Here is a 114516-nt window from a genome sequence, read left to right as displayed (position 1 = left end):
GCAACACCCCTGACATCGGTTTCCTGGTCTCCCTCCCCCACTGCCTGCACTACGCTTTTTCTGAAGAATGGTAACATCCTAAAGTTTTTGTCATGTTACTGTCTTATAAATTATCTGTGATTTCCTGTTTTCTACAAGAGTAAAACCCACTGCTTAATTTGCCCTTTAGACCTAACAATCTGGTCCCCAGTCTTTTGCTACTCTCTATTCATATGCATATGCTCTTTTCCAGAATAGTCTACATATCCTATCCTGCCTACTCAAATCCTATTTTCTTAAAAGCCTGTCTCAGAACCTACCTCCTCTGTTATGCCAGTCCACAGTGAAATGGCCTCTCCCCACCTACATCATTTACTGTCAATACTATTTTTCATTTTAACAATTCCCTGCCTATAACATTTAATTTTAAAAAATGTTTATTAGAGGGGCACCTGGGTAGCTCAGTTAAGCGGATGACTTTGGCTTAGGTCATGATCTCACAGTTAGTGAGTTCAAGCCTTGCGTCAGGCTCTGTGCTGACAGCTCAGAGCCTGGAGCCTGCTTCGGATTCTGTGTCTCCCTCTTTCTGCCCCTCCCCCACTCATGCTCTCTTTGTCTCTCAAAAATGAATAAACATTTTTTAAAAAAGTTTATTAGAAACCTATGAAGGTCACATACTAAGCAACTACTTATATTGTGTTTGGTATTTAATGTTTGTTTATTGTCCACCCAATTGAACTAAGTTACTCTGGTTTTTCAACCCCCCTCATCCAAGACTATGCTAAACACATGGCAGATGAATAATAACATTTGTTTCTGCTAAGATTTCTATTTTGAATGACAAATTCTCATAACAAAACGGAGCAAATGATACCTGCCTGTGCTGTCTACCTCACAATGGCATTCAAATGTTCGTTAAATACACAGGCCTTGAAAATGGTAAAGCACTAGAGAAGTATAAGGGAATGTATCATGTGTCATATCCTGCATATTAGCAACCTTAACTTCTGGTCAAGATGGCAGACAAGTGCAGGGTGCCTGGGTAGCTCAGTCGGTTAAGCATCTGACTTCAGCTCTGGTCATGATCTCGTGGTTCATGAGTTGAAGCCCCACGTCTGGCTCTGTGCTGACAGCTCAGAGCCTGGAGCCTGCTTTGGATTCTGTGTCTCCCTTTCTCTCTGCCCTTCCCTGGCTCATGCCCTGTCTCTCTCTCCAAAATAAACATTATTAAAAAAAATCCTCTTAAAGATAGCAGACAAGTGAAAACCTATCCTTCCTCCTCCAAACACACAGAAAGCCCTACTTAAACCAGCAACAACATTTATTTTACACATGGCTGATTAAGACATAATGCAGGTAAAGTTCCTGATGATGGTCTAAGAGGATATCTAAAGCAGGGTACAGGAGTTGAAGGTGAGTTTAAGTATTGACAGGAACCAGAATTCTAGCATACACACTAGACAGAAGGCAACGTTACTGTGTAAGGGGCAAGAAGCCTGAAAAGTTTTGAAACAGAAAACATCTTGGCTGCTGATGAGGATAAGGAACTGGTTGTCAGCAATGGGTGGAAACAATCACCGAATCAGTCCTACAGGAGTATGGAATCTGTGGTTACACATAATTGACTTGTACAGGAACCCCCAAACCTTGAAAATGTAAAAACTGGTTTCGAACCTGCAATCACATGAAGCCCTGACCCAGGCAACCACAAACTGGCCCTGAGGTTGCCACTCACACCCCTGGGGAAGCTCTGGGATCACTACAGCAGGTAATTCCTACTAAAAGAAGCTTCCAGGCAAAAGTTACAAGATAAAATTGGAATTTTAAAAATATGAAACACAAGGGAACATCAACCTGAAAAATGGCTACTAGATGCACTTCAGGAAGAAAGAAAATGTAACATTCAGAAGTGGCATGTGGGAAACAATGGGGAGCAAAGAAATCCATAAATTGGTGGTTAACTAAGTCTTGACTGTTTAAAAAATATAAGCAAGCAAGCAAAAATTTTTGCAAAAACTGGGTTCGGAAACACAGTGGTGCTAAAATGCTGGTATTAACCTTTAAGAGGAATATGATTTGGCTATTGTTGAAAGTGCTGCTATAAACATTGGGGTACAAGTGCCCCTATGCATCAGCACTCCTGTATCCCTTGGGTAAATTCTTGGCAGTGCTACTGCTGGGTCATAGGGTAGGTCTATTTTTAATTTTGGGGGAACCTCCACACACTGTTTTCCAGAGCTGCACCAGTTTGCATTCCCACCAACACTGCAAGAGGGTTCCTGTTTCCCCACATCCTCTCCAGCATCTATAGTCTCCTGATTTGTTCATTTTGGCCACTCTGACTGGCGTGAGGTGATATCTGAGTGTGGTTTTGATTTGTATTTCCCTGATGAGGAGCGACGTTGAGCATCTTTTCATGTGCCTGTTGGCCATCCGGATGTCTTCTTTAGAGAAGTGTCTATTCGTGTTTTCTGCCCATTTCTTCACTGGATTATTTGTTTTTCGGGTGTGGAGTTTGGTGAGCTCTTTATAGATTTTGGATACTAGCTCTTCGTCCAATATGTCATTTGCAAATATCTTTTCCCATCCCATTGGTTGCCTTTTAGTTTTGTTGATTGTTTCCTTTGCAGTGCAGAAGCTTTTTATCTTCATGAGGTCCCAATAGTTCATTTTTGCTTTTAATTCTTTTGGTTTTGGAGATGTGTCAGGTAAGAAATTGCTGTGGCTGAGGTCAGAGAGGTTTTTTTCCTGCTTTCTTGTCTAGGGTTTTGATGGTTTCCTGTCTCACATTCAGGTCCTTTATCCATTTTGAGTTTATTTTTGTAAATGGTGTAAGAAAGTGGTCTAGTTCCATTCTTCAGCATGTTGCTGTCCAGTTCTCCGAGCACTATTTGTTAAAGAGACTGTGTTTTTTCCATTGGATATTCCTTCCTGCTTTGTCAAAGATTGGTTGGCCATACATTTGTGGGTCCATTTCTGGATTCTCTATTCCATCAGTCTATGTGTGTTTTTGTGCCAATACCATGCTGTCTTGTTGATTACAGCTTTGTAGTAGAGGCTAAAGTCTGGGATTGTGATGCCTCCTGCTTTGGTCTTCTTCTTCAATATTACTTTGCCTATTCGGGGTCGTTTGTGGTTCCATACAAATTTTAGGATTGCTTGTTCTAACTTCGAGAAGAATGCTGGTGCAATTTTGATTGGGATTGCATTCAGTGTGTAGATTGCTTTGGGTAGTATCGACATTTTAACAATGCTTATTCTTCCAATCCATGAGCACAGAATATTTTTCCATTTCTTTGTATCTTCTTCAATTTCCTTCATAAACTTTCTATAGTTTTCAGCATACAAATCTTTGACATCTTTGGTTAGGTTTATTCCTAGGTATTTTATGATTCTTGGTGCAATTGTGAATGGGATCAGTTTCTTTATTTGCCTTTCTGTTGCTTCATTATTAGTGTATAAGAATGCAACTGATTTTTGTACATTAATTTTGTATCCTGCGACTTCGCTGAATTCATGTATTGCCTAAATGTCCATCAATTGATGAATGAATAAAGAAGTTGTGGTTTATATATACAATGGAATACTACTTGGCAATGAGAAAGAATGAAATATGGCCTTTTGTAGCAATGTGGATGGAACTGGAGAGTGTTATGCTAAGTGACAAAAGTCATACAGAGAAAGACAGATACCGTATGTTTTCACTTTTATGTGGATCCTGAGAAACTTAACAGAAGACCATGGGGGAGGGGAAGGGGGAAAAAAAAAGTTAGAGAGGGAGGGAGCCAAACCATAAGAGACTCTTAAAAACTGAGAATAAACTGAGGGTTGATGGTGGGTGGGAGGGAGGGGAAGGTGGGTGATGGACATTGGAGGGCACCTGTTGGGATGAGCACTGGGTGTTGTATGGAAACCAATTTGACAATAAATTTTATATTAAAAAAAAAGTCATCACAGCTAAAAAAAAAAAAAGGAATATGAGGCTGATTCAAAGGAAAGTTAAAAGTGTTCAAGTCGTTATTTAGGAAACTAAAGATAGTTTTATATTTTAAAAAATTTATAAATTTGTGTCAGTTACTAGCTTATCACCTCTCAGCTCCAAATCAATCCGTCTTTGCCATGCTTTGATGACACAGAGACACCACTGACTTGCTTTTTTGCCTGGCTGGGAGGGGGGCTGTTGCTGTTAGGCTTTGCCAATAGAGGGCGCTGGAGAGACGCTGAAAGGCAGGAGCAAAAGGAAGGGGCTTTTCTTTTTGCTACTGAAGTGCTGTTTTCCATGGCAGCTTGCTGGTTGTGGTGTGGAGGCTGTTCTGGGTCACCTAAGCACCCCTCACACTTTACCCTTGGCACATATCCTTGGGGTCTGCCCCCATAACCAAGGCCTTCACAGTTTAGAACCAGCCAGCAAGTTGGTTTTGTCTTTTTCTTTTTCTTTTTTTTTCCCTATAAGTGGGCTTCTTCCTGTGGCCGCCAAACCTCTCCTCAAAGTTTTCAATCTCAGCCTAGTTGGAAGGCATTCTTCTAAATTTCTAAATTCCTTTCTTGTTCACTCTCCTTTATCCCTGGGGGGTAGTAGTACCTGCTTTGTGAAGTTGCTACTTTCTACCCCTTAGAGTCCTCTTTTAGCCCTTTTAGTAGTTAACTACCTTTTACTAACTAGCAATTCTTGTTTTAAATTTTTCCTGTTAGCTACTTACGCAATGTGGTTTGTTTCCTGATTGGACCCTGAATGACAAAGTATATATTAAAAATGTTAAGATAGGGGCGCCTAGGTGGCTCAGTCGGTTGAGCGTCCGACTTCGGCTCAGGTCATGATCTCACAGTCTGTGGGTTCGAGCCCCATATCGAGCTCTGTGCTGATGGCTCAGAGCCTGGAGCCTGCTTCCGATTCTGTGTCTCCCTCTCTCTCTGCCCCTTCCCTGCTCATGCTCTGTCTCTCTCTGTCTCAAAAATAAATAAAAACATTAAGAAAAAAAATTTTAAAAAAATGTTAAGATAATCAGTAAAATAGAGTAACAGTAGACTATCAATAGAGCTGAACTATAAAACTTCCACATCAGTAGTCAAGAAAAAGTAAAAGAGAAAAAAAAATCAACCCCCCAAAAATAAGAATAAAAAGCACAGAAAAATTACAAACTATAACAAACAAAAGAAGATGGTCAAAAGACCTCTAAATATATTTATAATCATAATAATCCCACCATGAAAGCCTACAATATAGAATGATGCTGGGAAAACCGGACAGCTACATGCAAAAGAATGAAACCAGACCACTGCCTTATACCATACACACACAAAAAAACCTCAAAATGGGTTAAAGACCAAAATGTGAGACCTGAAATCATAAAAGTCCTAGAAGAAAATACAGGAAGTAATCTTTTTGTCTTTGGATTTAACATTATTCTAGATATGTTTCCTCAGGCATGGGAAACAAATGCAAAATTAAATTACTGAGAATATGTCAAAATCAAAAGCTTTTTTTCATGACCCTGAGATCAAGATGCGAGCTGAGATCAAGAATCAGACACCTGACTGAGCCACCCAAGCACCCCAAAATAAAAAGTTCTTGCACAGCAAAGGAAACCACGGACAAAACAAAAAGGCAACCCACTGAATGGGAGAACATATTTGCAAATGATATATCTGATAAAAGGTTAATATCCAAAATATAAAAATTATCTATAAACTCAACCCAAACAATATCCAAATAAAAAATGGGCAGAGGATGCTCAACATCAGGGGTGCTTGGCTGGCTCAGTCATTAGAGCATGAGACTCTTGACTTAGGGGTCATGAGTTTAAGCCCCACATTGGGTAGCGATTATTTAAAAAATAAAGATGTTCAACATTATTAATCATAAGGAAAATCCAAATTAAAACCATAAGGAGACATTACCTTATAGCTATCAGAATGGTGATTATCAGAGAGAAAAGAAATAACAAGTGTTGGTAAGGATGTGGACAAAAGGGAACACTTGTCCACTGTTAATGGGAATGTAAGTGGTACAACCACTGGGGTTTCTCAAAAAATTAAAGACAGAAATGCCATATGATCCAGTAAATCCACTACTGGGCATTTATGCAAAGAAGATGAAAATACTAATTTGTAAAGATATATGCACCCCTATGTTTATTGCATTATTTATAATTATTAAAAGGAAAACAACAGCAATCCAAACGTCTATCAATAGATAAATGGATACAGAATATGTAGTATATATACACAAAAGAGTATTACTCAGCCATAAAAACAGGTTAGATTGTGCCATTTGAGATGTGTTGTGTCTAAAGGATATTATGCTAAGTGAAATAAATCAGGCAGAGGAAGACAAATACCATATGATTTCACTTAGATGTGGAATCTAAAAAAACAAAGGAACAGACAAAAAAAAAAAAAAAAAAAAACAGCAACAGACCCATAAATAGAGAATAAACTGGTAGTTGCCAGAGTGCAGGAGTGTGGGGGGATGAGCAAAATGGGTGCAAGGGAATAGGAGGTTAAGGTTTCTAGTTAGGGAATGCATAAGTCACAGGGATAAAAGGTACAGAATAGGAAATATAATCAATGGTATTGGAAAAACATTGTATAGTGACAGAAGGCAGCTACCCTTGTGGTGAGCGTAACATATATAGTTGTATCCCCATATTGTATCCCTGAAATTAATCTCACACTGTGTGTCAACTATACTTCCATAAAAAACAAAAAACAAACAAAAAAACCCACAAACAACAACAACAACAACAACAAAAAAAACCCTCCAGGTATATTAGAATCACTGTGAAAGACAAATATACAGCTATAAGATAACATAGAATAACTTACAACTGTGACCAGGGAAAGATTCCATAAGACACAGCACTGAACTATAAAGGTGAAGACCATACATCTCCCTACTAAAATAGGGTTCTTCAGTTCATCAAACGAAACTACACTTGACCCTTGAAGAACATGGGTTTGAATGGCATCTGCAATCTACTAATATGCAGATTACTTTTTTTATAAATACAGCACAGTACTATAAATGTATATTCTCTTCCTTATGGTTTTCTTAATAACATTTTCTTTTGTCTAACTTAATTTCTTATAAGAATACCGTATACTATATATATAACATTAAATATGTGTTAATTGCTTACATTATTAGTAAACCTTCCTTCTGGTCAATAGTAGGCTATTAGTAGTTAAATTCTTGAGGAATCAAAAGTTAGACACGGATTTTTGACTGCATGAGGGGCAGGGTAACACCCCCAGTCCCCCATGCTGTTCAAGGGTCAATTGTATAGGAAAATGGAAAGAGAATACAGAATGGTAGAAGCCATTTTACTACACATTTAACTATCAAGTGGCTCATATCCAAAATATGTAACTCTTACAAATCAATATGAAAACACAGGTAGTCCAACAGAAAAAATGAACAAAGTACATATATAAGCACTTATAAAAGAAATACAAATGGTCAATAAACAAAGGAAAAAATACCTAACTTAATTAGTAATCACAGAAATAAACATTACAACCACAATAATAACTCTATACAATGGCAAAAAATTAAAAATCTGACTTACCAACAACTGGTCAAGATGTGGAAATTTGAGAACTCTCATACACTGATGGTTGGAGTATACTCTGGTACAACCGCTGTGGAAAATACTTTGGCATTTTGTCATTTTCTTCTAGAGTTGAAGGTAAGCATTCCCTGTCAAAGTTGCTACAATGTACAACCCTCAAGGCTCCACTGACATCATTACCTACAGGAATGATATCACCTCTAATTGTACAGAACACAGCCTTTGTGGCTGTGTACAGAAGTGTTTTCCCCTAGGGCCCAGCCATTTTACTTCTTAGATATTGTACACAAGTGTACAAGGATGCCTATACAAGAATGTTCATAGCACCAATTTACAATAGACAAGAACAATAAACAACCCAAATATCAATTTCCAGTAGAACAAAAAATGGACTGTATAATTTTCATAGAGGAATATCAAATAGCAATGAAAATAAATAAACTGGACCAACAGACAACAACATGGACCAATAGTACAAAAATAATATTGAAGCAAATAACAAATATTAAAAATAATATATATGACATGATTCAGCAATTTTATACAATTTAAAAATAGGTAAAACTCAACTATCTGGTTTAGGCATACACACAAAAATGGCAAAACTATAAAAAAACAAGGAAGTGGCTAACATAAGTCAGACTAATGATTACCCATTGGGAGAAGGGACATACCGTGGGGGCGGGGGAGCATTTTGGAGTGCTGGTGATACTCTATTTTTTATCATTCATTATACTTGACACTATGGTTTATACCACTTTTAGCATTGTGTTCTACTTTACAAAAAAGATCAGTAAATAAATGAAAAAAAAGGAAAAGAAATACCCAACAACTGTTAATTAAAAGGACAAAACTGGGGGCGCCTGAGTGGCTCAGTTGGTTGAGCATCCGACTTCCACTCAGGTCATGATCTCGAAGTTCTTGAGTTCAAGCCCCTTGTCAGGCTCTGTGCTAACAGCTCGGAGCCTGGAGCTTGCTTTGGATTCTGTGTCTCCCTCTCTCTCCCACTCTTCCCTGTTTGTGCTCTGTCTCTCAAAAATAAATGAACATTAAAAAAAGTTTTTAAAAAAAGGACAAAACTGTATTCAAAATGAAATGAATGAGTAGCAATAGAGATATTGAGAAGATATTACCAACCATGAATTTATAAGTACATGTACATAGACTTGAAATATACAAAACAGGGATGCCTGGGTGGCATCAGTTAGTCAGTAAGTGTCCAACTCCAGCTCAGGTCATGATCTCACATTTCAATGGGTTTGAGCCTTGTATTGGGCTCTGTGCTGACAGCTCAGAGCCTGAAGGCTGCTTCAGATTCTGTCTCCCAGGCCCTCTGCCCCTCTCCCTGCTTGTGCACTCTCTCTCTAAAATAAAACATTATATATATATATATATATATATATATATATATATATATATATATATATATATATATAAGTTTTTTTTTTTGACAAATCCACAGAGAAATTTCACTATCTCCCATAAACTAACAAATCAAGCAGGTGAAAAAAAATTGATAGAAATGAAGTAGATGTAAACAGTATAATAGCTGGGGGGTTACTCAGTTTTCCTGCTTCACTGGCATGGACACAGGAGCAGGAGAGCTGAAGTCAGCTGACCTTGTACCCAGGTTGGACCTCAGGGGCTAGCACACTCGAGTTTACTCTTAAGGATTAAGTAGGGGGACCCAAACTTCCCTCGTCCCTCAAACACAGCAGTGTTGAGGCCACAGGACTTGGAATTCCAAGACTCTGGGCTGCAAAGTGACAGAGACCTCTCCAAGGGCCCTGGGGGACAACCTGGTAGGCCACAGGTGTGGGACTGCAAACTGGGAGAGATAAAATGGGTGGCATAGGCATGGAAGGGAGGGATCCCCTTCTGCAGAGAGACAAAAGGAAGAGGAAGAGAGGCTTTGGAAGTGTAGGATTGTATTTGGGGGAGAGAAAAAGCACAGACTGGGGATCGGAAAAAAACAGAGCAAGATCCAATTTCTAACTGCGGGACTTTCTCCAGACTGGGGCTGGCTGCCCTGTTTGCACACCTGGGGAGGAGGGGAGCCAGCCCCAGCCTCGATAACTAGTTCAGAGGCGCAGTCCACAGTGGGAGAAAGCGATCCTCTCCCCTGAGTGCTGTGGGAAGAAGGTATATAGTTGTTCCAAGGACAAAGATCCCTGCCTGCACTGCCAGCCAGAGACCCTTTATCGACAGGGTGAAGCAGCATTTCCCCAGTACGGGAGAGCACGGATTGGGTTCCTTTTAACACACGGGGGTTTGAATCCCAGACAAGCGCCAGGGAGGTGCGGTGGGGAGGAGCAGGGGGGTGGGGGCGTGGCTGAGCAGCCCTCTCAAGCCCAAGCAGCACTGTGCGGATGACTTGAACGAAGTGGTTTGGGACACCTGGTCGGGGGAGCAAAGACTGGGGTGTCACCATTTTTCTCCCCATCACCAATAAGGTGGGGCTTTCGGGGAACGGACAAGGGGCCACAATGTAGGCGGGACCCACCTATACCAAACCACGCCCCTCGCACCTGGTAACTGTGTATCTACTGGAGCAAGATTGAGGCTGACCACACCAGACAGCCCCTCCTCCAGACCAGGGCCGCCACAGGTTCCAAGGCACTGGCAGTTTGGCATCTTCTGATTTAACTCTTGGACAATTCTTATTATATATACATATATGCATATATGTATATATACACACACACACATAAAAAATATATAAATAAATATACATACATATATATATATATATATATATATATATATACACACATACACATACATACATACATACATATATATATGTATTTTTTTCTTCCTTTTCTCCTTGTTTCTTCCCTCCTCTAGTCTGGTCATTCTGGTCGTTGGTTTGTTTAAGCAGGCAAAATTTAATCTATTCTCTTTACACCTGTTCTAGATCTTCTTTACTTTCTTCTTTCTCTCTGGATTAAGCCATATAGTTTCTCTGCCTGGCCAATTTTCTTGTCTTTTTCCTCACCCCATCATTTCTCTCTTTGTATGGGATCAGGCCTCTTCCACTACCATGCCCCCCTTTAAAAAATTTTTTTTTTCCAGGGTTACTTCAATGAACATATCAAAGCACACCTGGTGGAAGGTCCAAACCATGCCTATAACTAGGGAGATAAAGCAACCAGAGTCACAACAGAGCGCATGTAACACACTCCAAAAAACACCTCCTGAAGGGCCAGGCCCTGGACAGTGTATGACCCCCCTTTAATATAGTAGTGCTTGCAGGTGCAGGACACCTAATAAGCTTTTAAAACACATAAGGGACAGAAAACTATCCAAAATGATGAAATGGAGCAATTCTCCACAGAAGAAATTCCAGGAAGAAATGACAGCTAAAGAATTGCTCAAAACAGATACAAAGAATATATCTGATCAAGAATTTAGAATAATAGCTATAAGATTCATCACTGGGCTTGAAAAAAAGCTTACAATACAGCAGAGAATCTATTGCTGCAGAGATCAAGGAACTAAAAACTAGTCATGATGAATTAAAAAATGCTATAAATGAGGTACAAAATAAACTAGATGTGGTGACAGTGAAAATTCAAGAGGCAGAGGGGAGAATAAGTGAAATAGAAGGTAAAATTATGGAAACACATGAAGCTGAGAAAAAGAGATAAAAAAAATTCTAGGGGTGCCTGTGTGGCTCAGTTGGTTGGGTGTCCCAACTTCAGCTCAGGTCATGATCTCATGGTGTGAGTTCGAGGCCCACATTGGACTCTGTGCTGACAGCTCAGAGCATGGAGCCTGCTTTGGATTCTGTGTCTCCATCTCTCTCTGTCCCTACCTTGCTCTCTCTCACTCTCTCGAAAATAAACATTAAAAAATTTTTTTAAAAAAATTCTAGACCATAAGTGAGAATTAGAGAGCTAAGTGATTCAATGAAACATAATAATATCCGTATCACAAGAGTTCCAGAAGAAGAAGAGAGGAAAGGGGCAGAAGGTTTACTTGAACAAATTGTAACAGTGAACTTCTCCAATCCAGGGAAGAAAGCAGACATTCAAATCTAGGAGGCACAGAGAACTCCCTTCAGACATAACAGGAATAGGTCTTCTCCATGACATATTGTGAAACTGGCAAAATACAAAGTTAAATAGAGAATTCTGAAAGCAGCTAGGGACAAATGGGCCTTAGCCTACAAGGGTAGACACATAAGGGTAGTAGCAGATCTGTCCACTGAAATTTAGCAGGCCAGAATAGGGTGGCAGGAAATATTCAATGTGCTGAATAGGAAAAATATGCAGCCAAGAATCCTTTATGCAATAAGGCTGTCATTCAGAATAGAAGGAGAGATAAAGGTTTTCTCAGACAACAAAAACCATGACCACTAAATGGGCCCTACAAGAGATCCTAAGGGGGACTCTGTAAGTGGAATGTAGCAAAGACCACAAAGCACCAGGGATATCACTACAAGCATGAAACCTACAGACAACACAAGGACCCTAAATCCATATCTTTCAATAGTAACACTGAATGTAAATGGACTAAATGCTCCAATCAAAAGACATAGGGTATCAGAATGGATTAAAAAAACAAGACATCTATTTGCTGGCTACAAAAGACCCATTTTAGACCTGAGGATACCTTCAGATTGAAAGTGAGGGGATGGAGAACCATCTATCATGCTACTGAAGTCAAAAGAAAGCTGGAGTAGACATACTTGTATCAGACAAACTAGATTTTAAACTAAAATCTATGCATCAAGAAGAGCTAACAATTATAAATGTTTATGTACCTAATTTGGAAGCACACAAATATATAAATCAATTAATCACAAACATAAGCAATCTTATTGATAAGAATTGGTAATTGCAGGGGACTTTAATACTCCACTTACAACAATGGACAGATCATCTAGGCAGAAAATCAGTAAAGAAACAATGGCTGTGAATGATATACTGGACCAGATGGACTTGACAGATATATTCAGAACTTCTCATCCAAAGCAGCAGAATACACATTCTTCTTGAGTGCACATGGAATATTCTCCAAGACAGATCACATACTGGGTCACAAAACAGCCCTCAATAAATATAAAAGGATTAAGATCATATCATGCACACTTTCAGATAACAATGCTATGAAACTTGAAAAAGTCTGGAAAACCTCCAAATGCATGGAGGTTAAAGAACATCCGACTAAAGAATGAATGGGTCAACCAGGCAATTAAAGAAGAAATTTAAAAAATATGTGGAAGTAAATAAAAATGAAAACATGACAGTCCAAACCCTTTGGCACACAGCAAAGTCAGTCCTAAGAGGAAAATACATTGCAATCCAGGCCTATCTCAAACAGGAAAAATCCCAAATAGAAAATCTAACAGCACACCTAAAGGACCTAGAAGCAAAACAGTAAATAAACCCCAAGGCCAGCAGAAGAAGAGAAATAATAAAGATTAGAGCAGAAATAAACAATACAGAATCCAAAAAAACAAAACAAAACAAAAAACCCAGTAGAACAGATCAATGAAAGTAAGACCTGGTTTTTTGGAAAAATAAACAAATTGATAACCCCCTAGGCAGACTTTTCAAAAAGAAAAAAGGAGGGCCCAAATACATAAAATCATGAATGAAACTGGGCACATCCCAACCAATCCCTCAGAAATACAAACAATTATCAGAGAATACTATAAAAAATTATATGCCAACAAACAGGACAACCTGGAAGAAATGGACAAATTCATAGACAACCACACACTACCAAAACTCAAACAGGAAGAAATAAAAAAAAATTGAACAGACTCATAACTAGAGAAGAAATTGAACCAATTATCAAAATTCTCCCAAGAGGGGCGCCTTGGGACTTGACTCACTCAGTTAAGCTTCTCACTTCAGCTCAGGTCACAGATCTCATATTGAGTTCCAGCCCCATGTTGGGCTCTGTGCTAACAGCTCAGAGCCTGGAGCCTGCTTCGGACTCTGTGTCTCCTCCTCTCTCTGCCCCTCCCCTGCTCATGCTCTGTCTCTCTCAAAAATAAATAAACATTAAAAAAAAAAAATCTCCCAACAAGTAAGAGTCCTGGGCCAGATGGCTTCCCAGGGGTATTCTACCAGACATTTAAAGCAGAGTTAATACCTATCCTTCTCAAACTGTTGTAAAAAATAGAAATGGAAGGAAAGCTTCTGGACTCATTCTATGAAGCTAGCATTACCTTGGCTCTCAAACCAGACAGAGACCCCACAAAAAAGAATTACAGGCGAATATCCCTGATGCACATGGATGTAAAAATTCTCAACAGGATACTAACAAATCAAATTCAACAGTATATTAAAAGAATTATTCACCATGATCAAGTGGGATTCATTCTGGGCTGCAGGGCTGGTTCAATATCTGCAAATCAATCCATGTGATACATCACAATAAAAGAAAGGATACAAACCACATGATCCTGTCAATAGATGCAGAAAAAGCATTTGACAAAATACAGCATCCTTTTTTAATAAAAACCCTCAAGAAAATCTGGATAGAGGGAACATACCTTAAAATCATAAAAGCCATATATTAAAAGCCCACAGCTAATATCATCCTCAATGAGGAAAAACTAAGAGCTTTCCCCCTGTGATGAGGAATACAACAGGGATGTCCACTCTCACCGCTTTTTAACATAGTGTTGGAAGTTCTAGCATCAGCAATCAGACAGAAAAATGAAATAAAAGGTATCCAAATTGGCAAAGATGAAGTCAAACTTTCACTTTCACAGATGACATGATACTCTACATGGAAAACCTGAATGACTCCACCAAAAACTTGCTAGAACTGATACATGAATTCAGCAGTCACATACATAAAATCAAAGTCAAATACATAAGATCAATGTACAGAAAAATCAAATTCAAATACATAAAATCAATGTACATTGATATAAAATCATGTACAGAAATCAGTTGCCTTTCTTATACACCAACAATGAAGCAAAAGAAAAAGAAATCAAGAAATCGATCCCATTTACAATTGCACAAAGAACCATAAAATACCTAGGAATAAACCTAGCCAAAGATGTCAAAGATTTGTATGCTGAAAAGTATAGAAAATTTATGAAGGAAACTGAAGAAGACACAAAGAAATGGAAAAACATTCTGTGCTCATGGGTTGGAAGAATAAGCATTGTTAAAATGTCAATACTACCCAAAGCAATCTACACATTCAATGCAATCCCAATCAAAATTGCACCAGCATTCTTCTCGAAGCTAGAACAAGCAATCCTAAAATTTGCGGAACCACAAAATACCCTGAATAGCCAAAGTAATGTTGAAAAAGAAAACCAAAGCAGGAGGCATCACAACTCAGGACTTTAGCTTCTACTACAAAGCTGTAATCATCAAGACAGTATGGTACTGGCACAAAAACAGACACATAGATCAATGGAATTGAACAGAAAACCCAGAATTGGACTCACAAATGTATGGCCAACTAATCTTTGACAAAGCAAGAAAGAGTATCCAATGGAAAAAAGACAGTCTCTTTAGCAAATGGTGCTGGGAGAACTGGACAGCAACATGCACAAGAATGAACCTAGACCACTTTCTTACACCATACACAAAAATAAACTCAAAATGGATGAAAGACCTGAATGTGAGACAGGAAACCATCAAAACCCTAGAGGAGAAAACAGGTAATAGCCTCTTTGACCTCAGCCACAGCAATTTCTTGCTCAACATGTCTCCAAAAGCAAGGGAATTAAAAGCAAAAATGAATCAATATTGGGACCTCATGAAGATAAAAAGCTTCTGCACTGCAAAGGAAACAATCAACAAAACTAAAAGGCAACCCACGCAATGGGAAAAGATATTTGCAAATGACATATCGGACAAAGGGTTAGTATCAAAAATCTATAAACAACTTACTGAACTCAACACTCGAAAAACAAATAATCCAGTGAAGAAATGGGCAGAAGACATGAATAGACACTTTCCAAAGACATCCAGATGGCCAACAGACACATGAAATGATGCTCAATGTCATTCATCATTAGGGCAATACAAATCAAAACCACACTGAGATACCACCTCACACTGGTCAGAGTAGCTAAAATTAACAACTCAGGAAACAATAGATGCTGGCGAGGATGTGGAGAAACGGGAACCCTCTTGCACTGTGTGGGGAATGCAAACTGGTACAGTTGCTCTGGAAAACAATGTGGAGTTTCCTCAAAAAATTAAAAATTAAACTACCCTACAACCCTGCAATAGCACGCCTAGGGATTTATCCAAAGGACACAGGAATGATGATTCATAGGGACAGATGTACCCCAATGTTTATAGCAGCACTTTCAACAATAGCCAAATTATGGAAAGAGCCAAAATGTCCATCAACTAATGAATGGATAAAGAAGATGTGGTTTATATATACAATGGAATACTACTTGGCAACGACAAAGAATGAAATCCTGCCATTCGCAGCAATGTGGATGGAACTGGAGGGTATCATGTTAAGTGACATAAGTCAGAGAAAGACAGGTATCATGTTTTCACTCATATGTGGATCTTGAGAAACTAAATAGAAGACCATGGGGGAAGGGAAGGGAAAAAATATATAGTTACAGAGAGGGAGGGAGGCAAACCATAAGAGACTCCTAAATACAGAGAACAAACTGAGGGTTGATGGGGGGCCAGGGGAGAGGGGAAAATGGGTGACGGCCATTGAGGAGGGCACTTGTTGGGATGAGCACTAGGTGTTGTATGTAAGCGATGAATCACGGGAATCTACCCCCAAAACCAAGAGCATCCTGTACACACTGTATGTTAGCCAATTTGACAATAAATTATATTAAATTAATTATTGAACTTAATAAAATTAAATACAGAGAACAAACAGAGGGTTGATGGGGGCAGGGGAGAGGGGAAAATGGGTGATGGGCATTGAGGAGGGCACCTGTTGGGATGAGCACTGGATGTTGTATGTAAGCTATGAATCATGGGAATCTACCCCCAAAACCAAGAGCACACTGTATACACCCTATGTTAGCCAACTTGACAATAAATTATATATATTAAAAAAAGTATAATAGCCATATATATCAAATAGAGATCAGGCTTTTTTTTAAAACAACTTGTGGAATATGTATAAATTTCATCACATAAAAAGTGACAAAGAAACAACAATTTCCAAAGACCTGATACCAAAAAACAAAACATGTTCTGACTACAATGCAGTAAAATTAGAAAAAAATAATTTAAAAAAAATAATAAAAAGACAACCTAAGAACCTTACACATTTTCAGACTTAATACTTCTAAACTTCCACTTTTAACCAGGATGGAGTAACAGAAACCAAATTTACCCTTCCACCTGTACCAACCAGAACCAAAACAAAACAAAGAACAGACAAAATACACGAAACAACAATTTTCAAGACACTGGATACCAGGTATGTCCACATAACAGTCTGAACATGAATGTTTATAGCAGTTTTATTTGTAGTAGTCAAAAACTGGAAAATAACTAAAATCTCCATCACTAGGTGAATGGATAAACAAATTGTGGTATATTCATACAATGGAATACTACACAGCAATAGAAAGGAATGAACTGTTAATAAATGCACCATGCAAAAATCTTAAAATAATTATGGTGAAAGAGGCCAGACAAAAAAAGAGAACAACTTTTTAAAATCAATTTTATGATTCCATTTACATGAAATCCCATAAAATGCAAACGAGTCTATAATGACAGAGAACAGATCAGTTGTTGCTTAGGGGTGGCAAGGGGCTGGGTAAATTACCAAGAGCAAAGAGAGAAGCTTTGGAGAGAGATTGGTATGTTTATTATTTTGATTGTGGTGATGGTTTCACAGGTATAGGTGTATCAAAACTTATCAAATTGTATACTTTAAATATGTTCAACCTACTAATCAATTATTCCATAATTAAAAAGTTAAAAAGGGGCCAAACACTAATTTCAGTACTTTACTTATATTTTAAATAATTAAAACTGGATAAAAGTAGATCCAACAGAGGGGGCCTAAAGTTCTTACTAGTGGCACTGTCCCATTCAGTGATCCTCCAAAAAACTCTTGAGGCCTCTGAGGAAACGTTTGAAACCTGTTTTAAACTAAGAGTTAACCAGAGATTCTTAAACTAGCTAACAAAATTTAAATTCACATACTTTTTAAATTATATTTTTTCATTTCAAATAACGTTAGATTTTCTAGCTGCCTCACAGCAATTTCTTAGAGTAATCTAATCAGCTCAGAGTATTTACATAATTAAATATCCAATTACTTTTTCTACCCAACTCTCAAAAGACACAGGTCCTTTCACAGACTGTGGGCTCGTGTTTGGAAATGTAACTGCAGGGGTGCCTGGGTGGCTCAGTTGGTTGAGCATCTGACTTCAGCTCAGGTCACGATCTCACTGTGAGTTTGAGCCCCGCATCGGGCTCTGTGCTGACAGCTCAGAGCCTGGAGCCTGCTTCAGATTCTGTGTGTGCGTCTCTCTTTCTGCCCCTCCCCAACTCACACTCTGTCCCTCTCTCTCCTTCAAAAATAAACATTAAAAAAAAATTTTAGAAATGTAACTGCAGCCTAACAAAACAAAGAATTTTAAGTCTAGAAAGAACCTAGGCCTGCTACTTATAACAGAGTGGCAAGGGATTGGCGGGGGCGGGGGGGAGGGGGTAGTAACACTGGTCCCTTAAGAAACTCAGACTGAATATTGAGAACAGAGAATAAGTAGAAGCAGCAATAAAAGCATTCTTATGTAAAATAAAATGCAGCAAGGATCAGCCTTGTAAGAGAATATGACTCATTCTATGTGAATAATGCAAATAAGTCACTGAGGACACTTACATTTGGAAATTCTTCACAAGAACTTTATTTAAGATTTCATGTCCTTATAAAAAGTACATTACATCAAGATTGCAAAAAAGACACTTTTTTCAATGAGAGACTATTATCTACTCCTATTACCTCATAATTCATTTCCTAACTTAACCCAAAGATAAAACATTTTTTCCTTCTTCCTTTTCTTCCTCCAGCTTTGAAAGGTCAAGTGCCATGAAGGATATCTCAGTAGAATGTGCAATTTCCTTGCCAGGAAAGCAGTAGGTTCCTATTGGCTGAATTCAAGACAGCCATTGGCAATCCTTATTCCAAGAATAAAAAAGGTCACTAAACCCTCAATTTAAATGCAATCTTTCTATTGTTTGCAACCTGTCTCCCTGAGTTTTTCTTTTACTTACATACTACATTTTAAAACAATCTTATAAAGCACTCAAGAATTGCTTAAGATTAAAGGATTTAAAGTTAATTTACCACTTTAGCTTAGCAACTATTTTCTCTATAAGAATCTCAAAGTTAATAAAAATATAGATGGGAAGACCCAATATTAAGAAGGGGATGAATTCTGAGAGTAAATACATTTTTAACCCTTGTCTTAAAGCACGATCCTACAAAATACTCAGAATGTTAAGAATGCAATTTACACAGTAAAAATAATTTGATTTGTTTTCAGTATGAAAGTATTTTTAATTTCTTTACTGCAGGTACAATGGCATCCAAGTCATCAATTTCTGTAACAGAAAAACAAGAATAAGAATAGCTTTATCTAGTGATAGGCTCAGATGAAATGACAATCTCTCTGGAAAGGAAAACCTCAAATGCAAAGGCAACACTAGCACTTTGATGCACATGAAATTTTTACCCAATAGTGGTGATAAGAGTATCACTGATTGAAACAAAGATGCTTTACAGGGCATCTGTTTGTAAAAGCTACCATATACCTACAAGTATCCTCTGACTCTGATATTAATCTCATTAGCAGTGTCCTCTTATTAAGAGATCATACTGGCCACATTTGCGATATGTCATTGCCTCTTTAAATCTATATAATTACATGGGTGAGCCTACATGGTGAAATCCTGCGTAGAAGCTGTCTCTCTTCTGGGTACCCATCTGAGGACTTAATGATTTCTTCTCATGGAACATAGTCCTCTCCTTAATTCTACTGGACAAATTTCTCATTAGTAAGATCATTCTGAGGTCTACCTTTTAGATGAAACAACATATCTACCTAATAAAAAGTGTGAGGCTTCTCAAAGTACAAATCTCAGATGCAATGTACTGCAGAGCTTAGCCTGGTCCACCTTACCAGATAAACTAGCTCAGGTTCTTCTCTGCCAGATTCTTTGTGAATTTGGTTTCTCTTTCTAAGACTGTCTGCTTCCAACCAGCCTGTTAGAATTCAGTCTGAAAGCTCTTGGTCACTGGAGAAGCAAGGTCCTTTTCTCTCATTATCTAGACTCCAGCCCCAAAAGCCCCAGTGGGAGGTTCTCTAGATTCTGACCACTTTTTTCTACATTATTCTGCTAGGCCACTGTTTATAAATTCATTTTCTTTTATGTAAAAATGCTTCCTTAGATTCCACCTCTCTTCTTCCATGTTTAGCTGAATTTTGGTTGTTTTTCCTTTAGCCTAAATTTATAGCCTATGCTACTTAAGCTCCTGACTTCACTCAGAATACTTGTCTAGATACACTTACAAAGCATCAGGATATAAGAAAAAATATATATGCAGATCTACAAAGATTATTTGATTCATACTTCATATCACGATAAGATACAAGATCAAGTTATTTCCTGAACCCCATTCTGAAATCACACTTGTTTTTTCACTACATGAGAAATCTGCCTTATAAATAAATCCCACAGAGAAGGATCTTGGCTGGTATGAGAATATTCTCAGCTAATCATACCACTTATGTAAGAAAACAAAGTCCTTCTCCATATCTGGTATTCAGTACAACATTCCATAGTTCTAAATGCTTAAAATGACATCTAGTAATGATAAAAATAGTTATGTTTGCCAAACAATTTTAACTTTCCCAATGTTAAGTGTCATATGTAACTCCAGAGTTTCAACTGTGACAAAAATACAGAGTTCATCTGCAGAGAGATATGGCTTATTGAAGTAAATGATGCCACATGAACCATGCTGAGTATCGTATCTAAGAGGAAGTTTCTATAGAAGGATTCTGAAATAAGTGTTACCTGTACACCAACTGAAATGTTTATTAATGATGAGAACCTCACTGTTTAACTGCTACCACAAAGCAAGAAAAATATTATTCTATGAAACAAAGCTGTTTGGAATACGAGGCAACACATTTCTATGCCTAAAACACATTCAGTCACTGTCTCCCTTGCTTCCACAGTCTACATAAAATAGGCCACAAAACTTTTACGTTTACTAGGCTAGATATTCCAGTCAGATGTTTCTTTCATTTATTCATCTTCTTACCAAATTTTAATTTACTCATTCCCTTATCTTCTACTAAACCTCATTTTCTCTTCTAATTTAAGAAATTTATTAAATGTCGGCTCTATGCCCAATGTGGGGCTTGAACTCACAACCTTAAGATCAAGAGTCACAGCCTCTACCACCTGAGCCAGCCAGGTGCCCCCTCCTCTTCTAATTCAATTTCCTATGGTCAAGGAGGCATTCTTTAAAAAAAAGAAAAAAAAAAAATCTTTCAAATGAGCTATATAAAAAAAAATTAATCACTGAATAAATCACTTTAAACTTTAAAAATGTTAATAGTAAGATAAATTACTTTTATAACCATATATAATCACACTTAAGAGACTTAGAGGCACCTGGATGGCTCAGTCAGTTAAGCATCTGACTTTGGTTCAGGTCATGATCTCTCAGTTCATGAGTTCGACCCTTTGTCAGGCTCTGTGCTGACAGCTCAGAGCCTGAAGTCTGCTTCAGATCCTGTGTCTCCTTCTCTCTCTGCCCTACCCTTACTTGCACTCTCTCTCTCTCAAAAATGAATAAACATGAAAAAAAAAATTTTATAAGATAAGAGACTTGGGTCTCTGTTTTGCCTAAAATTCCTAAATAAGTTACATTTTTTCCCTTCAAGAGATAAAACTAACAAAACTCTCAATATGAACAAAAATGCAAATATATATCTTCCCTACTATATATAGGTTTATAAATGTGTCTTTCTTTATACAGATGTTTACTTTACATTACTTATCACCTGAGAAGGAAATTTAATTTGTGTATTTAAAAAAACACAGTAAGTTCTATCTTAAAAAAAAAAAAAGAAGGAAGAAAAAAAAACAACACAAAACATCTTCCAAGATCATAAATTCTACCACGATTTCTTCTCATTAAGCCATGACAGAGTTAGGGTTAAACTGGGCCCAGCCAGAGTAATGCCATTTCTCCTTTTAAGATTTCAAAACAAAGGCAATCCCCAGCTCCTTAAAGGATATGTACCTTCTCTGTTCTGTAGACCAACCCTAACCAACTCTAACTGCAAGTTAGGAGTGTGTTTCCAGAACTGTTAGTGCTTTTTAGACACTTTCTAACAAAACACTTCTAGGTACAAGCACTAATACAGTGACTAAGGAACACTCTTCCCTCCAACCCAATAATATCTTAAGACTCAAAATTTAACCACCACCAACAAAGATCTTACCTAAGATTTCAAGTAGATCATTAGTAAATGCCTGAAATGCTGGGAAAAATTCCTCATGTTCTTCCAATTTGTTGATAATGCTTTTAAAAAAAATGCACAGTTTACACTGAATTTCCAACTTAAGGTTTGCATTTGATTGAAAATAAAACATTTTCACAATGTTAGGAAATTTCCTGCTAATTTAAATATAAATGTAATAATAATTTACTGCAATCCTTGATTTTTGAGCTCTGTGTTGATCTTTTACTACTTTTGTAGAGAAGTATCTATTATCAGTGTAAACACGTGTTCCAAAGTTAAATTTATGTAACACTCCTGATGTGGAAAACTTTCCATTTAGCTCAAGGATTTTTAAGAGACCTTGCTTTTTAACGTTTTCTAAAAATTGGTTTTTATATCCAGTATTCTATTAAACATTAAGAATAAGTATCAGTAGACAGTATAAATATGGGAAGGGAAAAAAGACCAATAATGAGAGCTATGCTCCTTTTAAAAGCAGCAAGTATCAGGGACGCCTGAGTGGCTCAGTTGTTAAGCCTCTGACTTCAGCTCAAGTCATGATTTCATGGTTCCTGAGATTGAGTCCCATATCAGGTGAGCTGGAGCCCTGCTTCTCTCTCCACACCCCCTCACTCACTTGTGCCCTCTCTCTCAAAAAATAAAAACAAACAAAAAAAACCACTTGTTTTGAGGTACCTGGGTGGTTCAGTCGGTTGAGCAGTGGCCAACTCTTGATTTCAGCTCAGGTCTTGATCTCACATTCCTGAGTTTAATCCCAGCATTGGGCTTTGCGCTCAGAGCATGGAACCTGCTTCTGATCCTCGGTCTCCCTCTTTCTGCCCCTACCCCACTCATGCTCTCCTCCCATCTCTCTCTCCCTCTCTCTCGAAAACATTTTTTTTACTGTTTATTTTTGAGAGAGAGAGAGAGAGAAAGACAGAGAGAGAGAGAGACAGAGTGAGAGCCAGGGAGGGGCAGAGAAAGAGACAGACAGAATGGGAAGCAGGCTCCAGGCTCTGAGCTGTCAGCACAGAGCCTGATGCAGTGCTCAAACCCACAAGTCTTAAGACCATGACCTGAGCCAAAGTCAGGTGCTTAACCGACTGAGCCACGCAGGTGCCCCTCTCTCGCTCTTAAAAATAAATAAAAGTTAAAAAAAAATTAAAAAAAAAAAGCATCAAGTATCAGAAAACTCAAGTGTCAGATTAGGTAAGGATTTTTCTTGGAAAACTTACATAATATATGGAATAGGTGGTTTATGTATGTGTTCCTCTTCCCATATGTTACAGTACCAAATTGGGGGGAGGGGGTGGGAAGAGTTGCTTGAAGTATAGCTAGAATGTTTCAATATTTAAAAAAAAAAATCAGATCTTATTTTAGAGATGACTAGCTTTAAAAAAAATCCTTAACATTTATCTTTTAATCAAATAATACACTGTTAGTGATTATTAAGTGGTCTATGGTGGTATATTAAAAATAGGACTGGTTTATATATTCTGAACACTTACATGATGTTGCTAATAAGGTCTGAATTTCTCCATATATAATTTCCCCTGGGAACAGGCTTAGAGCAATAATGCTGGAGTCCTGACCCACCCTATATAAACTTAGAGGCCCTACAATCTATTTTTACCTTGAAAATGGTTGGCATTCTCTCCATCTATCTATAAGGTGTGAGATATTTTAGACTGTCAAATTATTTAAAAGATGCTATCCCAAACAGGAAAGGTAAATAACTTATAAAGTTTTGAAAGTCTTCAATTTCATCACTCCAAGCATTTTGGATAATATTTTGCAAACTTTTTAAAATAAATACCTTTGGAGATCTTCAGGTCCTAATACCTGCATAACCTGCTCATTCATATTCTCATTAATCAGCCTACACAATTTTCCAACTGTGCTCACCAACACACACAATGAAGTTGAACTATCTGTAAGAAAAAAATAAAAGGGTATTTTAAAACTGAATTTTCAAAATCATTAAATCAAATACTTTATGCTTCCATTACCCTCAATTTTTTACTTAAAAAATTTTAACCTACTTTTACTTGATTTATCAGGAATAATTCGTAAATGGGGGCCAGACAGGGCAAAGAGTCATCACCTAATTCTAAGAGTTCTTGGAGGTTTCTCACAGCATTGTTCATTTCTCCAAGCCTAGTATAAACTTCATTCATTCGAGGATAGACTCCATTTAAAGAAGGCACATCAAATAATTTTTGGAAGTGAGAAACAATAGCTTGCAAAGTTTTTAAGTTTGGTATATTGCTGTCCTGTCCAAAAGAGAAAGAGAAAGATGGTCCACGTCTTAAAATAATCCCAAGGCTTTAATAAAAACTTTAAAAAGAGACATAGAATTCTAGTAGAATATCAATATCTGTATCAGTATCCGTTTTTAAGATAAGATTACATTAAAATGTGAAAATTTACAGAAGTATTAAGCATTACCTTTTCCTTATTTTCAACTTCTTCTAACATGGTATCTACTATAAATAACAGATCTTCAACTCTGATACCTTCATTTTCATCCTGCTTTTTTAAATTATGCCAAGGCACCAGTTCTGCAGACAGTATTTTCAAGGACTTATACAAATCCTTTATAACAAAAGAAACAACATGGTATTATTGATTTTTTAAAAAGTTTCCATGATGATAATAAAATACAGTAAAAACTTGGATTCCAAGTAACTTGTTCTGCAAGTGTCCTGCAAGACGAGCAAACATTTCTAATAAATTTTAAGTTGATAAGCTAGTGATGTCTTGCAGTACAAGTAGTACGTGACGCCAAACGTCACATCATCACAACTGAACCAATGGTCTCTCTCTCTCTCTCTCCCTCTCACTGAGGGATTGTGGGTGATCAGTCTCCCATGCTCGGATGCTTGGTCTCAGGCCATGGTGTTTGGCAAAAATCAGTGATTTTTCAGAACTTTGGAAGGTGCCCTCAACCAGCACTAGTGTATGTTTCGTCACTTCAAAGCACCTATGGACAGTCCTTTGCTTTTCCATACAAGAGTAAGCTTAGGAAGGCATTGCTTCAATGCTAGGTCACTGAATAGGTTCCTTGTTAAAGTTGACCAAAACGAGAAAGATTCCATTTGAGCCAACAGACAGCAGTGATTCCGTTAGTGATAGTGGTATAACCCTCCTCTCTTTTGTCTCTCTCACACCAGCCACAAAGGTTTTCAAAGGTAAGTGCAGGTTAATTTATTTTTCTTTATTACTTTGTATTAGATTACAGTATTGTAATCATTTTTACATGAATATTTCTGGATTGTGGAATGAATGTTCTGAGTTTCCATGATTCCTTATGGGGAAATTTGCTTTGATATACAAGTACTTTGGATTACAAGCATGTTTCTGGGATGAATTATGCTCACAAACCAAAGTTTTACTGTAAAATTATCCAGGCAGGTATGTGTGTGTGTATGTGTGTGTATATATATATATACGTATGTATATATATATATACATACGTATATATATATACATATATACATATATATATACACACACACACATACGTATATATATATAAAACAATTGGGCTCCTGAGTGGCTCAATCGGTTAACCATCCAACTCTTGATTTCGGCTGAGGTCATGATCTCATGATTCATAGGATTGAGTCCTGAGTGTTGGGCTCTGGGCTGACAGCGTGGAACCTGCTTGGGATTCTCTCTCCCCCCCCCCCCCCCTCTGCCCCTCCCCAAATCACACTCACACTTGCTCTTTCAAAAATAAACATTAAAAAAGTTATATATAGGGGCGCCTGGGTGGCTCAGTCGGTTAAGCGTCCGACTTCGGCTCAGGTCACAATCTTGCGGTCCGCGAGTTCGAGCCCCGCGTCGGGCTCTGGGCTGATGGCTCGGAGCCTGGAGCCTGCTTCCGATTCTGTGTTTCCCTCTCTCTCTGCCCCTCCCCCGTTCATGCTGTGTCTCTCTCTGTCTCAAAAATAAATGTTAAAAAAAAAAAAAAGTTTTATATATATATATATATACACACACACATATATATATATAACCAAGAATTGTGTGTATTTATATTTTATATATATATACATACATATATACATATATATACATACATATACATATATATATACATATATATATATAAAATCAAACCATCATCAGTACCTTTTTTATTTTTAATGTTTATTTTTGAGAGAGAAAGAAAAACAGCACAAGTGGGGGAGGTATAGAGAGAGAGGGAGACAGAGACTCGAAAGCAGGCTCCAGGCTCTCAGCTGTCAGCACAGAGCCTGATGCCAGGCTCAAACTCACGGACCATGAGATCATGACCTGAGCCGAAGTCAGATGCTTAACTGACTGAGCCACCCAGGCGCCCCAATCAGTATCTTTTTAAAATATCATTACCATTTTAGAAAAAGTCTGTTATATTGCTTTCTCCAGGTAAATATAGGGCTTACACAAAACATGATATATTGATGATCTCCAATCTATTGTTTTTAATTTATTTATTTTGTGAAACAGGGAGAGCACACGCAGGTAGGGGAGGGGCAGAGAGAGAGTGAGGAAGAATCCCAAGCAGGCTCTGCAAACATTTCTAATAAAATTTAAGTTGATAAGCTAGTGATGTCTTGCAGTACAAGTAGTACTGTTAGGGCAGAGCCCAATGTGGGGCTCGAAGATCATGACCCCAGCCAAAATCAAGAGTCGGCACTTAAACAACTGAGCCACCAAGATACCCCTTGATTATGTCAACTCTAGATGTTTAAAGTAATTATGTTATTTATTAGTACTATATGTTATTTAAGTACTTATTTTTTTAACTATTGATGGATAAAAAATAAACCTGAATATTTTATAACAGATTTATTGAAATGTAATTCACCTAACATAAAATTCACCCTCTGTTAAGTGTACAATTCAGTAATCCTAATCAATTTACAGAGATGTGCAACTATCACCATTATCTAATTTCAGAACATTTTCATCACCCCCAAAAGCAATGTCATTCCCATTCACAGCCACTCCCCATTCTTCCCTGTCCCCAATCCCTGGGTCACTACTAATCTACCTTCTGTTTCTATGGATTTGCCTATTCTGGGCATTTCACATAAAGTGGAATTATACAGTAAGTGTCCTTTTGTGACAAGCTTTCCTTCACTTAGGATAATGTGTTCAGGATTCATCTATTATAGCATTTATCTCCAGGCAGGTTTTTATCTTGAAAAAAATTAACTTAAAAGATTCTAATTTAAATTAAGTCTAGTCTTCATGACAGCCTACTTAATCTTCTTGGCCTAGACAAATTGTCCCACTCTATTTTATTTTTAATTTTTTTAATGTTTATTTATTTTTGATAGAGAGCACACGCGAGTGGGGGAGGGACAGAGAGAGAGAGAGAAACAGAATCCGAGACAGACTCCAGGCTCTGAGCTGTCAGCACAGTGCCCGATGAGCGTCTCGAACTAATGAACCACGAGATCATGACCTGACCTGAAGTCAGATGCTTAACTGACTGAGCCACCCAGGCGCTCCTGTCCTAATCTATTTTAAACTGTGCACAAAGGACAAAGCTACTGTAAGTTTAAAACTCTAAGACTGGTCAATTGGTAAGACAGACTGGTAAAATAAACATTTACTGAGCATCTACTATGTGCATGGCACAGTGCTTGGCCCTTTAGAGCACTGCTGTCCTCTCTCCCCTCTTTGTATTCTCTCTCTCTCTCTAAAATAAACAAACAAAAAAAGGGGGGGGGTGCCTGGGTGGCTTGGTCAGTTAAGCATCAGCCTTCAGCTCAGGTCATGATCTCACAGTCCATGAGTTTGAGCCCCACGTCGGGCTCTGTGCTGACAGCTCAGAGCCTAGAGCCTGCTTCGGATTCTGTGTCTCCCTCTCTCTCTGTCTGCGCCTCCCCTGCTTGCACTCTGCCTCTATCTCTCTCTCAAAAATAAATAATAAAACAGTAAAATAAAAATACATTAATTAAATAAATTTAAAAAAAAAGAAAGTGAAGAAATTTTTATCTTCCATGGATAGATAGAATAAGTAAAAGTAGTATTGGCTGCTTCTGGACTATTAACTGCTCTACAGAATAAACAAATGTGGACAGTTTTGAAAGAAGGAAAATTATTTCAAATATGAAGAAGGAAAAAATCCCCAATTAAAATGAATGAAGAACAAAATATTACATCTGAGGAGAAATAAGGGCCAGGAAAAGCTGCAGCATGGAGACACCAAAAAGAGGAAGATGAAAGTACAGTAGGGTCTATATAATAAAGAATATTCAACCCTTTACCTTTAGGGAAGTCAGCTGATCTGCCCACATTTCTATTATAGGAATAAGATGCTCAAATCCACAGTCTTGAACAAAATCTTTATGAAAATGTTGGGCTCCTCCTTTGCTCTGTTTATGAATTATTACTGGAGCTCTTGGATTGTGAACAACTGAATTGATGCTACTCAGCACCTTTAAAAAAAGACAATGTTTTAGTTGAAAGGTCTATCATAGTCCTATCCAAGTGGTCTAGGTTACAGGAGTGCTTTCTATGTTAATGTATCATCATTTTCAGAATTAATTTTGGACATTAAGAAGCTCTTTAACTGACACCTGTAATGTTTTGGAAGTATAGTAGTTGCATCAACAGAATTAAACATGTAATTCTAATGAGAACTACAGATTTCATAGAAAAGCAAAATGCATTTCAAATGATTTAGACTTGAAAGTAGTTATGAATGACCTCTTACAATCCACACAGGGAAAAATAATCATCAATATATCCTTAGCTAGAGTCTCACATTTCTCTAATTCTATCTCTTCATATTTAAGCTAAATCAGATGTTAAAAGGGTCATTTCCTGTTGTTTGTTTCATAGCTTCAATTAAAGGCCAAAGTGTAAGGACAGTGAATAATAAAGTCCCACACATTCTATACAAAAATCCTGGAAACATCATGCCAATTCTGGAAACCCCAGACCCAATTCAGAGAACTCATCCGTAATATGTTGTTCCTCTACAACCACTCTCAGTACCAAAATCTGTGTTAATGAAGGCTCTAAAGAGAAAGAGAAACAATGTATATGTATATAAATACATCTAAAGAGATTAATTTTAAGGAATTGGCTCACAAAATTATGGAAACTGAGAAGTCCCAATTTCTGCAGTAGGCAAGCTGGAGACCCAGGAGAGTCAAGGAAATACTTCTACTTTGAATGCCCACAGGCTTAAGACACAGGAAGAGACAATGCTTTAATTCAAGTTTGAAGGTAGGAAAAAACTCATGTTCCAGCTCAAAGGCTCCCTCTTATTAACCCTTTTTGTTTTAGTCATGTCTTCAAATGACTGGATGAGACCCATTCACATTAGGGAAGGCAATCTGTTTTATCCAGTCTACCAAATCAAATGTTAACCTTATCCATAAACACCCTCACATATTCATATGTGACATATTCAGAATAATCTTTAACCAAATATCTGGGCACCCCATGGTCCAGTCAAGTTGATACATAAAATGAACTATCATAAATACCCACATAATCATTACCTGGATTCAACAACTGTTAACATTTTCCCATATTTGCTCACTCTATTTTTAGCTGAATCATCTGAAGAAAATACAGACATGATAAAATTTTATCCTCAAATACTTAAGTATGCATCTCTTAAAATAGGCATATTCTCCTACAAAATCATAACACCATTATTATATATAAGAAATTTAACAGTAATTCCCTAATATTATCAATGCCTGGAGTGAATTTTAAATATCTTAACATGTATAATATGTGACTATACGCCCCCTGTTGAAAGTTATGAGTTCTACCTTATATATCATCCAAGGAAAGGAGGAGACCCAAAATGGCAAGTTTAAAGGGAAAAGAGTAGGTGTGCCTGGGTGGCTCAGTCGATTAAGCATCTGACTCTTGGTTTTGGCTCAGGTCATGATCTCGCAGTTCATGAGTTCAAGCCCCACATTGGACTCTGTGCTGACAGTGCGGAGCCTGCTTGGGATTCTCTCTCTCCCATCTCTCCCTACCTGGTTTGCTCACTCTCTCTCTCTTTCTCTCAAATACATTTTTTAAAAAAGGGGGAGGAAAGTAATTTCCATATTTACCTCCATCAAGCCCATATCATTTAATAAATAATTACATAAGCATAAAGACAAGATACTATTTTGATCTCGGATCTTTGTCCCTACTCATACTTCAAGCTATATTCATAGGTCTCCTGGTAATAAAACTTCAGATGTTTGGGGCGCCTGGATGGCTCCATCGGCTAAGCGTCCAACTTCGGCTCAGGTCATGATCTCGCGGTTTGTGAGTTCGAGCCCCGCGTCGAACTCTGTGCTGAGCCTGCTTCGGATTCTGTGTCTCCCCATCTCTTGACCCCTACCCTGCTCATGCTCTGTCTCTCTCTGTCTCTCAATAATAAATAAAGGTTAAAAAAAATTAAAAAAAAAAAAACTTCAGATGTTTACTTACGAGTTTTCTTTTTTAGTTTAAGAGAGAATATTTCAACATTTTTTCTCTCTTGTATGTATGTATGTATTTATTCACATAGCTTATTTATTTATTTTGAGAGAGACAGAGAGAGAGCAGGAGGGGCAGAGAGGTGGGGGAGAATCCTGAGCAGACTCCACACCATCAAGTGCAGAGACTGAAATGGGGCTCAAAATCACAAACTGTGAGATCATGACCTGAGCTGAAACCAAAAGTCGGACACTAGCCAAGTGAGCCACCCAGGCACCCTCTCTTGTATTTACACATATTTTAATGGAGAAACTAAATCCCCTTCACAGATTTATTACTGACAGCAGAGCATTTCTTATGACTTGACCACAGTCAGATGACTGGCAGAAAAATGTGTATTAACAATGAGAAAATAGTAAAATGACTTAAACAATTACCAGAGAGATGAGAATTAAAACAAAAACAACCCAACTCACAAATAGGTCTTATCTTATTCAGAAACAGTTTGCAGATACTGATAAACTCTTGATATGGATAAAAACTGTATCTTGAAAGTAAACATTAGACAAGTAGAAAAGAATTAAGATAACAGATGTCGTAAGTACTAGAAAAGAAAAAGAAGACAAATCTCAACCTAGCAAATTTCAGGAAAAAAAAAAAGAATGGAACTAGAAAACATATAAATAGAAAACAAAGATGTCAGGAATAAAAGCAGATATAGGAGTAAGGTCTCAATATCTATGATGGTTTAATTGCCTATTAAAGGACAAAGCCTCTCAAATTGAATCTAAGAAACAAAATGAAATAAAAGAAACTCAGTTACATGCTGGGTACAAGAGAGTTATCAAAAAAAAAATGTTTTCAGAAAATTGCCTGGAAATGAAAATCAACACAGATATATGAAGAACCAGCAACAACCAATTAAAAAATGTAATAGAGGAAAGGATGCCATTCTTGATAGCAATACAAGTTATAAAATACCTAGGAAATAAACCTAACAAGAAACGTCCAAGAGCTAAATTTAAAAATATATAGGGGTACCTGGGTGACTCAGTCGGTTAAGCGTCCAATTTCAGCTCAGATCATGACCTACCGGTCCATGAGTTTGAGCCCTGAGTTGGGCTCTGTGCTGACAGCTCAGAGCATGGAGCCTGCTTCAGATTGTCTCCTTGTCTCTACACTCATGTGTATTCTCACTCTCTCTCTCTCAAAAGTCAATAAACATAAAAAAAAAAAAAAATAGCTCTTTAAAAAAATTGAAAAAATATATACACAAAGCTTTATTCAAGGCTATAAAGGAAGGCCTAAAGAAAATTAGAGACATATTTCTGAGACGATTAAAAAATGTAAATGTGTCATCTTTCCAAATATTAATCTAAAAAGTTAATTCAATTTCAGTTGCTCTCAATAGGATCTACTTTTGAATCTGACAAACTGTTCATCCAGGAGAGTAAATGTGCTAAAAATATAATAAAGGAAAAATTTTAAAAGAACGATGCCTAAGATTCTTTTCCTAAAAGGTATCAAAACCTACTATAAAATTACAGAAAGTAAAAGAATATGGGAAATAGTATAAAAATGGAATAGACTAAGGAGTCTAGAAATAAATAAACCTATGCATATGAGTGGATATGACAGAGGTTTCATTTCAGTGAAGTAGAGAAAGAATGTCTATGAGAAACTGCAAACTCAAATGCATCTAGAAGCAAGTTAAGACCATGAGTGAGTGAAGCAAGCATGGCCAGGGGCTATGGCTAACTAAAGAGCACATGCCCATATGTGACAAGAGAAAGGCATAATTCTGCTCTGATAAGGACTATGCAGGAATTTGTTGCCAGATTCTGTAGCTTTTTAAGAGAAGGTAGAAAAAAGAACAAATAAAATATCTTAATTTTTAAAATATTAGTAATTAAGTCAAAGTTTAAAAAACCCTGTTTGAGTCCAATAAAATAAGAGCACAGGCCCAGTTCAGTCAGTAAACAGGCTGGCTTGATCACTATCTATTCAATAAATGGTCTATAAAAATCACTAAGGTTAGGGGTGCCTGGGTGGCTCAGTCAGTCGAGTGTCCGACTTTGGCTCAGATCATGATCTCACGGTTTGTGAACTCGAGCCCCGCATCAGGCTCTGTACTGACAGCTCAGAACCTGGAGCCTACTTCAGATTCTGTGTCTCCCTCTCTCTGCCCCTCCCCCACTCATACTATGTCTCTCTCAAAAACAAATAAACATTTAAAAAAAAATCACTAAGGTAAGATCTCTACATCACACCACATAGAAAATTACAATTCAGAGGGACTAAATGTCTAAATAAAAACAGAACCATGTAAGGACCTTAAGAAAATAAATTTATATATAATAACAGTCATAATAATAATACCAACAAAAGCAACAACACAAACAATAAAAAGGGAAATGGCTTAAGAGAGGAGAATAGGACAGACCAACAACCAGCAAATGAAATGGGTTAGTAAACAAAAATCTCCTCCTCTCTCTAAGTAAATAAATAAATAAACTTTAAAAAAGAGAGAGAGTGAGAACTACAGGCCAATCTTAAAAATCTTATTAGCTTTTTACTACCCTACTTTTAATTAGGCCAAAGTCTTTCAAGGAGTAAGACAAATTCTAAGTCTAGCTACCTACAGTGTTTTCAGCCAAGAAGACATGCCATGATAAAACAGGATAAGCACACACAAATACAAATATTCTTTACCACCTGATAACTTACTAAACTGAGATGAAAATTAAAGTTCAAATACAGTAAGAATGGGGAACTTTAACACCCCACTTACATCAATGGACAAATCATGTGAACAGAAAATAAACAAGAAAACAAAAGCTTTGAATGACACACTGGACCAGATAGACTTAACAGACATATTCAGAATATGCCATCCTTAAACAGGAGAATATACGCTCTTTTCAAGTGTACATGAATATTCCCCAGAAGAGATCACATATTAGGTCACAAAACAGGCCTCAAGAAATACAAAAAGACTCAAATAATACCATGTACCTTTTCTGACCACAACAGTATAAAACTAGAAATTAACCACAAGAAAAAATCTGGAAAGACCACAAATACATGGAGATTAAACAACATGCACTAAACAATGAATGGGTCGACCAAAAAATCAAAGAAGAAATTTTTAAAAATACATGGAAACAAATGAAAATGAAACACAATGGTCCAAAACCTTTGGGATGCAGCAAAAGCAATCCTAAGAGGGAATCCCTAAGAGGGAGTTAAATGGCAAAACAGGCCTACCTTAAGAAGAAAAATCTCAAACAACCTAACCTTATACCTAAAGGCGCTAGAAAAAGAACAAATGAAGCCTAAAGCCAGCAGAAGGAAGGAAATAGTAAATATTAGAGCAGAAATAAATGATATAGAAACTAAAAAACAATAGCACAGATGAAACCAGGAGCTGGTTCTTTGAAAAGATCAAGAAAATTGATAAGCTTCTAGACACACTTATCAAAAAGAAAAGAGAAAGAACACAAATAAAGTCACAAATCAGAGAGAAGTAACAACCAACACCACAGAAACACAAACAATTGTAAGAGAATATTATGAACAACCTAGAAGAAATGAATAAATTCTTAGAAACATATAAATTACCAAAACTGAAACAGCAAGAAATAGAAAACTTGAACAGACCAATAACCAGCAAATGAAATGAGTTGGTAATAAAAAAACCTCTCTTTCTAAATAAACAAACTTCAAAAAAGAGAGAAAGAGAGAACTACAGGCCAATATTGCTGATGAACAGATGCAAAAATTCTCCATAAAATATTAGCATCCTAATCCAACAATACATTTAAAAAAAAAGCACTCACCACAATTCAGTGGGATTTATTCCTGGGTTGCAAGCGTTGTCCAATATTTGCAAATCAACCAACATGATACATCACATTAATTGAAAGAAAGGATAAGAACCATATGATCATTTCAATAGATGCAGAAAAAGCGTATGACAGAGTACAATGTTCATTCATGATAAAAACCCTCAGCAAAATAGGTTTAGAGGGAACATAACTCAACATGTAAAAGCCATATGTGAACAAAAACACAGCTAACATCATCCTAAATGGGGAAAAACTGAGAGCTTTTCCTCTATGAACAGGAATAAGACAAGAATATCCACTCTTACCACTTTTATTCAACATGGTACTGGAAGTCCTAGCCACAGCAATCAGATAACAAAAAGAAATAAAAAGCATCCAAACAACACAAGAAACAGGTGTAGGCAAGGATGTGGAGAAGAAGGAACCCTCTTGCACTGTTGGGGGGGTCAAACTGTGCAGCCACTCTGGAAAACAGTATGTATAGAGTTTCCTCAAAAAGTTAAAAACAGAACTACCCTATGGTCCAGTGATTGTACTACTAGGTATTTACCCAAAGAATACAAAAATACTAACAGAAAGAGATAAATGCATCTTGATGTTTATAGCATTGTCTATAATAGCCAAATTATAGAAACAGGCCAAGTGTCCATTGATCAATGGATAAAGAAGATGTGTATATGCACAATGGAATATTGAACAGCCATAAAAAAATGATGAAATCTTACCATTTGCAACGACATAGATGGAGCTAGAAAGTATTATGCTAATATTTTGTCTCTGAGAGAGAGACAAATACCATATGGTTCCAGTCATATGTCGAACTTAAGAAACAAAATAACGGCGCCTGGCTGGCTCAGGTGGTGGATGGAGCATGTGACTTTTGATCTTGGGCTTGAAAGTTCAAACCCCATGTTGGGTAAAGAGATTACTTAAAAATTAAAAAAAAAATTTTTTTTTGATTAAAGAAAAAGAAAACAAATGAGCTAAGGAAAAAAACTATAGAGAACAAACTGATGGATAACAGAAGGAAGGTGGGTGGGAGGATGGGTGAAATTAGTGATGGGGATTAAGGAGTGCCCTTGTGATGAGCACTGAGTGTTGTATGGACGTGTTGAATCACTCTATTACATAATTGAAACTAATATTATACTGTATGTTAACTAACTGGAATGTAAATAAAAACTAAAAAAAAATTAAAGAATAAAAGAAAAAAGAAACCAAGGTTCTCTACCAACACCAGTCTCTTTGCCAGCTGTTCAGTACCTGAAAGTATCTCTGGTCAATTAGGGCCTGCTGCTGGTTGTCTTTGCTGGGTTCATCTTGTATCTCTGGGTCCTCCACCTTTTTTTGACTGAGAAGATCCTTTAATCTAAAGGGGAGAAAATAAATCAAGATAACACAAAATGCTTTCCTAGACACCAGATTAAGAAAACAAACTGAGCCAATGATTCAGCTCCCCTCCAACAGCTTTATATCATTTTACATACACATGTGTGTGTGAATGCGTGTATATGCACGTATAAATTTTTTTAATTTAATTTTATGAGCCTAGACTACGAAGATGGAAATGGAGACCAGGCCGAAGAAGCGGAGGTTAAAACAGGCAAGGAGGGCAAGGGGGAAAGTGCAACTTGCCTCCATCCTAGAGTCTGTCTGATGCTGGGGGTCAAGGAGGGAGCCCTGGGTGCAGTCTCTCATTTTAAATTTTCTTAAGGGGCGCCTGGGTGGCTCAGTCAGTTGAGCATCCGACTTCGGCTCAGGTCACGATCTTGCGGTGAGTTCGAGCTGTGATGGGCTCTGTGCTGACAGCTCAGAGCCTGGAGCCTGCTTGCGATTCTGTGTCTCCCTCTCTCTCTGCTCCTTCCCCACTCACACACTGTCTCTCCCTTCTTCAAAAATAAACATTAAGGGGCGCCTGGGTGGCTTGGTCGGTTAAGCATCCGACTTCGGCTCAGGTCATGATCTCACGGTCCGTGAGTTCAAGCCCCGCGTCGGGCTCTGTGCTGACCGCTCAGAGCCTGGAGCCTGCCTCAGAGTCTGTGTCTCTCTCTCTCTCTGCCCCTCCCGTGTTCATGCTCTGTCTCTCTCTGTCTCAAAAATAAATAAACATTTAAAAAAATAAAAATAAAAATAAACATTAAAAAAAAATGAGGGGGCGCCTGGGTGGCTCAGTTGGTTGAGCGACCAACTTTGGCTCAGGTCATGATCTCACGGTCTGTGCATTCAAGCCCCACATCATGCTCTGTGCTGAAAGCTCAGAGCCTGGAGCCTGCTTTGGAATCTGTGACTCCCTGTTTCTCTGCCTCTCTCCAGCTCATGCTATGTCTCTGTCTCTCAAAAAATAAATAAAGTTAAAAAAAATTTAAAAAAACAAATTTTCTTAAAACAGGGCTGACAGGGCAGTTGCCTATGTACTAGCAACGCTTTCCCCTTCCTGAAAGCTATAATACTACAGCTATTCTAGCTCCTTGTAACTAAGAAAACTCACGTAAACAATGTGATGCCCGTGTTACACTACTAATCATTCTCTTATTTCCCAATTGCATATGAGTTCATTGATGTTTTAGAAACCTATGCTGTAGGAGAGTAGGCTGTACTCAGAAATATGCTAGGATTGTTTTATTGTCTCCAAAGCACTGAGCAGGGCCTAAGGGCCACAAAACCCCTAAGAGCAGCTAAAAGATTCTTTACATACTTAGTGGACACTCATTCCATGTTGCTAGAAGCAAGAGCTGTGTTTCTTTGTGGAGTTTGGGAAACCCAGAAAACTGCCCCTCCAGCTTAAAATATGCTGTGCTGTCTCCTGCTTTCTAGAGCCATCTCCGTACAATAGGCTTCTATGTACAGATACTTTATAGCTTTAACCATATCTGAAGCCTTTCTATGATCTCATGATGGCTCCCATTCTGGAGATGAGGGACCAGTTGAAAAGTGGAATGCCAATTTTGTTTTTATAACTCCTGCTTACTTAGTCACAAAGATACAAAATACATGTAGAGACCAATACAAACCTCTCAGAGCTGTATGTTCCCTAAGTCCTTTTCTCTACATTCCTAGGATTTTTTTATATGATTAAGATGAAAAGAGGGTAGGTTTCCTTCAATCTATCAACTCCAACGCTACAACTCTGAAGGTAGCTGTTTGTCTAGGGGTGAAGTCTAGCTCCAGGCCAAAATCCTATGTATTACCTTTCAGGCCCAAACCACTGACAATTACAAAGGCTTTGCCTGGAAAGCTCTGTGAGAGGAAGTTGCCCTCCCACATCAGACTTGGTGCACAGTCTGGGCACTGCAATCTCTGGAGGGAGTTGCTGTCAAGAACTCAGACCCCGGGACTCCACCCTTCCCTTGTGACCCCTTGGCCAGCCGTGCTCACCAGCATTTCTGCATTAGTGCCTCCATCCAGAAGCTCTTTAGTGGGGTGGCCCTGCCTGAGGTACTTTTCACTTCTCCTTGTGGGGAGGAGTCCTGACTAATATACTTTTCTCCACTCTGACTCAGTATTTTCCACTCCAAGGCCTTCCCCAGGCCCATGAAACAGCAGGAGTCTTTTGTGCAGGGCTCCTAGGCAGTGATATGTTTCCTCCTATCTGCACAGCATGTCATTCACTGACCCTTGCCTGGTACCTTTCCAACGAGAAGAACGGAACACTAAAAATAGAACATTTTTTGGCTGCTTATACTATTGCAGTAAGTGAATAAAGACTTGGTTGTGCATTTCAGTTTGGTTCACTGTCCTCTGATGACCTTGACATCCATCAGCTCAATACCAGGGTGACAGGATTCTGATTTTGTTTTCTCCTAGCAAAATATAAATACCACTGAAATTAAATGGAATTAGTGTAATACCTTTACTTATCTTGTACTGGCAGACCTATTTGATTACTTCCTAACAACCGAATTTTATAATCAACCTCTTTGTAATATTAACTCAAATAAGAAAAGTCCATGTGTTCCCATGTTAAATAGATTCATTTGCTATTAAAGATTGATTAGCTGAAAGGCAACTACAAATCTAAAGAAAAAAAAAATTGAATTCTCTCAGGTTCTAAAAGGGGAGAGAGACTTTCCCCTTCTTTTCTTTTAGCATTTTCTTTGGAAAACTTGTAGTTGTAAATCCCTTCTCTCTTTAAGAAGTACGTAAATCTTCTTAACATTTAAATAAGCCTCTTGCCAAGTTTACATCCTAGGAATGTCTTTCATTCTTGGGAGCCTTAGAACCAAATCTTAGACATCAGGGAGGAAGGTGCCTTGTCTCCCTGTGTCTGCCTAGGCTCCTGGCTCTAGGTTGTTAACTTTCTGCTTATTAAAAACATGGAAAGCTTTATTTTTCCTTAGGATAAAGACAATTCACATGTATGTAATGGACTGTATATGCATGGCTATATAATAGAGTGAGATTTCTGTCTTTGTAATTTTTTTGGCAGACTGCCTATAATGTACATCACAGTCTAGTTAGATGTTTATTCAGTAATAAAATTGTTCCTTTTTCTTTTTTTTTTTTTTTTTTTTTTTTTTAATTTTTTTTTTTTTTTCAACATTTTTTATTTATTTTTGGGACAGAGAGAGACAGAGCATGAACGGGGGAGGGGCAGAGAGAGAGGGAGACACAGAATCGGAAACAGGCTCCAGGCTCCGAGCCATCAGCCCAGAGCCTGACGCGGGGCTCGAACTCACGGACCGCGAGATCGTGACCTGGCTGAAGTCGGACGCTTAACCGACTGCGCCACCCAGGCGCCCCTAAAATTGTTCCTTTTTCTACATATGTGGAGAGAATTCACCAGGCTGACAGGATATTTTATTTTTAATTATTTGCCCAACATTTGTAGTTCTGAAAAATATTCTTTGAAAAATTCTTTGAAAAATGAAAAAATATTCATTGAAAAAATATTCTACCCCTGCCACTGCAGAAAATGAAAACTGGAAAAGCTTTACCTTAAAAAAAACATTTTCATCAGGTGTTTTGTTGGTTCCAATTAGGATGATGGCTAAGAGTCAGAATGATTGGGTACAAATCTAATTTCTTTTCAAGTTCTTCCATATACCACCCATGTGATAGGCAAGTTATCTAACATTCCTAATTCCCTGTTTTCACATCTAGATTCTACAGAAGTTCCAAATTAAAAAAATATATATTAACTTTTAAATTACAAATTTAAATTTCTAAAGCATAAATAATTTCTACAAAATCCAACAGAATATAGCAGGGATTGGTTCTAAATCATAATTTTAAAGGCTAATAGTGAAAAGTCAGAGACTCCTGGGTGGTTCAGTCAAGCGTCTGACTCTTGATTTCGGCTCAGGTCATGACCTCACAGTTCATGAGACTGAGCCCCATGTTGGGCTCTGACAGCATGGAGTCTGCTTGAGATTCTCTCTCTCTGCCCCACTTGCATGCTCATGCTCTCTCTCTCAAAATAAATAAACATTAAAAAAATTTTTTTTAAATAGCGAAAGGTGAGTTTAAAGACGAGAGCTCAAATGAACAACAAAAATATATACACTCAATTCTCATTATTCATGATAGTTATATTCTATAATGTCACCACAAACACCACAAAGATTGAACCATTGCTCCTAGGGTTAATACAGAGTCAGATCCCTTCATGCATCTGGAAACATTTTCCTCAACTTATTAATATATAAGCTTATTTTATGTGTGTTAACGTTTAAAGATACCTTATTTACTATTGTTGATTCATTAACACTGAACTCATGGCTAACAGTGGTATAACTCACACCTAAGTGAAATTTACTTGGCACGTTTATTTTCTCTGTAAGCCACATGACAGCCTTCTTCCCACTCAGAAGGGACACTAGACAGCACTTCAACACTATGCTTGGTGGCCCATCTTGGGGAAATCACCAACAAAAAGCACAAAAATCCAAAAAAAAAAAAAAAGTGGCACTAGAACAACACAAAGAATGCTTCTGTACAGCTATGAGAGCTGAAACAAGAGGAAAAACCATCACCTGTTCAACAGCTGCAAATGTGTGTTGGGCATGTCCATACATGATCATGAAAGTGCCACAACTATTCATGTGGGGATTAAAGATAAATTTTAGCAGGTTAGGCAAATTCACAAATATGGAATCTGAATAGTGAGAACTGACTACCTATCTCTATGTATACGTAAGTACATGACAGTGTGTTTATATATTCACTAATATACTTGCCTTTAAGTGAGTAAAATTCCTTCGAAGGGGTTCAGGATATGCCACTCCAAAATATGCCACTTTGACAGAGGACATGTTTTAAGCCAAAAGAATTTGAGACACGGCAGGTGCCGGAAGGACTCTCTGACCTCCTACTTCTCTCCTGAAGCAGATCATAAGAGCCTTATGTACTAGGTGCCCTCCCTATACCTAGAGGAAAGGACCATCTTCATCTCTGAAGACAGAGGGATTCCAAGAAAGAATCCAAGTTTTCCCCAGTGTACTTGGTTCATGCTCTTTTGTCCTATTATGTTTTCCACAATTTTCCACTTTATCAAACATTAGTTTAAAAAAAAAATGCTCAGCTTAAACTGTTTCTTCAGGCCTTCATTTCCTTATGAAGACTTTGATATATTCACTATAACATCTATTGACACCTTCTCCTCTTTTTACCTCCCTACATCCTCCTTTTCCAAGTTGCTTCTCAACCAGTTTCCCTATCTCACTGAGACACTAACAACTAGTTGTTGGCCCAAAACTATTCAAGCCTGTAACTGAGGAGTCTTGATTTTTTTTCCCCCCTCAGCTGTCTATATCCAATCCATCACCAAGTCTTGTTCTACCTCCAATATTCCAAACACTTCTCATTTCCGCCACTACTGCTCCCTGTGACCTTGTCACTACCACCTCTTGTCCAAACACACACAACAGCAACTCATACTATTTCACATTCAGTACTTACACTGTATCAAATTGGTTTTATTTTTTTTCATCATCCTTCTCCTTCCAGGTAATCTCCATGAGGGCAAAGACCCTTTCTATTTGACTTACCACTGCAATTCCAGTAACCAGAATACCAAGTACATAGTAGGAAGTACTAAAGGTACCCAAAATATTAAGCAATAGTAGGAAGGGAAAAACATTAATTGAACTATTGGCTGAAGCCTTTCCAAACCTTCCACTTCGCTTTTCTTTTTTTGTTTTCCTTCTGTACTATCTTTTTTTTTTTTTTATTGAGTTTTTTTTTTTTTAACGTTTATTTATTTTTGAGACAGAGAGAGACACAGCATGAACGGGGGAGGGGCAGAGACAGAGGGAGACACAGAATCAGAAGCAGGCTCCAGGCTCTGAGCCATCAGCCCAGAGCCTGACACGGGGCTCGAACTCACGGACCGCGAGATCGTGACCTGAGCTGAAGTCGGACGCTTAACCGACTGAGCCACCCAGGCGCCCCTCTTCTGTACTATCTTAATGTAACTAATAGGTCAATTCCTAGATGTCCAAAATATTTGCCTTTCTCTGTGGCATGTGTTGCCATAGGAAGGAAGAAACACAGCTGTCACTGAAAACGGAATCAACTTATGTTAATACAATTGATTTAATACATCTAATGCATATATTAACTCACATAGTTTTCAAAATATTTCCCCCCAATGCTCCCCACACTACCTCCTCAAGTTCCATTCCTTTGAATGAAAGAATACACCTAGATAATCTTCAGAAAACACTACTACTATTTGAGGGCCAACTTTTTCAAACTGCTCTGAGGCAGTTTGAAGCTCTGCTCTGCTTTTCAAAGTCAAGAAAAGTACCATTAAGTGATGGATGTGAATGGCTCACTGCATTCTTCCTACTACTTTTAAAGTATGATGAGTCTATGTATTATTCAGGCCATGACTGGCACCAACAAAAATCGGAGGCTTGTCATCTCTAATTTCAGTGATTCCCTTGCAATTCCTCTATGACTTTCAAAGACAATTTTCTGGTTAAAATCTTTGCTCTTGTTATATCAGGCAAATGCCTTTTTTTGTTCTTATTTAGCATAAGTATACAGTCAAATACAACACAGTAGCAACTGTTTTTAAACTGTGGAACCAGAAATATCCTTTTGAGAAAACACACCTTAGTAAGAAAATAACTTTTTTTTTTTTAAAGTAGGTTCCATGCCCAACATGGGGCTTCAACTCACAACCCTGGGAACAAGAAACATGCTCTGACAACTGAGTCAGCCAGCCACCACTCAAAAATATCCTTCTCTGCCATTTTCCCCCATCAGTCTGGTAATTTCAAGCTTAGGCCACCATGAGGTAACCATGATGTAAACTTATAGGTAACAAAAATAATAAAATACAAAACCATAATGAATCTGTAACTTTAGTAAAATATAATTACCTGATGTTTTTCTTAAGGGCTTTCTCCAGTTTCTTCACCTGTTGTTTATAAAGTCTTAATTCATGCTGTGTGGGCCTGTAGAAAGTAAGTCACATTGAATGCATTTAATTTAATAAGTAAAACTACAAAGGTATTTAATAAGATACACCATGTTACTTGTCACAAATATGCTTATTAAAATTCTTAAAATATTGCACCGAATTTCTTCTGTGTATTCTCTGTTCAAAACTTTTTACCCCTTTTTTTATTGCTGTTAATTATTTGTTCTTATAGTGAAATATTTCAAATGTACAGACAAAAAGAATAGTAAAACAAATAATGGCATACCCACTATTTGGCTTTACCAAAGTTAAATATTAACAGATTTGATTCAAATCCTCTTTTAACTAAAACATTATACATATATTTAAGGTTCCATGTGTGGCCTTTGTGAGGTAACCACTACCCCAAATCCACTGTTCATTATTTCCATGCATGGTTTAAAATTTTTACTGCACAAATTTATATATTATTATGTGGTAGGTTTTTTAAACTTTACCTAAATGGTTTCAACTGTAGGTATCAGTTCCCTCTCCATTTAAGTATAATCTTTATGAGAACAAGTTATTTATTTTGGTCATGACACCAGAGCTTAGGACAGTGTCTAACTTACAAGAAGTATTCAACAAACTCTTGTTAAATGAAAAAAATCCTGACAACGTTCATTTCTTATTATTCACAGTCAACACGCAGAGCATCATCCTCTTGTGGTAGGTAACAAGCTACGTAGAAATAGGTCTTGTACGCCATTTACATTTTTTAGTTCTCTTCTTTTACAACACAGGGATGAAATGAGATCATAAGACATTCCAAAGTAATTTGGGAATGGGAAACTCGTTTATATCAATCTGAATCTACTCTGTGTTCCTACCCACTTTTATCTTCTTCAGTGTGGGCTCCTATATTCTCACTTCCTTTGCCTACCTATGTGTTCTCGTTCCTTCTGCCATATGAGATATAACTAAAATGAGTGAAAACATGGTTTCCAGGATTAGTTTTAAAGTAAAGGAGCTACAAAGATACATTTAACACCCCAAATTCCAGGATGTATTTACTTTCCAAAAGTTAAGTAAAAATGATTTAAGTTTCTCTCACCTGGTTTCCAAATCTTTTTGGAGATTCAGCTTTTCACTTAGAAGCACATCAATCTTGGATTTTGATTCCTTGAGCTGATTCTGTAATGACTTCAACACATTTCATAGAAAAAATAGTTAACTTTCCAGATTATTTTACTTCATAAAAAAGTACTTATTACTCATGTAGTCCCCATACCATTAGAAGGCCTTTATAAGTCAGTGAGGCATCGAAACTTCTGTAGTCTTTCTCTTCTTCTGACAGACTTTCATCTTCCTTATATACCCTGTGAAAAGACAGATCGTGTGTACTTCTTATGAAAAATCTATCTTCAATAGAAAAAATATAGCTAACAAAAATCAGTAAAGGCTTGATAACCTAAATATCAATTAAAATTTAAGCCAAATTTCCTACTTGTTCTCAGAGAGAAATTAGAACACACTACCCAGTATTATAGTACACATCTGTTCACTATCACCTTAATTAGAATGTAAAATCCATGTGGACCAGAACTTTGTTTAGTTCACCATTGTATCTCACTGCCTAGAAGAATATGGGGCATAAGAGGTGGTGGAAAAAACACTTTTTGAATGAATAAAAAAACAAAGCATACTGTTTTTTCTTCTACTACTTTTAGGTCACCAAAAAACCTATACAAAAAAAAAATGCAAATGCAGAGTGGACATGGCAACAGATTTATCAGTCGCAATTCAAGTCTTGATACCATTAACCCAGTGCTATTTGAGTACACCAATCTCAGAATCTGTCTTCTGTCAGAGAAGTATCTGTGACATCTACCTCACAGGACTGGTGTTAAAAGTAAAATAAAAAATATGAAAGCACTCATTTCCAGGAAATAAGAAGTGAACCTCTAAGTCCCTTGCTTCCATTATCCAAGACCATTTTTAAAAATTTCTATCTAATTGGGAATGCAAGCTGGTGCAGTCACTCTGGAAAACAATGTGGAGCTTCCTCAAAAAACTAAAAATAGAACTACCCTATGACCCAACAACTGCACTACTAGGCATTTATCCAAGGGATACAGGTGTGCTGTTTTGAAGGGACACATGCACCCCCATGTTTATAGCAGCACTATCAACACCAGCCAAAGTATGGAAAGAGCCCAAATGTCCATCGATGGATGACTGGATAAAGAAGATGTGGTATATATATACAATGGAGTATTACTCGGCAATCAAAAAGAATGAAATCTTGCCATTTGCAACTACGTGGATGGAACTGGAGGGGATTATGCTAAGTGAAATTAGTCAGAGAAAGACAAAAATCATATGACTTCACTCACATGAGGACTTTAAGAGACAAAACAGATGAACATAAGGGAAGGGAAACAAAAATAATATAAAAACAGGGAGGGGGACAAAGCATAACAGACTCATAAATGTGGAGAACAGAGGGTTACTGGACAGCATGTGGCAGGGAGGATGTGCTAAATGGGTAAAGGGCATTAAGGAATCTACTCCTGAAATCATTGTTGCACTATACGCTAACTAATTTGGATGTAAATTTAAAAAAAGGTGGGGGGGGAGGCACGCCTGGGTGGCTCAGTCGGTTAAGCATCCGACTTCGGCTCAGGTCACGATCTCACGGTCCGTGAGTTCGAGCCCCGCATCGGGCTCTGTGCTGACAGCTCAGAGCCTGGAGCCTGTTTCAGATTCTGTGTCTCCCTCTCTCTCTGATGCTCCCCTGTTCATACTCTGTGTCTGTCTCAAAAATAAACGTTAAAAAAAAAAGTGAAAACAACCCAAATGCCCATCACCTGATGATGGATAAATAAAATACAATGCATCCATGCAATGAAGTATTATTCAGCAATAAGGAATGAAATAACTGATACATGCTACAACATGATAAATCTTTAAATCATTTTGTTAAATGAAGGAAGTCAGTCATAAAAGACCACATATTGTATGTTCCATTTACATGTAATGTTCAGAATATGAAAATCTATAGAGACAAAAAGTAGATTAGCAGTTATCAAGGGCTGGGGGATTTGGGAAAAATTGGGAGTGACTGCTAGTGGTCAGAAGGTTTCTTCTGGAGTTAATAAAATGCTCTAAAATTTAGATTGTGATGAGGGTTGACAAATGTGAATAAAGTAGGATATGTACTGTGAATACTAAGATGTTGTACTGTGAAAATATGAAAAGCTTTTGAATTTTACAATTTAAATGAGTAAATTTTATGGTGTATGATAATGGTGTATATCTCAATAAAATTTTAAATAAAAAAATAAAATAAAATTTCTATCTAATGAGAAAGATGGAATTAAACAAGGGGGCTTCTCCTAACTACTAATTCACTATAGAACCATTTTCCCTGGGGTAGTTTTTCAAATGTCTCTGACATCCCAAAAGAAAATCTGAGCCTAGTATATTTTATTCCTATGCTACCTTCCTTGGCTCTTTAATTGTAACCACCAAGTTAGGGAAATACTAACAAATAACTAGCAATTTAGGTCATGTAATCTATACTGAATTACTAACACTGGGCAAAGAAAAGTAAAGTTACATAGCTAAACACCTATCATTTTAAAATGTACTTTTCCTCTTTTTCAGAGATTATAGTGTATTTACAGTTTTCTAAGACTTCCAACTGGTTAACTTTTTTTTTTTTTTTTAATGTTTATTTTTGAGACAGAGAGAGACAGAGCATGAACAGGGGAGGGTTAGAGAGAGAGGGAGACACAGAATCTGCAGCAGGCTCCAGGCTCCGAGCTGTCAGCACAGAGCCCGATGCGGGGCTCGAACTCACGGACGGTGAGATCATGACCTGAGCCGAAGTCGGATGCTTAACCGACTGAGCCACCCATGCACCCCCCAGCTGGTTAACTCTTACATTTACATTTCTGCTGCCTTGATCGTCGCTTCAAGTTTGCTCGTGTATGGAGACAGAAAGTAACAGTCCACAATATTCAGAAACTCCCTTCAAAGTCCCTCTGGAAGTCTTTGGACACCTGTGCCCTGAACTAGAGCCCCCAAACAGCGTGTCATAGGTGTACTGTGCAGAAGGGGTATAGATGTGGTGAGATATTCATCCCCTTCAGGCCTCAGGACAACCGCGTAAGGCTTGGTGTGGTCAGAGTTCTTGAGCCAGGCGCTTCTGGCTGCAGCTCTGGGTGTACCCCAGTGTGGTATCCCAACAGCAACTGCTGTCTCTCATAATGAGAAAAACTCTGAGCAACACCGCCCTTAATACATAGGTGTTAAGCAGGGGCTTCTGCCTCTGCAAGAGGCCCTGCCCGACCTGTCTTCTCCCCTTGGTCTTACTCCCCTAGCTCTATAGGTACCCACCTCCTTCTTCTGTGCTTCCTGTTTAGCCCATGTAGGCCTCCAAATTGTAGTCTCTCTTCCCTCTTTTTCTCCCCTCTGTTCTTTCATCTTCTTTTCTTCAGTAATAATATACTTGTCAAGTATACCCTTCTTTTACAATACTCCTGCTCCTTCAGGTGATAATAATACCCTATTTATAGATACCAAATCCACCTTGAAGTTGCTACAACCTCACTAGCAAGTGAGTATTCACTCTAAGAAAGACTGTTGTTTGTTTTTTAATTTTAGAGAGAGAGAGAGTCTGAGTGGGGGAGAGAGGCAGAGGAAAAGAGTCTTTTTTTTTTTTTTTTTGAGAGAGAGAGAGAGAGATAGGGTATAAGTGAGAGACATATAGGGAGACGGAAGATGGAAGTAAGAGGGGGAGGGGGTAGAGAGAAAGAGACAGACAGGGGGAGAGGGAGAGAGAGAGAAGCAGGGCTCACCCAGGGCTGGTGTTCACCTGAAGCAGGGCTTGAACTCAACAACTGTGAGATCATGACCTGAGCTGAACTCAGATGCTTAATAACTCAGCCATCCAGGCACTCAGAAAGGAGACTATTGGAATTTATGAAGTCAATGAACCCTGAAAAACCCTCTTCTCTGGAGACTCATCACTGCCAAGTTTAAATGACTTCTAATTTTTTCATCTGTAAGAAGATTGTTTATAATGTAGTTCCTATTTTCTTCCTTTCTCCTTCTCCCTTAATGAGAGACATTCAATCCAAATATCTGGCCTGAGCAACGTTTGTATAGGCCAAACTATCTCACTTCAGCTAGGCCTGTGATGACAGGATTGCTAAGTGAAAAAGTAATTCCTTTCCCCCAAGCTTCTCATTCCTCAACCCTGCATTTTTACTGAAAATTCATGACAACCAAATTCAACACTCCTCCCCACAATGGCCTCAATCCTTTTATCATTTTTAGTCAGACAACCCCAGTTTGCACAACTTCAGAGGCAACTTCTTATACCATATGCCACGTGGCAGATTTCAAATGATAGCTATGCTAAATCTTCTCTACTCTTAGTAAAGATCCCAAACTCTATCATCTATCCAGTCAGCAGTCAGCAAATGGCTGCCTGTGGGGTACATGCAGGCTGTGGATTTTCGAATTAAAGGTTTACATAACATAGCTATGCCAATTCATTTGCATATAATTTGCAGCTGGCTTTGGGCTACAACAGCAGAGTTGAATAGCTGTGAAACACTATACAGCCCAAAATGCCTATATTATTTACTGTCTGGCACGTTACAGAAAAGTTTGCAAATGCCTGAATCTAGATTATAATTTACTAAAGACAGGGGCGCCCGGGTGGCTCAGTCGTTTAAGCGTCCGACTTTGGCTCAGGTCATGATCTCACAGTTGGTGAGTTTGAGCCCCGCGTCGCGCTCTGTGCTGACAGCTCAGAGCCTGGAGCCTGCTTCCAATTCTGTGTCTCCCTCTCTCTCTGCCCCATCCCCACTCATGCTCTCTGTCTTAAAAAATAATAAAAATTTAAAAAAATTTAAAAAAAGAATTTACTAAAGATATAGCTCAAGGGTTGGAAGTGATATTCCGTTTGGACAATATTTTGTTTTTATTTGGACAGTGTTTTATTTGGACAATGTTTTTTTATTTTTTTAATTTTTTATGAGTGGTTGATACATAATGTGTCACAATGATAGTGATTCAACTTCCATGTTCTCTATCCTCACAAGTGTACCTACCATCCGTCACCATAGCTTTTTACAGTACCACTGACTACATTTCCTATGCTTTCCCTATTTTTCACATGACTTATTCATTCCACTACTGGAAGCATTTATCTCCCACTCCCCCTTCACCCATTCTGGCCACCCGTCCACTCCCATTCCCTCTGGCAACCATCAGTTTGTTCTCTGTGGACATATAATATATTTTAAAATCATTGAGTTAATTGTGTATATAAAAAATCTTATTTATGGGGCGCCTGAGTGGCTCAGTCGGTCAAGCATCTGACTTTGGCTCAGGTCATGATCTTATGGTCCATGGATTCGAGCCCTGTACCAGGCTCTGTATTGACAGTTCAGAGCCTAGAGCCTGGAGCCTGTTTCAGATTCTGTGTCTCCCTCTCTCTCTGCCCCTTCCCCACTCACTCTCTCTCTCAGGAACGCAAAAATAAACATTAAATTTTTTAAATAAAATCTTATTTATAAATATAACCTTGTAATTTTTCTCAAAACACTCCTAGGCAAATCTAGCCACACTGAGCTCACATTCTTAAAAGGTATCAAATGGCTAGAGTATGTAGTAATGGCCCCCTTTAGAAAGATGGTACATAGCTGTCCAATTTGCCACAGTCCTCACCTAACCTGCTTCCCTCAATTTCATTATTTTCTTGATTGTGTAAGCTTAAGTTTGCAACCTCTCAAGCCATTAAAATCTTCACCTTCCTTCCCTTTACTCTTACATACTATAACTGTACATTTTAGTGTCAAGTTGGCTAGGCCTTGGTGCCCAGCTGTTTAGTCCAACACCAGTCTAGATAATGCTGTGAGGTATTTCTAGATGTGATGAACATTTAAATCAACAGACTTTAAGTAAAGGAGAATCGTTGATAATGTGGGAGGGCCTCATGCAATTAAATGCCTTAAGAACAAAGACTGAGACCCACAAGAAGGAACTCTTTCCTGAATCTGCAGCCTGCAGGCCTGCCTCAAAAGCACATGAACCAATTCCTTTATTTATTATTTTTAAATTTAATTCCAAGTTAGTATACTGTAATAATGATTTCAGGAATAGAATTTAGTGATTCACCACTTACATATAGTATCTAGTGCTCATCCTAACAAGTGCCCTCCTTAACACCCATCACCCATGTAGCCCATTCCCCACCCAACACCTTACCAGCAACCCTCAGTTTGTTCTTTGTATTTTAGAGTCTCTTATGGTTTGTCTCTCTCTCCATTTTTATCTTATTTTTGAATCCCTTCCCCTATGTTCATCTGTTTCTTAAATTCCACATATAAGTGAAATCATATGATATTTGTCTTTCTCTGAGTGACTTATTTTTGCCTAGCATAATACATTCTAGTTCCATCCACATTGTTGCAAATGTCAAGATTTCATTCTTTTTCATCACCGAGTAATATTCCAGAGAGAGAGAGAGAAGGTGTGTGTGTGTGTGTGTACACAATACATCTTTATCCATTCATCAGTTGATGGACATCTGGGCTCTTTCCATATTTTGGCTATTGTCGATAATGCTGCTATAAACATTGGGTGCACATGCCCCTTTGAATAGACAGTTTTGTATCCTTTGGATAAATACCTAGTAGTCCAATTGCTGGGTTGTAGGGTAGTTCTTTTTAATTTTTTGAGGAACCTCCATACTGTTTTCCAGAATGGCACTCCCACCAGCAGTGCAAAAAGGTTCTTCTTTCTCCACATCTTTGTCAACATCTGCCGTTGCCTGAGTTGTTAATTTTACCCATTCTGATAAGTGTGAGGTGGTATCTCATTGTGGTTTTGATTTTTATTTCCCTGATGATGAGTTATATTGAGCACCTTTTCATGTGTCTCATAGCCATTTGGATGTCTTCTTTGGAAAAGTATCTATTTCTTCACTGGATTATTTGGTTTTTGGGTGTTGAGTTTGGTAGATTTCTATAGATTTTTGATACTAACCCTTTATCCAATATGTCATTTGCAAATATCTTCTCCCATTCCATTGGTTACCTTTTAGTTTTGCTGATGGTTTCCTTTGCTGTGCAGAAGGTTTTTATCTTGAAGAGATGCCAATATTTCACTTTTGCTTTTGTTTCCCTTGCCTCTGGAGACATGTCAAGTAAGAAGTTGTTGCAGCCGAGGTCAAAGTGGTTGTTGCCTGCCTGTTTTCTCTGTTTTCTCTAAAATTTTGATGGCTTCCTGTCTTACAGTTAGGTCTTTCATCCATTTTAAGTTTATTTTTGTGTATGGTGTAAGCGGTCCAGGTTCATTCTATGTCGCTGTCCAGCCTTCCCAACACATTTGCTAAAGAGAGTCTTTTTTCTATTGCATGTATTTTTTTTAATGTTTATTTATTTTTGAGAGAGAGACAGAGTGTGAGCAGGGAAGGGTCAGAGAGAGAGGGAGTCACAGAATCTGAAGCAGGCTCCAGGCTCTGAGCTGTCTGCACAGAGCCCAACATGGGGCTCAAACCATTAACTGTGAGATCATGACCTGAGCCAAAGTCAGACACTTAACCAAGTGAGTCACCCAGGTGCCCCTCTATTGGATTTTCTTTTCTGCTTTATTAAAAATTAGTTGGCCATATGTTTGTGGGTCCATTCTCGAGTTCTTTATTCTGTTCTATTGATCTATGTGTCTGCTTTTGTACCAGTACCATACTGTCTTGATGATTACAGGTTTGTAATACAGCTTGAAGTCTGGAATTGTGATGTCTTCAGCTTTGGTTTTCTTCATCAACATTACTTTGGCTATTCAGGGTCTTTTGTGGTTCCACACAAATTTTAGGATTGTTTATTCCAGCTCTGTGAAGAATGTTGGCGCTATTTTGATAGAGACTGCACTGAATGTGTAGATTGCTTTGGGTAGTCTCGACATTATAATATTTGTTCTTCCTATCCAGGAGAATAGAATGTTTCATTTCTCTGTGTCTTCTTCAGTAGCTTTCATAAGCTTTCTATAGTATTCAGTATATAGATTTTGCACCTCTTTGGTTAGGTTTATTCCTAGGCATTTTATGGTTTTGGCGCAACTGTAAATGGGATCAGTTCCTTGATTTCTCTTTCTGCTGCTTCATTATTGGTGTATAGAAATGCAACCACTTTCTGTACATTGATTTTATATCCTGAAACTTTGCTGAATTCATGGATCAGTTCTAGCAGTTTTTTTGCGGAGCCTTTGGGTTTTCCACATAGTGTATCATGTGGTCTGTGAAGAGTGAAAGTTTGATGTCCTCCTTGCTGATTTGGATGCCTTTTCTTTTGTCTGATTGGTGAGGCTAGTACTTCCAACATTATGTTAAATAACAGTGGTGAGAGGGGACATACCTGTCGTGTTCCTGACCTTAGGGGGAAAGCTCTAAGGTTTTCCCCACTGAGGATGATATTACCTGTGGGTCTTTCATATAGGGTTCATGATCCAAGATGGGTCACATGAACCAATTCCTTTAAAATAAATCTTTCTATTTACATCAATATATATCCTATTGGTTCTATTTCTCTTGAGAACCCTGAATAAACCTGAAAAACCCAGTTTTTCTGTATTAAAGGAAAAGTATCTTCCTTCTTTCCAAGGCAAATGATGCCTTCTCATTCATTTTTTAGGTTACTTGGGGCTGTATGTGAAAGACTACTCTCTATAGGTTACTACAAATCCCTTGAACTCCAGCCAAATTGGCTTAATCACAGTGACATAAAAAAAAAAAAAAAAACAAGAAAAAAAGCCTACACTCTTATACCTATGCAATTTTGCCCATAGCATCCAAGCAGTCTAAAAATGACTACCTTTTTTGCCTTTCTGCTTTCCCAAATTTTACTTTTCCTTTAAGCTCAAACACAACCCTCATCTGCTTTGTAAAGACTTCCCTAGTCACTCTATCCAAAACTATATTGTTCTTGTTTTAAATTCCTATATTACTGTCTGTTTTATTTTAGTGATAACTCTATTATTATATGTATTAGTGTTTTTTAATCTCTTATTATTTTTAATTATTAATGTGTTTACATTTTATTTCCCTTACTAGATTGTAAAATCTTACAAGGTAAGAACCATATCCAAATCATCCCATCTCTGTAGAATCTAACACCATCTAAAAGACACACTCTCACTTGGAAATAAGGAAGTCTCTTATTTCCTGATATAATGCTACTTTCTGAAAAGAATGAAACTAGGAATTGCTCTATCATTAGTTGTTCTTGTCTTTCCTTCCTTCTTTTTTCTCTCCATCCTGTCCCCCCGCTTTTATTTTTTTACACTGCCCAAGGTGCTAGAAGGAATCAGCAACCAGCACAGCTCTGCTATTGGTCCTGAAGTGTTTCTGGAGTCATTATTCTCGGGGCAAGAATATAAGAATGGAGTAGACAATTTATCTGCATGTTTTTTAAAGTATATCAAGTACCTAAAACAATATGACACAAGGTAGGTGCTCAAATATTTGTTAAAAGAATTATTCCATCTATGAACAATGAAACAAGGGCCTTAGATACCCCTCAGTTATTTTACGTTAGTCAAAGACCATTATCTTTATCTTTACCCTTATTTTTTAAATCAGAGGTTATAAGTGTGTTTTACTCTACATGTTTGATTTTTCACTATGACATTTTACCTTTATCTCCTTTAAGTCTGTATACTAATTAGTTTGGACTTTGTTAGGCAGCTAGTCAAATCTTATGTACCCTGTGGATACACTCAGTAACTGTCCAGTGGCTAGATGACATAGAACAAATTATAATACTTCAACAAACTAAATACTGTTTCTTCTGTGACCAATATTTTGGTGACTGTTAAATACACATATCTTAAAATAAATGCAATAAATTTTAACATAAAAAGTCAAATGCAGTCTTCAAGATCTTTATAAAAAAAGGAAATCATGGTTATATTAGGAAGATTTCCAAAATATATTTAAAATTTCATGAGATTATAAAAAATTTTGGTGTGATTCAGGACTAGGTAATAACTTTAAACACTGTAATACGGGGCACCTGGGTGGTTCAGTTGGTTGAGAGTCCAACTCTGACTCAGGTCATGCTCCCACGGTTCATTGGTTTGAGCCCCACGTTGGGCTCTGTGCTGACAGCTCAGAGCCCGGAGCCTGCTTCAGATTCTGTGTGTCCCTCTTTCTTTGTCCCTCCCATTTGCGCTTTGTCTCTCTCTCTCTCTCTCTCTCTCTCTCTCCAAAATAAATAAACATTAAAAAAAATTTTTTAATAAAAAAACTGTAATACATGATTAGTCTTACCTTTGTTTATGAAGTTTTCTAATTTTAGATTCATAATAATCAATTAGGCAAAGCAACCTAGAAAACAGAAGATAGACTTAATTTTCAAAATTTGGTATTGGAGCATTTACTACTATTGTCTCTACATAACTTCAGATTACAATGATAAATGTACCAGCAAATTTAAAAATTTGATTTTTTTTACCTGAAGCATTATACTAAGCCATATATTTTATATTAATTTCAAAGTATAGGTTTTAAAATAACCACAAACTTCATATCTCGACATATTAAATGAATATTTTCCTTGTCCCAGCAGTTCTACCTTTAGCAATTGCTCCCACAGAAATATTTGCTTAAGCTTGGAACTCAAAATGAACAAAGCTATCCAATGCACCATTATTTACAAGAGTAAGAACCCAGAAATAATCTAACTGTTCTTCAATAAGGAAAAGTTAAATAATGACACATCTGCTCTATAGAAAACAATGAAGCACAGAAGAAATGATGTAAATTTCTATGTCCTAATAAAAATTGATAAGGAACAAAAGTAACGCTGCATAGCAAAATGTAGAGTATTACTCTATTTGTTTTAAAAAGAAATAATTTTAAGTGACGTTGTCTTTATCTTGAATAAGAACTCTGTGGGTTGTTTTTTTTTTTTTTTTTTTGACAGTACATATCGGGGAAGGGCACTGGGAGAGGGAGAGAGAGAATCCCAAGCAGGCACAGCGTGGAACCTGATTCAGGGCTTGATCTCATGACCTGAGCTGAAATTAAGAGTCAGTTGCTTAACCAACTGAGCTACCCAGGTGCCCAACTCTATGGGTTCTTAAGTGGGGGATAATACCATAACCTAGGGGATGGTTCTAGTTGTCACACTAACTAGTTGGGGAGAGGGAAGGATCTTAAAAGTTCATCAATGAACTCACAGCCCTACTACACAATGAACCATCCCCTGCAAAATGCCAATGGCACTCCTGTTGTTAAACTCTAGGAAGGACACAAACTAAAGTATTACAAGTGATTATCTCTGGAATGTGGGAATTAGGAGGGGTAAGCAGATACATAATATTTTACTTTACACACTTTTATATGGTTTGAATTTTTATAAACGTGCTGCATTTGTAATTTTTAAAAACCCTTAAAAAAATAACACTGTTTTCACATTATTCTTTTTAATTTTTTTTTTTTTAACGTTTATTTATTTTTGAGACAGAGAGAGACAGAGCATGAACGGGGGAGGGTCAGAGAGAGGGAGACACAGAATCTGAAACAGGCTCCAGGCTCTGAGCTGTCAGCACAGAGCCCGACGTGGGGCTTGAACTCACAGACCTGATCATGACCTGAGCCGAAGTCGGTCGCTTAACTGACTGAGCCACCCAGGAGGCCCACATTATTCTTTTTAAAGCAAGAATTCATACTTTTTTTCCATCTGAAGAAAATTACTCCTCTCTTTTTTTCAGAGCTTATTCAACCAATTGTGCTCTTACTATACAACTTTCTGGGTTATTCTTTCTCTTCAATCTTTCTCCGTCTCAACACATACCAGCTTTCCTATTACCCTGCAAAAACGCTTTAATTTCTTTTATATCCTTCACAAACCTCCTCACCCCCTACTTCTCCCTTATGCCACCACTCCATCCCTCTTTTTCTTCATAGGAAACTTCACTCATTCTGATTGTTACCAGATACCTTCAATAAACTTTTCAGGAAGACTTACTGTGTGTCAAACTGAGAATTCTGAGCAAGACAGTGAGAAGGCAAACACATAAAATGATTAGGCAGCATATAACACTTCTTATCACCTCTCTTTCCTGAAATACTTTTTTTTCCTTAGTTACCCTGATGCCCAAAGGTAACTCCTCTTTTCCCTCTTCTTTCTTCCTCTATCTGATATCTGGAAGGTCTCTGGAGTTCGGCCCTTCTAGTTGTAGGCCAATTATCTCTACATGGCTGATGGAAGGTACCTAAGCACATGTCCATACATGAATTCATCATCTTCCATCCCTCTTCCCCAAACCTAGCTTGAAATTGGGCTATTTTTGAATCCTCTCCTTCTTTCAGTATCTGCAGCCAGTTAGTCTGGACAATTTCTGTTCATCTTTGCCATAGTTTCCTTTCTTTTGGCTCTAATGCAGGACTTTGCAATCTCCAACCTAGACTACTACAACTGATTAGTAACTTGTCTTTTTGTCTCTGGGTTTAATTTCTTTGATCAGAAATCCTGAGCGGGGGGAAGGGGGTGGTTCCTGCTATATAGTAGCAGAACCCAAACTCTTCAGCCTGGAGTTTGAGTCCTTCACAAAGTTCCAGCACACCTCTCCATATTGTCTCTTAAGACACTTACCGTCATCATTTTGTGCACTCTACGCTCCAGACCTCTTGGACTACTTGCTATTTTCAAATATATTCAGTTTTCCTGCCACCATGCTTCTCTAACTAAAATACCTTTCCTTCATCTCTACCTATTAAAATTCTATAGCTCCTAATAATCAAGTTTATAAGCTACCTCCTTCATGAAGCCTTTTTGGTCATCCCCATCTTCCTCAAAGGAAACCAATCTCTTCTTCTACCATGCCCACTTGGTATCCTATTTGCCCCACCATTACAGCACAGACCACAATCTGCCTTCTATTTTCTATGTATGTTTCTACCTACCCAGCTAGATTATCAAGTCCATAGTGGCAGGAAACATGTTTTTACTCATCTGTGTATGTTCTATATTGTTTTGCCCAATGCCTTTGTAACTTTTAAAAATAGCCATAGTGGTTCCAACTCATGTATTACTAATAGGGTTAATTCACAATTTTTTAAGCTCTGTATCTCAAACTGAAAATTAGCTTTATTAAAAATCCAATAGAGAATTTCCAGGTCATCAAATTCACACCTGAATTAGCTTGACTTCGGATGGCACATAAATTCTCCCAATACTTCTCTTTCTCTTGCCCTCTTACTCAAATTGGCTGATTTCTGTTCTTGTCTTCATTCCCTTTCCTCCTTCATTCCTCTCTTATATGCCTCTTTCTCCCACTATAATCATCTCCCTTTCCTTCTTTTAGTTCTTCCTTACCCCTATTTTTCTTTCTTACCCGTTTTTCTTTCTTTGCTTCTCTCTTTTTTAAATTTATTCACACCTAGGAGAGCCTTGGTGGCTCAGTCGGTTGAGCATCTGACTCTTGATTTTGGCTCAGGTTGTGATCCCAGGGTCATAGGACTGAGCCCCACATTGGGCACCATGAGCCTGCTTAAGATATTCTCTCTCTCTCTCTCTCTCTCTCTCGCTTTCTCTCCCATTCATGCTCTCTAAAATTAAATAAGTAAAATAAAATAAATATAATAAAATAAAATACAATAAAATAAATAAAATAAAATAAAAAAATAAAATAAAATAAAATAAAATAAAATAAAATAAAATAAAATAAAATAAAATAAAATAAAATATTGGGGTGCCTGGTTTGCTCAGTTGTTAAGCATCCAACTCTTGATTTTGGCTCAGGTTGTGATCTCATAGTTCATGACATCAGGTCCTCCATCTGGCTCCATGCTGACAGCAAAGAGTCTGCTTGGCAGTCTCTCTCTCCCTCTTTCTCTGCCCCTTCCTCATTCATGCGCGTGCGCGCTCTCTCTCTCTCAAAAGAAATAAACTTAAAGAAAAAAAAAAAAGTAGGGCATCTGGGTGGCTCAGTCAGTTAAGTGTCAGACTTGGGCTCAGGTCATGATCTCACGGTCCATGGGTTCAAACCCCACATCAGGCTCTCTGCTGACAGCTCAGAGCCTGAAGCCTGCTATGGATATTCTGTGATTTTCTCTCTCTCTGTCCTCCTCTGCACTCTCTCGCAAAAATAAACATTAAAGGGGTGCCTGGGTGGCTCAGTCAGTTGAGCGTCCGACTTCGGCTCAGGTCATGATCTCACAGCTCATGAGTTCAAGCCCCGGGTCTGAGGCTGACAGCTCAGAACCTGGAGGCTGCTTTGGATTCTGTGTCTCCCTCTCTCTCTGCCCCTAACCCACTCGCATTCTGTCTCTGTCTCTCTAAAAAAGAAAGAAACATTCAAAAAAAAATTTTAAAATAAACATTAAAAACTTTTTTAAGTAATAAAATAAAATTCATTTACACCTATCTCTATATATTTATGGTATCTTAATTTTAATTTTTAAAGTTTTGTCCTTTTTATTCCTTCAAAAGGATGAAAATTATATATATGTATTAGCTCTTAAATAATTATCAAAATAATCTAGTCTTAACTCATTTTTAATTTATATGAGAACTCATTTATTTTTATAGTAAAAGAGAAATATAATTCTATTATGTAAATACATAAGACTAGTTAAAATTTAATTCATTTATCCTATTAAATGAAAAAAAAAACATGGTGCTACCTTTTATACAAAAAGATGAAATACGGGGGTGTCTGGGTGGCTCAGCTGGTTAAGCGTTCAACCCTATTTTGGCTCAGTCATGATCTCACAGTTCATGAAATCGAGCCCCACATCAGGCTCCACGCTGACAGCATGGAGCCTGCTTAGGATTCTCTATCCCTCTTTCTCTCTGCCCCTCCCCTGCTTGCACTCTCTCACTTTAAAAAATAAACTTTAAAAAGGTAGGGAAAAATGAACATAATAATGATACTGCTTGTATTTGCTAAAAATAACACTAAACATTTAAAATTACCCATAGGGGAAGTAAGGAATAGGGTCAAGGGGACAGAAATGAAAACACAACTTTCTGAATACGAATAATTAGTTTTGACTTTGGAATCATATTGATGTCTTACATATTCAAAAGTAAATCAAATATAAAAAAGCAATCCCTAAAAATTGAAAACAAATTTAAATAAACCTAACTGTATATTAATCTGGTGACACACACGCAAAGAAATATTTCAAGATATTTTACAACACTGTATTTGACTGCATCCTAGTAGAATACATTATTGGTGTCTAAGATAATTGCAAAGAAATTTAAATTTCATAAGTAGGCTTATTGTTAGCAGTAATTCTGGTATTATTTTGAAACCATTTTCATATATTACACAATAAAGCAAATGAATAAGTATTATATTATTGTTAGGAAAAAGGATTTCTAGCATAAAAGAAAGTTACAAATGTAGAATCAGACTTTCAATCCTGTAATGTTAACTTTAGATGGAAAAAAAAATTAAGGATTTGTTTTCTCCCCAGAAATATATATATAATTCCCTGCACTCTTCACTAAAAAGTCCTAAAATCAGTGACAACATAATAAACATTATAAGCATGACAAGCAACCCCAACATCCAGACTGTGGTCTCTAAAAACCATTCCTAACTAAAAGAAATGTCTAATTAATTAATTTTAATTTTAATTTAGTTAATTCTAAATGTTTAGTGTTAGCTTTAACAAATATCTGAGTCCACTTCACAAAAGCGCTCTGAGGCAAAAAAAAAAAAAAATTAATTAAATAATAATAATGATAATAATAATAATAAAGCACAGAATGTGCCTTCTGCCTAAAAGTAAGAAATTTAACAAAGATTAATGCGGTTGGGTCAAGAGGATATAATACCAGCAGGAAAAAGTTCCCACCTGCTGAAGACAGAATAATTTTTAAAAAAAAATTTTTTTTTTTCAACGTTTATTTATTTTTGGGACAGAGAGAGACAGAGCATGAACGGGGGAGGGACAGAGAGAGAGGGAGACACAGAATCGGAAACAGGCTCCAGGCTCTGAGCCATCAGCCCAGAGCCTGACGCGGGGCTCGAACTCACGGACCGTGAGATCGTGACCTGGCTGAAGTCGGACGCTTAACCGACTGCGCCACCCAGGCGCCCCAAGACAGAATAATTTTATTATTAAAATACTTTTGTTAACAACTTTAGAAAGAAGAGAGATAGCCACAAACAAAAAATCTTACTGTTTATCACTGGAAATCATAACAGCATCAACTTCTTACGCTAAAAAGTGAGAATTAAGGGGCGCCTGGGTGGCTCAGCTCGTTAGGCATCTGCCTCTTGATTCCAGCTCAGGTTATGAAGATCTCACATTTTGTGAGTTCAAGCCTCTGCTTGGGACTCTGTCTCCCTCTCTGCCCCTCCTCTGCTAGCTTTCTCTCTCTCTCTCAAAATAAATAAACTCTAAAAAATTTTTTAAAAAAGAAAAAGTAGGAAGTAAAATGAAAAAACTGAACATTAATTCTATCTTCCCTGTAACAAACCACATAAGGCAACTAAACAACCCATAGTCAATAGGAAAGATTCTTTTTTTATGAAAGAATTAAAAAAACAAAAAACAAAACAGTAGAATTGAAAAATCACTATTTTGCAAAATCATCAATTAGGTGAAACCATTAGATGAAGAGATGATGGGGAATTTTATAGTGGAAAGATTACATTACTATTTAACCCCAACAATCTAGTATCCCTAAGAGTAAGTCAACAAGACAATATGTGCCTAATATGTTACAATTAGAATCAATTACCACCTATGGAAGTATTTTGCCAAAAATATTTTTTCTTTTTTTTTAAGTTTATTTATTTATTTTGAGAGAGAGTGAGTTTATTTATTTTGCAAGACAGAGAATCCCAAGCAGACTCTGTGCTGTCAGGGCAGAGCCTAACATGGGGCTCCATCTCACAACTGTGAGATCACAGCCTGAATAAAAACAAAGAGTTGGATGCTTATATGACTGAGCCACCCAGGCACCCCTGCCAAAAATATTTGTATCTAAATTTAGCCCTAATTTCCAGTTTAGAGGAAATACAGGAGACAGAAGAGTAAGTTAAATGACATAATAAGAAAGCAAATCTAGCATAAACCAGTTTCCAAGACAAATGACCAGTTTCTTCAACAAGTCAATGACATTTTGGGGGGAAAATAAGCAGGGAACAAAAGGAGGAAGACTCCTCTAGTTTATAAGAGATATAACCACTCCCAAGATAAAATGTGTTTTAAAAAATAATGAATAAAACTACACATATGAATTTATGTAGGAAACATTACTGTCTATCCAAGATGGTATGAGGAACTCTTTTGCAGAGATAAGCAAACACTCTGTTTTGAGTGACAATGCGCTCTTCCTCCTCTTTTGTTAATCTATAGATATCCTTTTGCAAAGAAGCAATGGTCTCTTGTTGCTCCATTTGTTTTTTCTTATAATGCTGACATTTTGCCTGTAAGAAATTTTTCAAAAAAACATAATCACAACATGTACCTCTAGGACATGCTGCCCTAATAACATTGTACACAGCTTCTATCAAGATGCTTCATTCGAGAACTTTTAACAACTGTTTTCACATGGGTGCAAGCTCCAAGGACATTAATAAGTCATAAACAGAAAAAAAAAAAAAATCAAACAATAGGGAAACTATAATTAATTGGGTCTATTCAAGTTTGGGTAGTAAGTAAAGGAACTCAAGTATGTCCATAAAAATGATAGAATTTCATAGATGAAAATAATAATCAGGAAACAACCAATATTAACAAATTGGATTTAACAAAAACCAGGATTTAAAATTCAGTTTTCTTTTTTTTTTTCTTTTTTTTTTTTTTTTTTGAGAAAGAGCATACATGCACACGTGAGCTAGGAAGGGACAGAGGCAGGAGGAGAAAGAGAGAATCTTAAGCAGGCTCCACACCCAGCACAGAGCCCAACAACAGAGCCTGAAATGTGACTTGATCACATGACCTTGAGATCACACCTGAGCAGAAATCAAGTTGGATAGCCACCCAAGTGACCCTAAAATTCAGGTTAAGTGATCAATGATAATTCAAGATTTCAGATAATTTGATCAATTTAGGCACTCATGCCATATGAGAGACAACAAACTCAGAGGAAGTCCCTAACAAGGATTTATTATTAAGAAATAATATATACCCCAAGATTTATACAAAGGAATATAAATCTTGGGCACTCTCTTGCTTGTCTTCAATGAAATATCACTGGCCTGGTTTTCTCTTATTCCCTACCTTCAATCCTTCAATGTCCTTTGAAAGCTCATTATCAACAGCACTATCATTGCTGTTATTAATACACTTTTCATTAAACTCAGTGAGAAACTCCATCCCCACCTAACCTGCCTATAACTAAGACATACCATTTTCAAAAGAGAATGACTTGTCTAAGCACATGTTCACCTGCCCATAGTGTCAAGTTTACTGAGACTTAGATAGCCTCAAGGGGAAAAGGGGACTCAGCTTCTGATACTACAACATCTCCCAGTAACTAGTGATCATCTGCCTCAGCCCCCAACTAGAAGTCAGGCAGTTGCTCTAGAGCCAAGTGATAAATGTCCCAGTTCCACCTCTATCTATACATTAGCAATGAAACCAGAACTAATCATCAGTTTTGCAAGGTTGCAGATGTTAAGAGCAATATACAACCATCAACTGTATCTCTCCTAAGTCATTCTATGAGGCCAACATTATCCTGATACCAAGCAAGACAACACAAGAGAAGAGAACCACAAACCAATATCCATTATACACACTAACGTGGATAATCTCCGACAAAACTCTAGCAAACCAAATTCCTTAACATATTAAAAGGATTGTATACCAGGACCAAGCGACATCTATTCCTAGAATGCAGAAACGACCCATCATATGAAAAATCAATGTACTACACCACATTAACAGATTGAAAGAAAAAAAAAAAAAAAACATATGATCATCTTAATTGATGTAGAAAACGCATTTGACAAAATCCAACACCCTTTCATGATAAAACACTCAGCAAACCAGGAACAGAATGAAACATTCTCAACATAATAAAAGCCATTTATGGGGCACCTGGGTGGCTCAGTTGGTTAAGTGTCCGACTTTGGCTCAGGTCATGATCTCACATTTCGTGAGTTTGAGCCCTGCACTGGGCTCTGTGCTCACAGTTCAGAGCCTGGAGCCTGCTTCAGATTCTGTGTCTCCCTCTCTCTGCCCCATCCCTACTCATGCTCTGTCTCTCTCTGTCTTAAAAGTAAATAAAACATTTTAAAAAAATTTAAAAAGCCATTTATGAAAAACCTAGAGTGAACATCATACTCAATAGTGACACACTGAAAGCTTTTCCTCTAAGATCAGAAACAAGGCAAAGATGCCTGCATTCGTTAATTGTACTGGAAGTCCTTATCAGAGTAATCAGCCAAGAAATGGAAATAAAAGGCATCCATTTTAGAAAGAGGTAGAAGTATGTTTGTAGATGATACGATGCTATATGCAGAAAACTTAAAGTGTGCACAAAAAGAAACCTGTTAGAATAAACGAATTCAGCAATGTAGAAACATACAAAGTCAACACAGAAAAATCAATTGCATTTCTTGTTTTTTAATTTGTTTTGAGAGAGAGAAAGAGAGAGAGAGAGAGACAGAAAGAGAGAGAGCATGCGTGCGAAGGAAGGGCAGAGAGGGAGGGAGAATCCTAACCAGGATCCAGGCTGTTGGTGCAGAGCCCCACATGGGGCCCAATCTCACAAACCACGAGATCGTGACCTGAGCCAGGACCAAGAGTCAGATGCTCAACCGAATGAGCCACCAGACACCGCTCAATTGCATTTCTGTATTTACAATGAACAATCCAAAAGGGAAATTAAGAAAACAATTCCATTTACAATAGATCGAAAAGAATAAAATAGAAATAAACCAAGAAGACAAAAGACATACATTGAAATTATAAAAAGTTGCTGAAGGAAAGTGAAGACAACACAAATGAATGTCAAGACATTCTGTATTCACAGACTGGAAGACTTAATATTGTTTAGAGGTCAATACTACCCTAAGTGATCTAGAGACTCAATGCAATCACTATCAAAATTCCAATGACATTTTTTTTGCAGAAACAGAAAAATCTGTCCTAAAGTTCATATGGAATCTCAAGAGATCTTACACAGCCAAAACAATCTTAAAAAAGGAACAAAGTTAAGGTTCTTAAACTTCCTGATTTCAAAGCTTATCACAAAACTATAGTAATCAAAACAGTGTGATACTGGTATATACCAACAGAGTAGAACAGAGAAAGCCCAGAAATAATCCTGTGGATACATGATCAAATTTTTTTTCAACAAGGGTACCAAAACCATTCAAAGGGAAAAGAACAGGCTTTGTTCAACAAATAATGTTGGGAAAACTGGGTATCTACATATTAAAGAATTAAGTTGGACCCTTATCTAACACCATATACAAAAATTAACAAAATGGATCAAAGATCTAAATGTACAAGATAAAATTATAAAATTCTTAGAAGAAAACATAGGACAAAAGCTTAGTGACACTGGATTTGGCAATCATTTCTTGGATAAGACACAAAAAGCACAAGAGAAAAAAAAACCAGATAAACTGACTTTCTCCAAACTTAAAACTTTTGTCTATCAAAGGACAACCAACAAAATAAGAAAATATTTTCAAATAGTACATAGGATAAGAGTCAGTATCCAAAATAAACAACTCCAGGGGCGCCTGGGTGGCTCAGTTGGTTAAGCGTCCGACTTCGGCTCAGGTCACGAACTCGCGGTTTGTGAGCTCAAGCCCCCTATCAGGTTCTGTGCTGACAGCTCAGAGCCTGGAGACTGCTTCAGATTCTGTGTCTCCCTCTCTCTGCCCCTCCCCTGCTCATGCTCTGTCTCTCTCTGTCTCCCAAAAATAAATAAATGTTAAAAAATAAATAAATCAATCAATAAACAACTCCAACAACTCAACAACAAAATCCAATAAAAAAACAAGAAAAGGACTTGAATAGAAATTTCTCTAAAGAACATATACAAATGACCAATAAGCACATGAAAAGATGCTCAACATCACAGACCATTAGTAAAATGCAAATTAAAACCAGAATAAGATACCACTTCACACCAATTAAAATGGCTACTATTAAAAATACAACAAAAATCAAAAATAACAAATGTAGGTAAGGATGTGGGGAAATCTTGTGCCTTGCTGGTAGAAATGTAAAATAGTGTAGCAACTTCAGAGAATATATTGCAGTTCAAGAAAAAATTAAACATAAATTTACCATATGACCAAGCAATTCCACTTCTGGGTATATAACCCAAACAACTGAAAGCAGGGACTTGAATAGACATTTGTACATCCACGTTCATAGCGGGATTATTCACAATAGCCAAAAGATGAAAACAATCCAAGTGTCTATTGATGGATGAATGGATAAACAAAATGTGGTATATACACACAACAGAATGTTATCAGGCTTTAAAGAGAAAGGAAATTCCAACATGCTACAACATGGATAAATCTTGAAGACATTACGGTAAAATGAAATAAGTCAGTCACAAAAGGACCAATACTGTATGATTCCACTTATATGAGGTAACTAGAATGGTCAATAATAAGACAAAGTAGAATGATGGTTGTCAGGAGCTGCAGGGGGCAAAGAATGAGGAGTTACTGTTTCATGAGTATGAAGTTTCAGTTTGGGAAGATGAAAAAAGTTCTGTAGATGGATGGTGAGGACAGTTGCACAACAGGAACGTACTTAATGCTACTCAAGTGTATACTTTAGAATGGTTAAGTTTTATGTTCTGTATGACGATATACAACAAAAAAAGGGCGAAAATCAATTTATCTCTATAAACTAGCAATGAACATTAATAAATTAAACAGAAAATCGGGGTGTCTGGCTGGCTCCATCGGAAGTGTGTGCAACTCGATCTCAGGGTTGTGAGCTTGAGACCCAAGGTAGGTGTAGAGATTAAAATTTTTTTTATTTTTTTAAGATTTTATTTTTTAGTAAACAGTCATCTACAATACATCTATCTACAATACAATCATCTACAATACCATTAAAATATTGGATACTCAGAGCTAAATCTGATAAAATATGTGAAAGGCCAGAGTACCCCAAATTACAAAACACTGCTGAGAGAAATTAAAGACTTAAACAAATAGAAACAGCATGTTCATGGATCATAACATTCAATACTGTTAAGATGCCGTTCTCCCCAAATTGATCTATGTATTCAATCCCAGCAGGCTTTTTTTCTGGAAATCAACAATTAGAAAATTCACAAAGAAATGCAAAAGACCTAAAATAGTGAACACAGCATTGACAAAGAAAAACGTAGGAGACTTACAGTGCCTGATTACAAGATTGACCATAATCAAAACAGTGTGGTACTTCCATAAAGACAGATACATACATTAATGAAACCAGTGTCCAGAAGTAGAGCTACACATACAACAATTCATTTCGGCTAAAAGTACAAAGGCAATGTGGCAGAGGCAGGATACTCTTTCTAAAAAATGGTGGTATAACAATTAGATATTATAACCTTGAGCTAGGAATCATTTTTTAAGATACAAACCAAAAGCATAAGCTATTTTTTAAAAACCTGATAGAATTAAACTTCATCAAAATTTAGAACTTAAGCTCTTTGCAAACTACCAAAAAAATGAAGACAAGTCACAGGCAGTTTCTTACAAAGTTAAATATATGCTTACCATACAACTCAGCAATTCTAGTCTTAGATATCTACCAAAGAGAAATGAAAGCCTATGTCCACAGAAACACTTGAACACAAATATTCATGAGCTCTATTTTTAATAGTCAGAAATTAGAAACAACTCAAATACACACTAACAGGTCAATACACTGTGGTATATCCACACAATGGAATACTTGTCAGTAATAAAAAGTAATAAACTATTGATACAACCAGCAACATGAATGAATCTTGAAATAATTATGTTCAGTGAAAGATGATTAGATATCAATGATTTTGATAGGGTAGTTAGATATGAGCTGGAGGTAAGGATGGTGGTAAACAGTGCTTCCAGTTTCCCCACCTTCCAGGGCTATCAGATCAAGAATAGCAGGTGCTCTCCTTGTGAGTCTGTGGCCTGCAATAACCTAGAACTTCATTATACTATATTTTAACTGCAGTTTCAGCACCCCTCACTCCCGTGAGGGAAAACAGCCATGACAGTTCTGGCAAGCACCCTGTAGGACCAAAAACTTCCCCTCCCTATTGGAGGAGTCCCTTAAATGACTGGAAACCTCAGTCAGAGACCACTCTAGCCACTACCCGTAACCTATGCAACCATAAAAAGAAAAGATAGCCCTAACTCCAGTGCCATTGCCACCTTGGGCCTGCCCGCTGTCCCATCTTGACAGCATATTGTCCTATTTAATAAACTGCTTTGTGCTTGCTACTTTCTTCTGGCTGTCTTTATTGGAGTGCAGATTCTTATATAAATCTTTCATGGGGAACCCAAGAACTAGACCTCCATTCACACAGCACACAATCTCCCACCAAGAACAATTTTAATAGCCTGTGCCACATGAAATGTCCATTTCCTTCCTATCTCTTTCCTCCCTATTTAGATTTTAGTACATATAACCCAGTAATGTATTCTGCATGTCTTGCTGACTTTAAAAAAGTTTAGGTCTACAGACCACCACCAGAAACTCCCAACTCTATATGCAACACAATGGCAATAATTAGTATCTTTCAGTACTCACTCTAAATGTCAATGGACTCAACGCTCCAATCAAAAGACAGAGGGTAAGAAAATGGATAAGGAAACAAGATCCATCTATATCCTGTTTACAAGAGACCCATTTTAGACCCAAAGACACCTTCAGATTGAAAGTAATGGGATGGAGAACCATCTATCATGGAGTAGCCATACTTAGACAATCTAGATTTTAAAATAAACATTGTAACAAGATGAAGAAGGGCTTTATAGCATAATTAAGGGGTCTATCCACCAAGAAGACCTAACAATTATAAACATCTATGCCAATGTGGAGCACCCAAACATATAAACCAATCACAAACATACAGAAACTCAGTGATAATGATACCATAATAGTAGGGGACTTCAACACCCCCACTTACAGCAATGGACAGATCATCTAAACAGAAAACCAAGGAAACAATGGCTTGAATGATACACTGGACTAGATGGACTTTACCTACATTCAGAACATTTCATCCTAAAGCATTGGAATACACATTCTTCACAAGTACGCATGATACATTCTCCAGAATAGAGTACATACTGGGGCACAAATCAGCCCAAGTACAAAAAAGATCAACATCAACAAGTACAATAAAGATCAAGATCACAATGAGATACCACCTTACACCTGTCATAATGACTAACGTTAACAACTCAGGCAACAACAGATGTTGGCAAGGATGCGGAGAAAGAGGATCTCTTTTGCATTGTTGGTGAGAATGCAAACCGGTACAGCCACTCTGGCAAACAGTAGGGAGGTTCCTCAAAAATTAGTGCAATTACACTACTAGGATACAAAAATGCTGATTCGAAGGGGCATGTGTAGCACAGTGTTTATAGCAGCGCTATCAACAATAGCCAAATTATGAAAGGAGCCAAAATGTCCGTCAACTGATGAATAAAGATATGGTATATATATACAATGGAATATTACTTGGTGATCAAAAAGAATGAAATCCTGCCATTTGCAAAAATGTGGATGGAACTAGAATGTATTATGCTAAGCGAAATAAGTCAGAGAAAGACCAACATCATATGATTTCACTCACATGTGGAATTTAAGAAACAAAAGGGAAGGAAAAACAAAGGAAGATAAAAACAGAGAGGGAGGAAACCATAAGAGACTCTCAAATAGGGGTGCTTGGGTAGCTCAGTCGGTTAAGCAGCCAACTTTTGATTATGGCTCAGGTCGTGATCTCATGAGCCCTGTATGGGGCTCAGCACTGGGCTTGGAGCCTACTTGGGATTCCTCTCTCCCTCTCTCTCTTCCCCTCCCTGCACTCGCCCATGTGCTCTCTCTCAAAATAAATAAATAAACAGTTAAAAATAAAATAAAATAGGGGCGCCTGGGTGGCTTGGTCGCTTTAGCGTCTGACTTCGACTCAGGTCATGATCTCACAGTTTGTAAGTTTGAGCCCTGCATCGGGCTCTGCACTGACAGTTGGAGCCTGCTTCAGTTTCTCTGTCTCCCTCTCTTTCTGCCCCTCCCCGGCTCACGCTCTTTATCTCGCTCTCAAAAATAAATAAAAAATAAAAAAATTTTTTAATAAAGTAACGATTTCTTAAAATTGGGAAATTAAGCATTCAGTGTTAAAATACTGCTATTTTTATAAAAAGAAAAGTAACCAAACAACTTATAATAATCACAAAGGATATTCCATAAAAACATTACATAAATTTAATTCAGTAACAAATATTTGAGCATTTACTCCTACTAATAATAGGTACTCTTTTAGCCTAAACAAAATAGACAAAAATATTTGCCTTCATGGAGCTTACATTCTAACACAGGGAAATATATAAACAAAACTATTTGTTTATATATAGTATGTTAGGATATTGGACAGCGGTAAGAACTATGGATAAAACATAAATCAAGGAAGGAGTATGAAGTGTGGTGGATGGGATTGGCAACTGTAAGTAAAGTAGTCAAGAAAGGAATTCCTGAGAGATGGTAACATCCAAGAAAGGACAGAGAGAACAAGCCATGCAGCTAACTCTTGGTGACACTGAGAAAGGAGAGAGAGAAGAGCATGCAGGGCAAAGGGAAAAGAAAGAACAAAATGTACAAAGGCCCTGAAGTGAGGATGATCAAGGAAAATGTTCAAGGAAGAACAAGAACATGAGTGTGGCTGGAGTAGAAATAAGCAAGGAGTACACTAGATGAAATCAGAAAGTAACAGGTAGCCACATATGTAGGACCTTAGAGGCCATGGTAAGACTTTTTGATTCTCCTCTAAAGAAAAAGGAAAGCCATTAGGGGCTTCTGAGTTACTATGTTCAAAAAGACACTGAAAAAGTCAAGGGTGGAAACAAGAGAGACCAACAGAGGGGTAGAAGAGAAATGAAGGTGACTTGGACCGGAGTGGAGACTAAAAAAAAAAATTAAAAGTTTTGGGAAGAAATCCAGGAATACATTTTTAGACACTTAAAATTCTAGATATCTATTAGACATCCAGTAGAGATATCAAATAGGCTGCAAGGTATCAGTCTGGAACTAAGGGAAGATGCCTGGGCTACAGATTTAAATTACAAATGAATTTATGCTATGAATTAGACTGAACATCTGAGTCAGAATATATAGGAAATATAAAAGATCTAAGAAATGAGTACTGGGGAGTCCCAGCACTAAGAGGATAGAGAGATAAGAACCAGCAAAGGAACTGAAGAATGACCAAAAGGAAAACCAGAGGAGAGGACATTCTGGAAACCAAAGAAAGAAAGAATTTTAAGAAGGCAACAGTGATAGGTCAATAAGATAAAGTCCACTGAATTAAGCAACAACACAGAGGTCACCTGTGACCTTAATGAGCCGTTTTAGTATTATCATGTAAGAAAACACAATTAATACCTGTAAAGCTTTATGCTCCTTTTGAAGATCTTTTATTTTATTCTGTTGCTGGCTAACCCTATTTATGGATTCATCCTCCAATTCACCAATTTTGGATTTCACACACTCCATAATTTGTTCCAAGTCATTAGCTCGTTGTTCCTGATCGGCTGCTCGGCTCTGTTCTAGCTGAAGTTCATTTCTAATAACACACAATTCCTTCCCTTAGTTATAAAAGTTAAATCACATCAACAAACATACCCATCTAACAACATAATGAATTTCTAAAATTTCTTTGCATTCTTAAAATTTCCATCATGTAACACAAACCAATATAAGAAATATAGGACAGGGGCGCCTGGGTGGCGCAGTCGGTTAAGCGTCCGACTTCAGCCAGGTCACGATCTCACGGTCCGTGAGTTCGAGCCCCGCGTCAGGCTCTGGGCTGATGGCTCGGAGCCTGGAGCCTGTTTCCGATTCTGTGTCTCCATCTCTCTCTGCCCCTCCCCCGTTCATGCTCTGTCTCTCTCTGTCCCAAAAATAAATAAAAAACGTTGAAAAAAAAATTAAAAAAAAAAAAAAAAGAAATATAGGACACTATTACACACCTAAGTTAAGCTATTACTGAAAGAATTATCTATTAAAAATATTAAAATATAAAAATATTTAAACTTAACATTTAGTCAAAATAGAAAATTAAAGGTCTGGATTCTTTTCAAGGCAATATTTTTAGAATGCATATATCACTTATATACAAACAATTCAAAAGAGACATTTTTCCATTTTCTTACTTAAGCTGCTGATTAGTTTCTATGAGCTCCTGGATCATGTTCTGCTGACGTGTTGTTTCTTCCATCAATGTTTTCAAATTCTGCCTCATCTTCTGTGATGACTGTTTATCAAAAATGATGAAATCTACATTTATGGAATGTAACACAGATAATAAAAATAAAAAGCAAAAAAAAATTTTTAGGATAAAAAGTTTTGAAAGGAAAAAGACATTTTTTACCATAATGAGCAAGAATAGGATCTGATTACCTTTAAGATCAGTTCTTTTGACTAGTAATAAAGGTTTTAAGCCATGCATCATCAAAAGCACATTTATGCTTTCCCATTCTGCTTCTTCCTGCTACGATTACAAAGAGAGAAAAGAATCAACTTTAACATATAGAGAAAACAAACACCCTCTTGAACATAATTTCCTTGTCTTCAGAATAATGGAACTTTTTCTCCAAAGTTTTTTAATATGAATTTTTATGTACATATAGTAAGTAAAATTAAACTTATTTCTGGCAAAATTAGCAGACTATAAAGAATGCAAATGAGCATAAATAATTATATAATTCCAGAATACTCATACATAAGGCCTTAATGGATAGAGTAAAACAAAAACACCAACAAAAAAATACCTTGTAATTTCAGTGAACCAAATAGACCCGAGTTTTTTTGTTTAACTGAACCGGACCAGGCTCTACTCAAAAGAAACAGCTGCAAATTAGGTCATATTAACTGAATAGTAAATTAAATTTGAGTCACTCAGAAACAAGTATCACTTAATAAGTAGGTTCACAAAATTTTTTTTTTAAATCTGACTGGTCAAAGCCAATAATTTAATAGTCTCTTGTATAATAGACAAGGTCTAATTATAAAAAGGAGTCTGTCCATCTAGGTAACTGATTCTAGTAGAATCACTCTGAAAGATACTCTCAAGCTTTGTATCCCTCATTCTTAAATATGTATTTACAACACAAACCTGAGAGGGGAACCCTGACTTTCTCGAGTATGTAAATAAAAACATAATGGGAAGAAAAAGGTAATTAAGAACATACAATACAGATAAGAATGAAAAGAGCATGGGGCATCTGGGTGGCTCAGTCAACTAAGCATCTGACTTCGGCTCAGGTCATGATCTCACAGTTTGTGGGTTCAGGCCCCGCTTCAGCCTCTGCGCTGACAGCTCAGAGCCTGGAGCTTGTTTCAAATTCTGTGTCTCCCCTTCTCTCTCTGCCCTTCCCCCGCTTACACTCTCTCTCAAAAGTAAATAACCATTAAAAAAATTTTAAAAAAGAATGAAAAGAGATTTTTTAATTATACATTTATATGCATGACATTAACAGTTTATAACAGTCTTTTGATGTAAATCCAATGATCAATTTGGAATCACTGTATGAGGTGATTTACTTGCTTTTTAAGTTATTAAAGTAGGGGTGCCTGGGTGGCTCAGTCAGTTAAGTGTCCAACTCTTGATTTCAGCTCAGGTCATGATCTCATCATTTGTGAGATCAAGCCCTGAATCAGGCTCTGTGCTTACAGCATGGAGCCTGCTTGGGATTCTCTCTCCCCCTCTCTCTGCCGCTCCCTTGCTCACTCGCGCGCGCTCTCTCTCTCTCTCTCTCTCCCAAAATAAACAAACATTTAAGTTACTAAAGTATATTTAAAAAGGTAATTTGAATGAATTTTTAATGTTAAAATGCTTGAAAAAATAGAATTTATACAATAGTTTTCATTGGTGGAATAGTATTAAATATTTTAACAGCTTAAAGATTAATAATTTAGGCAACAGACAAAATACACATAAATGGATTAGTCTCCATATCCAAATCCCTCTAGATATTAAAGAAATTTCTCAAAACAAAAAAGGAACAAATTACCCTAACTATGATAGCATTATCAATAACAGTGCCAAATCTTTCCTTTTGACTGCTTTCCTCCTCTTCTCTATCCTTTCTGTACTTCTCCGCCCTCCCACAATCTTTTCCCTTCTTATTTTTTAAGGTCTTCTGGTCACAAAGATTCATGACCCAGAATTTAAATTATTAAACATATCGGTTTTAGGGGCGCCTGGGTGGCTCAGTTGGTTGAGTGTCTGACTTTGGCTCAGGTCATCATCTCACAGTCCTTGAGTTCCAGCCCCGTGTCGGGCTCTGTGCTGACAGCTCAGAGCCTGGAGCCTGCTTTCAATTCTGTGTCTCCCTCTCTGTCTGCCCCTTCCCCACTCAAGCTCTGTCTCGGTCTCTCTCAAAAATAAACATTAAAAAAAAAAAAAAAAAAGATATGTTTAGGAGCCAAAAGTTCTGGGTGGGCATCTCAGTGGATGTCTACTATGACTCGCAAAAACAAAGTACTCTGTAAATAATGCCACACATTTTAAATGATCAAATTATACATATTGTTCCTGGATACCTCTTTTAATGGAAAGAATAACTGCAAATTCTGAAAAGAGGTAAGAATGGCATTTTCTTAAAAAAAAAAAAAAAAAGAAAAAGAATGGCATTTTCTAAAGTATGTGGTACAGAACACTAAAGAACTGTTCCTGAGACTAATGTGAAATAAGTAGGAAATACTGTATACTGAAGTCTCTCTTTGGACAGTATTGTGAAGTCTTACAATAACAAAATCATTAAATAATCTTTAACCCAACATTTCCCAAAGTTATTTTATTACAGAACCCTTTTAAGAAAGATTTTTCACATTTGTAAATGCAGTATTCTTTGGCACGTACTTCACGAAACACTGGCTTCAAATATTTTAAGTTTACCTGTTTTTCAGTCATGAGTCTGTTTGATGATTTACTAGACTCCTAGGCTTTAGGGGCTGCTGGAGATTTGGTATCTTAAGTAAAATCCGAAGAAGTAGATTGGCAGTAAAAAATACTGGAGTTGCCTAAATTAGAAAAGAAAAAATGCAATAGGTGTTAAAGGAAATTATACTTCAAAGAACCAATAACTCTTTGGCAATTTAAGCCATTCCTGTGTCAAAAGTCATATGACTTGTCAGAAAACTGATTTTAAGAATGATTAGAACAGGGGCACCTGGGTGGCTCAGTTGGTTAAGTGTTCAACTTCAGCTCAAATCATGATCTCACATCACAGTTCGTGAGTTTGAGCCCCTAACAGGCTCTGTACTGACAGCTCAGAGCCTGGAGCCTGCTTCGGATTCTTTATCTCCCTCTCCCTCTGCCCCTCCCCTGCTCATGCTGTGTCTCTGTCTCTCAAAAACAAACATTTTTCAAATAAAAATTAAAAAAACAAAAGAATGATTAGAATAAACCCTAATTTGGGGATGCCTGGGTGGCTCAGAAGAGCATGCAACTCTTGATCTCTGGGTCCTGAGTTCAAGACCCACATTGGGTGTAGAGATTGCTTAAAATTTAAAAAAAAAAAAAAATCAATGTAAAAAAAGAATAAGCCTGATCTTATGATGTTCTCTTCTAGAAATAAAACATTATGAGGTTTGACACACACACACATACACACAATTAACTAGCTAATGTACGAAGCACATGCTGCTGATAAAGTTATCTTTTGTAAGCTGATTCCCCAAAACTGAAAGAAATGTGCCTGGCTGAAAGTTACACGTCAGTCTAACAATTCACATGACTAATGCCAAGGGTAAATGCAGTGCCACTTTCTTAGGTGGTCTTTATTTCTAAATAGATCAGAGGCTAGCAGCGAAGGGTTCTGTTTGGGAGACAAAAAAGTTTTTATTTACTCTACCATCACTTCCTCTTGTTTTCTAAGACTCTATCATCCTATAGGAAAAAATTTTCTTGTATTGGTTGATATATAGGTAGAATTCCTCCTTTCCAGAGGCACAATCACACACATTCATTAGCATCATGAACTTTTAGACCTTGAGAGGACCTTGGAAATTGTTTGATCCCAAATCTCTAGCTGTTTGTAGCTGGCAGGGAGGCATACGGGAGAGTTGTACCAGTGTAGCATATACTGGTAACCATCTGGTGAAATGATCTTCTCAAGATTGATTAGGAAAGAAGCAAGCCTCCTTGCTACCAGGTCGTATTTATTCCAAAGCACAATTCTACCCTTCTAGGTCTGCTTCAGATAATGAAATCCAACTAGACAATTTACCAATCACCCTTATGTGTCTACAGGGTGTAGCTTTCCAGTTTCAGATAAACTCAGTAACATGTTATAAATTTTCAAATTCTGCCACTTTTGCTGCTGGACATCAACTTTGGTCTCTTTTACCAACTCAATCACCCACTATGTTAATCCCTCCTGCCTTTACAAACCTTTCAGCTAGTTTTTAAACTTTTCGTTAGAAAAATTTTCAGAAATACATAAAAAAATATAATAAACCCATGTTTTAAAAAATGTCTTATTTTCCAAATCAGGATCCAAAGAAGGTCCATATGTAGGCCTCTAAAGTTTTTTCTCATCTGTAACAGTCCCATCTCCCCTCCTTTCTCTTTTGACATGCATTTATTTGTTGAAAAAATAGGTCGTCTATCCTGTAAAACTACCCCTATTTCAGATTTGGCTTACTGTATTCTTGTCATTTAACATATATCTCTACCCCCTATATTTCTTGTAAACTGTACATCTAGAGACTTTATTAAATTCAGGTTCAGTATTTTCTGGCAGGAATACCTCAGAGGTGGTACTATGTTCATCCTGTTGTATCACCATCAAGAGTCGGCCAGGGGAGGGAGAGAAAACATAAGAGACTCTTAAATATGGACAACAAAGAGAGGGTTACTAGAGGGGTTGTGGGAAAGGGGGTGGGCTAAATGGGTAAGGGGCATTAAGGAATCTACTCCTGAAATCATTGTTGTACTATATGGTAACTAACTTGGATGTAAATTAAAAAAATAAAAGGAAAAAAAAAAAAAGAGCCAGCCAGAATTTTAAAGTGGGAAGAATACATCCTTAGAGATCAGAAATAAGGATGTAAGATAATCCCCCCCAAGAGTGAGAAGCTACATATTCTGACAAGCTTCCTAACTACTACACTGGACCTCTTTCAAATCTTCAAAATGTCATTCCTCTCCATATTCAAGGCCTGGCTACTCTTAGCCTGTTCTTCACTTAGTTAACTCATACTTGACCTTCAGATCCTGGCTCAGATTTCTTTCTTCAGGGAAATCTCCCCTGATCCCATGACTAGATTAGGTCCTCTTGTTAAATGTTCTTGTAGCACTATAAAGAATAAAGTATAGAGGTTCAGCATTCAGAGTCAGATGGTGACTACTGAAGTAGTCACTGAGTGACTACTAGTTTAACTATTAAATTATATGACAAAGACAAATTCATTAACATCTTTGAGCATTTTTTTCTTCATTTGTAAAAGACAACACAGTAATATACCTCATAGATTAAATTAAGTCATACAACATGTAGAAAGTACTTAGAACAAGAACCTGGCATATAGAAACTTATAGATTAGTAGTACTTATTGTTATATAAGAGTATGCTAGGGGCGCCTGGGTGGCTCAGTCGGTTAAGCATCCGACTTCAGCTCAGGTCATGATCTCACGGTTCGTGAGTTCCGGCCCTGCGTCAGGCTCTGTGCTGACAGCTCAGAGCCTGGAGCCTACTGTGGATTCTGTGTCTCCCTCTCTGCCCCTCCCCTGCTCTCACTGTTTCTCTCTCTCTCTCTCTCTCTCTCTCTCTCTCAAAAATAAACATTAAAAAACTAAATAAAAGTATGCTAAACAAAACTAATCTTACCATCATATATTAGCTCAGATTTTTTTCTACAAATTACTCAGATCATTATTTCATACAAGTTGTTTTACATAAGTATGTCTAGATTTAAGACTAAATTTCATGAGGGGCACCTGGATGGCTCAGTCGGATGAGTGTCCGACTTCAATTCAGGTCATGATCTCACAGTCCGTGAGTTCGAGCCCCACATAGGGCTCTGTGCTGACAGCTCAGAGCCTGGAGCCTGCTTCAGATTCTGTGTCTCCCTCTCTCTCTCTGCCCCTGCCCTGCTCATGCTCTGTCTCTCTGTGTCTCAAAAATAAAAACATTAAAAAAAATAAAAAATAAATAAAAGTGTTTAAAAAAAAAAGACTAAATTTCATGAGATAGGTAGTCTACTTTTGGTAACGATAGAGTAGGCAGCTCTGTCTCTAAGGTCAAGTAAGAAAGCTGAATAAAATACACTAAATTTGGGGAACCTGGCTGGCTCAATTGGTACAGCATGCAGCTCTCGATCTCAGGATTGTGAGTTCAAGCTCCACACTGTGTGTATCAAATAGGTTAAAAAAAAAAAAAAAAAAAAAAAAGGCGGGGGGGGGGGGGGACAAAAATAGAACATACCAAAATTTATGGGACTCAGTGAAAGCAGCGCTAAGGGAGAAATTTATAGTTATAAACATTTACATTAAAAAACAAGAACAGGAGTACCTGGCTGGCTCAGCCAGTTGAGCATCTGACTTCAGCTCAGGTCATGATCTCGCAGTTCGTGGGTTCGAGCCCCAAGTCAGGCTCTGTGCCGACAGCTCAGAGCCTGGAGCCTGCTTCAGATTCTGTGTCTCCCTCTCTCTCTGCCCCTCCCCTGCTTATGCTCGCTTGCTCTCTCTCTCTCTCTCTCTCTCAAAAATAAACATTAAAAAAAAAAAAAAGAACCATCTCAAATTAACAACCTAACTTTACAACTTAAGGAGCTAGAAAAAGAAGAACAAAAAGCTAGCACAAGAAAGGAAATAATAAGGATTAGAGCTGGGGTAAAGGAAAGCAATAGAGGAAAATCACTGAAATAAAAAGTTATTTGAAAAAAAAATCAGCAAAATAGGCAAACCTGTAGCTAAATGGACAGAAAAAAAGAGAGAAGACTCAAAGTACTAAAATCATAAATGAAAGTGGGGACATTAATCACAATTATACAGAAATAAAAATTCTAAGAGAGCAATACAAAGAAACAGAAAATCTGAATAGACCTATAATTTACATGAAGATTGATTCAGTAATCAAAAATCTCCCAACAGGGGCACCTGGGTGGCTCAGTCGGTTAAGCATTCAACTCTTGATTTTGGCTGAGGGCATGACCTCACAGTTCCTGGGTTTGAGCCCTGTATCAGGCTCTGTATTGACAGTGTAGAGCCTGCTTGGGATTCTCTCTCTCCCTCTCTCTCTCTCTGCTCCTCTACTGGTTGTGTTAGTTCTCTCTTTCTCTCTCTCTCAAAATAAACAAACTTAGGGGAAAAATCCCAACAAAGCAAAGCCTTGGAAATGATGGCTTCACTGAAGAATTCTACCAAACATTTAAAGAACACCAATTATTCTCTAACTTTTCCAAATACTGAAGAGAAGGGAATAAATACTTCCTAATTCATTCTTTTTTTAATGTGTATTTATTTATTTGTTTGTTTAGAGAGAGAGAGAGAAGACAGAGAGACAGACACACACACACACACAGAGAGAGAGAGAGAGAGAGAGAGAGAGAGAGATTGATTCTCAAGTAGGCTCCATGCTCGGCACAGATTCTGACACTGGGCTTGATCTCATGGGCTTGATCTCACTGTGAGATCATGACCTGAACCAAAATCAAGAGTCAGATGCTTAACCGACTGAGCCACCCAAGCACCCCTAATTCATTCTTTTTTTTTTCATTTTTTTAAAATAGTTATTTTGAGAGAGAGACAGATCATCAGTGGGGAAGGGACAGAGAGAGAGGGAGACACAGAATTCAAAGTAAACTCTAGGCTCTGAGCCGTCTGCGCAGAGCCTGACGTGAACCAAAAGATCATGACCTGAGCCGAAGTCAGATGCTCAACCGACTGAGCCACCCAGGCGCCCCAACCCCTAATTCATTCTTAAAGGCTAGCATTATTCTAATACTGAAGCCAGATGAAGACAATACAGGAAAACTAAAGACCAACATTCCTTATGCACATTGATGCAATTATCCTCAACGAAATACTGGTAAACCAAATTCAACAGCATATTAAAAGAATCCCACAACCAAGTGGGAGTTATTCCTGGAATGTAATAATAGTTCAACATATGAAAAACAATTAACGTAATGGACTGCATTAATGGAATAAAGGATAAAAAAACCACATGATCATCTAAATTGATGCAGAAAAAGCATCTGACCATGGCACAGAAAGCCCCTAACAAAGTGGACTCAAGGAAGTCCACACCAAATACGTAATAGTTCAAATGACAAAAAGTAATAATAAATAAAATTTTAATACACTAAAATGGGACACCTGGGTGGGTGAGTTGGTTAAGCTTCTGACTCTTAATTTCGATTCAGGTCATGATCTCACGGTTCATGGGATCAAGCCACACATCTGGCTCTACACTGACAGCATGGTGCCTGCTTGGGATTCTCTCCCTCCCTCCCTCCCTCCCTCCCTCCATCTCTCTCTCTCTCTCTCTCTCTCTCTCTCTCTCTCTCTCTCTCTGCCTCTCTCCTACTTGTGTTTTCTCTCTCTCAAAATAAATAAACTTTAAAAAAATAAATAAAAGCACCAGAAGTTAACAGTTACATACAAGAAAAACCCCATAAGGCTATCAGCTAATTTTTCAGCAGAAACAATGCAGGTGCTAACACTCACCACTTAACCTGCTTACACCAGCACCGCTCCCCCATACCAAACTTGAGTGGATCCGCCCCTCCCAGTCATGCTTGCCTCAGTCCCAGCACTGAGGGTCCCCTCCCCCAGAACACCAGTGCAAACCTCACCAGCACATGTCCCAATCTGTGGGTTTTGCAGGACCTCGACTACAGCAGCAGCAGTGGCAGGACTCATTTCACAAGCAGAGCACCACACACCTTGTTAAAAAACGCCCAACCTGGTGAGGGACCAAACGCTGCCCACAAGAGGCAAAGAGAGCCGTTGCAAATAATGAGATTGAAGGAAAAAGCAATCAGGACTCAACAGCAAAGCACGCTCAACACACACAGGAGACACTCCCTGAAGCACCAGGTCCTAGAGAACAGGGGACACTGCACTACATGACACTACAAGACCTTTTCTTCATAAGACCATTACCTCAAGAGCAAGAGATATAGCTGACTTTCCAAACAGAAAGAAACAGACACAGAGTCAGACAAAATGAGGAGACAGAAAATATGTTCCAAATGAAAGAACAGGACCAAACCACAGCAAAAGACCTAAGTGAAACAGATATAAGATAAGATCCCTGAGAGAGAATTTAAAGTAATGAAGATACTCACTGGACTTGAGAACAGTGAAGGACATCAGTGAGACCCTTAATAAAGACAGGAAAAAAAAAAAAAAAAAAAAACAGAACCACCAAACATCTTCAGAGATAAAGAACTCAATAAATGAAATTAGAAATACACTAAATGGAATAAATAGCAGGCTAGAGAAAACAGAGGAACAAATTAATGACCTGGAAGTAATGGAGTAATGGAAGTAACCAAGCTGAGCAAATGAGAGAAAAACACAATATGCAGATTGAGAACAGTCAGGGCACTCAGTGACTCCATCAAGCACAATAATATTCACATTATAGGGATCCAAGAAGAAGAGAGAGAAAGGGGGGCAGAAAATTTATTTGAAAACATAACAGGTTAAACTTCACTAATGTGGGGAAGGAAACAGATATCCAGATCCATGAGGCACAGAGATCTCCCCAAAAATTCAATCTGAGAAGATCCACACCAAGACACATAGTAATTAAAAGGGCAAAAAGTAGTGATAAAGAAAAATTTTTAAATCAGCAAGAGAAAAGAAGATACTTACATACAAGGGAAACCCTGCAAGGCTTTCAGCAAGTTTTTCAGTAGAAACTGCATGCCAGAAGGGAGTGGCATGATACATTCAAAGTGCTGGAAGGGAAAATATGCAGCCAAGAATAGTCTATCCAGCAAGGCTAGAATTCACAAAAGAAGGAAAAATGAAGACTTTCTCAAACGAATCAAAACTAAAGAAGTTCATGACCACTAAACCAGCCCTACACCAAATAAACACGACTCTGAGTGGAAATGAAAGAGTATGAAAAGTAAAAAATAAAAAAGGAGTAAAAATGAATATTTCTGTAAAAACAATTCAAGGGATTAATAAAAGGATGTAAAATATAACACTGTATACTTAAAACATGGGGAGGAGTAAACAATGAGTTCAAACTTAAGCAAACATCAACCTAATATAGACTACTATATACAGAAGACATTATATACAAATCTAATGGTAACTATAAACCAGAATCCAGTAATAAATATGCAAAGGATAAAGAAAAAGGAAGCCAAGTATATCAAAGAAAGTCAACAAACCATGAAAGAGAACAAGAGAAGATCAGAGAAAAACTACAAAAACAAGCACAAAACAAGTAACAAAATGGCAATAAAGACATATCAATAAATATTTTGAATATAAATGGACTAAAATCAATCAAAACACATAGGGTGACAGAGTGAATTAAAAAAAAAAAAAATAGGGGCGCCTGGGTGGCTCAGTCGGTTGAGCGTCCGACTTCAGCTCAGGTCACGATCTCACGGTCTGTGAGTTCGAGCCCCGTGTCGGGCTCTGGGCTGACAGCTCAGAGCCTGGAGCCTGCTTCTGATTCTGTGTCTCCCTCTCTCTCTGCCCCTCCCACGTTCATGCTCTGTCTCTCTCTGTCTCAAAAATAAATAAATGTTAAAAAAATTAAAAAATAAAATAAAATAAAATAAAATAAAATAAAATAAAATAAAATAAAAAAATAGGGGCGTCTCAGTGCCTCAGTTGGTTAAGTGTCTGACTCTTGATTTCGGCCCAGGTCATGATCTCACGGTTGTTGAGTTCAAGCCCTGCATCAGGCTCTGAGCTGACAGCACGGAGCCTGCTTAGGATCCTCTATCTCCCTCCCTCTCTTTCTGCCCCTCCCCTACTCTGTCTCTCAAAAATAAATAAACAAACATTAAAAAAAAAAACATTCACCAAAATAAAGTGAGATTTATTCCTGGGATGCAAGGGTAGTTCAATATTCACAAATCAATGTGATATACCACATCAACAAGAGAAAGGATGAAAACCACATGGTCAATAGATGCAGAAAAAGCATTTGACAAAGTACAACATCCATTCATGATAACAACTCTCAACAAAGTAGGTTTAGAGGGAACATATTCCTCAACATAATAAAGGCCATATATGAAAAACCCATAGCTAACAGCATACTCAATGGGAAAAAACTGAGAGCTTCTCCTCTAAAGTCAGGAAGAATAAGGATGTCCACTCTCACCACTTTTATTCAACATAGTATGAGAAGTCCTACCCAAAGCAATCAGCCAACAAAAAGAAATAAAAAAGCATCCAAATTCGTAACAAAGAAGTAAAAATTTCACTATTTCCAGCTAATATGATACTATCAAAAGAAAACCCTAGCGACTCCACCAAAAAATTACTAGAACTCATAGATGAATTCAGTAGTCGCAGGATACAAAAATCACTATAAAGAAATCCATTGCATTTCTATATGCTAATAATGAAGCAGCAGATAGAGAAATGAAGAAAACAACCCCATTTACATCAAAAATAATAAAAAACCTAGAAATAAACTTAACTAAGCAAATGAAAGACCTGACCCTGAAAACTCTTGTCAGATGAAAGACACTGAAGACAACACAAAGAAATGGAAAGATATTCCATGCTCATGGAGTGGGAGAACAAATATTGTTAAAATGTCTACACTACCCAAGGCAATCCACAGGTTTAATGCAATCCCTATGAAAATACCAACAGCACTTTTCACAGAACTAGAACAATCTTAAAATTTGTATGGAACTGCAAAAGACCCCGAATAGCCAAAGCAATCTTGAAAAAGAAAAACAAAACTGAAGGTGTCACAATTCCATACTTCAAGTTATATTACAAAGCTGTAGTCAACAAAACAGTATAGTACTAGCACAAAAACACATAGATCAATGGAAAAGAGTAGAAAATCCAGCAATAAACCTGTAGTTATATGGTCAATCAATCTTTGACAAAGAAGGCAAGGCTATGCAATGTGAAAAAGGGAGTGTCTTCAATAAATGGTGTGGGAAAAATGGGACAGGTACATGCAAAAGAGTGAAACCTAGACCACTTTCTTACACCATCCACAAAAATACACTCAGAATGGATTAAAGGGTAAAGGACCTAAATGTGAGACCTGAAACCATAAAAATCCTAGACAAGCACAGGCATTAATTTCTCTGACATTGGCCATAGTGATATCTTTCCAGATAGGTCTCCTGAGGCAAGGGAAACAAAAGCAAAAATAAACTATTTGGACTATATCAAAATAAAAAGCTTTTGTACAGCAAAGGAAACAACCGACCTACTTAATGGGAGAAGATATTTGCAGGTGATCTAACTGGTAAAGGGTTAGTGTCCAAAATATATAAAGCATTTATGAAACACTCATAAACAAATAATCTGAGTAAAAAATGGGCAGAAGACACCAACAGACATTTCTCCAAAGATGACATACTGACAGCCAACCGACACATAAAAACATGCTCAGTTTCACTCATCATCAGGGAAATGCAAATCAAAACCACAATGAGACATCACTTCACACCTCTCAGAATAGCTAAAATAAAAAACTCAAACAAGTGTTGGTGAGGATACGGAGATAAAGGAATGCTTGTGCACTTTGGTGGGAATGCAAACTGGTGCAGCCACCATGAAAGACAGTATGGTGATTCCTCAGAAAATTAAAAACAGCACTACCCCATGATTCAGTAATCACACTACTGAGTATTTATCCAAAGAATATGAAAACACTAGTTTTAAAGGATATATGCACCCCTATATCTATAGCAGCATTATTTACAATAGCCAAACTATGGAACCACCCCAAGTAAGATGAATGGATAAAGAAAAGGTGGTATATATATTTAATGGAATACTGGTTGGCCATTAAAAGTGAATAAAATCTTGCCATTTGCAACAACATGGATGAACCTAGTAGGTATAATGCTAAGTGAAATAAGTCAGAGAAATAAAGATACCATATGAACTCACTCGTATATAGAACTTAAGAAACAAAATAAACAAGCAAAGGAAAAAAAAAAGAGAGACAAACCAAAAAAAAACCCGACTCTTATCTATAGAGAACAAACAGATGGTTCCCAGAGGTGAGGTTGGTTGGGGGGGTGGGGTGGGGGGAGAGTAAAAAGTAAAGGGGATTAAAAGTACACTTAACTTGACGAGCACTGAGTAATATGTGTAACTGCTGAATCACTATATTGTAAACCTGGAACTAATGTAACACTGTACGTTAACTACACTGGAAATAAAATTTTTAAAACCAACAAGGTGAAACCACAATACACCTATTTAAATGGCTAAGACTAACTATACTAGTGTTTATGAGAATAGGAAGGAAATGGAACTCTGATACACTGCTGATGGGCATGTAAAATAGGACAATCAGTTTTTATTTTTAATGTTTATTTATTTTTGAGACAGAGAGAGAGCATGAGCAGGGTAAGGACACAGAGAGGAGACACAGAATCCAAAGCAGGCTCCAGGCGCTGAGCGGTCAGTCTTGACGTGGGGCTCGAACTCACAAACCTAAGATCATGACCCGAGTTGAAGCTGGACACTTAACCAACTGAGCCACCCAAGGTGCGCCTAGGACAATTACTTTGGATAACACTTTGGCAGTTTCTGAAAAGGTTAAATAGACACCTAAGACCCAGCCGTTCCATTCCTAGGCATTTACCCAATAGAAATGAAAGCATATGACTACACAAGTCCTATATATAAAAGTCCTTGTAATACCCAGGAACTGGAAACAACTCAAATGCCAATCAATAGCTGAATGGATACAAAAACTGGTAAAAGCATACAATGGAATCTCTCAACAATAAAAAGGAATAAACTATTGATACATGCAACAACACAGATGAACCTGAAAATACTTATGCTGAGGGAAAGAAGCCAGACAAATAAAGACTACATACTGTTTGAATCCATTTATATAAAATTCTAGGAAACAAAAACTAATCTACACTGACAGAATGTAGATCAATGGTGGCTAGGGGAATGAGAGGCTAGAGAAATGGATTACCAAGGGGAACAAGGGAATTTTAGGGGTGATAGATTCACAATCCTAATTGTGTGATGGTTTCACAGGTGTATATGTATGTCAAAACTTGTCAAATACTACACTTTATTTTGTTTTCATAAAGGGAGATGACGAAGGGGAGACTACAGTTTTATTTCATTTTTGAAGTTTATTTATTTTGAGAGAGAGAGAGAGAGAGCACGCACATGCATGTGTTAGTGGCGGAGAGTCAGAGAAAGGAGGAGAGAGAGAATCCCAAGCAGGCTCCACACTGTCAGGGTGAAGCCAGACATGCGGCTTGATCTCACGAAACCATGAGATCATGACCTAAACCGAAATCAAGAGTCAGACGGCCAAATGACTGGCCACCCAGGCGCCTCTCAAATAGTACACTTTAAATATATGCAGATTATATATCACATATATCTCAACAAAGCTGTTTAAAAAAAAAAAAGCTTTCCTGAAATGAAAAGAATATACACATATGAAATTACACATGCAAAGAGTCTATCACATACTTGACAATACTGACCCAGAAGACACATCCTAATAAAATTACCGAATTTTAGGGGTGCCTGGGAAGCTCAGTCTGTTAATGATTTCGGTTCCAGTCATAATCTCATAGTTCATGTGACTGAGCCCCGTGTTGAGACTGAGCTCTGTCAGCTAAGAGCCTACTTGGGATTCTTTCTCTCTCTCTCTCTCTCTCTGCCCCTCCTATTCATGCACATGCGTGCTCTCTCGCTCTCTCAAAATAATAAATAATAACTTTAAAAAATAATTCATTAAGTTACACATTTGGCCTGTGTTCTTTTCTGTTTGACTTCATAATAAAAATTCATTTTATAATAAAAGAATTTTCCTAATAATAAAAACAAAAGCAACAAAACATGAACCAAAGAAAGCTGGTATACCTCGGTAGCCAGGCTACCTGGGTTCAAACCGTGGACTCTGCCACACAGCCAAGAAAGCAGTAATACCTCTGTGCCTCAATCTCATTTTCTTTTTTTTTTTTTTAATTTTTTTTAATGTTTATTTTTGAGAGAGGGGGAGGGGAAGAGAGAGAGGGAGACACAGAATCTGAAGGAGGCTCCAGGCTCTGAGCTGTCAGCACAGAGCCCGAAGCTGGGCTCTAACTCACAAATCTTGAGATCATGACCTAAGCTGAAGTAGGATGCTTAACCGACTGAGCCAGCCAGGTGCCCCCCCTCAATCTCATTTTCATACAATGAGTATAATCAAAGTACTTAGCTCATAGGGTTGTTACGGAGATCAGGAGAGTTAATATAGAAATAAAATAGAACAGCACCTGGTTCATAGCAAAACAGAGGTGGTGATTAGAGTTGGTGACCAGCTATGTGAGTTAGTGTAGTTACTTAACCTCTCTGGGCTTTAGTTTCCTTACCTGAGTTTCAAATATCTACCTGACCAGATTATCAGGAGATCAAAAGGAAATATATGCAATGTATCTATTACCGTATTCAATAAATAACAGGTCTTCTCCATGGCCTCCCAACATCCAGAGTTATCTGTCACAGCAGACATACCTCAGTCATAGCACGTCCTTCTTGCGCTTTTCACCTGGTCGTTCAAGTTGATCTCAATGAAATGATCACCCAGTGAGTCTCACGTCCGAAACTGGATCTTCATCTAGATTTCAAAAAGATAAAAAAACCAAAATCTTAAAATGTTTGACCTTCTAGTACGAACGGTCCTGTGTTATTCCCAAAGCAAGTATCCATGGTACCGGTAACTACTGAAGGGGGAACAACTGAAGCCACAGCTGATGGACTCCGATGCTGCCACCTTAGCCTAGAGTCCAAATCTATCACCACCTATCATTAATTCTGACCTCTGGCCGCAAGGGTAGAACATTCTCATTTGCAAGCGTACTAAAATGAAGCACTTTCAGATGGACAAATAGCACTAACCACAAAAGGCAAAGTCAGGAAGAAAAACGATCCCCTCAGTTCCACTGTGACCAAGCCCTCCTTTTCAGAGGCCCACGATAATGTGCTGATATTTGCACCAGCCTTTTCCCCCATTAGAAGCTGTGACAGGACATAGACCTGGAACCTTGAGTCACAGGTAGAGACCAAATGCTTCCCAAGGCCAAAGCAGAAGCTATAGCTTTATTCAGTGTCATAACACACCTAAAGAAAGACTGTGGGATTAGGGAAGGCAGGATAGGAGTTGGTTTGTACACGGCATAAAAAGCCAAATGCAGAGAAGCAAAGCATAGTTGTACCTTCTGGCACTGTCCAGGTTTCCAAGAGCCCTTTGCTAACTTACCCTTCATACGTCTGAAGCCCCACTAATAAGCACTGTCCATTGAAATACAATTGTTTTTAGGGGCGCCTGGGTGGCTCAGTCCGTTAAGCGTCCGACTTCGGCTCAGGTCATGATCTCCCAGTTTGTGAGTTTGAGCCCCGCGTCGGGCTCTGTGCTGACAGCTCAGAACCTGGAGCCTGTTTCTGATTCTGTGTCTCCCTATCTCTCTGCTCCTCCCCTGTTCATTCTCTCTCTCTCTCTCTCTCTCTCTCTCTCTCTCTCTCAAAAATACACATTAAAAAAAATTTTTGTTAAATTTACTTGTTTTTCACCCCTTTTGGGGGGAAAAGCTGTAAATAACAAACCATGGCCTGTAATGATTCTTTCTCAATTGAGTCACGTCAAAATCTGTAATTAGCTTTCTCAAAAGCAAATATCTCACATTACTGCAATAAATGCAACACGTAATGCTTTCGAAGTCTCTGGTCTCTATTAAATACAGTATTAGATAAATGCTTTGGAAGTCTCTGGTCTCTACTCCAAAAACATGCCAACATGCTGCTTAATTTTCTTAGGAAGGAGTGAATCTACCACAAATAAGGAAATGGGAGTGGGGATTGGATGTCATCTCCACCCAATCATTCGGCCCCAGAAGAAGGTACACAAAGGGCCAGAACACACCTCTCCCGCCTTTGAAGCAGAAGCTGTGGACAAAACCCTAGTCAGCCACCTCTTCCTCAAGGGGCGGGGGGTAGGGCGGGGGGGTAGGGCGGAGGGGGGGGTGTAGGGCGGGTAGGGGAGGGAGGCCGGAGTGCACTTGGCAATACAGAAAGTAAAAACAAACTCATGCAGAAGACTGGAACCAATATGGGTAATGCCTGCACACTGCTTAATATTATTATGGTCAGAGAGTAAGTGGTAGTAGAAACCCTTCCTGTGTGGTCCCTAGGTGACGGATCTCAGCCTTCTGACATTTCCACCTAATTTTCTCAACAGAATCAAATTAGACTCCGCAGGGAGGCAGCGGTCCTCCCAACCTGGAATGAGCATAACGAACCGTTCCACTCACCTACCCTTCTTGTATTCTCCTTTTGCTCCCTTCTCAGACACCTGACACTGACAAGTGAAGCGGGTCGGCCCTGGCCCACTCGTGTAGATGGAGGAAATTACCTAGGACTTATCCGCAACCCGGATCCGCCAGGTATCAATACCCGCGCCAGTATCAATCTAAGCCTTACACTTAGTGCCTCACTTTACCTTCTCAACCACCACGTAAGGCAAGAATTACCAGCTGTAGGCTACGAATGAAGAAGCTGAAGCGCGGAGACGTTAAATGAGCAGCCAAAGACGGCAAGGGCCGGGGAGCCAGGGCTCGAACCACGTTTGTCCTTATACTGGTATACTTGTGACTGGTGTGCTTTCTGGGGGGACCTGACAAGGGTCGGTCTGGCCACTCGGCGGCACCAGCGGCGGCAGATCTCAGCGGTGCTTTCGGGAGGGGCTCCGACCGATGCCTCCGCGATACCCCTAAGCCACTCACCTTCCTCAGCCGCGGCCTCCCACCAGCAGCGCGCCCGGCCCGGCCCGGCTCGGCTCAGCCCTCTCCGGCCCCGCCTCCGCGACCGTTACCGCGCCTTGGGAGACCAGCCAATCGAACTGGAGCGCGGTGAGGGGCGGGCCTCGGCTACGCCTCCGAACGCCGCTAGCTGTTTCCTCCGGCAACCGGGGGAGGCTAGGCAGGCCCAGGGCCCGGTTGGCTTCGCAGCTGGAGGCGGGGCTTATATTCGCGTAGACCAGAGTGCGCCGCGCTTGCGGTCTGCGCCTGCGCACTTTCATTGCTCTTTCAACATTTTCTGGCCTCGCAGGTGCTGGTCGCAGCCACCTGGAAACTCATTTGTCCGGGAGACCGCAGAAATACATACTTAAGGCAAATGGTCAAAGTGAGGCCGGGGCGAGGTGGCCAAGGCACGCTGCTCTCCATACACACAGTTAAGCCGTGACTGCGAACTCTTGCTGCAGGACTAGTCAGCCTGTTCTCCAGGTTACAGACCTGGCTGAGCACAGCAGCACCTGGCATTTGGAGAACCCCCGTACGTGTTTGTTAATGACATTTTACCCTTGTATTCAGCATTTTCAAATCCCCACGAAGCGTCAGGCCCTACATCAGGCTCCAGAAATGCAGAGGTGGACGAAAGGAGATGCTCAAAGTTTAGTTAGGGAGATGGATATATGCTCTGAAATTCAGATACAGTATGATAGGCATAATCCGAGGATTTTGTGTAGGGCGCAGAAGGGGAAGAGAAGCATTACCTAAATCGGTTACTGAAGTCTTCCTACCTGGCTGCATTTTAGAATCTCCCGGGGAGCTTTGAAAACTTGGTGCTCAAGCCCCAGACCGCTTAAATCAGAAGCTCCAGGGTGGGATTCAGGTGTCATAGTTTGTCGGTAGTCTCTCCCCAGGTGATTCCAATGTGCAGCCAATCTCAACTGCAAACCTAGAGAAATGGTTCTGAATGGTAGGAGTTCCCCAGCAATACAAAGGAAAAACAGAGAAAACTTCCTGTGCAAATTAAATAAGATAACTCCAAAGCACATTATTATAATGCTCAGGTTACAAGTGCACAGTAAACCTTATTATTATTTTTTGTCATTTAAACCTGGGCCCCTTCGGGACCGCTCATATCTGCTCTCGCTTAAAACCTAACTCCCAAAGCTTTTACAAATATAATGGAACTTACTGAGAGCTTTCTGACAAAACTGAGTAGTATGTTGCATCACTGGAGATGGGGAGGAGGAACGCCTTGACAAGTGTGCTAAAAAGCTGGGACTTTATCCAGGGGGTGATGGGAAACCATAGACGAGTTTTCAAAGAGGTAATAAAATGGAAATGTTTTTGTTTGGTTATCTTTAGGCCTAATTTTCATGCATCTTGAGACTATAGATAAAAACTGAAAGGCCAGTCGGTTGAGCATCAGATTCTTAATTTCAGCTCAGGTCATGATCCCAGGATGGTAGAATCGAGCCCTGTGTCAGGCTCCATGCGGAGCCTGCTTAAGATTCTCTCCCCACTCTTCCCCTTTCCCCCACCCGCGTGAACTCTCTCTCAAATTAAAAAAAAAACAAACAAAACTTTTTTAACCTGTAGGAACAGCTCCACCATGTACAAACATGATCACAGCTTTTTTTCCCCACAAAATGAAATCACCTCAATATTCTATTCCCAAAATAATAAGTTCAGAATCTACAAATAGGTCCCTTACTACCATTTTCAAAAACTCATAGCGGGTTAAGTGATCCAAAAATTCCTAGTAGAAAATACAACTTCCACACACCTGAAGGGAAGGCTTGGAGTCTCATCTGCCCGATATAGTCGTTGCACGTTACAGCCACATGGTGTCGCTGTTTGACGATCTGTAGTTACCAGCTCTGTGGTGTTGCAGGTCCCACAGGGGCCAACAAGGATCTCCAACAGAAGGTATTAATCATAATGTGTCTCACAAGGAAGTCTCAGGGTCATAGCTTTTAGGGTACAATACTTTCAGGCCCATATTCACCCCTCTTCTAGGCAGCTGGGGCCATTATGAGTTTGAGCTCTGGGTCTGCTCCATGCAAACATGTTCTCACCCCTGCCACCCAACCCCTTTCCTTACCTGCCTATTCACACTAGCAATAGTTAATAAATAGATTTTCATCTTCAACCCTTGAAACAAAGTCCCACTGCTTGCCTTTTCCAAGACAATAGGGTGATTTTCCCATTCTTCTGAGTGTAGCTGCCTTAACTGTAGCCAGGAAACCAAATATCACAGGTCCATTGGGATCATTTTGGCCTCAGATAATAGAAAACCCAATTCAAACTGTTTACTTAAAAAATAAGGAAATTTATTATCTCACATAACAGAAGGTCCACAGGCAAAACAGACTTTAAGGCTGGTGAACTCAATGGTTCAACAAGTTATCAAGGACCCAATTGTTACCAGGCTCTCTGCCCTGCTGTAAACATGGTAGGTTTCAAATTCCTACTAAAGTGATTTTCCAGATGTCTACCAGGAGCAATCAGGACCCTATACTTTTTTTTTCCATCTATAATCTTTCCATCCAGTTTTTTTGAGTCAATTAGGTCTCACAGGCCCATACGCTGCTTCCCAATCAATATCTGTCTAGCAAATGTGAAGACGGAGTAAGCCTAGTTTCTGGAAGGGGAAAAGGGTTACCATAATTGGAATTGACATGGGTGGGTGGTCATTGAGTCACATAAATTGCAAGGTGGAGGTATGGCTATTTGAGTAAAACTGGCATCCTGTAAGGGTCAAGAGGACAATGGATGCTAGATGCATAATCACTAGTATCTTTTACAATCTTCAAAGCACAAGAAAGCTGATTACTCTCTATTTCCTAACAAGAGAGCCTCCTCTTCATTCCTCCTGGATTTTGTGTGTATCAAGTGGAAGGGAGGAAGCTCTACAGCACTGTCCTCCAAAGGAATTTCTTTATTACAACCATCAAGGCCTTTTCAGCACCTCTCTTTGCTAGAGAAGTAAAAGGCTCTGCACACAAGTTGTCTTAGCATTCTGCTGCATTGGTCTCAAGTTTTCTATGAGTCTTCATTGACCCACCAGAGTGTTAATGGTTCTAAACACTCATTTAACATTTATTCACAAAAATGTATTTGGCACCCATTATGTGTCAGGGACTAATCTAGATGCTGAGTTTACAGTGGTGAGTGAACCAGATGTGATTCCTGCCCTCATGGTGTTCATGATCTAGTTGGGAAGAGAAATATGAAGGAAAAAAAAACGTCAAATAAACATTAATTATGATAAATCTATGAAGGAAGAGAACAGAGGTGTGTGGAGGAGCCTCTCTCAGGAAGTGACATTTAAGCTGAGATCCAAAGGCTATCTTCATTTCAGCTTACTGCTTTCCTCTGTGCTTTGTCTTCCCAGTATAAATTACAGCCTTCGTTAACAATTAAAACAGATCTTTTCATTTCGAAACTTCTAAACTGATTCTCAAATTTTCTCCTAAGCATAAAACTATCAAAGTTATTCCCATAACAAAGAGTATACCACATACGAATGGCATTTGGTGATGAATTCTTGAAGAGTCCTCAATTTACAAGTCTTGTAGACTTAGAATCCTTAATTACACTAATACATTTGTTTCTGCCTCTCCTATGAGAATTTGAACTCTGGGGACACGGATCATATCTTACCTTTTCCAACACCTAGCATAGTCCCTGGCACATAATAGATACTTAGTACAGTGTTGAGTGGCATTGTTAAATTTGAGTCGGTTTTATACAGGGGTCTTTCACCTTCAGGAGCCATTTTCCAATATGAAAGACCATAAGCAAACAGCTCAAACATATTAATAACAAATGCTCAAGAATCAATACAGATTAACAAGAGTTATATTAATTGAACCTTTAAAATGTATCAAGCTCTGGGCTAAACACTTTTATTTTCTAATTTCTTGACTCTTCACAGCAACCTTAACATAAGTACTGTTGTTATCTTCATTTTACAAATGACCAAATTGGAAAATAGGAATAAAAAAAAAAAAAAAAAAGACTTGCTAAGATGACACAGCTAGTATGTTGGCAGAGCCAGGATCTGAAATCAGCTCCAAGGCCGACTCCATTAACCACTTTATCAACCACTTCTCTTGATGGGCATCTGCTCTACCATAAGATGGGTATGCATTTATTCCAATTCGAAGTTATTTCATCTGTGCATTAGTTATCTATTGGTACAGAACAAATTATCCCTAAACACAGCCCCTTAAAACAAAAACGTAATATCTTGACATGTCTGTGGCTCAGGAACACAGGGGGGCTTAGCTGGATGGTCTGGACAGAATCTTTCATGACGTTGCAGTCAACCTGTTAGCCTGGGTTGGTCGTCTCAAGGTTCAATTGGGGCCGAAGGATTCGCTTCCAAACTGACCCATGTGGTTACTGGCAGGGCTCAGTTTGTTCCTTACCAAGCGAGCCTCTCCACAGGCTGCCTGAGTATCCCCAAAACATGACAGCTTCCCACAGAGGGAGTGTCCAAGTGAATGTGTGAGCACCTAAGACAAAAGCTGAAGTCTTTTTTATAACCTAATCCAGGATGTCACATATCATCACTTCTGCTATATGCTGTTAATCACACAGACCAACTATAGTAAAACATAGTAGAGGACTATACAAGGATGTGAATACCAGGAAGTGAGGATCCTTGGGAGCCACCTTGGAAGCAACTTACCACAATCTGTTTCCTCATTTTTTGTGAGTGCCTCCTCCACTAGAATGTAAACTTCAAAATAACTTTTTATTTATTTATTTTTTAAAGATTTTATATTTAAGTAATCTCTACACTTAACATGGGGCTTGAACTCACAACCCCGAGATCAAGAGTTGCATGCTCCGCTGACTAAACCAGTCAGGCACCCCTCAAATGCCCTCAAATAATTTTTCAAAAGCAGGGCTCTATCATACCTAAGAACACTACTTATATAATTTTTTTATTTTTATACTAAAAAAATAATAATAGGGGCACCTGGATGGCTCAGTTGGTTAAGCATCCAACTCTTGATTTCAGTTGATGTCATAATTTCACGATTTGTGAGATCAAGCCCCACGTAGAGCTCTCCACTGAGTGTGGAGTGTGCTTGGCATTCTCTATCTACCTCTCTGTCCCTCCCCCCATTCGTTCTCTCTCTCTCTCAATATAAGTAAACATTTACAAAATAATAATCATTTCTTTTCTGGTTTTCCAGAAAGCAAAATCTCAAAGGAGATGAAACAAAATTTTGACCTGAACCCAAAGCTATGAGAGATACACATATCGAGAGGAGTGTTACCTATACATACATCAGCACAGTCAGGAGCAGGTCAGGGGGAACTGAGCCCAAGATTCCTGCATTGACTAGGACTCTGGAAGCATGTTAAAGTGGGTCCAGATCAGTGGCTCTCCCGAGCTCCCAGATACAATTATCTCAAAATAAAATTTTTAAAAAATCACCAATAGACCTACACTAAAAGAACTTCTAAGTATGTACTTTAGAAAGAAGACAAGTGATCAAAGACAAGTCTGAGATGCAGGGATTGTTGAGAAAAAATGATAAACAGGTAGACAAATCTAAACAAACATCATGTAATACAGTATAATGATCATGAAGGCAAATCTGTGGGCTGAAAAAAAGGACAGACTAAAATGAAAATGGGGGCAGCCATTGGAGTTAGAATATTCCAAGGTCCTTGTGTTGTTTGTAAGAAGAGGTGGGATGTTTAGGCTTTGTTAAGTATGTAATGTAAAATTTCAAGGGTAGCCATTTGAAGAAGAGGAATAGAGCCAATGACTTCTAAGCCAGTAGACAGAAAAAGTGGAAAAAGAAAACAAAACCTAAGTCTACTTTTAAGAATGCAAGAAAGGAGGGGTTTTTGGGTGGTCAGTTGGTTAGGTGTCTGACTTCAGCTCAGGTCATGATCTCGCGGTTCATGAGTTTGAGCCTGTCAGCTCAGGTCATGATCTCACAGGTCATGAGTTGGAGCCTGTGTCGGGCTCTGTGCTGACAGCTCAGAGCCTGGAGCCTGCTTCTGATTTTGTGTCTCCCTTTCTCTCTGCACCTCCCCTACTCACACACTGTCTCTCTCTCTCAAAAATAAACATTAAACAATTTTTGAAAGAATGCAAGAAAGGAGAATAAAAAGCAGAACACAGGTGGGACAGTTAGAAAGCTAAAGATAAAACAGTAGAGACAAACCAAATACACTAGTAATAATAAATTGACAATATATAATTCAAAGTGGGATAGTTCAAAACACCCCTCTTCATTATTTTTAATAAATTTATACCCCCTCCACCCATTTCTCCCCCCATCAACCTCTGAAGACCACCAATCTGTTCTCTGTATCTATGAGCTTATTTTTGCTTTTCTTTTTAGATTCCACCTATAAGAGACATATACATTATTTGTCATTCTCTGTCTGACTTATTTCACTTAGCATAGTGTCCTTGAGGTCCATCCATGTTGTCACAAATGGCAGAATTTCCTTTTCTTTTTCAGGCTCAGAGCCTGGAGCCTGCTTCTGATTTTGTGTCTCCCTTTCTCTCTGCACCTCCCCTACTCACACACTGTCTCTCTCTCTCAAAAATAAACATTAAACACCTTTTCACCTGAATAATAATAATAGTGTGTGTGTGGCAGGGCGGATGTCTATACCCAGAAATGAAAGTGCTGGATCATAGCATAGTTCTATTTTTAATTTTTTCCCTTTTATTTTGATTTCTGTTCATACTGTGTAAAAAATTCAGGAAATCAGTCAAACGCATTAACAATTCCCTTTTCAGGGCGCCTGGTCAGTTATGCGTCCTACTCCTGATTTTGGCTTGGAGCAGGAACTCATGGTCCCTGAGACGGAGCCCTGCCTCAGGCTCTGCGCTGACAGCTCAGAGCCTACTTGGGATTCTCTCTCTCTTTCTCTCTGTCTCTCTCTGCCTCTTCCTCCCTCCCTCACACCCCCCCCCCAAATAAACAAACACTTATAAAAAAAAAATTCCCTGTTCAAATGGAGGCCCAATGAAAACATGGAGAATGGTGAATGAAAACATTTTTAGCTGCTCTCCTAAAATACATCACTGATGAGGTGAGGTGTCTGGCTGGCTCAGTTGATAGAGCACATGATTCTTTCTTTTTCTTTCTTTCTTTCTTCCTTTCTTTCTTTCTTTTCATTTTAAAGTAGAGCATGTGATTCTTGATCTTGGGGTTGTAAGTTCAAGCCCTATGTTGGTATAAAGATTACTTAAAAATAAAATCTTTTTTCCCATCCCCTTGAGAGAGAGAGAGAGAGCAAACACACAAAAGCAGGGGAGGGTCACAGGGAAAGGGAGAGAGGGACAGAGGAACAGAGGGAGGGAGAGAGACAGAGAGAGAGAGAGAGAGACAGAGTCCCAAGGAGGCTCCATGCCCAGCACAGAGCCCAATGTGGGGCTCCATCCCATGATGGTGAGGTTATGTCCTGAGCCAAAATCAATAGTAGGATGCCTAACCAACTGAGCCACCCAGCCACCCCCAAAATAAGATCAAATTAATAGATTGAGAGTGAGAATAAGTCAAAAGCATGGGGTACCTGGTTGGCTCAGTCAGTAGGACATGTGACTCTTGATCTTGTGGTTGTGAGTTTGAGCCCCATGTTGGGCATAGAGATTAGTTTGCGGCAGGGGGAAGTAGAGTCGCAAGCAGAATCAGCTTGAATGAATACATTTATACTCAAGTTCAATACCTTTCACCGTGTTTTCTTCAGACTTTCTTTCCATAACAATCCTGTCTGGTAACAAGTGACTATTGCTACCTCTACTGTCCTGGGCCCCTGGGAATAAGTAGGTGGAAAATGTAGCCCAAACTGGTATGTTCCTTAATGCCAGTTATCTGAGAAATTCTACCCAAAGAGAAAAGAGGGGAACAAGCCAGCGGAGGAATCAGACGGCACTGCCTATTTGTGGTGCAGACTTGAGTGTACCTCATGAATGTATTCTGCAGCCCCTGGGCAGAGGAACTTCGCAGGCCTCTAAGGACAGGCCCAGATTTTTCTTCAAGCACAATCAACACTTTTCTATTAACAGGCCCTATTAACATGAACTTCTTGCATCCCACAGGCCTCATTCCACATGCCGGCCCTGCAACTGCTGAAGTGCTTTGGGTCTGTCTGTAATACAAGCACTGGACTATTGTGAAAATTAACAGACGACAATATATAAGGACATAGCAAGCATTCAACAAATTATACCTTTCTGATCATGTAGAGGATATCCAGATTTCTAAAGTTTTACCAGAAAATATGATCCTTCATTAAATAGTATCACTGAGCTGCTTCCCAACCAAGGTTTCCTGGTCCTAGCCCAACAACTCACTAAGGACTAAGAAAAAGTAATTAGGGAGGTGTCTTAGTTAGCCTTGTCCCATCCCTGAAAATTTCCACTCTGGGCCTTTTATCTGCCGCCCCTAACTCATTCTTTCAACATTTATTGAAAACTTTCTGTTCCAGACACTGATTTAGAAGAAAATTACAAATATGAAGAGTCTTTGTCTTAGAAGAGTTTTCAATACAAGGTAGCAAACAAGAAATCAGCGCTCACTAAGCAGAATCCTTGTAACATAATTTGCTTAAGAATTCAATCATTATGACTTTGCAGACTGATTAATCTATTAATACATTGTTTCCTATTGTCTCTCAACTTCCCTTTCACTCACACACTTGCTCAGCATCTTGCACTGTGCTGATGTGGGAGATGCAAGAGTGAGAGCCAAGCACCCATTGCCCCTGCCTTTAAGGACCTCAGTCTACTATTAAATTACACATTAAGCAACAATTACACAAATAATTACACACCCTGGCAGGGACTAAGGAGAATTCCAAGTGCTGCAAGTCTTCAGGGCCAAGTCAGTTTTCCTTAAGAAATGATATCTGAAGAGCAAGCTCAACAAGAAAGTGGAGGATAACTAAGGGAAAAAGCAGGGAGGAGTGCCCAGCAGAGGGAAGAGCATCCGCAGAGGCCCGCAGGGGCGGGGAGAAAGAGCTTGCATCATCTGAAAATCTACACGGGGCCTCATGCCCGCTTAAAGAGTTTGGGTCCTTATGGAAGCGGCCAGAGCCATAAACAGAGGTCAAAGAACGAAGGCCATAATCAGATTTACCTGCCTGGTGGCTTCAGAGAAGACACAGGTTCTGTTTTGGCCACCAGGTTATGCCCGGCGTCCAGCCTTGCGCTGGCTATCAGTGGGGCTTACCAACCTCGGCTGGCGGGACGACTGGACGCGGTGCAGGACTTAAGGTTTGGAGCGGGGAAGGGCGGGGAGGGGTGCCCGTGCAGAGAGCGCTAAGACGTCCTCTGAGGCAGCGGGCGGGGCTGGGTCTGCGGTGCGCGGGGGCGGGTGGCGGCCTGCGCTGGGCACCTCCGGGGACCTGAAGCGCCAGAGAGTCGGCGCGCACGGGACTGGCGGCTGCCGAGCTTTCAGCTTACGCGGAGGAGGCGCCCGGTTCTCGGCGAAGGGAACAAGCCTACGCGGCCTAAGTGGCAGAGCCCGAACCCGCGCGTTGCGGGTCCACGACGCAGAGCCTCCCGCGGTCCACGGCGGCCAGGTGAGCCCCGCGGCGCAGGTGAGACGGCCCCCAGAAGCCTCTGCGCTGGAGCGCGGCGGCGACGGCGGCGGCCATCTCGAGGCGGCAGCGGCGGGCGCTGCTAGCGGTGGGCGGTGTTTACGCGGACCGTGAGACGCCGCGGGTGAGGCCTCAGGCGGTGCTGGGGTGTTCCGGGCGTGTCGCGTCTGCAGGGCCGAGGGCAGAGGCGGGACCGAGCGGCAGGCCGCGGGTCTCCCCTGCCCGGCCAGGCCCTGCGACCTTAGGATAATACACTTCCAGCCGCTTTTTCCATGGACGCACAAGCAGACCGTATTTGTGCAGACCCTAGATCGTGAGGTGCCGTAACATCCTTGGCCAAAGGATGCATTACGGGCAGCTACCCGTGGCTTCGCGTATTTTCCTGCGTCCTTTGTATTGGCCGCACTGGACTGCGTTCGTGTGCGCCAGGCTGACCGCCGCATCCATCCCCGGGGCCTGGCCCGGGCTGTACGTGCAGTTTGTTGAGTGACCGGACTGTGATTTACTTCGTGGATGCCGCGCCGCGCCCCGCTCCCCCGCTGTCGGTGAACTTGCAGGTGGTTTTCAGTTTGTAGCTATTACAGTAAGCAGTTCGTTGAGCCCCCTGGTTCACGAAGCTTCCTGGCTTTTCTGGAGGTCCCAGGGCTTCACAAGGTTCTGGGCGTACAGTGTCAACACCTACTTGTTGAAAAGTGACCTCCCTTGTGGCTGGCCTTACCTAGAGCTTTTGCTGAAAAGGGAACTATGACTGTGTTAGTAATTTAAAACTGACTTGGGTTTAGCTTGGACATACTATTACAGTACCCAGTACACTTAAAACCCAATTTAAGGCAAAATTCAATCTGGGTTTAGATGAACAGTGGAAACATCTTAATGTTTGAAGCATGCTCTGAAACATGACTGTTGGATCGCTAGGGAAGAGACTTTAAAAGATACGCTGATGTCTAGATACTTAAGTTTTCTTTGAAGACGTAAAAAATGTTGAGTGAGTGACATCATCTTCATCAGTGAAAAAAATGGAATTTGTTTTTCCATCCTTTTCATTTACATTTTTAAAGTTTTGTTATTAAATAGAGGGAATTTTCTTTGTAATGATCATTTTCCAGTTTGGTCACATGATCCTGAAAATTAAGTGTATGTATAAGAGTTTATTTTTTAAAACTTAAAAATTTTTTTTTTTTTTTTTTTTTTTTTTTTGAGAGAGAGAGACAGAACGGCGGAGGGGCAGAGACAGAGGGAGGCACAGAATCTGAAGCAGGCTCCAGGCTCTGAGCTGTCAGCACAGAGCTGGATGTAGGGCTTGAACTTACAAACTGTGAGATCACGACCTGAGCCGAAGTCGGACACTTAACCGACTGAGTCAATCAGGTGCCCCATTCTCTCAGGTTTTAAAGCCAAGTCTCGGGGCACCTGGGTGGCTCAGTCGGTTAAGCGGCCGACTTCGGCTCAAGTCATGATCTCGCGGTCTGTGAGTTCGAGCCCGACGCTGTGCTGACAGCTCAGAGCCTGGAACCTGTTTCAGATTCTGTGTCTCCCTCTCTCTCTGACCCCCCTCTCTCTCTGACCCTCCCCTGTTCATGCTCTGTCTCTCCCTGTCTCAAAAATAAATAAAAACGTTAAAAAAAATAAAAATAAAGCCAAGTCTCTTCTCTCTCCTTACCCACTTAGCAGGCCAGTATCCTTTCTCTGTGGGCCCATTCTGTCCTTCACTGCTTCCCTTTTCAAGGACACTCCTATGGTTCTGTTGTAGTCATCTTTTGGTCTCTCTAGAGCCCCTCACTCTGAGCTTAGTGTCCAGCTGAGTGCCTGGCACATAAGTGACTGATAACTATCAGCAAGGTGAATGAATTTAGAATATGACATGTGTTTATTAAGTCCAGTTTGTAACTTAGAGATGTGTGACAGATATTTATCATTATTCAAATGAGTAATGGAGATATTGGGAACAAGGACAGTTGTGATCATCTTTCAGTTATAGATATAATCACATTTCAAGAAACACTACCAGAATGGCACCTAGGTCTTTTTTTTTTTTAACAATTTAGTTGAAGTATCATTCACATACCATACAATTCACCCATTTAAGGTATACAGTGTCTTTTTGTATATTACACTATTAATTTTTTTAAGTAGCGGCAAAATACATATGACATAAAATTTGCCATTTTAGCCATCTTTTTCTTTTAAATGTTTATTTTTGAGAGAGTGAGAGAGTAGGGTAGGGGCAGAGAGAAAGGGGGACAGAGGATCTGAAGCGGGCTCTGTACTGACAGCAGAGAGCCTGATGCGGGGCTCTTGAACCATGAGATCGTGACCTGAGCTGGAGTTGGGTGCTTAGCCAACAGCCACCCAGGTGCCCCAGCCATTTTAACCATCCTTAAGGGTACAATTCAGTGGCATTAAGCACATTCACAATTTGGTGCAACCATCACTATTTCCAAAACGTTTTAGCACCTTAGATAGATGCTCCATAAATAAATGAATGTATAAATAAATGTTGATAGTTTAGGGGAAAACTTCAAAAAATAAATGTGATTTTGATTTCTCACTTCCCTTCTAATTTGTTGTGTTGTCTTTTATACTTCTATGTGAAAAGTTATTGTAATTAAGTTAGTACTATGCCTTTATGTTAGTGTGATAATATTAAAGTCCCTTGTCATGGAAAAACTGGGCAATTCTTTCAAGTTTGAATGCTGAATTACTGAGCTTTATAAGGTCTTTAAAAGTTATAAAGCAAAATTTGAATGATATCCCTAAGCCCACTCTGATGTGCAAAGGATGGCTTATCCAAGTTTATATTCTGTTTGCTTCCTCTATTGCTATGTATTCTCTTTGCTTTTATAGGTGCAGGATACCCTCCACTTTCATAGGAGATATCCTAGGGCTTCTAGAAAGACTAGAAAATTTCACAAATTGTTAAGGTGCTACCAAAAAAAAAAAAAAAAAAAAAAAAAAGATTTATTCTAGCTACAAAGGGTTTTGAAGTTTTGTCTAATTTTTATTCTAAAATTTGTATATTTTCTTTGCCTGTTGGAGTGCTTTTATCAGTACTAATTTCTTCTTTGACATCCTTTTAAAAACAGTTTGTGGGTTCTGACTGTTTCCAGCTAAAGAAGTTGGGCAATCTCCCATTTTTAACAAGGAGGGAGCACCCTTGGGCAACTATAGGGAAAAGGCTAGGCCAGAGTAGATTTTGGAAGCAAAAAATAGTTGAGCCTATTTTTTGGTAGGTTTGGCAGGGGTACAGGCTGTTAATCTCAAATCTCCAAATGTGGAGGGTTTCCTATGCATGTGTGAATATGTGTGCTTTTGATTTTAGTAAAATTTAATTAGTATTATAGCCCAGTTAATTCTGGGGTATTTGCATTGGAGTACTGGGCTCTAATTCTGGCTCAGGCCCTACTAGTGACCTGAGCAAACCACATAACTTTTGTGGATTCATTATTGGCACTAGTAAATTAAGTGGGGTCGAGTAAGTGGATAAATTAAGTTTGCTGTTGGGAAACAGCACTAGCATATCCTTGGCTGCTACCTGCAAACTTGTCATTTCTTTGAAGTTCTCTAAAAAAATTTTTTAAAATTTATTATATTTTTTATTAAGTAAGCTCTATACCCAATGTGAGGCTTGAACTTACGACCCCGAGATCAAGAGTTGCATGGTCTACTGGCTGAGCTAACCATGTGCCCCCCCCCAAATTTTTAAGTTATATATTCTGACATAATGTGTATTCTAAAATTTAATATTATGATTGCATTTAAATTTGTTACCACCCTGTACCATTGATGCTTCCTGAGATGCATTCTGTGTATCCTGGAGTTTTATGTATTCCCTGACCTACACCTCACACCCTTGGGGCTTCTTATACCTTGATTTGAGGAGCACAGGACCCAGAGGACCTCTAGGTCTCTTGCAGCTCTGATGTGGTATAATATTTGGAATAAACTAGAGTTTATTCTCTAGTTTTAGGAAATTATACATTTATAACAGGGAAAAATATGATTGGCCAATGTGCATGACTTAATTTCTTTTCCTGAAATTGGAGGTTGCAATTCTATTGTATGTAAAAGCTGGTTTCATCAGAAACTGCATGCAATTTAAGAAATGGATTGCAAACTTAGAAAAAACCCTTTGCAGATGTTATCTTTGTTGCTCTCAATCTTTCTTTGCTGCAATTCTGCTTTTTTCTTTCCTGGCTGCTAATTGGATTAAAGGCTATTTTGCCAACCATGGCATCTGGAGATGACAGTCCTATCTTTGAAGATGACGAAAGGTAAATGTCTTGCATGGCAGTAAAACTAGCTTTTGAAATTTTCAACCACTCAAGAGTTATTTATCCAGGCTACTTTTGTTAAGCACACATTTTGTAAAGTTGCAGAATGCTTCGTTTTGCTTTTCTGTGATTTAGAGCAAGGGCAGTAAACACTTGGCATGTAGGTGGCTGCCACCAACATGGCACGTCTTTTCCCGTAGGGCCTGCTATAAGGTCTCCAAACCCATCTTAGCACAGAGTTCCTGGAAATCACTTCAAAATGACAAAAAATCCATTTACCATTTCTTATTTAGAGCACACAAAAGACATTAGAGTGAATAAGGAGTAAGATGTAGTTAAAAGAACAGGCTCAAATATATTTTATGTATGTCTTATATAACATGTCATTCACACAGGACTCGTATAGGATGAATGTTATATATTTTATATTAACATATTAATATCAAACATATGTACTTAATTTGTGCCAGAAACTTATAACAAAACAGAATCCTTTATTTTTTAAATAAGATTACTATAGTAAGGACAAGAATTACCATTTTCCATTTTTTTCTCTCTTATTATAGGACATTTCTTCTATGACTTTTATTTTTCTTAGTATAATGAATTAGAGCCCTTTTTGTTGAAATGAATCCTAATTGGTTTAAGTATGAAATGTTTGGAGAGTTTTTGTTTTGGAGTGAATGGATCTGAGGAAGAAAAACCAGAATTAAATACTGTGCTTTCTAAATGGGGGTGCAGGGGAGAAGTAGAGACTTTTTACTGACCTTTCCAAGCATTATTCTGTAGCCAAGCTTAGAATACTATCCTGGATAAACTGATCGGCTCTTAATCCTATTAATATTAAGGTGACTTTGTTTGGAATTATCCGACTACATACCCATATATAGTAGTTTCATCTTAAAGGAAGAGTGCACAAGAGGGAGAAGATAGTTATATGTACTGTGAGTAGAATTTCTCAGTTACTATCACTTTAATATTTTCTAATTTTATGGGTTAAAAAATCTGATATTTTTACCTGGAAAGATAAATTACTGTTTTTGGTCTATTATAATTGCTTCATTTTATTCCCTTAGCCCTCCTTATAGCCTGGAAAAAATGACGGATCTCGTAGCCGTTTGGGATGTTGCTTTAAGTGACGGAGTCCATAAGATTGAATTTGAACATGGGACCACATCAGGCAAACGAGTGGTATATGTAGATGGGAAGGTAGGGAAAAAATGCTTGATTTTGTTAATATAGATTCTTCATGTATGAATTCAGGGCTTTTCTCTTACAGTGGTTATCTTTATATTTTGGCCTGTATCATTTTGCTGGACAAAGCAAACTATTTATAGTTACAGAATCCATAGACTATATAACATTTAAACTTCAAGTGCTTTTATTTTGTAAAATATTTGGATCATGAAAGAATAAAATTATACCTATATAGCACTGCTGTTTACTCACTTTAATTATACCATTTCTTGGGGCGCCTGGCTCAGTCAGTTATGCATATGACTCAATTTCGGCTCAGGTCATGATCTCATGGTTTGTGAGTTCAAGCCCCTCATCAGGCTCCTTGCTGACAGCACAGAGCCTGCTTGGGATTCTTTCTCTCCTTCTCTCTCTACCCCTCCCCCACACTCACTTGCTCTCTCTCTCAAAATAAATAAACTTAAAATTTTTTAAATTATAGCATTTCTATAAATATTAAATTTTCTTCCATTTGTGTGTTTTCAACTTTTATATTTTATTGCTTAGGAAGAGATAAGAAAAGAATGGATGTTCAAATTAGTGGGCAAAGAAACCTTCTGCGTTGGAGCTGCAAAGACAAAAGCAACGATAAATATAGATGCTATCAGTGGATTTGCATATGAATATACTCTGGAAATTAATGGGAAGAGTCTCAAGAAGTATATGGAGAACAGGTCAAAAACCACCAATACTTGGGTATTACATTTGGATGGTGAGGACTTTAGAGTCGTTTTGGGTGAGTGCTGTTTCTGCAGAATTCATTGGCTTTTTATGATAGTTGTTAATTAGTCCCTCTGTGAGAGCTTTGAATAGACAGAGTGTAAGGGTAGGTATATTTTTCTTTTTTTTTTTTAATGTTTGTTTATTTTCAAGAGAGAGAGAGAGTGGGTACACTAGTTGGGGGGAGGGGCAGGATTGGGAAACACAGAATTGGAAGCAGGCTCCAGGCTCAGAGCTGTCAGTACAGAGGCCAATGTGGGGCTTGAACTCATGAACCATGAGATCATGACTCAAACCAAAGTCAGACCCTCAACTGACTGAGCCACCCAGATGCCCCAACGTAGGTGTATTTTTGATGTGTCCTGTGTGAATGAAGTATTCATTTAATTGATATGTGAGAACCAGATTTTATAGTGACAGTTTTGAGGATGATAAACAGGTTAAAAAAAAGAGAGAAATATTGATGTAGACATTTGCTATTTATTATTGATATTTCTATTATTTAATATTATTATATTTGTCTTTAAAAGGATGTGTAAAGACAGTTGGAGGGGCACCTGGGTGGCTCAGTTGGTTAAGCGTCCAGCTTCAGCTCAGGTCATGATCTCATGGTTCATGAGTTTAAGCCCCACGTCGGCCTCTCTGCTGATAGGTTGGAGCCTGGAGCCTGCTTCCAATTCTGTCTCTCTCTCTATCAAAAATAAATAAGCATTAAAAAAAAAAAAAAAAGACCGTTGGAAATCTAAGATTGATTAGTAACCAGGGACTTTTTCTCTAGGTAGCAATAGGTTTAGTACTGCAACAGATCAAAATTGTCAAAGTCCAGATAAAGTAGATTAAAAAATAAAAAGTAGTAAGCCATTGATCTTTAAACTAAGTTTTTTTGTTACAGATTGCCATCTGTGTTGTTTCTACCAGGCCTACAAAACTTAAGAGACACATATTTACCAGTTACTATCTTTTCTCTCTTCTGGTACTCCAAGTATTTCCTGCTTCTCAAATCATTAAGACCATTTGGATCATCTCATTAATTCATTGATTCACTTATTTAGATGATATCGAGTACCTACGAAATACCAGTTAGCATATCAGTCACTGAGGATACATAGATGAAGAGATGTTGTCCATACCTGTAAAAATTCTGCAGTCTAGTCAAATGCTAGAAAATACCTTTTTATTTTTTTTAAGTTTATTTACTTTTGAGTGAGGGGGAAGGGGCAGAGAGAGAGGGAGACAGAATCCCAAGCAGGCTCTGAGTTGTTAGGGAAAAGCCCATGCAAGGCTTGAATTCACAAATGGTGAGGTCGTGACCTGAGCCAGAATCAAGAGTCAGATGCCTAACCGACTGAACCACCCAGGCACCCCTACAAATACCATTTTATAAAAATTTTTTTAAGAATGAAAAATGTTGCTGGGGCGCCTGGGTGGCTCAGTCAGTTAAGCGTCTGACTTCAGCTCAGGTCATGATCTCATGGCTCGGGCTCTGTGCTGACAGCTCAGAGCCTGGAGCCTGCTTTGGATTCTGTGTCTCCCTCTCTCTCTGCCCCTCCTCCCGCTCATGCTGTGTGTGTGTATCTCTCTCTCTCAAAAATAAATATTCAAAAAAAGTTAAAAAAAATAGAATGAAAAATGTTGGGGCTCCTGACTGGCTCAGGATTTTGAGTATGATCTCAGGGTTGTGAGTTTGAACCCCATGTTGGTATAGAGACTAGTTAAAAATAAAATCTTAAAAAAGAATGAAAAATGTTTGGAGCACTGGCTGGAAGTACATGGATTTCGTGGATTGCATTTCTGTGATGTTTCTCTGTTTCTTTTTCCTTTTCTTTAAAAAATATATATTTTTAAATGTTTTATTTTTGGGGCACCTGGGTGGCTCGGTCGGTTAAGCGTCCGACTTCGGCTCAGGTCATGATCTCACGGTCCGTGAGTTCGAGCCCCGTGTCGGGCTCTGTGCTGACCGCTCGGAGCCTGGAGCCTGTTTCAGATTCTGTGTCTCCCTCTCTCTCTGCCCCTCCCCTGTTCATGCTCTGTCTCTCTCTGTCTCAAAAATAAATGTTTAAAAATAAATAAATAAATAAATAAATAAATAAGTTTTATTTTTAAGTAATCTCTGTACCCAGTGTGGGGCTCAAACTTACAACCCTGAGATCAAGAGTCGCATGCTCTACCAACTGGGCCAGCCAGGCACCTGCATTTCTCTAATATTTCCTATACATTGGTAGTTGACTGAAGAATTGGTCAGATTTAGCTTTGATTTTTTTTTTTCTGGCAACACTACTTTATAATTTCGTTATATCAAGAGGCACATGTTGTTTCGTTATATCAAGAGGCACATGTTTTTTTTTTTTTTATGTTGCCAACCTTTAATACCTAATGTTTGTAGCCATTAATTCATTAGCAGTTGCCAAATGGTGATATTCTGGAATATTTCTAAAATAAGAAACTTCCTGTCATCTGTCTGGTTGCACAGAGTTACAATTTGTATAACAAATGCAGAATAACACTTGTTTTGCCTTTACCAGTTTTCAAAATACTGAATTGGAACATATTCTCCTCTAAAGGTGATTGTTTAGGGTTTTTTGGTCGTTATTAACTCATGGATTTAAACAATTTGATGTGTGTCACAAAATATTGAAGTTATTATCCTTATTGACCCTCAGATTGTCCCAGTTTTGGCCAATGGTGTATTGTTTAGATTTACTCCTGAGTCCTTTTGACACATCCTTGGTAGACATTGAAAGCTTCCTTGCAGTCTGGTATGACAAGATGTCTTAGGCTCATTTGAACATTTTCTACTCAGACATGAAATCACCCCTTTTTCCAAAATGCCCTGGTTTCTAGTAGAGGCAAATGGTATTTCAGGAGCATAATCTGGGCATACGATAAAGATGCTCATTATTTTTAGGAAAGCCGCAGGCAGGCAGAGGGAAGAGGCTCCAAGACGCACATGCTCCAGGACCTCCTATGACTCACTGAATCCACTTCTGAGCAGCAATGACTGAATACTTTATCAGATAGATATGTTCTTTTTTTTAACATACATACTTGAATAGGTGCTATACTCATATGATTCAGAAATAATAATGATGGGAAAAGATACATGCAGAAATTTCTTTCCACCCCTATTCCCATCCACCCTGTTTCCTCAATAAAGATAAGCTTTTTTTTTTTTTTTAATAATGAGCCCTTCCAGTGTTTCATTATTCAGAGTCAAGCAAATACAAATATTTTACTACTGCCTTATTTCATAAAAGCCTCTTGCTTTATTGACTTATTTGTATATTTGGAGGATCCTCTTCTACTAGCACATAAAGAACTTTCTCATACTTTTTTTTATAGCTGCGGAGTAAGTCTCAGTAGTCAGTAAAAAAGTTTATTTAACTTATCCCTGACAGATGGGCGTTTGGGCTATTTCTAACCTGCTGCTGTTAGAAGCAGTGTTGGATGAATAGCTTTGTTCACCTGCCTCTTGGAATTTGGTTCACATATCCCTTTAGCATAAAATCCCAGAAGTGGGAAAGTAGGGTCGCTGGGTCCAACATCACTGCCCTTGTTTGAGGAGATGGTGCCCGGTTGTCCCTCCTGGTGCTTCTACTGGTTTGTGCTCCCAAGTACCCATTTCCCCACAGGTTCTCCAGCTGAGCATGGTGTCAGATTTTGTTATTTTTTTTGATATTCTGCTGCATGAAACGTATTTCAGTGTTGTTCATATTTGCCTTTTTCAAAATTAAGTGAAGTTGAGCATCTTTTCATGTTTGAGGTCCTTTTGTGTTTCTTTTCTGATAATGCATCTTCGTGTCCTTTGACCCATTTTCTTTGGGGCTGTTGGTCTTTTTCTCAAGATTAGACTTTTGTCTGTGCTGTGAGCTTCACTTCATTTTTCCCAGTTTGTCATCTATTGTATGAGTTTGCTTATGTGTGTACATGGTTTTTTAAACCATGCAGAAATATTCTTTTATGTAGTCAGATTTATCCCATTTTTCTTTTATGGTTTCTGGATTAGCAGGTTTCTTCAGAGGTACATTAATAATAGCTTTAGAAGGAATCTGCGTGCAAGCACATGTCCAGCAAGCACACTAAATAAAATTCCAGTTTTCACCACCGCCATGCTTATTTTAGCACTGTGCTCTCTGATCAGCTGTTGGGTCAAGCTGGGTTTCCCTGCAGCTGCGGCTGGTGATGCCTTCCGCTCAGGAGGCCACTAGGGCAACATCTGCCCACATCTTTTGGGCCCCTCTGCCTCTGTCTCCCTTTAGCCCAGCTCAAAGGCCTCCCTCCACTCTCTGAGGCTCCCATCTCAAGGTGTGGGGAGAAAAGGATCCCTGTTAGACTGTGTTCCTGGAGTAGATGGCCTGTCACAATTAAGCCCCTGACTGGCACCTCAGCCTTGACCCCCAGGCAAGTTTTTGCCTCCTGGGCATCCCGCGCACACGGGTCATGATTCTTTCCAGCCTTCGTTATAACACCTACAGGTCATCTTCTGGCTGCTTAATGACTGCAGTCTTCTCTCCTGCCACCTGCCAGCACACTAATATTTACAAGCAGGCCTGGGGAATCTTCCCCCAAAACTCACATATATTGTGCACACGCGCACACATATACATGCCTCCCGAAGTGAGCTCTGGCAGCTTAACCAACAGCCAAGCTTATCATGGCAGCATTTGGCTCCATACCCAGTGCATACCCAGTAGCACCGTACCCAGCACAGCCACCAGGTATACCTGTGTTGTTGGTTTTTTATGATCCAATAATTTTCCCCAAAGTGAAACTATCGCAAAAAATGAAGAGAGATTCTTGTGCTATCCAGTAGGAAATTAAAGGCTAAATTTCTAAGCCTGACGTGCTGTCCAGCCTGTGTGAACCTCGTGGCAGCCTTTCTTGGTGGCCTTTGTGTGCCATCATCCAGGTGGCTCAGTGTGACAGGGGAGTCATCTGGTCTCGATGACAGTCCATATGAAAAGTTCCTTCCTCACATTCATTTCTGTGCATCCTCTTAAATACTGACGTTTGTGCTGCGGTGTTTATTTTGTTTGACAAGGCTTCATCCATTTGTGCTGAGACCATGATTTTCTCTTAAAAGAGTGTTTTGTTTCATTTTTGTTTTGTCTGTGAACCGAGAGTAAACATAGTGTCTTCAAATTTAGGAGAATTTGAAAGCCATGAGTACATTTCAAAATCTAGTATATCAAACTTTTCTTAAAATAATGAAGAGTTAACTTTGAGTCATAGAGTATAATTTTTTTTAATTTGTTACTTTTACAGAAAAAGACACTATGGACGTATGGTGTAATGGTAAAAGAATGGAGACAGCAGTAAGTTGACCTCTGATTACTTTTAGCACCATGAGTATAGTTGCCATTGAAATGTTGCTGCATTTCCTAATTGTGGAGATTGATAATTAACCAAGGTCATCTCGGTTAAGAACAAGAAAGATGAAGTACCCTTGACTCCAAATTCTGAAGACCTTTCCCAGACAGCGCCTGGGGACAGGAAGGGCATGGAAACACCTTATGTTGCGAGCTGGCATCAGCTCTCACCAGCTGGCACCTTTCCTCGCCTGGACCAGACTCTGTCCTAAAAAGCATCCACACATCAAAAACTGCCCCTCCCACCCCACAAAGTTTGGCCTCCTCCTGTGTTTTTCCAAGTTCAGGTGGGGCTCTATACCTCCACTTCTCAAATCTGCATGCATAGGAATCACCTGGGATCTTGTTAAATGCAAACTGTGACACTTCCCTTGGTGCTGCCAATGCTGCTTGTCGGCCCATGGGTCACACTTTGAATAGGAAGGCTTTACATATACCATACTCAAAGCAGATAGTACTTCTCTAGAAGAAAAGTTTTTGAAAAAGAAGTGCTGCACACAGTGTCGGATGACACAAAGGCAGAGAGGAAAGGGCACTGTCGCAAACCCGAGAAGACAAGTGGAATTTGTAGACCAGCAGTGCCAGGAGGGTACACTGCTCATTGAGGCCAAGCACGACATCCCCGTCAGACCCCAGAGTGTTGGGCCCCTGCCGTCAGCTGCTTGCATTGTTATGTGGGATGGATATTGGGATGAATTCGGTGAGAATGAAGTAATAGCGGTGTGCACAGCACAGGGAGCCAGTGGAGACAGAGGAGACCAGCATGGAAAGCACAGAGTGTGGGACTGGGAGCTCACGTCCCTGGGTGGACATTCCGGAGGGCTGTGGGGTCTGCTGGCCAGCAGGGGGCGCTATCCCTTGTACCCACCTTTCATGCTAGCTCAGACGTGGACTTCTGGGCTAGAGGTGACAGGACTCTGCTGTTGTTACATTTTAGCTAGTTGCACATTGTAGTTGCTGCCATTGTCTCCTTGTCTGTTGTCGGGATAGGAAGGTGGGGAGAGGTGCTTGGAAGGCAGGAGGTCCGGGATGAATTTGTTCAACAGGCTACCGAAGACCTGCTGGGTCTTGTGGCTGTCTGCTTCTGAGGAAGTGCCCACGCCAGAAATCAGAAGTTACAAAGATAAATGCTTCTCTCTTTCTTACTCCTGGTATGAATTCTTGAAGGGATATTTAACCAGGGCTCACTCAACGATCCCCAGAGCTTGAGCCACTCACTCTCCAAGTTAAATCCACTGTTAGAGACTTCTTTTATTCAGAGAGGCTTGGTGAGCACTTCAGTGTTTCACGGCCCCTTGTGGAATCCATTAACGTAGATCAGGCACCTGCTGTGTACCCAATGCCACACCTGGTGGTTCTTGCTGTTTTTTCTTTCCTACCCTGGAATTCTCTAGATGCTCAGTCAGCGGTTTTTAATCCCCTTCCCTCCCACCCTCAAGGAATTCTCCAGTGCAGATGTAAAGAGAACATTGTTTTGTGGTGTTAAGAATGTGGTCTGTGGTCGTAAATAAGAATTTAATGATAATGTTTATCCACAATGTCTTTGTTCTTCAGTTATTAACAGGGAAGCACAAGTGTTTGGACAATAGCCCTTTACAACCCAGTTGCTTCCTTATTGTAACTACAACCTAATTTGCAGTGTGGTGTTGGCAGCTCTGTATCTGGGCAGCCTTCCCCAGCACAGTGCACACCTGAGCTAGTTTATTTTCTCCTTTTTCTTTTCATCTCAAAGCCTCATGACCAAGATTATGTATCTGTGAGATTGTGCCCCCGCAAGGTGTCAGTACACCTCCCATAAAGAGCCATTGGCCAGAATCTTCTCAGAGCTCAGAAAAAGCTCTACCCAGTGCATCCCATGCTTTCATTGGTTGGATAATATCAGCTACGGGACCTTGTTCTGTCCACTTTGGCTGCCAGGAAGCCCATAGCCAAGTTTTAAGTCTGCTTTTCATTTCTTTGCTGTCTGGCAGAATTCATATTTATCCTCCAAGCCTCCTGTTCCTTCCTTCTCTGTACTACTTGGCCCCGATCTTTTTACTCTAGATGTTCAGTAGAAATACAATATGAGGCACAGATACGAGTTTCTTGTATAACTTTTCTAGCAGCCACACTAAAAAGTCTTAAGATGAAATTCATCTTAATAATATATTTGGTTTAAATCAGTATATCCAAAATATTATCATTTAACATTTAATCAACATAAAAAGTTTTTAGAGTTATTTTACATTCTCTGTTTCATTCTCAGTCTTCCAAACTCAGTGTATAGTTTACGTTTAAATAGCACGTTGCATTTCAGAGTCCCCACATCTCACGTGCTCAGTTGCCACCTGTGGCCGGTGGCTACTGTGTCTGGAAGAACGGGTCTAGACTCGGTAGTATTTGCTTTTATGTGACCTGTGTGTTTTACAGTAAATCACCTTACATTCTGAGGAATCAGATTTTCAGAGTGGGTAAGAACATCCCATCCCTTCCTGAAGGGGGCCCTCAGCAACTATTTCACCACTCTGTGCCTCCACCTCCTCACCTCTGCAGTGTGGATAGCAATACTACTTCTAGGACTATAGTAATAGTACTTCTAGTCTATATACAGGGCTATGCGAGGACACCCTGAAATAATGCATGCGAGCTGTTCTTGACATAGAACAAGTAACTTGGTATAAAGTATGTGTTTGCTATCATGTTTGTCATTTTTACTTTTAAAAATAGTTGATACTGTCTACATAGAACATGTTATAGTCACCTAGTCACGTGGTGTAAGGGTTTTTTTTCCCCTGAAACATAAGATTCTATAATCTTGAGGGGTACAGGTAAGACATTTTCGGTTCATAGCAGAGATGTAAAAGCATCTAGCAATACAAGGTTCTAACTTTAATTTTCCAAAGTTTAACATTTAGCTGATAGATACTTCATTATACTACGCTTTTAGATGGTGTTAATGCTCTAGACGAAGATAAATGTTACTGGAACACTAATTCCTCCTTCTTTTGTTGGCCTAGGGTGAGTTTGTAGATGACGGGACTGAAACTCACTTCAGTGTTGGGAACCATGACTGTTACATAAAGGCTGTCAGTAGTGGGAAGCGGAAAGAAGGGATTATCCATAGTCTCATTGTGGATGATAGAGAAATTCCGGAGATTCTTGAATGACTTCATGATGGTGCATTTTAATCTTAAGAAGTAAAGATCAAGACTTTTAAATTAGTGTGGTAATTAAGTATGTTCAAGATGTACTTTTTAGTACACTTAGTCTCCCAACTGTTTAGTTTTTAGTTACTTAAAACGGTAATATTCCAAGGGTCAAAAAAAAATTATGTACAATCATAAAAATTGCAATTTATTTTGTAAATAATGTAAAGTGTTTTAAAGCCAAATGGACCAAAGATATGGACCAAAATCACTAATGTTTTACAAGAGGAACTTTAACTATAATAAACACTATAAAATAAAATGGGTGCTGCTTGATTTGTGTTTCTAAAAATGGATGTCTTTGTATATTTTTAACCTATGCAGATAGTCTCTTTAGTTTAAAGCAGTTGGTACATAATGACATGATTAGTTTAACTGGAGAAAATGAGAAACATTTTCTGTCTGGAAACTTAATGTCAAGTCGTGTCACACAAGAATTTAATTAAAAATGGGTTTCTGGAAATGTAGTCATTTTGTTTAATCAGCACAGTAGGGACAAATTAACAAGAGAAAGAAAACAAACTTCTTTACACCAGCCTGTCTCACTTGCATCCTCAGGCAGTATTTACTAAAGTCAGAGTTGCTGGGACACCTGGGTGGCTCATCAGTTGAGTGTCTAACTCTTCACCTCAGATCACGATCTCATGATTCATGAGATCGAGCCCCACGTTGGGCTCCGCACTGACAGTGCAGAGTCTGCTTGGGATTCTCTCTTTCTTCCTATCTCTGCCCCTCCCCCTGCTTGCATGTGATCCCTCTCTCTCTGTCTCAAAATAAATACATAAATATTTAAAAAAAAAAAAAAAGCTGCATATGGTGTGGGGAGATAGCAACAGCGGGAAGCAGGCCCACCCAAGCACACTCAGACTGCCTCGTCAGGACAGTGAGTGCTTGAGAATTCATTCAGTACTCTTATGGTCTTTCAAGGCAGGATATAGTTTAATAGTAGGACCCTTCATTGCAGTATCTCCTGTCTATTCTCACATGGTAATCCTCTGTGAGAGGAGGGATTGATTCTCCGTTTTCTACACTTGCTCTGTCTGATATGGGAGCCATTAGTCATGTGGCTATTTAAGTAAAATTACATACAATTAAAAATTCAAGTCCTTTATTACACTAGCCACATTTCAAGTGCTCAATAGTCACCTGGGGCTAGGGGCAGCCATATTGGACAGTGTAGATACAGAACATATCCATCATCCTACCATATTCTGTACTGGCTGGCCTGGATACATTGTCTCAAGTCTAGTGAGTTGCTCACTAGTGGCGCCGGCAGGATGTAAACCCAGGTTTTTCCTGACCCTGAAGCCCATCCCTTTCTA

General features: G+C 38.7%; 2 protein-coding genes across 14 annotated transcripts; one reads left to right on the top strand and one right to left on the bottom strand.

Annotated features, from left to right (window-relative positions):
• Positions 1 to 18369: 18369 nt before the first annotated feature.
• On the bottom strand, positions 18370 to 98061 carry CEP70 (centrosomal protein 70). 7 transcript variants are annotated; one of them, XM_060638766.3, is made up of 20 exons: positions 88817 to 88982; positions 86553 to 86655; positions 76092 to 76182; positions 75634 to 75657; positions 73779 to 73903; positions 71279 to 71369; positions 71032 to 71155; positions 70262 to 70442; positions 60947 to 61116; positions 53987 to 54043; positions 43931 to 44018; positions 43754 to 43842; positions 42620 to 42694; positions 35556 to 35661; positions 28275 to 28445; positions 24457 to 24603; positions 24113 to 24281; positions 23825 to 23939; positions 22009 to 22088; positions 18370 to 19090 (listed from the first exon to the last, which is right to left on the bottom strand). In XM_060638766.3, the coding sequence occupies exons 5-20, from the start codon at positions 73791 to 73793 to the stop codon at positions 19029 to 19031; spliced, it is 1740 nt and encodes a 579-aa protein (XP_060494749.1). In that variant the 5' UTR covers positions 73794 to 73903; positions 75634 to 75657; positions 76092 to 76182; positions 86553 to 86655; positions 88817 to 88982; the 3' UTR covers positions 18370 to 19028. The 7 variants fall into 7 exon arrangements, with proteins under 7 accessions (XP_060494749.1, XP_060494750.1, XP_060494751.1 ...); XM_060638767.3 differs by lacking the exons at positions 75634 to 75657; positions 88817 to 88982 and adding an exon at positions 97954 to 98061; XM_060638768.3 differs by lacking the exons at positions 75634 to 75657; positions 88817 to 88982 and adding an exon at positions 90609 to 90727.
• Positions 97815 to 113470, top strand: FAIM (Fas apoptotic inhibitory molecule). Of its 7 annotated transcripts, none has more exons than XM_060638776.2 (6): positions 97947 to 98090; positions 102629 to 102687; positions 103764 to 103896; positions 104431 to 104659; positions 109906 to 109955; positions 113006 to 113470. In XM_060638776.2, exons 1-6 carry the CDS (start codon positions 98004 to 98006, stop codon positions 113153 to 113155), a joined length of 708 nt encoding a protein of 235 aa, XP_060494759.1. In that variant the 5' UTR covers positions 97947 to 98003; the 3' UTR covers positions 113156 to 113470. The 7 variants fall into 7 exon arrangements, with proteins under 7 accessions (XP_060494764.1, XP_060494759.1, XP_060494760.1 ...); XM_060638777.2 differs by lacking the exon at positions 97947 to 98090 and adding an exon at positions 98113 to 98398; XM_060638778.3 differs by lacking the exon at positions 97947 to 98090 and adding an exon at positions 98580 to 98973.
• The last annotated feature ends 1046 nt before the right edge of the window (positions 113471 to 114516 follow it).

Source organism: Panthera onca, chromosome C2, assembly GCF_046562875.1.
Source record: "Panthera onca isolate mPanOnc1 chromosome C2, mPanOnc1 haplotype 2, whole genome shotgun sequence".
Taxonomy (NCBI): Eukaryota; Metazoa; Chordata; class Mammalia; order Carnivora; family Felidae; genus Panthera; species Panthera onca.
Note: the sequence above shows the minus strand (reverse complement) of the source record. Positions and strands in the feature narration are given on the sequence as shown.

What these genes read in the sequence shown, in the direction of transcription:
- CEP70 (XM_060638767.3), bottom strand. An exon ending in ATCAGCTGACTTCCCTAAAG is followed by an intron (nt 24,604 to 28,274) that starts GTAAAGGGTTGA and finishes TTTGTTATAAAG; the next exon opens with GATTTGTATAAGTCCTTGAA. An exon ending in CCAAGAACTCTTAGAATTAG is followed by an intron (nt 23,940 to 24,112) that starts GTGATGACTCTT and finishes TTTTTCTTACAG; the next exon opens with ATAGTTCAACTTCATTGTGT.
- FAIM (XM_060638776.2), top strand. Translation starts at nt 98,004, where the DNA reads ATGCCCGGCGTCCAGCCTTGCGCTGGCTATCAGTGGGGCTTACCAACC. An exon ending in ATCTTTGAAGATGACGAAAG is followed by an intron (nt 102,688 to 103,763) that starts GTAAATGTCTTG and finishes TTATTCCCTTAG; the next exon opens with CCCTCCTTATAGCCTGGAAA. An exon ending in GGACTTTAGAGTCGTTTTGG is followed by an intron (nt 104,660 to 109,905) that starts GTGAGTGCTGTT and finishes TTACTTTTACAG; the next exon opens with AAAAAGACACTATGGACGTA.